The 144179-nt window shown below is 46.0% G+C and overlaps 1 protein-coding gene across 1 annotated transcript; it reads right to left on the reverse strand.

Moving 5' to 3' along the window:
- Positions 1–20084: 20084 nt before the first annotated feature.
- On the reverse strand, positions 20085–102224 carry LOC148136353 (putative G protein-coupled receptor 139). The gene is made up of 2 exons (XM_087983786.1): positions 101996–102224; positions 20085–20995 (listed from the first exon to the last, which is right to left on the reverse strand). The coding sequence occupies exons 1-2, from the start codon at positions 102222–102224 to the stop codon at positions 20085–20087; spliced, it is 1140 nt and encodes a 379-aa protein (XP_087839912.1).
- Positions 102225–144179: the final 41955 nt, after the last annotated feature.

The raw sequence follows: 144179 nt of genomic DNA on the forward strand, positions 1-144179 counted from the left end.
TCTCTCACACACCTCTCTCTCGCTCACTCTCGCTCACCCCTTCTCTCTCACCACTTCTCTCTCCTCTAACTCTCTCATCCCTCTACCTCTCTCATTCCTCTCTGACACCTCTCTGCCCTCTCCCCACTCCCCCACCTCTCCCCTTCTCTCACCCCTCTCTCTCTCACCCCTCTCTCTCGCACCCTCTCTCTCACCCCTTCTTTCTCTTTCACCCCTTCTCTTTCTCATCCTCTCTCTTTCACCCTCTCTCTCTCTCATTCTTCCTCTCTCACCCCGTCACTCTCTCTCTCTCACCCCCCGCCCTTTCACCCTCCTCTCTCTCTCCCCTCTCACACCCTCTCTCTTAAAACACCCTCTCTCTCAACCCCCACTCCCTCAACCCCCTCTCTCTCAGTCCTCTCTCTCTAAACCCCCTGTCTTTCTCACCCCTCACACACACACCTCTCTCTCACACACCATTCTCCCTCACTCCCCTCTCTCATACCCCTCCCTCGTACACCCCTCTCTCTCACCAGCTTTCTCTCACCACTTCTCACTCTCACCGCACCCTATCTCTCAGCCCCACTCTCCTTCCACCTCACACCCGCCTCTCTCACACCCCCTCTCTCTCACTCCCTCTCTCTCACCACGCTCTCTTTCTCACCCCACTTTATTGCTTTCTCCCCATCTCTCTCACCGCCCTTCTCATCCCACTCTCTCACATCACCCCTCACACACCCTCTCTCAGCCCCCTCTCACCCCCTCACCCCCTGTCTCACACAACCCTATCATACCACTCTCTCACCTCCACACCCCTCCCTCTCTCACCCCCATTCCCCTTCCCCCTCTCACACCCCTCTCTCGCACCTCCCTCTCTCACTCCCTCTCTCACCACGCTCTCTCCCTCACCCCTCTCTATTGCTCTCTCACACCCCTCTCTCAACCCCCCTCACATCCATCTCCCTCTCTAACCACTCTAACTCTCTCACCCTCTCTCCCCACTTCTCACCCGCTCTCTCCCTCCCACTCTCCCCCACTCTCTCTACCCCCGCCCCTCTCTCTCACAACTCACTCTCTCACCACTCTGTCTCTCACCACATCCTTCTCTCATCACCTCCCTCTCTCACCTCCTCCCTCTCTCACCCTTCCTCTCTCACCTCCTCTCTCTCACCCATCTCTCTCTCACCCCTCTCACTCTACCCCATTCCTTTAACTCTCTCACCCCTCTCTCTCTGACCTCTAACTCTCTCACCCCCTCTCTCTGACACCTCTCCACCCTCTCCCCACTCCACCTCTCTCCCCGTCTCTTCCACATCTCAATACCCTCTCTTACCCCCGCTCTCCCTCAACCCCCTTCTCTCATCCTCCTGTCTCACCCCTCTCTCTCACCCCGTGTCTCTCTCATCCCCTCTCTTCCACCTCCTCTCTCTCACACGCCCGCTCTTTCACCCTCTCTCTCTCAGAACCTCTCTCTCAACCTCTCTTTCTCAGCCTGCTTTCTCTCTCACACACCCCCTCTCTTTCACCTCTCTCTCTTTCAGCCACTTTCTCTCCACCCTCGCTCTCAGCCATCTTTCTCTCTCATCCCTCTCTCTCACGCACCCGCTCTTTCACCCTCTCTCTCTCAGAACCTCTCTCTCAACCTCTCTCTTTCAGCCTGCTTTCTCTCTCACTCACACCCTCTCTTTCACCCCTCTCTCTCTTTCAACCTCTCTCTCTCCACCCTCGCTCTCAGCCATCTTTCTCTCTCACCTTCTCTCTCTCACAAACCCTATCTCTCACCCCTCTGTCTCTCACCCCCTGCCTCTACAGCCTCTCCCTCTCCCACATCCTCCCTCTCTCAGCCCTCATCTCTCACCTCCCCTCTCTCTCACCCTCTCTCTATCACCCCCTCGGTCTCACCCCTCTGTTTCTCACACCCTCTCTCTGTCACCCCTCTCTCTCTCAGCCCCTCTCTCTCACCCCCTCTCTCTCACCCCACTCTCTGTCTCTCATCTCTGCCCTCTCTCTCACCCGCCTTCACTCTCTCACACTCTCTCTCTCACGCACACCCTCACTTCTCTCTCTATCGCACACCTCTCTCTCACCCCCTGTCTCTCTCATCCCCTCTCTTTCACCTCCTCTCTCTCACCCCACTCTCTCACACGCCCGCTCTTTCACCCTCTCTCTCTCAGAACCTCTCTCTCAACCTCTGTCTCTCAGCCTGCTTTCTCTCTCTCACCCCATCTCTTTCACCCCTCTCTCTTTCAGCCTCTCTCTCTCCACCCTCGCTCGCAGCCATCTTTCTCTCTCACCCTCTGTCTCTCTCACAAACCCTATCTCTTACCCCTCTGTCTCTCAACCCCTGCCTCTATCAGCCTCTCCCTGTCCCACCTCCTCCCTCTCTGAGCCCTCATCTCTCACCTCCCCTCTCTCTCACCCTCTCTCTCTCACCCCCTCGCTCTCACCCCTCTGTTTCTCACACCCTCTCTCTGTCACCCCTCTCTCTCTCAGCCCCTCTCTCTCACCCCCTCTCTCTCACCCCACTCTCTGTCTCTCATCTCTCCCCTCTCTCTCATCCGCCATCACTCTCTCACACTCTCTCTCTCTCACGCACACCCTCACTTCTCTCTCTATCTCACACCCTTCTCTCTCACTCCCTGTCTCACACCCCCTTTCTCTCACCTCCCTCGCTCTCTCTCTCCCCTCTCTCATACACCCTGTCTCTCTCACCCCCTGTCTCTCACCCTTCTGTCTCTCACACCCTCTCAGTCTCACCTCCTCTCTCTCACACCTCTGTCTCTCACACCCTCTGTCTCTGTCACCCTCTCTCTCTCAGCCCCTCTCTCTCACCCCCTCTCTCTCTCACCCCTCTCTCTCACCCCTCTGTCTCTCAATCCCCCTCTCTCTCACCCATCTGTCTCTCACAACCTCTCTCTGTCACCCTCTCTCTCTCAGCCCACCTCTCTCAACCCCTCTGTCTCTCAGTCCTCTTTCACTCTCAACCCCTCTGTCTCACCCCACTTTCTGTCTCTCATCTCTCCCCTCTCTCTCACCCGCCTTCACTCTCTCACACTCTCTCTCACGCACACCCTCACTTCTCTCTCTATCGCACACCCCTCTCTCTCACCCCCTGTCTCTCTCATCCCCTCTCTTTCACCTCCTCTCTCTCACACGCTCTCTCACACGCCCGCTCTTTCACCCTCTCTCTCTCAGAACCCCTCTTTCAACCTCTGTCTCTCAGCCTGCTTTCTCTCTCTCACCCCATCTCTTTCACCCCTCTCTCTCTTTCAGCCTCTCTCTCTCCACCCTCGCTCTCAGCCATCTTTCTCTCTCACCCTCTGTCTCTTCCACAAACCCTATCTCTTACCCCTCGGTCTCTCAACCCCTGCCTCTGTCAGCCTCTCCCTGTCCCAACTCCTCCCTCTCTGAGCCCTCATCTCTCACCTCCCCTCTCTCTCACCCTCTCTCTCTCACCCCCTCGCTCTCACCCCTCTCTCTCTCTCAGCCCCTCTCTCTCACCCCCTCTCTCTCACCCCACTCTCTGTCTCTCATCTCTCCCCTCTCTCTCACCCGCCATCACTCTCACACACTCTCTCTCACACACGCGCACCTTCACTCTCTTTATCTCACACCCCTCTCTCTCACCCCCTGTCTCTCACCTCCCTTTCTCTCACCTCCCTCGCCGTCTCTCTCCACTCTCTCACACACTCTGTCTCTCTCACCCTCTCACTATCTCTCTTTTTCTCAGCCTACTCTCTCTCAGAAACCTTTCTCTCTCACACCCCCCTCACCCCGCTCTCTCATCTCTCCCCTCTCTCTCACTCTGTCTCTCACCCCACTCTCTCTCCCACCCCTCTTTCTCACCCCTCTCTCACCACCTCCCTCTCTCACCCCTGCTCTCTCACATCCCCTCTCTCTCTCACCCCTCTAACACTCTCATCCCTCTACTTCTCTCATCCCTCTCTCTCTGACACCTCTCTGCCCTCTCCCCACTCTCCCATACCTCTCCTATTCTCAGCCCCCTCTCTCACTTCCTCTCTCCCTCACCCCTCTCGCTCTCATTCCCTCTCTTTCAACTCCTCTCTCTCACCCTCTCTCTCTCATACCCCTTCTCTGTCACCCCTCTCTCTCCCTCTCTCTCTGCTGCTCTCTCAACCCCTTTGTCTTAGCCCCCTTTCTCTCTCACCCACCTGTCTCACACCCCTCTCACTCTTTCAGCCTCTCTCTCAGCCCCCTTTCTCTCTCACCCCCTCTCTCACCCCACTCTGTCTCTCACCACTCTCTGTCTACCCTGTGTCACCCCTCTCCCCCTGCTCTCTAGCCACTCTCTGACTCACACCCTCTCTCTCTCATCCCTCTCTCTCACCACCCCTCTATCTCTCGCCCCTCACTCTCTCACCCTCTCTCTCTCACACCCCCTCTCTCTCAGCCCCCTCTCCCGCACAACCCTCTCTCTCCCCCTCTCTCAACTCATCTCTCTCACTCTTCTCTCTCTCTCACCCTCTCTGTCATGCCCCCTCCCTCTCTTACCACTCTAACTCTCTCACCCTGTCTCCCCAACTCTCTCTCCGCCTCTTTCCCCCTCTCTACCCCCTCACCTCTCTCTCTCACCCCTCTCTCTCTCACCCCTCTCTCTCTCACTCCTTGTCTCTCACCACCTCCCTCTCTCACCTCATCCCTCTCTCACCTCCATTCGATCTCAACTCCACTCTCTCTCACCTCCCCTCTCTCTCACCCCACCCTCTCTCTCAACCCTCTAACTCTCTCTCATCCCTCGAACTCTCTCAACTTCTCTCTCTCTGACCTCTAACGCTCTCACGCCCTCGCTCTGACACCTCTCCGCCCTGTCCTCACTCCCCAAACTCTCTCCCCCCTCTCCCCCTCTCTCACCTCCCTTTCACCCCTCTCTCTCTCACACACCCTCTCTGTCATCCTCTCTCTCTCTCTCAGACCCTCTCTCTTAACCCCTCTCTCAGCCCCTTATCTCTCATCCCTCTCTCTCATCTCTCCCCCTCTCTCTCACCCTCCCTCTCTCTCACACACTCTCTCTCTCATACACCCTCACTCTCTCTCTCACCCCTCTCTCTCACCCCCCTTTCTCTCACTCCCTTTCTCTCTCACCTGCTCTCTCTTTCATCTCTCCCGTCTCTCTCACACCCTCTCTCTCACACTCTCTCGCATCCCCTCACTTTTTCTCCCTCAACCCCCTCACCCTCACCCTCTCTCACTCTCACCCCATTTTCTCAACCCTTTCTCTCTATATCCCCTCTCTCTCTCACACACACATAGAACATAGAACATAGAACATAGAAGAATACAGCGCAGTACAGGCCCTTGGGCCCTCGATGTTGCGCCGATCCAAGCCCACCTAAACTACACTAACCCACTATCCTCCATATACCTATCCAATGCCCTCTTAAATGCCCATAAAGAGGGAGAGTCCACCACTGTTACTGGCAGGGCATTCCATGAACTAACGACTCGCTGAGTGAAGAACCTACCCCTAACATCAGTCCTATATCTACCCCCCCCTTAATTTAAAGCTATGCCCCCTTGTAATACCCGACTCAATACGCGGGAAAAGGTTCATACTGTCGACCCTATCTAACCCCCTAATCATCTTGTACACCTCAATCAAGTCACCCCTAAACCTTCTTTTCTCTAGTGAAAACAGCCCCAAGTGCCTCAGTCTTTCCTCATACGATTTTCCTTCCATACCAGGCAACATCCTGGTAAACCTCCTCTGCACCCGTTCCAATGCCTCCACATCCTTCCTATAGTATGGCGACCAAAACTGCACACAATATTCCAGATGCGGCCGTACCAGAGTCTTATACAACTGCATCATGACCTCAGGACTCCGGAACTCAATTCCTCTACCAATAAAAGCCAGTACGCCATATGCCTTCCTCACCGCACTATTTACCTGGGTGGCAACTTTCAGAGATCTGTGTACATGGACACCAAGATCCCTCTGCTCATCCACACTACCAAGTATCCGACCATTAGCCCAGTACCCCATCTTTTTGTTATTCTTCCCAAAGTGAATCACCTCGCACTTAGCTACATTGAATTCCATCTGCCACCTTTCTGCCCAGCTCTGCAGCTTCTCTATATCCTGCTGTAACCTGCCACATGCTTCCTCACTGTCAACAACTCCTCCGACTTTCGTGTCATCCGCAAACTTGCTCACCCAACCTTCTAACCCCTCTTCCAGGTCATTTATAAAAATGACAAACAGCAATGGTCCCAAAACAGATCCTTGCGGAACACCGCTAGTGACGGCACTCCATGAAGAAACTTTGCCATCAACTACTACCCTCTGTCTTCTTCCATCCAGCCAATTCCTAATCCAAACCTCCAACTCACCCTCAATGCCATATCTCCGTATTTTCTGCAGTAGCCTACCATGGGGAACCTTATCAAACGCCTTACTAAAATCCATATATACCACATCTACCGCTTTCCCCTCATCAACCTCCTTCGTCACCTTTTCAAAGAATTCAATAAGGTTTGTGAGGCACGACTTGCCCTTCACAAAACCATGCTGACTATCCTTGATCACATTATTCCTATCTAGATGTGCATAAATCCTATCCCTTACAATTCTCTCTAAGACTTTGCCCACAACAGAAGTGAGACTCACCGGCCTATAGTTACTAGGGCTATCCCTACTCCCCTTTTTGAACAAGGGAACCACATTTGCTATCCTCCAGTCTTCTGGGACTACTCCTGTAGACAAAGAGGACATAAAAATCAAGGCCAATGGCTCTGCAATCTCCTCCCTTGCTTCCCAGAGAATCCTAGGATAAATGCCATCAGGCCCAGGGGACTTATCTATTTTCACCTTTTCCAGGATTTCCAACACCTCTTCTCTACATACCTCAAAGCCATCCATTCTACTTATTTGTGCCTCAGTATTCTCATCGACAACAATGCCCTGTTCCTGAGTGAATACTGAAGAAAAGTATTCATTCAGTGTCTCCCCAATCTCTTCCGCCTCCACACGCAACTTCCCCCTACTATCCTTGACTGGACCTATTCCTACCCTAGTCATTCTTTTATTCCTAACATACCTATAGAAAGCCTTAGGGTTTTCCCTAATCCTATCTACTAAGGACCTTTCATGTCCCCTCCTTGCTGCTTTTAGCTCTCTCTTCAGGTCCTTCCTGGCTACCCTATAACTCTCAATCGCCCCAATTGAACCTTCACGTCTCATCTTGAGATAGGCCGCCCTCTTCCATTTAACAAGGGATTCCAATTCCTTATTAAACCACGGCTCCCTCGCACGACCCTCTCCTACCTGCCTGACGGGTACATAATTATCAAGGACACTCAATAGTTGCCCCTTGAACAAGTTCCACATATCATTTACACTCTTGCCTTGGAGTCTACTTTTCCAAGCCACACATCCTAAGTCATGCCTCACCGCATCATAATTTCCCTTACCCCAGCTATAATTCTTGCCCTGTAGTACACACTTATCCCTCTCCATCACGAGTGTAAAAATCACCGAATTATGGTCACTATCCCCAAAGTGCTCACCTACCTCTAATTCTAACACCTGGCCTGGTTCGTTACCCAGAACCAAATCCAGTATGGCCTCACCTCTTGTTGGCCTGTCTACATATTGTGTCAGGAAACTCTCCTGCACACATTGAACAAACACTGACCCATCTAACGAACTTGAGCTATAGCTTTCCCAATCAATATCAGGAAAGTTAAAGTCCCCCATAACAACCACCCTATTACTGTCACTCATCTCCTGAATCACCTTCCCAATCCTTTCTTCAATTATTCTAGGACTATTAGGAGGCCTGTAAAAGACTCCTAACAGGGTGACCTCACCTTTCCTATTCCTAACCTCAGCCCAAACTACCTCAGATGGCAAGTTCTCATCCATCGTCCTTTCCACCGCTGTAATACTATCTTTGACAAGCAATGCCACACCTCCCCCTCTTTTACCCCCACCTCTAAACCTACTAAAACATTTAAATCCCGGAACCTGCAACAGCCAATCCTGTCCCTGTTCTAGCCATGTCTCCGTAATAGCCACAACATCGAAGTCCCAGGTACCAACCAACGCTGCAAGTTCACCTACCTTATTTCGTATACTTCTTGCATTGAAGTATACACACTTCAAGCCACTTCCCTGTTTACAGGCACCCTCCTTGGAAATTGATGCCATGTTCCTCACCTCCCTACACTCCAGGCCCTGCACCCTGAAGCTACAATCTGGGTTCCCATGCCCCTGCCGAGTTAGTTTAAACCCCCCCCAAGAGCACTAGCAAACCTCCCCCCAAGGATACTGGTTCCCCTCAGGTTCAGGTGTAGACCATCCTGTTTATAGAGGTCCCACCGTCCCCAGAAAGAACCCCAGTTATCCAAAAACTGGAACCCCTCCCTCCTGCACCATCCCTGAAGCCACGCATTTAATTGTTCTCTCTCCCTATTCCTCGAATCTCTATCACGTGGCACGGGTAACAAACCAGAGACAACAACTCTGTTTGTTCTAACTCCAAGCTTCCAACCTAGCTCCCTGAAAGCCTGTCTAACATCCTCAGCACTCCTCCTACCTATGTCGTTGGTGCCAATGTGGACCACGACTTCGGGTTGCTCCCCCTCCCCCTCCAGGACCCGGAAAACTCGATCAGAGACATCACGTACCCTTGCACCTGGGAGGCAACATACCAAACGTGAGTCTCTCTCGTTCCCACAAAACCTCCTATCTGTGCCACGAACTATCGAGTCCCCAATTACTACTGCTCTGCTCTTCTTCACCCTTCCCTTCTGAGTAACGGGGACAGGCTCCGTGCCAGAGACCTGAGCCCCGTTACTTACCCCTGGTAAGTCATCCCCCCCACAAGTATCCAAAACGGTATACTTGTTCTTGAGGGGAATGGCCGCAGGAGGTCCCTGCACTGGCTGCTTCCTCCCAGTCCCCCTCACTGTAACCCATCTATCTGCCATCTTTGGAGTTACTACTTCCCTATAACTCTGATCTATGACCCCCTCTGCCTCCCGAATGATCCGAAGTTCATCCAACTCCAGCTCCAGTTCCCTAACACGGTCTTGGAGGAGCTGGAGATGGGTGCACATACCAGCTCTCTTTCTCACCCCTCTCTCACACCGGTCTCTCTCTCACCCCCCTCTCTCACACCCCTCTCTCTCTCACCCCCTCTCTCTCAGCCCCTCTCTCTCAGCCCCCTTTCTCTCTCAGCCCCTCTCGCAGCCCCTTTTCTCTGTCACTTCCCTCTCTCTCAGCCCCCTTTCTCTCTCAGCACCCTCTCGATTATACCCTCTCACTGTCTCTCTCTTGCTCATCCCCTCTGTCGCATACCCGCTCCTTCTCACTCCCCCATCCCCTCTCTCACCCCTCTCTCTCACCCCGCCCTTTCTCATCTCTTCCCTCTCTCATTCCCTCTCTCTCTCCCCTCTCTCTCACCCCCTCTCTCTCAGCCCCTTTCTCTCTCACCCACCCCCACCCTGCTCTCTCATCTCTCCCCTCTCTCACACACCCTCTCTCTCCCTCACACTCGCTCGCCACATCACTCTCTCCCTCATACCCACCCTCTCTCTCCCCCCTCTCTCATACACTCTCTCTCACCCACCTCTCTCACACCCTCCTCTGTCTCACCCCCGCGCTCTCAGCCCCTCTCTCTCACCCCACTCTATCTGTCATCCCCTCCCTCTCCTCACTCTCTCATTTTCTCTCATCCCCCCTCACACGGCTCTCTCATCCCTAAACCCCCTGCTCTCACCCCCTCTCAACCCCTTCACGCCCCTCGCTCACCCCCCTCACCCCTCCCTCTCTCAACCCAATCTCCCACACCCCTCTCTCACCCCATCTCTCTCACCCCCATCTCTCAACCCCCTGTCTCTCACCACTCTCTCTCTCTCTCCCCTCTCTCTCACCCGTCTATCACCCCTCTCTCCCCCTCTCTAATCCACCTCTGTCTCACTCCCTCTCTCTCTCGTGCCACCTCTCTCTCTCACACACACACCCCCACTCAGACCCTCTCTCTCTCAACTCCCTTTCTCTCTTAGCCCCCCCTCTCAGCCCTCTCTCTCTCCCCCTCTCCCACATCCCACTTTCTCACTCCCTCTCACACCACCCTCTCTCACCTCCCCTCTCTGACATCCCCACTCTCTCACCTCCTCTCTCTCTTACCCCTTCTCTGTCTCTCGATTCTAACTCTCTCTCCCATCTCAATCTCTTTCCCCCACTCTCTATCCCCCCTCTCCCCTTTCTCTTCTCCCTCTGTCTTCCCCTTCTCTTTCCCCAATCTCTCTCACGCCCTCTCTCTCACCCTCTCTCTCATCCCGCGCTCTCTCAGCCCCCTCTCTCTCAGCACCTTTTGTCTCTCTCCCGAATCTCTCTCTCACCCCCCTCTCTCTCACCCTTCTCTCTCACCCACCGTTTCTCTCTCACCCCCCCTCACATCTCCCTCTCTCCCTCACACCCTCTCTCTCACCCACCACACTCTCTAAACGCCTCTCTCTCAGCCCTGCTTCTCTCTCAACCCCCTCTCGCTCAGTCCCCTTTCTCTCTCACTCCCCTCTCTCTCAGCCCCTATTCTCTCTCAGTACTCTCTCGATCTCACCCTGCTCTCTCTCATCTCTCCCCCCCTCACACTCTCTCTCTTTCTCACCCACTCCTCCTCTGACTCTCTTTCACCCCACCCGTATTTCTCTCTCACCCCAACTCTCTCACCTCCCCTCTCTCTTACCCCTCTCTGTCTCACTACTCTAACTCTTTCTCCCCTCTAAATCTCTTTCCCCCACTCTCTACCCCCTCTCACCCCATCTATCTCCACCGTTTCTCTCCCCCTCTCTCTCCACCGTCTCTCACCCCCTCTCTCTTTCCCCCTCTCTCTTCCCCCTCTCTCACCCCTTTTCTCTCACCCCTCCGCACCGCACACTGTCTCTCACCACTCTCTCTCCCCTCTCTCACTCCTCTCTCCCCACTCTCTCACCCTGCTCTCTCCATGCACTCTGTCTCGCCCCTTCTCTCTCACCACCCCTCTCTCACACATTGCCTCATCCCTTCTCTCCCTTTCACCGCCTCACCCACACACCCCCTCTCTATCACCCCCACTCTCTCTCACACACTCTCTCAGCCCCTCTCTCACACCGTCCCTCTCTCTCAACCCCTCTCTCTCACCCTTTCTCTCTACCCCCACACTCTCAGCCATTCTCACTCTCTTTTCACGACTCTCTCTCACCCTCTCTCTCCCTCACCCCTCTCTCTCTCAGCCCTCTCTCTCTCTCCCACCCCAATCTCTTTCACATCCCCCTCCCTCTCACACTACTCTCACACACCCTCGCTCTCTCACCCCCTCCATCTCTCCCACCCTCTCTATTTCTCTTTCTCATCCCCTCTCTCTCTTTCTCTCTGCCTCTCCCTCACCGTCTCTCTCTCTCACAACCCACTCTCTCTGAACACCTCTCTCTCAGCCCTGTTTCTCTCTCAGCCCCCTCTCTCTCAGCGCCTTCTGTCTCTCACCCCAATCTCTCTCACCCCCTCTCTCTCACCCCTCTCTCTTACCCACCGTCTCTCTCTCACACCCCTCTCACATCCCCCTCTCTCCCTCACCCCCTCTCACTCCCACTCTCTCTGAGCCCCTCTCTCTCAGCCCCGTTTCTCTCTCTGCCCCCTCTCTCTCAATCCCCTTTCTATCTCACTACCCCCTTTCTCAGCCCCCATTCTCTCTCAGTACCCTCTCGATCTCACCCTGCTCTCTCTCATCTCTCCCCTCCCTCACACTCTCTCTCTTTTTCACCCTCTCATCCTCTGACTCTCTCTCTCTCCCCCACCCCTATTTCTCTCTCACCCTAACTCTCACACCTCCCCTCTCTCTTACCACTCTCTGTATGACTACTCTAACTCTTTCTCCCCTCTAAATCTCTTTCCCCCACTCTCTACCCCCTCTCTCCCCTTCTCTCTCCAACGTTTCTCTCCCCCTCTCTCTTTCCCCCTCTCTCTTCCCCCTCTCTCACCCCCTCTCTCTCAACCCCTCACCACACACTGTCTCTCACCACTCTCTCTCCCCTCTCTCACTCCTCTCTCCCCACTCTCTCTCCTCGTTCTCTCCCCACACTCTGTCTCGCCCCTTCTCTCTCACTCCCCCTCTCTCTCACCACCCCTCTCTCACGCACTCTATCTCATCCCTTTTCTCCCTTTCACACCCTCACTCACACACCCCCTCTCTCACCTCCACTCTCTCTCTCACACTCTCTCTCAGCCCCTCTCTTTCACACACCCTCTCGCTCTCAACCCCTCTCTCTCACCCTCTCTCTCTCAACCCACACTCTCTGCCCCTCTCACCCTCTTTTAACGCCTCTCTCTCACCCCCCTCTCTCTCACCCCTCTTTCTCACCCTCTCTCTCTCAAACCTTCCCTCTCACACCCACTCTCTCTGCCCCCTCTCTCTCATCCCCTCACTCTCACACCACCCTCTATCACCCCTCTCTCTCAACCCCTCTCTCACCCCTCTCTCTCAAAACCTCTCTCTCTCACACACTACTCCCTCTCACCCCCTCTCTCAGCCCCTCTCTCCCTCTTTCAACGCTTCTCTCACACCCCTCTCTCTCATCCCCTCTCTCTCACATACTCTCTCTCTCACCCCCTTTCTCTCAACCCGCGCTCTCTCAGCCCCCTCTCTCAGCGCCTTCTGTCTCTTTCCCCACTCTCTCTCTCACCCCTCTCTCTCACATCCCCCCCTCTCTCTCTCACCACCTCTCTCCCCAAACCCCCCCTCTCACACCCACTCTCTCTGAGCCTCTCTCTCTCAGTCCCGTTTCTCTCTCTCAGCCCCCTCTCAAGCAGCCCCTGCTCTCTCACTCCCCTCTCTCAGCCCCTTTCTCTCTCAGCACACTCTCGATCTCACCCTGCTCTCTCATCTCTCCCCTCCCTCACACTCCCTCTTTCTCACCCTCTTATCCTCCCATTCTCTCTTCCATCCCACCGCTATTTATCTCTCACCCCTCTCTCTCACCCCTCTCTCTCACCCTCTCTCCCACTCCCTCACTCGCTCACTCCCTCTTTCACTGGCCACCCACCTCTCAAAGCCCTCTCTCGCATAACCTCACACTCTCACACCCTCAATCTCTCACCCTCCTGTCTCTCACCCTCATCTCTCTCACCCTCTCTCTCTCACTCTATCTCTCGCTCACTGACTCTCTCACACCCCCTCTCTCTTACCACCCTCTCTCTCAACACCCCTCACTCTCTCATCCCCTCTCTTTGTCACACCCTCTCTCTCCCAATCCAATCTCTTTCTCATCCCCCCTCTCTCTCACATTCTCACACACCCTCACTCTCTCACCCTCTCCCTCTCTCCCACCATGTCTGTGTCTCTTTCTTATCCGCTCTCTCCTTCTCACTCCCCCTCTCACCCTCTCTCATTTCTCACCCCCACTCTCTCCCACACCTTCTCTGTCTCTCACTCCCACCTCCCTCTCACCTCCTTCTCACCTAGCTCTCTCTCTCGCCCACCTCTCTCTCCCACCCCACTCTCTCTTCTTCACCTCTCTCTCTCACACCCCTCTCTCTCTCACCTCCTCTCTCTCCCACCCCTCTCTCTCAACTCTTCTCTCACACCCTCTCCCTCTCTCATCACCCTCTCTCTCTCAACCCTGCTCTCTCACCCCTCTCTCACCCTCTCTTTCTCACCCTCTCTCTCTCATTCCTCCTCTCTCACTTCCTCTCTCTCGCACCCCGCTCTCTCTCTCTCACACACCCTCTCTCTCACCCCCCTCTCAGCAACCCCTCTCTCAACCCCCAGCACCTTCTCATCCCCTCACTCTCACACTCCCCCTCTCTCTCATCCCTCTCTCTGTCACACCCTCTCTCCCACCATCTCTCTGTCTCTTTCTCAACCCCCTCTCTTTCTCACTCCCTCTCTCACCCTCTCTCTCACCTCTCATCCCCCTCTTTGCACCCTCTCTCTATCAACCCTCTCTCTCTCAACCCCTCTCTCTCCCAACCCTCTCTCTCTCTCAACCCCTCTCTCACACCCTATCTCTTTCATCCCCCTCTCAAAACCCTCACTCTCTCATCCCCTCACACTCACACACTCAGTCTCTCACCCCCCTTTCTCGCAACCCCCTTTCTCTCACCCTCTCTCTCTCACCTACTAACTCACTCACACTCTCTCTCACTCCCCTCTCTCTTGCCACCCCCGCTCTCAATGCCCCTTACTCTATCATCCCCTCTCTCTCTCACACCCATCTCTCTCTCACCACCTCTCTCTCACCCTTGTCTCTCTGTCACACCCTCTCTCTCTCTCTCCCACGCCAATCTCTTTCACATCCCCTCCCTCTCTCTCACACTCCCTTTCACACACTCTCGCTCTCTCACCCTCGCCTTCTTCCCACCATCTCTCTGTCTTTTTCTCATCCCCTCTATCTCCTTCTCACTTCCCCTCTCTCACCCTCTCTCTCATCTCTCACCCCCACTCTCTCCCACCCCTTCTCTGTCTCTCACTTCAACCGCCCTCTAACCTCTCTCACCTAGCTCTCTCTCTCTCACCCACCACTCTCTCCCACCCCACTCTCTTTTCACCCCCTCTCTCTCACACCTCTCTCTCACCTTCTCTCTGCCCCACCCCTCGCGCTCTCAACCCCTCTCTCACAAACACTCCCTCTCTCATCACCCTCTCTTTCTCAACCCCCCTCTCTCTCACCCCTCTCTCTCACCCTCTCTCTCTCTCATTCTCTCTCTCTCTCACGCCCTCTCTCTCTCACCCCCTCTCACCACCCCCTCTCTCAACCCCCCTCACTCGCTCATCCCCTCAATCTCTCACACCCCTTTCTCTCAACCCCTCTCTCTCTCACCCCTTCTCTCTCTTACCATCCCCTCTCTCAACCTCCCTCACATTCTCATCCCCTCTCTCACACACCCCCTCTCTCTCAACCCCTCTCTCTCACCCTCTCTCTCTCAACCCCTCTCTCTTACCCCTCTCTCACACCCCCTGCTCTCACCCTCTCTCTCTCTCTCTCTCATTCCCTCTCTCTCTCACGCCCCCTCTCTCTCATCCCCCACTCACCACCCCCTCTCTCAACCCCCTCACTCGCTTATCCCCTCAATATCTCATTCCCTCTCTCTTTCACCCCTTCTCTCTCTTACCATCCCCTCTCTCAACCTCTGTCACACTCTCATCCTCTCTCTCTCACCACCCTCTCTCTCTCTCACCCCTCTCTCTCACCCCCCTCTCTCTCACCCCCTCTCTTTCACACCATCGTTTCTCTAACCCCGCTCTCTCTCACCCCCTCTCTCTCACACCTCTCTTTCTCACACCCCCTCTCTCTCTCAGCCCCTCTCTCCCTCTTTCAACGCCTCTCTCTCACCCCTCTCTCTCATCCCCTCTCTCTCTCTCACACAAACTCTTTCTGTCTCACTCCACTCTCAGCCCGCTCTCTCTCGGCACCCACTCTCTCAGCCCATTCTGTCTCTCTCCCCACTCTCTCTCACCCCTTTCTCTCACCCCTCTCTCTCACCCTCTCTCTCACTGCATCGCTCTCTCACTTCCCAACTATCTCACAGCCTCTCTTTCACGCCCTCTCTCACTCATCACTCCCCTCACCATCCCCCTCTCAAACCCCTCTCTCTTAACCTCACTCTCTCACACCCTCAAACTCTCACCCTCCTCTCTCTCACCCACGTTTCTCACTCAGACCCCCCACATCCCCCTCTCTCTCTCACCCCCTCTCTCCCTCACTCCCTCTCTCTCACCCCCACTATCTCTGAGCCCCTCTCTCAGCCCCGTTTCTCTGTCAGTCCCCTCTCTCTCAGCCCCTTCTCTCTCACTCCCCTCTCTCTCAGCCTCCTTTCTCACTCAGCACACTCTCTATCTCACCCTGCTCTCTCTCTCATCTCTCCCCTCCCTCACACACTCTCTCTTTCTCACCTTCTCATCCTCTCATTCTCTCTCTCTCCCACCCCCCTCTCTCTCAGCCCTCTCTCTCTCCCACCCCAATCTCTTTCGCATCCCCCTCTCTCACACTACTCTCACACAACCTCGTTCTCTCACACCCTCCATCTCTCCCACCCTCTCTCTTTCTCTTTCTCATCCCTTCTCTCTCTTTCTCACTCCCTCGCTCTCACCCTCTCATCTCTCACACCCCTCACCCCGTCTCTCTCCAAATGCCTTCTCTCTTCACCCCGTCTCTCTGCCACCCCTCTCTCTCTCTCTCAACCCCTCTCTCTCAGCCCCCCCTCTATTTTACCCCATCTCTCACTCCCTCTCTCTCTCACCCCCTCTCTCTCACTCGCTCTCTCACTCACCACCCTTCTCACCACCCCACTCTCAAACCCCTATCTCTTATAACCTCACTCTCTCACCCTCCTCTCTCTCATCCACCATCTCTCTCACCCCTCCACATCCCCCTTTCTCTCAATCTCTCTCTCTCACCCCTCTCTCTTTTACTCCCACTCTTTCTGAGACCCTCTCTCTCACCCCCTCCATCTCGCCCACCCTCTCTCTTTCTCTTTCTCATTCCCTCTCTCTCTTTCTCACTCCGTCTCTCTCTCCCTCTCTCTCTCTCATCTCTCACACCCCTCACCCCTCTTCTCCCACCCCCTTCTCTCTTCATCCCATCTCTCTCTCACCCCTTACTCTCTCACCCCCTCTCTCTCAATCGCTCTCTCCCCCCTCACATCCCCTCTCCCGCAACCCCTCATCCCCTCACTTTCTCACCCCTCACCCCTCTCTCTCTCTCACACCCTTTGTCTCTTGCCCCTCGCTCTCTCTCTCTCTGATCCTACCCCTCACTCCTCCCATTCACCCGTCTCTCACCCACTCTCTCTCACACCCTCTTCTTCTCAATCCACACTCTCTTACCCCCTCTCCACTTTCTCTCTCACCCCAACCCCCTCTTTCTCACCACGATCTCTCTTTTTCAATCACTCTCTCTTTCTCACGCCCTCTCTCTCACCCCCTCTATCATCCTTATCCCTCAACCCTTCTCTCTCACAGACTCTCTCTCTCACTCCCATCTCACCCCACACTCTCTCACCAATCTGTCTCTATCTCTATCTCTGTCCCACCCTCTCTTTCTCATACCCATTCTCTCATGCCCCTTCTCTCTCACACACCACGTCTCTCTAACACCCATTCCTTCTCTCACACACCCTCTCTCACTACCCCTCTATCTCTCCCCCTCTCTCCCCTCTCTGTCCCGCTCTGCCCCTCTCTCTCCCCCCTCTCCTTTTCTCTCTCCTCCCCTCTCTCTCCCCCTCTCTTTCCCCCTCTCTCTCTGCGCAGTCTTTCTCTCCCCACTCCCCCTCTCTCTCTCCCCCTCTCTCTCCCCCCTCTCTCCCCCTCTCTTTGGCCCTTCTCTCTGCCATCTCTCTTGCCCTGTCTCCCAATCCCTCCCCCTCCATCCCCGTCTCTCACGCCCCCATCGCCCCTCTCTCTCACTCGGTCTCTCTATCTCTCTGTCTCCCTGTCTCTCTTGTTCTCTTAGCTCTACATCCCTCTCTCGCTGCCTCTGTCTCTTTTGTGCCCCCCCCCTCTTATCCTTCTGTCTCCCTCTTGCCCCCTCTATCTCTCTCAAACTGTCTGTCTCTCTGTCTCTCTCAGGTCTCCCTCTCTGTCTCGCTGCCTCTGTCTCTGTCGTGTGAACTTATCCCTCTCTCTCATCCCTCTGTCTCTCACTCGCCTCCTCTCTCTTCTCTCCCCCGATCTCTTGCTACCCCTCTCTCTCCCCTCCCCCCCGCCCCCCTCTCTCTCTCACACCCTGTCTTTCTCACTCTTTCTCTCGGTCTCTCTTTCTCAAACTCTCACCCTCCCTCACGCTCTCATGCTCTCTCTCTATTTCCCTCCCTCTCTCCCTCTTTCTTGCCTCCCTCTCTCTCTCATCTCACTGTCTCTCTCGCTCGCACTCTCACTGATGCTCTGTCTGTCTCTTTCCATCTCTCACCTCTTCTCTCTCATTCTTGCTCTATGTCTCTCTCTGTCTGTGTGTTGCTCTCTCTCACAGTCTCTCTTTCTCAGTCCTCCCCTCTCACCTTCTCTCTCTCGCACCGCTCTCTCTCATCCCTCTGTCTCTCACTTGCCCCCATATCTCGCTCTGCCCTCCTCTCTCTCGCCCTCCCCATATCTCTGCCTCTCGCTCACTCTCCCTCGGTCGCTTATGCTCTCTCTGTCCCTCGCTTTATCCCCCAGCACTTTCTATCCTTCTCTCTCCCCGTGTCTCTCCCCTTTCTCTTTCTGTCGCACCTCTCTCGCCACTCTCGCTCTCTCTAGCTCAGTCTCTCCCTCTCCCCCTCATCCTCTCTCCCACACACATCTCACTCTCTCCCACCCTTGCTCTCATCTCACTCTTTCTCTCTCATTCTCTCTTGCACCTCTCTTTTGCACCTCTCTCCCTCTCTCTCTCTTTCTCTCTCTTTCACCCCTGTCTCGCCCCACTCTCGCTCACTCTCTCCCTCTATCACCCCCTCGCTCTCCTCTCTCGCTCTGTCTCGCTCCTCTCTTTCCCATTTGCTTCGCTCTCTCTCTCTCTCCCCTCTCTCGCCCTTCCCTCTCATTCTCCCTCCCTTCACTCTCCCTCTCCTCCAACTCTCCCTTCCCTCTCTCGCCCTCCCCTCTCTCGCCCTCTTCTCTCTCGCCCTCCCCTCTCTCCCTCCCGTCTCTCACCCTCCTGTCTCTCGCCCTCCCCTCTCACTCTCCCTCCCCTCTCACTCTCCCTCCCCTCTTTCGGCTTTCCCTCTCTCTCTCACTCTCTCTCTCACCGCCCCTCTCTCTACGTCTCTCTCTCTCGCCCACTGTCTTCTCCCCTCTCTACCCCCTCTCTCTACCCCCTCTCTCCTCACCGTCTCTCTAACCCCCTTTTTCTACGCCCCTCTCTCTACCCTTTCCCTTCCCACTCTCACGCCCTCCTCTCCCCTCCACTCTCCCTCTCCTCTCTACTTCTCCTCTCTCCCCCTCCTCGCTCCTCCTTCCACTCTCCCAGTCCTCTCTTCCTTTCTCTCTTGCTTCCTCTCCCCCTCTCTCTCCTATCGATTCTCTCACTTCCTCTCTCTTCCCTTCTCTCTCTCCCCTACTCCATCTCCCCTCCTCTCTCCCATCCTCTCTCTCTCACCTATCCTCTCTCTCCCACCTTCTCTTTTCTCTCTCACTCTCTATCTGCTCTCTCTTCCCCCCTCTCTCCGCGCTCTCTGTTCCCCTTCTCTCGGTCCCCCTCTCGCTCCCGTCTCTCGCCCCCTCTCTCATTGTCTCCTCCCCTGTCGTTCTTTCTCTCCCTCTCACTCTATCTCCCTCTCCTTCTTCTCTCATTCTCGATCCCCCTCCCTCGGTGACTCTCTCCCTCCCCACCTCCCATCGTTTCTCTTTGCCTGCATCTCTATCCCGCCCTCCCCCTCTCTGTCTGACACACTCTGTCCCCTGATTCTTCCCTCTCCCTCTGAACCAGAGTCTGGGGAGTTCGTGGTGGTGCGGCTGCGTGTGGGGGTTGGGGGTGTGATGTGGGAGGTGGGAGGAGGGAAAATTGGGTCGAGACAGAATTGTGGTAGGGAGACAGAGTCGTCAGGAGAGACAAGGGGAAGGAGGACAGGGAGATGTGAAGGCATGTGGAGAAACCGGGGTTGGGGGTGTGTGAGAGAGAGGGGGAAGAGGAAGAGTGAAAGGGAGAGGTGGTGAGGAAGAGAGAGTGTGCTGAAAGAGCGAGAGAGAGGGAGAGAATTGAGGAGGAAAAGTGGGGGAGAGGAAATGGGAGGCCAGGTTGTTGTGGGGGATCAGAGGGAGTTAAACACAGCTCCTGAGCTCAGGGCGCGGTGCCCTCCCCTTCCCTGAGGACCAGGACTTGGGGCTGAGTCTGTCTCTCTCCAGCTCAGCTTCTCCAACACAAAGACACACAACAACATTGGTCGCTTTGCTGCTTGGCATGCTTTAATCAACATTTTTGTTGTTTACAAATGGAAGTGATGGATACGGTCAGTGGCATGGTGCCTTTTCTCAATGGCCCCTGAGTTGTGAGAAACATTGAAATGTTTCCCTGTAACCCCCCTGTGGGATAAGGAGGGACAAACCAGCTCTACCCTCAGTCTGTTACCATAGCGACAGGCTGCTCCATCACTGAAACACTGAACTGAAATGAGAAAATCCCGGATGGATTGATTAATGAGGGAATTTGATGGATGGATGGATTTCAGTGAAGGGATATTTCAGCACATTCTTCAGCTGCTGCCTGAACTTAGTCTGGGTCACAGCATAAATCGCGGTGTTTGTGCAGCAACTGAGGAGCTGCAGCATGAAGCCTAATTCCCCCACAAAGGGATCAAGATACACAGACCCAGACCCAATATGAATCAACCTGTTCCATAGAGAATAAAGCATTAACGTTGACCATAACAGGATGAAATTGGTCGAGATCACAAACAGTAAAATGATGGATTTTTTTCGGTTTCTCATTTCAGTGTCAGACTGAGCGTCCCCATTGGTGTGGGCGCGGAGTCTCCTGCGGGCTCTGCTGGTCACTAAAATGTGTCTGACGGTGAGAACATTGAGCAACAGAATCAGAAGAAATGGGACACACGGGGTTAGAATGTGGTGGAGGAACTCGATTGTACCCCAGACACTGGAGGTTCGAACAGCATCTGTTACATAACAAAACCAGGGGGGGTTCCTCAGCCAATACCAAGCCGTGAGCATAAAATACCAGGAAATGTTCTTTAAACAGCTCAGCACAGTCACTGCTCCCAGAACCACAGCCGCCGTTTTCTCACTGCAATATTTACTTTTCAGCTTCTGGCAACAAATGGCCACAAACCGATCAAAGGTGAAAGTGACGGTGAACCAGACAGAGCAGTCAGTGGCTGCATAAAGCAGGACGGCGTGGATATTACACACGGGGACGGAGTCCATCAGGAAATAAAATTGTTCCCAATAAACAATGGGAATGTGTCTCAGGATCAGGTCGAGGATAATGACCAGGAGATCCGCCGCTGCCATGGCCCCCAGGTAACGTCTGACACATGAAGATAATCCACAATCTTTATAAAGCAGGACGTAGATGGTCACTACGTTAACTGTGAGGAAGGAAAACAAACCCATTATCCATCAGCCTGGAGGCAAAGGGACCCGTTTGATTGGGGACCCAGTGAGATTTTCAAATGTGTCCCTGTATTCAGGGATTTATTAAAATAATTGGAGCTGGAATAACAAATGGGAAGGTCTGAATTACTGACAAAAATGTGACATAAACCACAAGAAACCCTCCCTCCCCAAACACACAGAGACACATCCATAAGGACAGATGGTTTTCGAACATTCCCAAACACTCAATCACTCGAGAGCAGACACAGGTCACTCCTTCCCAGTTCCTAATACGGAAGGTGGAAATGTTGCTGTCCTGAAGGACTCTCTCCCAGTTTCTTGAAGACAAACGGAGTTTGGGAATTCCTGTATTTTGGTCTAAATTGTGGTCGATCCTGTGTCGTGAAGAAATGTAAACGCAGGGAAAACTTACTCACCCCTTTACCTGACTGACGGGCCTTTAGAACAGTGTCTCCTTCTCCCTGGAACGGGATCTCTTCCTTCGGAATCTTATCGTTTGTTCAATTCACTGACGTCCGGCCGTTCACAAACGATGTCAGGGACAGAACGTTCCGGGGAATGACAGTTATAGAATGTTGGGGACAGAACCTTCCAAGGAACATCACTTCTACGATGTTGGGACATAAAGTTCAGGGGAACACCTTGACCTCTCCATCACCTTTTCCCCCATCCACCCCACCCTCCTCTCTGACCTATCACTTCGCCCCCACATCCATCTTCTGATCACATTCCCAGCTTCCTTCCCCCCAGCCAAAGCCCCAGTCCCCTCCCATTTATCTCTCAGCTCCGCGGTCCACAAGTCTCATTCCTGATTAAAAGATTATGCCTGAAACGTTAATTCACCTGCTCCACGGACGCTGCCTGACCTGCTGTGCTTTTCCAGCACCACACTCCCAGTCAGGAAACAGTCCGACATCGTCATACTCACGGGACCAGGCCTGATGGTTCATGTTTCATGAAGCCCCATCACCATCCCTGGGCAATCCTGTCCCACCGGCAGGATAGACACACCAGTTATGGGGACTCCCTGGGATACAGTCAGGGAAGGAGTTACCCTGCAATTCTCCAACATTAATTCCAGAATCCAGGAAATCTCATGGTAACAGATCATGGTCAAGGAAATCGCCTGAGAATGGATATCTCCTGCCCCCCACCCCTCCTCTCGGTGATAACTCAGTTCCCCTCGATGTTAGAAACAAATCAGAGGAAGCACTAAGGGTGACAAGGACACAGAACCTCCTCTGGGTGTGGGACTTCAATGTTCATCACCAAGAGTGTATCCACAGGCCCACCACTGACTGAGCAGTGAGGGGCCTCACATACACAGCACTCAGACTGGGGGAAGTGATAGGTGAACGAACAAGAGGGAAACATTCTCACCAAACCCCTTGTCCCAGAGGGATCTCTCCCTAACAGTATCTGTAGGAGCAGCCAGCACACAGTCCTGGTGGACGGAAAGTCACAGCCTCATATTGAAGATCCTGCCCACTGTGTTATGTGGCACTCCCTCCTGTGAAGTGGGGACATACTTCTAAAGGACCAAGCACATGGAAGCTAGCCATCCATGAGACACTGTGGGCTAGCAGCAGCTGCAGCATCAATGGCCTTCCCTCCATCATAAAGTCATAAGTGGCCTATTCACTGATGGTTCCAAAATGTTCTGCACTAATCCCAACTTCACCTGTACTGAAGCAGGCTATTCAGCCCATCAAGAGTTTTATTCAAGACAAAATCCACCTGGTCCAGGACCTGATCCATTTCTGTCGACGGGCTGGTCTGCCGAGCGCCTTCCTGCTCTTGACCAGGAGAAGGTGTTCAACAGGATCGATCACGAATACCTGCTCGGGACTCTGCGGTCATTTGGGTTCGGGATGCTGTTCCTCGCCCCGATCCAACTTTTGCATACCACTGCAGAGTGTCTGGTTAAAGTTAACGGTTCCCTGGCGGCGCCCCTTCACTTCAGGAGAGGAGTACATCAAGGCTGCCCCCGTCCAGCCAGCTGTATTCCCTGTGCGTGGAGCCTTTCCTGCGCCTCTTGCGGGGGAGGTTGTCGGGGCTGGTTCTGCATGGTGTGGGCACGGGGGTGGTCCTCTCGGCTTACGCTGCCGATGTGCTCTTCTGTTTCATCGACCCGGCTGACCTGGGGACGATGCGCGAGTGCCAGGTCATGTACTCGGCAGCGTCTTCCACCAGGATAAACTGGGCCAAATGTTCCAGACTATTGGTCGATCCGTGGCGGGTGGACTCTGCCGGAGGAGTTGCGGGGGTTCAGCTGGAGTACCACCCATTTCCTCTACCTGGGGGTCTACCTCAGCCCGGCTGAGGAATGCTGGCCGGCCAACTGGCAGGAGCTGGAGGCCAAAGCCTCGGCTCGCCTTGGCCGCTGGACAGGACTGCTCTGAGTGCTATCTTTTAGGAGACGAGTGCTGGTCATAAACCAGCTGGTGGCCGCCATGCTGTGCTACCGGCTGGTGACTTTGGTCCCTCCTCCTGGCTTTGTCGCTGCCTTCCAGAGAACGTTGGCCGACTTCTTCTGGAACAAAAAGGTGCACTGGGTCGCTGCGCAGGTTCTGAGTCTCCCTGTTGAGGATGGCGGTCAGTCGCTGGTGTGCGTCTGCACCCAGGTCACGACGTTCCGCCTTCAGACCTTGCAGCAATACATTTACGTCGAGCCTCCTTCTCGGTGGGGCGTACTGGCTACGTTTTTTTCCGCCAGGTGCGTAACCTCAATTACGACACGCAGCTCCTGTTTGTCGACCGTGACGGTTTGGAGGTTGCCCTCAAGACACGGCCTATCTTTACCAGGACCTGATCACTGTCTGGAACATGGTCGAATCGCATCGCCGCTACCCTCCAGCAGGAGTAGCGGCTGTCATCAGGGAGCCATTGCTCAGGAATCCGCACCTCCGTACTCGCGGGTTTGAGTGGCTGTCAGAGGGAGGGCCGTGGTGGCGAGGGTGACAAGGGTCGGGGACGTGCTGGGTGCCGGGAGCCTGGGCTGGACGCTGCAGCATGACATGGCGAGCAGGGCAGTTGTAGACGTCCGGTACGTGGCCACCGCCATCCGACGCCTTAAAACGGCAATGCTCAGACCTGACGTAGTGCACCAGTTGGAGGATGATCAGGTGTGCAGTGGGATTCCGTCCAGGCTCACCCCAGCCGACACGGAATTTCACATTGGCACAAGGTCCTGTACTTCCCGCGGGAACCTGTGCCCCACAACCTGAGCTGCCTCTGGAATTTTAATTTTGTCCCTTTTAAGGACGTAAAAAGGCGGGTCCTATATCGACTGCTGCTGCACACCGTCCATCTCTTCTCCCTCATCCACCGTCCGGACGCGCCTTGGCGTGCCCATTTGCGACTGGGCGGTGGGGATCCCCAATGGAGGCTTTCTCGGCGGGAGTCCTCCCCTTTCTTTCGGGATCTGGAGTGGAGGGTCTCCTGCAACCGCAGACTGCGTTGGTTCATAGACTCCCAGCGCAACTGCTTGTTCTGTGGCGCTGTGGAGTCCGTGGACCACGTGTATATTGGGTGTGGGCCTTTGCACTCCATTTTTGATTTTCTGAAAAACCTCCTCCTCTGCTTTTGGCTGCACTTCAGTCACACGCTCCTGATCTTCGGGCACCCGGTACGGAGGAGGGAGGGCAGGTCTGAAGACCTCCTCATGGGTCTGGTCCTGGGCCTGGTTGAACTGGCCATAAACAGGACCAGGCAGCAGGCCGTGGAGGGGGTCCTTAGGGACTACTGCCTGCCCCTCTTCTGCTATGTTAGAGCCCGGGTGTCCTTGGAGAAGCAGTACGCGGTGTACACCAACATCCTGGAGTTGTTCACGGAGAGGTGGGCGCCGCAGGGAGTGGAGTGCATTATTTCCCCCTCCAACTCCATTTTGATTTAGTCCCTGCGCTCCCCTTCACTGTTTGATCACACAGCATTGCTCTTTGATGTGAAGGGCACTGCTTGTCACTGGCCACTCGAGTGTTTCCTTTCTTCCTGGTGGTGAAAATTTGAATAAAGATTCGTGCACCTTGTGTCTCTCACTGTGGCTCACACCTGTACACGCACAGCATGGATGCTGGGGAAAAATAAGCACTAAAAATAAACTGAAGTGTCAGACACCATGTTCACTAAAAACACAAGAGATTTAAACAGGAACAGAATGCGGCCATTCGGTCATTAGATGCTGTTACTCAGCTATTGGAGCAGATCTTTTAATCTTTCCAACCTGTTACACAGGAAATGCAGGGAAGATACAGCCTTTCAAAGCTGCTACATAGGAATACGGGGAGGGAGGGGGGATACTGAGCCAGGAGCAAGAATGTATAAGGGAGAAATCAGTTTCTATCAGTTTAAATCAAATTATTGACTGCAGTGACCAGTGTTGGGACCTCAACTATTTGAAAATTACATCAATGGTTTCCAGAAATGGAACAAACATGTTCTAACTAAATTTGAATTGACAGTAAGATTGAGATAAACTGAAGATATCAAGGGGAGGTAGAGACTCTGTAAATGGATAAGTAACAGACAACAACTTGGTAGATCGAATATAATGTGGATAACTGTTAACCTGTGATCTTTTTTCAGGAAGCATAACAGGCTGTGTATTACATAGATGGAGAGGGATTATAGGACTTAGTGATACCATGTGTACTGGAGGGTTCACTCTGATCTGTCCAGACATGGGAAGTCTGGCCCCATCACTCTGATGGTCTGCTCCCTGATGTTCTCAGTGGCCCCATTACTCTCAGAACATACCGGATATTTTAATGTGGTTGGTTGGTGGTGGGACTTGGTGAGGGGGAGGATGTTTTGAGCCCTGTACAACTGGGACAGCCTTTATCTAAAAGGCTATCATTCCTTTTTGCGTGGAGACGCGAGGACAATGGGAATGGCTGCCTGCTTCTGAATGAAGAGGCTTTGCCTGTTCCCAGGACAGCGGGTATTCAACAACATGATGAACTGTACCTGGGCACACTGTAACGTTAAGGGGGCGAGAGACGGAGGGTCCAATCACAGGAATGGAAAGGTATTACCAGATCAGCTGAAATGGTAAGATATTCCACACTCTCAATCCACCTCACAGAACCAGCCCAGACACCATAAACCCAGAGGAGATGTCTATTCATCGTGAGACACTGTGCAGACCAGGCCAGTGTACTGCTCAGTACAATCCAGCAATCTGTCCTGATCATGTCAGAGCATTTACCTTTAAATCATCTGTCGAGTATGCGAAGCTGGGATAGAGACAAAAAAAACCCTTCTGATGCTGGAATCCAATGTAGACAAGCAGGAGGCTGGAAGAACACAGCAAGCCAGGCAGCATCAGGATGTGGAGAAATCGACGTTTTGGGAGTAACACTGCTGAAGGTGTCCTGAAGATGGTTTACACGGGAAATGTCAAATTCCACACCTCCGAATGCTGCCTGGCTTGCTGTGTTCATCCAGCCTCCTGCCTGTTAAGTGTGAGAAGCAGTAGAGACCACACCCATGAATTGATCGATAAACCCGGATTAAACATCTGTTCATCACCAGGAGCTACGCAGTGATCACCAATTTGTAAACTGGAGCAGTTACCCTCCAAGCATGAAGGACTGTGTACACAACCCCACTGCATTGATCTGTTAACCAGGAGCAGTTACCCTCCCAGCATGTAGGACTGTGTACCCCAACCCAGTGCATTGATCTGTAACCCAGGAGCAGTTACCCTCCCAGCATGTAGGACACTGTACTGCTCCCCAGCGCATTGATCTGTAAACCAGGTACCGTTACGCTCCTAGATTATAGAATTGTCTTCACCATCCCATTGCATTGATCTATAAACCAGGAGCAGTTACCCTCCCAGCATCTAGGACTCTGTACTCCACCCCAGTGTATTGATCTGTAACTCAGGAGCAGTTACCTCCCCAGTGAATTGATCTGTAACCCAGGAGCAGTTACCCTCCCAGCATATATGACTGTGTACACGACCCCAGTGCATTGCTCAGTAGCACTGTGTTAGATCCCTGCCCAGCGTGGGGAAACTTGCAGCCCATGCTGGAAGTGACAGGATGTGCAGCACCCACCCATTTCCAGCTCCATCTCTCCGTTGTGTCCTGACAAGGGGATGCTGTGGGTGTGAACAAGACTGCCACAGAGATACAGAGATGGAGGGGGAATCAGTTTAAACAATAAAAAATGAGAGGGCTGTGGGAAATAGACACACAGGGGGAGACAGAGAGACAGTGTTATGGAAGGATGTTTTCCCAGGTTTCAGAATGCAGAAATGAAAACATTTTAACAGCATCGTGTAACATACGGGGCCGAGCTACTTTCCTGGTGCTATCCTATCGAACTCACCTCATTAACTACCCAATCTACCCCATGGTGTCCCTCTCATTCAATACCAGCCCGACACTCCCACCCATCTTGGCTGGAGGTACTCACCATCGCCTGGTTGCCCCTGGATATTCCATGACCCCTGACACTGGGGCCATCTTTAAAAAGGCCAAGGGACACACAGTTGAGCTTTCTCAGTCTGGAGCTGCCCTTTGGTTTACCTCGAGCATGGCAGATAAGGTGTAAGTACAGGGGCATGGAGAGCCTGGTGATTGGGCTAGTACAGAGGGGGACCATTCTCTTCCCAGAGGGGGCCACACCATCAGACCCACCGAGCATGATCTGAGCTCACCACCCAGCTCAATGCACCCACCCACCCACCCAGTAACTGTGGTCTGAGGAAATGTCCAGCAATACATGATAAGCGTCAATAACTTTCCCCGCTCTGTCAGGATAAGGGTCACCGTATTCTCTCTGCTCCCTCACACTCACTGTATATCTGTTATAGCACAGATCGCCGAACACGGCTCATGCTCCACCACTCTCACTGCTACATGCAGCACCTTCTCTGTCTCTCTGTCTCTCTCTGTCTCTGTCTATCTCTCTTGCTCTCTCTCTCTCTCCCCCTCCACTTTACCCACCCCCCACCCACCACATTAATAACACTGCATGGATACAACACTGTGGACTGACTCCCTCCGGACACCTCACCATGACCACGTCCCCTACCTATACCAGCTAACAGCAGGGCCACCCACTCCCACACTCCCTCCCTCCCTCCCCTTCTACCATTCCAGGAGAAACAGCCTGGAATCGGACAGAAAGGGACAAGCCCGGCAGTGGAGTCCCCGATATCCGTTCCCTCACCCCCCCACCCCTCCCTCCCGCCATGTGGGGAGGACCCCGGTACGAGCCGGAGAGGACCAGGAGGCCAACCCCCACCAACGCCAACCATATGGTGGGGGTTGTGGACCTGACGAGGGGATGGTGGAAGGATTGGTTTTTCCGGAACACTGATAGTGGAGGGGAGGGAAAGATATCCCTGGTGGTGGGTTCTGTTTGGAGGTGGCGGAAATGACGAAGGATGATACGATGTATCCGGAGGTTGGTGGGGTGGTAGGTGAGGAATCAATGGGGTTCTGTCCTTGTGGTGATTGGGGGGGCGGGGTTCAAGGGCGGAGGAGCGCGAAGTGGAATAGATGTGGTGGAGGGCATCGTCGACCAAGTCTGAAGGGAAGTTGCGGTCTTTGAAGAAGGACACCATCTGGGTTGTTCGGTATTGGAATTGGCCCTCCTGGGAGCAGTTGCAGCCCAGGCGAAGGAATTGGAAATATGGTTGGCGTTTTTACAGGGGGCAGGGTGGGAGGAGGTGTAATCTAGGCAGCTGTGGGAGCCAGTCGGTTTATAGAAAATGTTCGTGTTGAGTCGGTCGCCCAAGATAGAAATGGAGAGGTCTCGGAAGGGGAGGGAGGATTCTGAGACGGTCCAGGTGAATTTGAGGTCGGGGTGGAAGTGGATGAAGTGTTCAACCGCCTCGTGGGAGCACGAGGTAGCGCCGATACAGTCAGCGATGTAGCAGAGGAAAAGGTGGGGGGTGGTACCAGTGTAGCTGCGGTAGGCCAGTGTCCGGCCTATCACCGTCACCCTCACCTCCTTCCACGTATTACATTCCCAATGCACCTCCCACAAGTTCCTCCTCCCTACCTTTTATCTTAGCCTCCTTGGCACACCAGCCTCATTCCTGAAGAAGGGCTTATGCCTGAAATGCTCCTTGGATGCTGTCTGACCTGCTGTGCTTTTCCAGCAACACATTTTTCAGCTCTGATTATAAGAAACCCACACTGAGCTGAAAGCGGGCATTAAAATATGTCCCAAAATCTGGGTATGGTAATTTAGTGGGTAGTGTCCCTGTATCACAGTCAGTGCTCTGAATTTGATTCCAATTCCTGAACTTGTGTGGTAGTGTTCCTTGCTCTGGACTAGAAGGCCTGGATTCAAGTCCTGCCTGTTTCAGAGGTATGTCACAGCATGTCAGAACAGGTTGATGAGCAAACACACAGGAGAATACTGTTACAGCTTTATGGGTATTGCTGGGTGGTGCTCGTGTCCGTCAGGCACAAAGGTCTCGGTGTAAAGCTCACAGATGTGTCTCCTGATACATCTGAACAAACTGATTAAAATGGATTTCGAATTGTGACCTGATGGACAAGGAAGAGGTGCCAGTATTGCATTTCAGAATTTAGGCCCAGGATGACTGAAAGTACAGCTATTCAAGTTGATTAAAGTCACATTTTGCAGCAGTAAAGGTTTATAAAACCAGAATGGTCATGGATAGGGTGAGTACTCAAGGTTTTCCCCCAGGTCAAGCGTGTCAAGAACTATAGAGGATTGGTGGAAAGTGAGAGAGGAAAGGTTTTGATGAGGCCTAAAGGGCATCATTTCACACAGAGGGTGGTGTGTGTATGGAAAGAGCTGCCAGATGAAGTGGTGGAGGCTGGTACAACTACGGCATGTAAAAGGAACCTGGATGTTGACAGACCTGCCGAGCTTTTCCAGCAATTTCTGTATTTCTTTAAAAAATGCATTCATTTTAACACAGGTATTCTGAATAAATTAAACATTTTAATTTTTTTAATGACGCAGGGCCATGTAAACATATTTCAAATCAAACGAGACAATTTTCTGCTAAGAGTATGGCTCTATGTATGACAGCAGCAATGATGCACCGACATGGAACAGGGAATGTGATGGAGGACATAGTTTTGACAATGTACAAGGAGACCTCACATGTTCCAGTTTGGGAAAGGATTACATTACTGTGTGATTCAGCTCAGAGAGGGAGAAAATGTAATCTGCCTGAGAAGGAACGGCCTATTGCATTCTCTTTCCTTCATTGTTCCTCATCACAGCAATGCGTGCGAGCAAAAAAAAAACTACAGTCGTCATTACCATTCTTATTTTTTTATGGAATCCCTGCAGTGTTGAAACAGGCCTTTCGGCCCAACAAGTCTATACCAACCTTCGCAACCCATTCCCCAATATTCACGCCTGACTAATTCACCTAACCTAGAAATCCCTGAACAGCATGACCAATCCACCGAATCTACACAGTTTGTGGTCGGAAACTGGATCACCAATTAGAGCTCACACAGAAAAGTGGAGAATGTGTAAACTCCACACAGACAGTCACCCAAGGCTGGAATCGAACCCAAGTTCCTAGTGCTGTGAGGTAGCAGTGCTAACTACCGTGCTACCCTTTGGGTAATCACTGACCAGAATTCACTGGAATCTCCTCACTGCCTAAAGCAAAGGGAATTAAGCCAAATCCAACTGTCCCAGGATGGAATCCCATTGCTCACAGCTGCGTGAGTACAATATCTTCAGAAACAGAATAGCGTTGTGGACAATCTCACAATTTTCCCCTTCTCATGAGTTCCAATAATATCTGGACAGAGTTCTTTCAAGCTAAAAGAGTGTGTGTGTGTGTGTGTGTGTGTGTGTGTGTGTGTGTGTGTGTGTGTGTGTGTGTGTGTGTGTGTGTGTGTGTGTGTGTGTGTGTGTGTGTGTGTGTGTGTGTGTGTGTGTGTGTGTGTGTGTGTGTGTGTGTGTGTGTGTGTGTGTGTGTGTCAGTGTTTTTAGAAAGGGAAATATTGATTATATAATTGCAATACCCAAACAGTTTGCCATTCATCTTTCCACCATAGTTTGAGTAACATTGCTCTGGATCATAATCGTGCTATTTGAGCAGGTTAAATAAACTAGCCTGACTTATTCCTAAAACTGATCCTGACCCAGTCTGAGAGAGATATCATCGGCCATCTCACCAACCTGGTTACTTTTAACATTTGTTGGGTGCAGTGGAGGAGTGAGACTAGAAAAGGAAACAGTGACCCAAAAAGCCGGGGAATTATACACCGGTCAGCCTGATGTCAGTGGTGGGTAAGTTGTTGGAGGGGATTCTGAGGAATAGCATTTACATACAGTTGGGAAGGCAAGGGCTGCTCGGAGTAGAAAACGTGTCTTTCTGCATGGGAAATCATGTCTCATTAATTTGGTTGAGTTTTTTGAAGAGGTGACAAAGAAGATTGATGAAGACAGTTTGGTTGACATTGTCTATATGGACTTCAGCAAGGTGTTCATTTAAAGAACAAAGAGCAACGAAAATTTATAGTCCATAAACAGGCCCTTCGCCCTCCAAGCCTGACCCGATCCAAATGTACTGTCTAAATCTGTCGGTCAATTCCTAAGCATTTGTATCCCTCTGCTCCCCACCTACTCATGCATCTGTCCCGACGCATCTTAAATGAATCTACCGTGCCTGCCTCTACCACCTCTGCTACCAACGTGTTCCAAATGCCCACCACCCTCTGTGTGAAGTACTTACCGCGTGTATCCCCCTTAAACATTCCACCTCTCACCTTGAAAGCACGATCCCTCATTACTGAATCCTTCACCCTGGGAAACGTCCCCTCTCTATCCACCCTGTCTTAACCCATCATGATTTTGTAAACATCGATTAAGTCCCCCCTCAATCCCCTTTTTTCCAGTGAAAATAAACCTAACCTACTCAGCCCCACTTCATAGCAAGTATTTCATTCTGATTGGTAGACAAATGAGTAAGTTTCAGTCACATGGGATACAGGGGAAGCTAGTCACAATTGGCTTGAAGGAAATGGGATATTTTTCAGACTGGAGGCTTGTGAGCAGCAGTGTGCTGTAAGAATCAGTACTGAGTTCACAGCATTTCATCATTTATGTGAAAGATTTAGATGCGAATATTGGGGCCATAGTTAGTAAGGTTACAGATGACATCAGAAAGGTGGTGTAGTCGATTATCTCAGAGTACAATGAGACCACAATTAGATGGGACAAAGGGGCAAGGAGTGAGAGATGAAGTTTAATTTAGATAAATACGAGGCTTTGCATTTTGTGAACGCAAACCAGGGCAGGAATTATACACTTGATGGTAAGGTCCTGGGGCGTGTTGTGAAACAAAGGAATAGGGCTGTAGGTACATTGTTCCTTGAAAGTGGAGTCGAGGTAGACAGAGTGGGACAGAACACATTTGGCACATTTCCCTTAATCAGTCAGAGCATTGAGTACAGGGGTTGTTGTGGCATGTTACATCTGTACAGGATGTTGGTGAGACGACTTTAAGAATACTGCGTACAACTCGGTTTTCTGCAGAAATGATTTAGATACAGATGTTCCAGGAGTGGAAGTTTGAGCTTTAGGGAGAGGTTTCCCCCTGGAGTGTCAGAGATTGAGGTGTGACATTATAGAGGTTTATAAAATCATCAGGGGCATTGATATTCTGAACAGCCACGCTCTGCTCCCCAGGTTAGGGGAGTCCAGAAAAAGAGGGCATAGCTTGAAGGGGAGAGGGCGAATGATTTGGAAGGGACCTGAAGGTAAATGTTACACACAGAGAGTGGTGTGTGTACGGAAAGTGCTGTCAGAGGAAGTGCTGAAGGTGATTACAATCGCACATTTAAAAAGTGTCTGAAAGAGGAGGGATATTGACCAAATGCTGGCAATGGGACTGGATCAGATTTGATATCTGATCGGAGTGAACAGGTTGGACTAACGGGTCTGTTTCCGTTCTTCATGACTCTCTGATTCTATAAAAAGAATGACGAATAATTCTGAAAGGACCTTTCAAGTGGGAATTCTCTTCACTGGAAGTTTATCGTGCCTCTATGCTCACATTGATTGAAAACTGCATTCGGTAAATATTTGACAGAGAAGTGAGTCATGCATAATGGGACACAGACAGGAAAGTGGGGCTGAGACCACAACCTGATCAGTCACAATCTTAGTGCCTGGTGGAGAAGGCTCAAAGTATGTAATGACCCACTTCTGCTCCTCAGTCCCATGCTTCTGTGTTCCATTCAGCCCCTCAAACCAGTTAGACAGGAGCAGTTGGAGGCTAATTACTGCTATCAACTGGTGCACAGAAACAGAGGAGTCTATTCAGCCCTTTATAACTGTCCCACACGCTTTGAGGTGATTTGGGAAATGTAATTGGAAAACCCAGGCACGGGTATAAACGAGGACCGTCATCTCTCTTTACAGACCTTCCCCTATCTGCAACTTATGCTTCATTTGTTGGTCATGTTGTAGACCTCAATTCACTGTGAATACAGCCCCTATACCTCACCCAGAGATGGCTCACAGAATCCTCTGGTCTCCCTGACTGCAATATGAAATAACAGAGCATTCATGAAAATAACACCCATTAACTTTTCAATAACAGAATGTGAGAATATCTGAAACAGGGGCAGGTCGTTCACTCCCCGAGCCTGCCTTGTCCTTCACTAAGATCATGGCTGACCTGCTCTCGGTCTGAAATCCTCTTTACTGCCCAATTCCTCATAGTCCTCACCTCTCTGACAGATCAATATCCAGCTAACTCCTCTTCAAATACTTTCAGTCATCTCGCTCCCAGAAGACTCTTGAGAAGAGAAATCCTGACATTCAATCCCATCTGTTTGAAGAAAACACTTGCTGCTCCTATATCATGGTTTATTGATGTGAACAAAAGAGGTTGACACAAGGGTTCAGGTAAAATGATTGGCCCCAATATCAAGGCTGTGGTTGACTTCTGTTGACATCAATGAGCTTAACAAAACTGGACATAGTGGGAATCAGAGTAAACTGTCCTGTGTTTGGAGTCAAACATGGCGCAAAAGAAAGTGTTCATCATCTCAGTCCTGGGTCACCTCTGTGCGAGATCCCCTTCACAAACATCTTCAGCTGTTTCATCAATATCTCCCCGCCCCCACCCTCCCCACCATAAGATCAGAAGTGGGGATGGTCACTGGAGATTCCACAATGTTCAGAACATTTTGTCCCCCGTCAGCTCCTGAACATGTCTGTGTCCATGTGCAGCAAGACCCGGATACCACTCAGGCTTGTGCTGTTAAAGTGTCTGTAACATTCATGTAACAGCACTGCCTGACACTGCAAATTCCACAGTAAAACAAGAGTTCATTCAGCACCTCACGCTGGTTTCACAGGAATATGAGGAAGCCATTCATCCCATTGACACTATTGGAGAAGAAAAGGACAGCCTATTCAGTGCCTCCAGCCTATTACTCAGGAAGAGAAGGAGTACAGTGTGATGGACCACATCAGAGCCCTTCGAAAAAATTTGAAGGCAACAGCCTAGACTCTAATGATTTCTTATTTTACAGGGAATGTAAAGTGTCTGTTTCAGATGAAATGTGACAGCATCAAGAGAAATTTCAGAGAGGGTAGCAATCAGGAGATATACACTTAAGCTTCCAACTCTGTGGAGACGCCAATAGTTTCTAATGTTACTGAGAAACCAAAACCCAGAGATCCTAATCTGTGAGAGCTGGCCACACCCATTCAGGCTGCATTAAAATAAACACAAGGCCTCTGTAGCTGTTACTCGAGCAGTCTTAACTAACCAGCTTGGTAACGATCGTTCAATCTCTCTCTGAAAAGAAACCAGGACAAAATAACCTCTTAAAGCTACAGCATCATCACACTTGTCAGTACAATGAGCTGTCGAACAGGAACCAGGGCTAACCAGTCAGGCCCTTGGCCTTGTCTAATCGGACGAGGAAGAAGCCAATCAGCCCCTTGAGTCACTTATACAGGAACAGTAGGAGGCCATTCTCAACTCAATGCACTTACACGGGGGTGCAGAATGTGGTAATTGATGCTGATTCCTGATGAATGCCTTATTCCCAAAACGTCAATTCTCCTGCTTCTCGGATGCTGCCTGACCTGCTGTGCTTTTCCAGCAATCGACGATCTACTCTGATCACCAGCATCGGCAGACTTATGTGTTTCAGATTGATGCTCTAACATGATGAACAAGTGGAGCAGAGGCTGCACAGACAGACTGCTCCACGTTGTTCTTCTTGGCTCCGTTATTCATGGTGAGGAGGGGAGCCATATGTCCTGTGTGAAGTCTCAAGAAGGCACCTTCCATCTCCGACAAGCCAGCCTGGTGTTCTCTATGTAGGTGGAAGCTGGTGGGAATGGCTACCTGTTTCAGAATGAAGGTATTGTGGCTGCTGTTGGAGATTGTGAAAACATGGCGTTCAGTACAGGGGCACACACCGACTGCACAATAACATGGCGCGAGTTAGTAAAGGCATATAAACTATTCGGAAAGCCACGTTAGACTGATGAATGGACTCTCTAAGTTCAAATAATGGCGATCTTGCTCATGTTCATCTTGTCGCATGCTTGTCCTGTGCAGTGTATCCTGTATGCCTTACTCTGTCCAAGTCTATTTCCACCCTATGATCTGCCTGGCCATGCTTACTATGACCTGCCCCCACTGCTCATAAATAAAGTGTTCCCCTGTACTGAGATACACGTGGCAATAAATCAAACCAATCAATCCTGGGCAAAGTATGGATTTTCTCACCCTATCAATGTGTCTTGTGGAAATAAGTGTTCGCTGCCATTCCTCGTGTTTCAGCGTCACCATTTCTGCGTCTCTCACAGCTCTACACGTTAAACACTTAGTTTCTTTACTCTATCCTCATGTTGCCATTACCCGTGTCTGTGGTAAGGAGATCATTCCTTACAAAGGAGATTAAATCTGTACAGAGTGCCCTAAATGCTCTCTCAGCAAGGCTCTACAACAGCAGGAAGATGGCTTTACTTATGTACTCGAATCATCTTACAATGAAGGAAAGCACACCATTGACTGCACCAATTACTTACACAGGGTTTGATTCGGAGCAGTCAGCATAGACTTGTGAGTGGGAGATCATGCTTCCCAAATTTGTTAGAGTTCTTTGATGAAGTGACCAGGAAGGTTGATAAGGACAGAGCGGTAGACATAGTCTCTGTAGATTTCAGTATGTCCTTTGATAAGGTCCCACACGGCAGACTGCTCTGGAAGTTTCCATCACGTGGAATGCTGGGGGATCTTGCCAATTTGATAAACAGTTGGTTTGATGGTAGAAAGCAGAGGGTTTAGTGGAAGGATGCTTGTCAGACTGGAGGCTGGGTCCATTGTTGTTTGTTATCTATGAATTGGTTGAGAATGTACAAGTTATGATGAGTAAGTTTACAGATGACACTAAAGTAAGTGGGAGCATGGTCAGTGAGGAAGTTTATCAGAAATTGCAGCAGGACCTTAATCAGGTGGGGAAGTGGGCCGAGAAATGGCAAATGGAATTTAATATAGATGCGTGATGCCTTATATTTTGGGAACTCAAAGCAAGGTAGGAGTTTCATGGTGAATGGGAGGATCTTCAAGGGTGTAGTGGGCAGAGAGACCTTGGAGTTCAGCTGCACGGTTCTCTGAGAGTGGAGTCACAGGTAGACAGGGCAGTGAAGAAAGCTTTTGGCACATTGGCCTTCATCAGGTGGGACATTTTTGATAGAAGTTGGGAATTTATGTTGCAGTTACACAGGACTTTGGTAAGGCCACACTTGGAGTATTGTGTTCAGTTTGGACACGTTGTTATAGCGAGGATATTATTAAATTAGAAAGAGTGCAGAAGAAATTTTCAAGGACGTTGCCAGGATCCAATGGTCTGAGTTATAGGGAGGGGTTGGACAAGCTGGGACCTTTTCTTTAGCATGTAGGAGACTGACGGAGTCCTTATAGAGCTGAATAAGATCACAGTGGTAGGGTTAATGCTCTCAGTCTTTTTCCAAGCTTTAGAGAATTGAGAAAGAGAGACGATCAGTTTAAGGTTAAAGGGGAAGGATTAAAAGGGAATCTGAGGGACCACTTATTTACATAAATGGCTGGTGTACGGATGAGCTGCCAGCAAATGTGGTTGGGGGGTACATTAACAACATTTCAAACGCATTTGGATAAATACGTGAATAGGAATGGACTGGACGGATATGGGCCAACTGCAGGGAATTGGGGTTAGCGTGGATGGACATTTACAAGATGGAGTCGAACCCTTCTGTTAATTAAAAACAAACACCCAGAAAAGCTCGCCTCACCTTGGAATCTGTTAAAATATGAGTGACACAGATCTCCTACATTCCACGATTTATACAAAAATTAACAAGTTAGTTTCTTAACTTTAATAGTGAACACTAAACAACAACTATTCACAAATACAAGCCCCTCTTTTCTTAGCTACATCCTATCTGACTCCGACTCTGTAAAAATATTCTGTTCCAACAGCCCACATATTAAACATTACAACCTCAAGACCACACCGTCTCTATCTTCCCCGCTGTGTTCACTCTTCCAGCAGTTACTCTGTTGTTGGATGGCAGTGGCTCTCCCTCTAGTGTTCAAATGCTGGGTTTACATACTCCCCATGATACAACAATTCTCATAATTTGATTGCTTTCCAGGTGTCTAAACAATAATATTCAAATTCCGTTGGCTTCTGGTATCCTGACCATTATTTAAACGCTTTGGTTGTATTTGAATTGTTGTCAAAACAGCAACCAAAACTCAGGTATCATTTCACACCTAACTGTGACATATGGAACAATCTTACATTTAGCTGGCATCTGTGCTGTACTTTCTATTCAACAAAACCCGTTCTGTCTTAAAGTGAGCTGACATGCTTTCTGCTTCATAAGACCTCCCTCCTTCAGAAAAAAAAACATCAAAATGAAAAGATGGCTCCGTTTCTTTTCTTCTAATTCTTAATCCCATTATTATGAAATAAAAAAGTATTAATCTCAGTTATATCATTCATATTAATCTTACACACCTGTATAAACTGGAATAAGTCAAATGTTATCTAAACGTTTTCCTTTAAATCCACGATAACACATCTGCTATCACATTTTAGGACCCACAGCATGTACATTTTGTAAGTTTAGAGTCGGTGTGATAAGACTCCAATGAAATGCTCTCATATTCTGGTCTTTAAATATTCCAAAAAATGCGAGAGGTTTGTCGTTGTCCACAACCATCTCCGACAATTTATTTGTCACATAAACATTAAAATATTGTCAGGTCAGTGCGAAACTTAATCATCCTTTTTCAATAATGGAGAATGTTGTATTTTTCTTTCTGGTGGATATTGCGTTTTTTCGACAAGTAGCCAATTAACCATTCAATTCCATCATCATCTTACTGTATCAATACAACTCCAACCGCTATATCCCTAGAAGCAAATAGAATTTTGAAAGGGTTTCAAAATAATTGGTAGAGCTAAAACTGATCGTGATTAATCCTGCTTTAAAATTCTGTCCTGGCATTGTTCTGTCCACCACAATTCTGTTTCCTTCTTTACTAAGTCCATCAGTGGTGCCAATACGCTGCTGAAGTTTGGAAAAAACGTCCGATAGAATCCACTCAATTCCAAAAATCGAAGCACCTCTTTCTTCGAGGATGGTCGTGGAAATTACTCAAAGTCTTTGTGTTCCATGGGGTCAACCTTCCATAACCAATGTAATGTCCCAAGAACATCACCTCTAACTTCGCGAATTCTGTTTTCTTTAAGTTTATTACCAAGGTTGCTTCTTGTAATCGGTCAACATGCTCTGCCAACTGTAAAATGTGAGCTTTCAATCACTTGCTAAAGGTCACTACATCATACAGATAAACTACACAATTTGTTCATCTGACCATAACTCTGTTCCTGAGTCACTAAACCTGGTTTTGAAGGGAATTCCTATCACTGGTGGCAATACTAATACGTCATACCCACAGGAAATCGTCAAAATTTTAGAGTTATTATCTGCCATGTGCTTCATTCTATGCTGTGCCCTTCAGGTGCTGTTTAGCTAACTCACCTACTCTATCCAATCTCTCCGTCATCTCACGTACATAATCCGAGTGTGAGATCTCTGACTTCGGTCCTGTTAATTTATATTCAATTCATTCCGAAGGACCTCTAACTTCAAATATTAACTCAAAGGAAGTAAATTGAGTAGATTTATTTGGGAAAATATTTTTTGTCTAATGGCAAACAACTTAATGAGACACCGTCATTCCAATCATTCCGGTAATCCTGACAGTACGCAGTTAATATGGTCTTCAGCTTCTGATGCTAACTTGCCAAGGCTCCGTGGGATTCAGGATGGGACGCCCTTGATTTAAACTGCTGTATGCCTAAGCTATCCATGACTTCCTTGAACAGCTGAGCGGTAAAAATGAGACCTTGGTCTGACTGAATCTCTTTGCGGAGCCCACAGTGAGTAAAGAAAGGTACCAACTCCACAACCTCCCTTTTTACCTTAACACTCCATAATTGAATTGCCTCTGGGAATCTGGGAGAAACATCCATTATGGCTAGCAAATATTGGTTTCCACTTTTATTTTAGATAGGCGAGCTACACAACTAATCATAACCCACGTGGAATGTTCTTCGAAGGCAGGAATTGGTAACAAGGTGCTGGCTTTAGTACTGCCTGTGACTTCCCTACCATTTAGAATGTTTGACATGTACATCAAAAAATAACCACGTCCGTGTGCATTCCAGGCCACTAGAAATGCCTCTGTACCTTAGCCTGAGTCTTCTGTACACCTAGGTGACCCCCTGCAGTTAGTTTATGTGCTACCCGTAACATTGTACGCTACCTGTAAAACAATCTGGTGCACGTCGGCCCATTTCCCTTCTGCACTAACCTATCAGGGTCTCCATTTTCATTTTAGCATTCTATCTTTAAGTTAATAACGTTCGACAATATATTTTGATTCCGTTTCTGTGTGTGTGCATGCGGATGTGTGTGTGTATATATATCTGTTGTAAGTCCATTCGCCTTTCAGGACTAAACACCCCTGCCTGATCCTCTGCCTGTTCAGGCTTTTTCTGCACCGTGACATCAAACAGGGTGTCAGTTAACTGCACATCACCTCCTTTGGCTTTTTATTTCGGTTTTCCTTCCTGCTCTAACTTATGACAGTGGAATCTTGTTACTATACAGTTTGGAAAAAATCCTGGGTATTGTTCTTTTAACTCCCCAATTCCCCAGTTTTCCTTTTGCCTTCTCCAACACAAGGGGTGCCACTCCCACCTTGGATCCTGTTAAATCGTTCACAAGAACAAACAGTATTCCTGGAAATGACACTCTGTTACTCACTGTCACTGTTACTTTCCCAACCTTGATTTGGCATTCCATCCTGATGTTACACAAGGTAATGCTTAATTTCTAACCCCATTCCACAAATTGTCTCGATCTTGATTAATATGTCAAAAAGAGTGAAAATCTTTCATCTCTCACTATTAGAGGCCGAGAGAAAGTGAGGGCTGCAGATGCTGGAGATGAGAGTTGAAAAGTGTGGGGATGGAAAAGCATAGCCAACCAGGCAGCATCCGAGGGGCAGAAGAGTTGACGTTTCAGACATAAATCCTTCATCAGGAAAGTGGGGTGTGGAGTAAGGGAGAAGGAAGGGGGTCGAGAAATAAATAGGAGGGTGGAAGTGGAGCTGGGTGTAAGATAGCTTGGAAGGCGATAGGTAGATGGAGGTGGGGTGTGATGGTGATAGGTCGGAGAGGAGGGTGTTGTGGGTAGGTAGTAGGACAACTAGAACCCTCAAACTAGAACCATCATCAACGTTGACTTCACCAAATTCCAAATCTCCCCTCCACCAACCTCTCCCAGATCCAACCGTTCAACCTAGCACTGCCCTCTTGAACCGCCCTAACTGGCCAGCTTCCTTCCCACCTACCGACTCCACCCTCCGAACCGACATATCACTATTACTCCCACCTACATCTTCTTATCGCCTTTCCAGTGACCCTCCCACCAGCCCAACTACTACCCTCGTATTTATCTTTCAGCTCCCTTGTCCCCCACCACATTCCTGACGATGGGTTTATGCCTGATATTCGATTGTCCTACTGTTCGGATGCTGCTTGATCTGTTGTGTTTTTCCTGCGCCTCACTTCTCAACTATTACAGACTGAGCAGATCCCATATCTCACAAAATTATAACTCTTGTCCTTCTCCCACTGTTCTTTCTGAGTAAACTTTATCTACAGAGGCGAATTCTTTATAGTGATCAGGTACTGACTCCATACCCAGACCCTGCCTCGGCTGTATACTCTTCTGCAGCTCCTCGGCTCTACTTGGGGTCTCCTTTACCAGGTTCACTAATGCCACTGGCTTAGCCTCTTCTGCCACATCTTTCCCCAAAGTGCCTTCCTTCAACGACCATCACAGTGTGTCCCAGCTTACTTTAATGAAAACACTTTTTCCCAGTGCCCTTCTTAAACCATCAGCACCATCATTTTATGAGTTCCACGCCCTTATAGTGAGAACACTTGAGGCCTTTCATCTCCTTTCAACCCCTTTGGGCTTCTTTTTTCACTTTTGGTAAACTATTATGCGCTCCTGTTTGCTTTGGAATGTGTGAACTTCCCTTTTCCTAATTTCTATCCCTCATAACATGGAAATTCTCCCGGAAGCTAAATTTCATCTCATGCACCAATGCATATTTACCTGCAATTTCTGCCACGCTTCTCGCTTCTTGAACTTTCTGTTCATTCACATGAATTCTTACCATCTCTGGAAGTGAGACTTTAAACTTCTCTAGCAGAATAATCACCCTTTGAGCCTCACAGGTCTTATCTATTTTTAAGTCCAGCACCCATCTATCAAAATGACTGTAGTTAATTCTTTCAAACTTAACATAAATCTGGTTCCGCCTCTGCCTTTATGCTTCTGGTACCAATTCATAGCAAATCAAAATAGCCAATTTGACATCTGCGTAATCTCTTGACCCCTCATCTGACAGCGCTGCACATGCCTCACCAGCTGTGCCCACCACCTTATTCTGAACTAGCATTACCCGCAAGTTCACTGAACACGTAATCTGCCGAGTCATTTTTTTCAAATGAAATAAAAAAGGTTTTGACATTTTTCTCACCGAAATATGGCAAGGTACTAACATAGTTGTATACATCCCGACGTTCTCCCTTCATCTCCATCCTGTTAATTTAACTTTCTTGTCTAATTCCCAACTTCTGAATTTCAAATTCACTCTCTCTTTCTTTTTCCTCTCCTTCTCATTTTTCTCTCCCTGTTTCCGTTTCGTTCTTTATTTTCTAACTTCAGTTGCCATATTTGAAATTTAAGTTTTTTCTAACTCGACTGCACTTGTCTGTTTCTTTGATATATCAAAGTGCTTGACCAACTCCACTATAATTTCAGGTTTCCTTTTGTCCCTGGTTAAACCCAATTCCAACCTATTTGCTAATTCTAAAAAATGTCCTGCTTCTGTCTTTCTAAACTGTCTTGGCAAATTTGGGAACCTCTTTAGTAATGTTAAAAGCCATTTCTCTCACTTTTAATTTAAACAACCACAAGTAAACAAAGTTAAACAGATTTTCCGACCGGTTTTATTTGAAGATCTAGGTCACTAATTGCAACGTGTTGGAATTTGCTGGGACATTTTGTACCCGAAATCGGTTCAAATCTGTCCAATTCCCATACGGCAGGGCCCCAAACTCTGAAGACATCAATGTCGAGCACTTCTGTTAATTAAAACCACAAACCCAAAAAAGATCACCTCACCTCGTAATCTGTTAATACATGAGTGACAAAGAACTCCCACATTCCACTAATGAAAGAAAAATAACAGTTTGTGTGTATGCAAGTTAGCTCGCTGTGCTTTAATGTTTGTTTTCTGACGATTCGACACTATAACTAGGTAACATCATCAGTGAGAGTCTCTGCTGAAGCGCTGGTGGTATGTCACGCCTCTCTATTTATAGGTCTTGGGTTCTTAAGATGGGTGATGTCATTTCCAGTTCTTTTGTTTTACAAGAGAAGGTAGATAGGATCTAAATTGGTGTGTTTATTCACAGACTTCTGGTCAGAATGCCATTTCTGTAAGAACGGCCTTGCGTATCTTATTATGTGTGTGCGTTGTCCCAATCAAAGTGGTGCCCTTCTTTGCCTGTATGTATGGAACATAGTGATAATGGATCATGCCTTTTGGTGGCCAGTTGGTGTTCATGTATCCTGGTAACATGACAACAGGACTATTTCAATGGCGGAAAAATGATTTTATATACACCGTTTAATTAATGTGTGTGTGCAGATATGTAACATTTTTCATATGTGCACAACACATTCTAAATAAACAACGGAGACACAGTTAACAAAAAGTGATGCATATGATGTATAAAATTTATAAAACTTTAAAACATCATTTGATTCTCATCTAAAATGATATGTTCCCCTTCTCTCAACGTTCCCTCCTTTTCTGGAATTCTCCAATCCAATCTCTCATTCTTATCAGGATGTGTGTTATAAATTCTTGCTTCTGGTGTCCCAACGTATTTCAGTTAATCCCCTTTCTACCAGAATTCAATACATTGGCCTTTTGGGTACTTTCCAAAGCTAGTGTCTGTCATACTATTGGAGATAAAAATTCTGGCATCAGAGCCAGTATTTGAACATATATTGCTCTGTTGTATATGCACTGTACAAAGGACCACAGCACACAAGAATTGCCAAAACATTGAGGGATGTACATCTACTTCTTTCGATGATCTAGTTTTCTCATTTTTCACATTTCCTCATCTATGTTGTCTCGCTCTTTCTCTCTTTGTATCTAGTTAAGAAATTTACCAATTATTCTTTGCGTCTCTTCTCTCAAAGCTCCTTCTTTCGGTTTATATCTATTGCTCTCTTCTTGATATAATGAGATTATAATTGAGCAATGTAACTACAAAGACATTCGGGAGGAGCTGGCCAGAGTTAATTGGAAGGGGAGCCAAACAGGGCAGATCATGGAGCAGAACAAAGTGAGGTCTGAAGAATGGCTTATGCCCGAAACGTCGAATCTCCTGTTCCATGGATGCTGCCTGACCTGCTGCGCTTTTCCAGCAACACATTTTCAGATCATGGAGCAGCAAAAGCAGGAAATTCTGGTGATATTTCGGAGGATATTAGAAATTCTCCCAAAGGAGATGAAACATACTCATGGCAGGAAAAGGCAACCATGAGTAATAAGGCATCAAACCAAAAGAGGAAACATACAATGTGGTGAAGATGATTGGGAACCCAGAGAATTCAGTGGCTCTGAAACGACATAAAGCTGACAACACTGATATTACAGAGCTCTTAATCATGGTCAGGGAGAGAAACAGAGGAAACACATTCACTTTAAACACAGAAGATGGTATTACTCAAGGAAAAAGATTCAGATGAATTAAGCAATTGAATTAAAATCAGTTAATTGGTTTTGCAGAATGTGTCAGATTGAAAGCATGACCCAGGGAGAGACCCTCAGCAGAATGAAAGTATGAAAATGCAAGTGTTACCACATCAGAAACCAGAGTAGGTCACTGAGTACATGACTGATGGGTGAATGGGTCTCGATGTGAACTAAGGGACAGAGAGCAGAATTGCATTGCAGATATTGCAGCTCAAAACTGCGTATTATTGTAGTGCTGCAGACGACAGCAGCAGGAGAAGCAGAACAGCATTCAACCACAACCTGTAACTTTTAGCCTCGAATAATTTCCTCAGTCAGCCATTACCATCAATACGATCTATGTTTCAGTAATGACTGTGGGTGAACATGACTGGGTCAGAACCACGTGAACCTTAACCTGACGTGAACCCATTAAAGCTACCACCCTTGACAAACAGATCTGATCGAAGCTCCGCAATCCTCTCACATTCTATCATAAATGGTGATGGACGATTAAACAAATGACGGAGGAAAGGGCTCCACAGATATCCCCATCCTCAGTAATCGAACAGCTCTGCACATCAGTGTAAAAGACCAGGATATGGTAGCTGCATCAACCTCAGCCAGAAGTGTTGAGTTGATGATCCACCTCACCCTCGCCATGATACCCACAGAATCACAGATGCCAGTCTTCAAACAATTCAATTTGCTGCACGTGACATGAAGAAACAGCTGAACACAGTACGTACGAAAAAGACAATGGCCCCTGACACCATTCCTGCAATAGGACTGAAGACTTGTGCTGCACAACAAGCCCTGTTCCTGGGGAAGCTGTTTCATTCCAGCTCCAACTCTGAAATCTCCCTGGCAATGTGGAAAATTACTCAACTCTGTCCAGTTCCTAAGAGGATTATAATTAAAATCTGACCAGTTACCTCCCCCTCAGTCCTACCACGACAGTCAAATTGGTGAGAGTTCTTTTTGACGGCGTTATCAAACAGCACAGAAATAACCTGCTCAGTATGATTTCAGATATGTCCCCATGTAGAGATGGTGCTGCTGTGGAAAGGTCACTGGATTACTAATCCAGACCAGGCTAATGCTCTGGCAGCTGGTGTAAGTTAAACACATTGACAAAATATTAAGATGCAAAATCTGGTGTCCGTAAATAGTGACTTTCAAGCCAATGTCGATTGTACACACCAATTTGCTTCACAAATGTACTTTCAGGAAGTGAATATCCCGTGCTTTCCTGGTCTGGTCTAAACGTGACTGCAGACACACAGACATGTGGTAAACTTTTCAATGGTCTCTGAATCCGCCAAACAAGACATTCTATTGTATCAAACTGTTCCGAGGTCGAAAGGATAAAACCAGACAGAACACCCGGTCCCAGCCTCAGTATCGGAAAAGGGAATGAGAAATACAGTCCTGTTGACCCTGCAGAGACATCCTTCCTAACATCTGAGAGCTTGTGACAACATTTACAGACTACACAGAAACATCGGGAATGGAGTAGGCCATACAACACATTGAGCCTTCCCCATTCCAGTTCATGTTCAAACATCTCCTCAATGCACTTTTTCCACACACTGTACACATCCCTTAATGTGATTAACCGTGCGAAGCAAAAAAGTAGGAAGTGCAGAAGTCCATTTAGTCTGTCGAGTTTGCTACCCAATTCAATATAATGATACCTGGTCCTTTATTTCCATATCGTTCTCCTTCTCTCTCACTATTCCTTTACTGACTGTAAGTCCGTATTTATATTCAGTGTCTTGTCTTCCAGGTTCGAGCCCATTCCCCAGGTTCACCAGTCTCTGAGTGCAGACATTTATTGTCATCACATTGTGGAATGGTCTGTCTGCACCTAATACTGTGGACCCTTGTTTTAGACACCAGAGCCTGGGGAATTATTATCCCTGCTTCCAATCCGTCTCACCCTGTCAGAGCTTTATATATCTCACTGAGATCTCCACCCATTTTCCTAAACCCCATGGAATACAGGCCCAGTCGCTCCAAACTCTGCTCCCACAACAAGCCAGTCATTACAAAGATCAGTCTGGTCATCCTTCACTGCACTCCCTCAGGTTTGTCCTTTATTAGGTAAGGAGACTAAACCTGCACACAATACTGCACAGTGTTTGAGATGGGGTCTCACCAACGCTCTGTACAGCTGCAGTAAGACACCCTTACTCCTGGATTCAAATCCCCCAGAAATGAAGGTCAGCACATCATTGATCTCCCTAACTGCTTTCTGCTCCTGCAGTATTGCTTTCTATGACTGGTCTACAGGGAGATCCAGATCCTTTGCAATGTTGCAGCTCCCCACTTCGTAGGCCTATGTACACTGGGCAGCGTGTGAATGCCATTCCCAGTGTTGACTTCTGGCTTCAGAACTCACTGCGCTGCAGGGACTTTGGAGGGCTGCGCAGAAGGAAACAACAAAAAGGCGAATACGTCGCTTTTTAGATCAACATGTTTCAAACAATCTATTTTCAAATGAAAAGCTGCCAATCGCTTGTTCCCACCAAAGGTCACACCGTTACCTCTACCCACATTGCTCTCCATCTGCCACATATTTGCCCATTCACTCCACTTGCCTTAGTCACCTTGAAGTTTTTTTACAACCTCCTCACCCACTCGCAATCCAACATCTTTTAGTTCTATCAGCAGGTTGGGATATATTGCATTTGATTCCCGCAACCAAATGTTTAATGGATATTGTGAACAGCTGGGACCCGAGCACCGATCCCTGTGATACCTCAGCAACCTTCCTCTGTTAACAAAAATCTGGTTTTCCAATTTATTTATTTCGTGAATCTGGGTGTGACTGGCTGGGACAGCATTTATTGCCTGTCCCTGGTTGCCCCTTGAGAAGGTGGTGGTGAGCTGCCTTGTTGAACCGCTGCAGTCCACTGTGGATTCAGTGATGGTAACACCATTGAATGCCAAGGGCAGTGTTTAGATTGCATTTTAGTGGTGATGGTCACGGTCTGGCAATTGTGTGACGTGAATATTACTTGCCACTTGTCAGCCTGGATACTGTCCAGATCTTGTTGCATTTGGACATGGACTGCTTCAGTATCTGAGGAGCCACAAATGTTGCTGAATATTGTGCAATCATTGGCGAACATCCCCACTTCTGACATTATTATAGAGGGAAGGTCAGTGATCAAGCAGCCCTGAAGATGTTTGGGCCTAGACCACTGCCAAGGGACTCCTACAGACTTGTCCTGGAGCTGAGTTGACTGGCCTTTATCAACAATAACCATCTTCCTACGTGTCAGATATGATTCTAAACAGCGGGGAATTTGCCCATGATACACATTGATTCCAGCTTTGTTTACGCCCTTTGATGTCACACTTGGGAGAAGGCAGCCTTGTTTTAAAGGACTGTCACTCTCACCCCACCTCTGGAATTCAGCTTTTTGGTCCATGTTTGAATCAAGGTAATGAGGTCAGGAGCTGAGTGAGCCTGGTGGACCCCAAACTGGGTGTCATTGACCAGGGTATTGCTGAGCATGTGCTGCTTGAAAGCACTGAGACCTTCCACCACTTTACTGATGATCGAGAGTAGACTGATGGAGTGGTAATTGTCCGGATTGGATTTGTTCTGCTTTTTATATACAGGAGATACTTGGGGTAAATCTCCACGTAATCGGGGAAATGTAATTGTTGTAACGGTATTGGAACAGCTTGGTGAGGGCAGTGACAAGGTCTGGAGAAAAACTTTTCAGTACTATCGACAGAATGTTGTCAGAGAATGTACCCTCTGTGGTATGCAGTATCTCCAAATGAATCTGGATATTGCGCGGAGTGAATCAAATTGGCTGATGGCTAGTAACTGGATTGCTGAGGACCACTGGAGGAGGCTGAGGTGCATCATCCACTCAGCACTTCTGACTGAAGATTGTTGCGAATGTATCAAACTTATCTTTAACACTGAAGTGCTGGGCTTTTCCATCATTAAGGATGTGGATACTCGTCGAATCTTCTCCTCCAATGACGTGTTTAATTGTCCATAACTATTCTCAACTAGAAGTGGAAGGATTGCAGAGCTGAGATCTGATCCTTTCCTTGTGGGATCACTTAGCTCTGTCTATCACTTACTGCTTGTGCAGTTTGGCGCACAAGCAGTCCTGGTTGGTGGCTTCACCAGGTTGATACCTCATTGTCAGGTATGCCCGGTGCTGCTCCTGCCCTCCTGCACACTTCATTGAACCAAGGTTGATCCTCTGGTTTGATGGTAATTGTTGTGAGGGGGATATGCCAGGCCATGAGGTTGTGCTGGAGTACAATTCTGCTGCTATTGATGACCCACAACACCTTATGGAAACCCAGATAGATCTGTTCGAAGTCTGTCCCAGTTAGCACGGTGATAGTGCCACCTAAATTGGTGGAGGTTATTCTCAATGTGCAGGAGTGTCTTTGTCTTCACAATGACTATGCGGTGGTCACTCTTACCGATACTGTCATGGACAGATACTTCTGCAACTGGCAGATTAGTAAGGCTGTGGTCAAGTATAGCTTTTCCCTCTTATAGGTTCCTTCACCACCTGCCGTCGACCCAGTCTATCAGTTATATCCTTTAGGACACGGCCAGCTCAATCAGTAATGTTGCTGCTGAACCACGCTTTTAGTGGACATTGACATTCCCAATCCAGAGTACATTTTGTTCCTTTGCCACCCTCATTGCTTCCTCCAAGTGTTGGTCAGCTTGGAGGAGTACTGATTCATCAGTTGAGACGCTGGTACATGGTAATCAGCAGGAGATTCCATTTCCCATGGGTAAACTAACTCCAGGAGACTTCATGGGATACAGAGTCACTGTTGAGGACTCCCAGAGAAATTCCCTTCCAACTGTATGCCACTGTGCCACCACTTCTGCTTTGTCTGTCCTGCTGGTTAAACAGGAGATACCCGGGAAAGGTGATGGTGTGTCTGGAACATAGTCATAATCACAGAATCATACCTTAAATACAATGTCAGGCTGTTGCTTCACGTGTCTGTTTATTTCTATTCACTGTTTCCTGCCAGCTGTCCCAATCTAGAAACATGTCCATATATTCGCCCCAATCCACTCAGACTTGATTTTGCAAACTAGGCTGGGAGCTCTATCAACATTTTTCTGAAAAGCCACGAGTTTTACATCCATTGTTTCTCTTTCATTTGTCTCCCAGTCAGTTTCTCAAACATAATTCCCATTTCATAAATCTATGTTAGTGTTGTCTATGACCATTACATTCAGTCCCAATAATTTCTCCCAAACCATTTACTTACTATGTTCTGTGTTCCATGTACGATACTGTTTTCCATACCAAACTTGGTTTTCCTGGTATTGTCAGAAAGTTCTGTGAAGACAGAACTGAAGTTGTGGATTCATAGATTTGCCATTTTCCTGTTTCCCATTCTCCATTCTCTGGTTTCAAACTGGAAAAAACCTGCACTGTTTTTTCATACTTCTCACATTGATATAATTTGACAAGCTATAACAGTTCACTCTTATAACCTTTGTGAACATTATGCTCAGAACCCCATCAATTACTGTCTTAAGCTGCTCAGCTCCACATCATATACTCACAGGAGCAAAGTTTCTGTACCAACAGAAATACAGCACGATCTGTATTAGTCGCACTTTCCAACACCAGGCCCATATCCTGGAATGTTATGAAACTTCCAAGTGCTCGTCCAAGTACTTTTAATGGTTAACCGGTTAGCCGTGATCACTCCCTTTTCAGGAAGTACATTCCAGACATCAACACCCTCTGGGTGAGAAAAAGTAATGTTTAAATCCTCTCTGAACCTCAAACCCTTCACTTTAAAAGTGTGCTCCCTTGTTTTTGACCCTCTGTCTAAAAGGAACAGCTGCTGTCTATCCACCCTGTCCATGCCCCTTGTTGACTTATCCTTCTGAATCACATTCCCTTCAGCCTCTCTGTCCAAAGTAAACAACCAGAGCTTATCCAGCCTCTCTCCATAGCTGATATGCTCCATCCCAGGGAATCTCCTGATGAATCTCCTCTGCAACCACTCCAGTACAATCGCATCTTTCCTGTAATGTGGCTCCCAGAACTACATACAGTACTCAATCATGTACTAAACAAAGCCCTGTTTAGCACTTATAATCTACTTCCTGAATAATAAACGCTCCACCCCAAGGTTCAATTCTTAACTAGTCCATTACCCTGTTCAGTCACATTCAGGGATGTGTGGAGAAACACCCTCTGAGCTCCCTAGTTGCTGCCAATCATTGTGTACACCCAATGTCTGGTTCCTCCTTCCAAAGTACATCACCTCATATTTATCAGGATCACATTCCATCTGCCATTGATCTGTCCATCTGATCATTCCACTTGTATTTTCCTGTACAATCGGAACTTCCTCCTCACTGCCAACCACCCGGCCAATCTTTGTATCAAACATAAACTTACTTATCACAACTCCCACCCCTCCACCCACTCCCCCTCCAGATTCACATCTGTACCATTTATTAATGCTACAAACAATAAGGGACACAGCACTGTTCACTGTGGTACACCAGGGGACACTGGTCTCCAGTCACACAAACAGCCTTCTCCCACCACCCTCTGCCTCCTGACACTAAGACAATTTTCATTGTAACTTTTCAAGTTATGCTTGATACTGTGAGATTTTACTTTTTTTTCAGTTTCCCATGTGAAACTTTGCTAAAGACCTTGATGCAAAACTAAATAAGCGACCTCCTCAAACTCATTCAATCAAATTCATTAGGTGTGACTTCACTCTGATCAAGTCATGATGATTATCCCTGATCAAAGCTTGCGACCCTGATTGGAGTTCGATTTTCTCCTTCTCTATTTTCTCCAGTAGTTTCCCGAACAGTGATCTAATACTCGCTTGTCTATAGTTACCTTGGCAAAGCTCTACCACCCTTAGTGTGAAGTGGAATCATATTAGCTCCTCTCCAGTCCTCTGGCACCTCCCCTATGGTCAGATTCCAATTAAAGTTTCCTCCCTTGACTCCAACAGTATCCAGACCTGCGGATTGGTCCAATTTTATACCAAACAAAGCCTCAAACCCCCGCTCGTATTTTACATCAATCTCTTCAAGAGCTTTCCAGTCCATCTTCTCGAAATCTGTACCTGCATCCTCCTTCTCCCAAGTAAAACAGCTGTGATGTTTACATGTAACAATCTATCAATGTTCTCTGGGTTGACGCACTAATTGCCCCCCTTTGGTTTCTAATGGACACTAACTTTTTGCTGATTATTCTGTTCTACTTGTACGTGTGGGCTTCTGCCTAATCTCGCCTGCTTGCACTTCTCCATGTCCCTCTGTTATTCAGTCCCCTCTATGTTTCTAAGTTTCTAAGTTTCACTACAATCACCTCTCATCTTTTGAAATTCGAGATCACAGGCTGAATGTCCCCCATCAGACAATCTTGCCATTTTATGGATTAATCTGGAGAATACCTTTTGCAGTTCCTCTGTAGTCAGTATCTTCAATCTTAGATTGGGACTCCAAGCGGTACACAATACTCTAAGTTTAGTCTCAGCAACACTATATGCAGCTGGTGCACGACATCGTCTATATTCCAATTACATACACATGAATGTAAACCTAATTTTTCGTTTCTTATTTGCATGCGTTCTTCCCAATTCCTTTCACTTTAACTTTTCTTATGATGTTAGTGGGAGAGTTCTTAAAAAAAGATCCTCCTGAATATCCAACTATACGTTATCCATTAGCTCCTCATTGCCTACGTCCACAAGAATCATCTTCAAACCGTTTCAAAAAATGTTTAGCACTTAAGGTTTTCATTTCATCGATGCATTATCACACTCCCCAGTTTTCCCATTACCTTTTATATATTCAGTAACACGTTCTTTGTAATCGAGCCCAACAGACACCCGACTGCGAATGAGAAGATACTGCTCTTTAGTTCACCACTGTCCATCTTCATCCTTTCTTAAACTGTTGGATAATATTTGTAACCTTTGCCTTATCCAGATTGGCTACATATCATTCGCGACTGCATTGTAAATAACATGAAAATCTGCGATGCAATCAATATGCCTATTGCTGCTTCCTCTGAAATTCTTGTATGAAGTACATCTGATCTGTCAGATTTATAAATACTCAATCCAGCTTTCTTTTAAAAGATGACCTCAACACTGATAAGAATGATCTTAGCCTTTACTTACACAAGTCCCATGGTCACTTGGTATTTCTGGGAGAATTTCTGGATATTCTGCCTTGAAGATAGACACAAAGAAACTGTTTCTTTCCCCTGTGATTTCTCTGTTCTCTTCAATAAATTACCCTGTCCGCACACCCACTTTTCCACATTTGACCTTGTTTTTACATTTGTTTCATATACTGATGTACGTTTTTTTTAGCAGTCTTTATGGTTTTCTTTAGCAGTCGATATGTTTTTCTTTTGTCTGCATGCTTTTTCGCTTTTTGATTTTCTTCTCAGTTTCTTGGTCATCCGTTACTGGGTCGTATATTTCTCCGAATCCACTGGCTTACTACAACACTTTGCATTTTTCTCAGCTGCTTCCTTTGGTTTAAGAGATATTTGAAAGTGAGGCTGAAAGGGTTAGGTCGGAGAGGAGGGTGGACCAGATTGAGGGAAAGGAAGATGAACACATAGGAACGTTCAAAAGGGGGGGTGTGCTGAGTTGGAAGATTGGACTGGGATAAAGTGGAGTTTGCGAAATTGGGGAAACTGGTGAAATCTACATTAATCCCCTGTGGTTGGAGGGTCTCAAGGCAGAAGTGGAACCTTTCTTCATCCATGCTTTGGGTGGTTAGGGTTTGGCGATGGAAGAGGCCCAGGACTCTCATGTCCTTGGCAGAGTGGAAAGGAGAGGTAAAGTGTTCAACCACAAGGTGGTGGAGTTAGTCAATGTGGCTGTTCTAGCGATGTTCTCTGAAATAATCCACGCATGTCTCGCCAATGTAGAGAAGACCACACTGAGTTTAAAGGATGCAGTAGTTGAGGCCTTCTGTCTCCCTTCATCACTTATCACTTTCAACCCACCTTCATCTACCTATCGCATTCCTAGCTACCTGCCTCCTGCCACACCACCTTCTCATTTATCTCTCAGCCCCCTTGACCCAGAAGTCACATTCCCGCTGAAGGGTTGTGCCCGAAACGACAATGCTCCTGCTCCTAGTAAACTGACTGACTGTGCTTTTCCAGCGCCACTGATCTCCAGCATCTGTCGTGGCCACTTTCTCCTCAGGCCTCCAGGGCTTGCATGATTCAGATTTATAACAGTTACTTCAAATAAAACAAAAACTACCGTGTACTCAAACAGCATAAAAGAAAACCAATGCATTGTGGTCAGTGATCCCAAAAGATCTTCTACAGCAAAGTTTTCAATTAGTTTTTTCTGATCATCCAACGCCAATTCCTAAATAACCTGATCTCCAGCTCAGTGCTTGACAAAATGTTAATGCCAGCTAACACATGCTCATGAAATCCATTTTTCTCAGCATTAGCATTCAGTTGTGTTAACACAGTTTAGATATAATGTAAACAATATATTATTACTACAGTACCGACAAATGTGAATATCTCATTTTCCTGTTTTTTAACCTGCCCAACATTTGTATTGCAGCTTTCACTTTGATATATAACTCCCATCAATGTTTCCTTCTCCATGCTGTTTTTACACTCCACTTTACAAGATTCTGTAGAATCTGAGCGACGTGGGCTTTGGGAAAATTAATGGTAGAGAGCATCTCGCCACATTATTTATGTTCTTCTTAAGCATCATTGTGACATTTTCTCCAGATCTCCGTTATGCGCGTGGAGTAGAGAAAGACAATGATCGTTCAACAATGCTCTGTATTTCCCCCAGAGAGCTGAGACTGCTCGAACCTTGGTGGGAACTTTACAGCAGGCTGGTAAACCATTGCTGCTGCTGTACAGGATCTTAGTGAGATCACATCTGGAGTAGTGTGTACAGATTTAGTGTCTTCAATGAAGAAATGATATTGTTGTATTGGAAGCAGCTCAGAGATGGTCTCCTCAACTGATTCCTGCAATGAAGGTGCTAGCTTATAACGAAAGGTTGATCAGGTTGATCCAATAGCCATTGGAGTTTACTAAAATGTATGAAGATCTTATTTCAACATAGATAACAGGAAGGAGTCAACAACTGAAGAGAATTACACAGATAATGGAGGAATCCATTCCGTTCTCCAGCCTGTTACACACGAACAACAGAAGGATATTCAGGCCTTTGACCCTGTTACACCAGAATAGGATGAGGCTGCTCAGCCCCTGGAGCCTGATGTATATTTACAGGAGGAAGCCAATCAGCCCCTCGAGCCGATAACACTGGACTCAGAGTCGGCCATGCTGCACCAGTATCCTATTCCACCGCAGGAGGCCATTCAGATCTACCGAGCCTATTGCAAGGGAATTGGATAAGGATAAAAACCATCTTAGACTTACTTCATGAGAAAGGAGGAGGTAATTTAGACACGTGTCTGTTGTATGGGAACAAGAGAAGACCGATCGCACCCTATACTCTATTCAAATGCTTTAGTTAAAATACAATCAAAGAAAAGAACATTTTGGAATGGCATTTAAGTTGGAACACTTACACAAACAATAGATATCGCACCTTCTTGCTATACACCGCTTGGCACAAAGATATATTCAAATACAGATTCTTACATGCAGTTTTCTGATCCAGGAAAAGTCAACATCGACAGAGATCTCAGAGAGAAAAGCAGCTTGGGATCATGTATTCAAACTCTGAACCATTCTGGGATCCCCAGCAGCTTCTGAATGCTGCAGCTAAAAACAAAACGAGGAAACCTGGTCTGGCAGATCTGGCCACTGCCCTTCCATTGTTACCAACGCTTTAATAAAACCGAAAGGCTTTCTCAGTTCTGTACTTAAACTGTTTTCAGACATCCTGGTAAACCTCCTCTGCACCCGTTCCAGTGCTTCCACATCCTTCCTATAGTATGGCGACCAAAACTGCACACAATACTCCAGAAGCGGCCGCACCAGAGTCTTATACAACTGCAACATGACCTCAGGACTCCGGAACTCAATTCCTCTACCAATAAAAGCCAGTACGCCATATGCCTTCTTCACCGCACTATTTATCTGGGTGTCAACTTTTAAAGATCTGTGTACATGGACACCAAGATCCCTCTGCTCATCCACACGACCAAGTATCCGACCATTAGCCCAGTACCCCATCTTTTTGTTACTCTTACCAAAGTGAATCACCTCACACTTACCTACTTTGAACTCCATTTGCCACCTTTCTGCCCAGCTCTGCAGCTTATCTATATCCCGCTGTAACCTGCCACATCCTTCCTCACTGTCTACAACTCCTCCGACTTTCGTATCATCCGCAAACGTGCTCACCCAACCTTCTAACCCCTCCTCCAGGTCATTTATAAAAATGACAAACAGCAATGGTCCCAAAACAGATCCTTGCGGAACACCGCTAATAACGGCACTCCAAGATGAACCTTTACCATCAACGACTACCCTATGTCTTCTTCCATCCAGCCAATTCCTAATCCAAACCTCCAACTCACCCTCAATGCCATACCTCCGTATTTATTGAAGTAGCCTACCATGGGGAACCTTATCAAACGCCTTACTAAAATCCATATACGCCACATCTACCGCTTTCCCCTCGTCCACCTCCTTAGTCACCTTCTCAAAGAATTCAATAAGGTTTGTGAGGCACGACCTGCCCTTCACAAAACCATGCTGACTATCCTTGATCACATTATTCCTATCCAGATGTTCATAAATCCTATCCCTTACAATTCTGTCTATGATTTTACCCGCAACAGAAGTGAGGCTCACCAGCCTATAGTTACTTGGGTTATCCCTACTCCACTTTTTGAACAGGGGAACCACATTTGCTAGTCTCCAGTCTTCTGGCACTACTCCTGTAGACAACGAGGACATACAAATCAAGGCCAATGGCTCTGCAATCTCCTCCTTAGCTTCCCAGAGAAGCCTAGGATAAATGCCATCAGGCCCAGGGGACTTATCTATTTTCACCCTTTCCAGAATTTCCAACACCTCTTCCCTACATACTTCAAAGCCATCCATTCTACTTAATTGTGACTCAGTATTCACATCGGCAACAATGTCCTTTTCCTGAGTGAATACTGACGAAAAGTATTCAGTCAGTGCCTCTCCAATCTCTTCAGCCTCCACACGCAACGTCCCACTATTATCCTTGACTGAACCTATTCCTCAGAGGTAAAAACAATGACTGCAGATGCTGGAAACCAGATTCTGGATCAGTGGTGCTGGAAGAGCACAGCAATTCAGGCAGCATCCGAGGACAGGCAAAATCGACGTTTCGGGCAAAAGCCCTTCATCAGGAATAAAGGCAGAGAGCCTGAAGCGTGGAGAGATAATCTAGAGGAGGGTGGGGGTGGGGAGAGAGTGGCATAGAGTACAATAGGTCAGTGGGGAAGGAGATGAAGGTGATAGGTCAGGGAGGAGAGGGTGGAGTGGATAGGTGGAAAAGGAGCTGGGCAGGTCGGACAAGTCCGGACAGGTCAGGGGATCGAGTTTCTGGAGGTTAGAAGCTAGGATGAGGTGGGGGAAGGGGAAATGAGGAAACTGTTGAAATCCACATTGATGCCCTGGGTCGAAGTGTTCAGAGGCGGAAGATGAGGCGTTCTTCCTCCAGGCGTCTGGTGGTGAGGGAGCGGCGGTGGAGGAGGCCCAGCACCTCCATATCCTCGGCAGAGTGGGAGGGGGCGTTGAAATGTTGAGCCACTGGGCGATTTGGTTGATTGGTGCGGGTGTCTCGGAGATGTTCCCTAAAGCGCTCTGCTAGGAGGCGCCCAGTCTCCCCAATGTAGAGGAGACCGCATCGGGAGCAACGGATACAATAGATGATATTAGTGGATGTGCAGGTAAACCTTTGATGGATATGGACAGCTCCTTTGGGGCCTTGGATAGAGGTGAGGGAGGAGGTGTGGGCGCAGGTTTTACTGTTCCTGCGGTGGCAGGGAAAAGTGCCAGGATGGGAGGGTGGGTCGTAGGGAGGCGTGGACCTGACCAGGTAGTCACGGAGGGAACGGTCTTTGCGGAAGGCGGAGAGGGGTGGGGAGGGAAATATATCCCTGGTGGTGGGGTCTGGTTGGAGGTGGCGGAAATGTCGGCGGACGATTCGGTTTATGCGAAGGTTGGTAGGGTGGAAGGTGAGCACCAGGGGCGTTCTGTCCTTGTTGCGGTTGGATGGGTTGGGTCTGAGGGCGGAGGTGCGGGATGTGGATGAGATGCGTTGGAGGGCATCTTTAACCACGTGGGAAGGGAAATTGCGGTCTCTAAAGAAGTAGGCCATCTGGTGTGTTCTGTGGTGGAACCGCTCCTCCTGGGAGCAGATACGGCGGAGGCGGAGGAATTGGGAATACGGGTTGGCATTTTTGCAAGAGGTAGGGTGGGAAGAGCTGTAATCCAGGTAGCTGTGGGAGTCGGTGGGTTTGTAGAAGATGTCAGTGTCAAGTCGGTCGTCACTGATGGAGATGGAGAGGTCCAGGAAGGGGAGGGAGGTGTCAGAGATGGTCCAGGTAAATTTAAGGTCAGGGTGGAATGTGTTGGTGAAGTTGATGAATTGCTCAACCTCCTCGCGGGAGCACGAGGTGGCAGCAATGCAGTCATCAATGTAGCGGAGGAAGAGGTGGGGAGTGGTGCCGGTGTAATTACGGAAGATCAACTGCTCTACGTAGCCAACAAAGAGACAGGCATAGCTGGGGCCCATACGTGTGCCCATGGCTACCCCTTTGGTCTGGAGGAAGTGGGAGGATTCAAAGGAGAAATTGTTAAGGGTGAGGATCAGTTCGGCCAAACGAATGAGAGTGTCGGTGGAGGGGTACTGTTGGGAACGTCTGGAGAGGAAAAAACGGAGGGCTTGGAGGCCCTGGTCATGGCGGATGGAGGTGTAGAGGGATTGGATATCCATGGTGAAGATGAGGCTTTGGGGGCCGGGGAAACGGAAGTCTTGGAGGAGGTGGAGGGCGTGGGTGGTGTCTCGAACGTATGTGGGGTGTTCCTGGACTAGGGGGGATAGGACAGTGTCGATGTAGATAGAGATGAGTTCAGTGGGGCAGGAGCATGCTGAGAAAATGAGTCGGCCAGGGTGGTCAGGCTTGTGGATCTTGGGAAGGAGGTAGAACCGGGCAGTGCGGGGTTCCCGGACTATGAGGTTGGAAGCTGTGGGTGGGAGATCCCCTGAGGTGATGAGGTTCTGTATGGTCTGGGAGATGATGGTTTGGTGATGGGGGGTGGGGTCATGGTCAAGGGGGCGGTAGGAAGAGGTGTCCTCGAGTTGGCGTTTGGCTTCAGCGATGTAGAGGTCAGTGCGCCAGACTACCACTGCGCCCCCTTTGTCTGCTGGCTTGATGGTTAGGTCAGGATTGGAGCAGAGGGATTGGAGGGCTGCGCGTTGTGAGGGTGAGAGGTTGGAGTGGGGAGGGGGGTCGACAGGTTGAGGCGGTTAATGTCCCGGCGGCAGTTAGAAATGAAAAGGTCGAGGGCAGGTAATAGGCCAGCGCGGGGTGTCCAGGTGGATGCAGTGTGTTGGAGGTGGGCGAAGGGATCCTCGGAAGGTGGGCGGGAGTCCTGATTGTGAAAGTGAGCTCGGAGTTGGAGGCGACGGAAGAATTGTTCGATGTCACGGCGTGTATTATATTCATTGATGCGTGGACGGAGGGGGACGAAGGTGAGTCCTTTGCTGAGGACTGATCGTTCGTCCTCAGTGAGGGGGAGGTCTGGGGGGATGGTGAAAACTCGGCAGGGCTGGGAGCTGGGAGCTGGTGTGGGTGTTGAGCTGGGAGTGGGGTCTGAGCCAGTACCTGGAGTGGGTGTGATGGTGGGGGGAATGGGGGTAGAGTCATGAGCAGGGGTAGTGTTCCCCTCGGGGTTCTGGGGGGTGGGGATAGTGACAGTGGGGTCTGTGGGGGGCGTGTCAGCAGAATGCAGGTGAGTGGCGCTGGTGGGGTCGGAAGTGGTGGCAGACACGGCAGTAGGGGTGGCGGAAGTCACTGAGCGTGTGGCATCGGCAATGATGTGAGGGCCGGAAGTGGCTGTGGGAGTGGCCATATTGGATGCAGAAGTGACATCATCAATCAGCGTGGGGGTGGTAGCTGCATCAGCTGCATGGCTAATGGTGTTTCCGAGGCTAGGGGAATCTTCTGGAATGTTCGAGGAGCGCTGGGTGTGGAGCTGGGTAGATAAAAGTTTGTTGTACTTACAGTTTTTGATGTTTGAGATGGAATTGAAATACTGTTTGCTGAGAGTATGAATTCTCCTGAGGATGTAGTACAGAGTGGGTCCTTTGCAATTCCTTTATTCCTGATGAAGGGCTTTTGCCCGAAACGTCGATTTTGCCTGTCCTCGGATGCTGCCTGAATTGCTGTGCTCTTCCAGCACCACTGATCCTGAACCTATTCCTCCCCTCGTCATTATTTTATTGCTGACATACCTGCAGAAAGCCTTAGGGTTTTCCCTAATCCTACCAACTAAGGACCTTTCATGTCCCCTCCTTGCTGCTCTTAGCTCTCTCTTCAGGTCCTTTCTGGCTACCTTATAACTGTCAATCACCCCAAGTGAACCTTCACGCCTCATCTTTACATAGGCCGCCCTCTTCCATTTAACAAGGGATTTCAATTCCTTATTAACCACGGCTCCCTCACACGACCCTTTCCTCCATGCCTGACAGGTCCATACTTATCAAGGACACTCAATAGTTGCTCCTTGAACAAGCTCCACATATCAATTACGCCCTTGCCTTGAAGCCTACTTTTCCAAGCCACGCATCCTAAGTCATGCCTCACCGCATCATAATTTCCCTGCCCCCTGCTATAACTCTTGCCCTGCAGTGCACACTTATCCCTCTCGATTACTAGAGTAAAAGTCACCGAATTGTGGTCACTGTCCCCAAAGTGCTCACCTACCTTTAATTCTAACACCTGGCCTGGTTCGTTACCCAGAACCAAATCCAGTATGGCCTCACCTCTTGTTGGTCTATCTACATATTGTGTCAGGAAACCCTCCTGCACGCATTGGACAAGCACCGACCCATCTAACGAACTTGAGCTATAGCTTTCCCAATCAATATCAGGAAAGTTAAAGTCCCCCATAACAACCACCCTATTACTTTCACTCTTCCCCTGAATCATCCTCGTAATCCTTTCTTCTACGTTTCTAGGACTATTAGGAGGCCTGAAAAAACTCCTAACAGAGTGACCTCAAATTTCCTATTCCTAACCTCAGCCCAAACTACCTCAGATGGCGGGTCTTCATCCATCGTCCTTTCCACCGCTATAATACTATCTTTGACAAGCAATGCCACACCTCCCCCTCTTTTGCCCCCACCTCTGACCCTTCTAAAACATTTAAACCCTGGAACCTGCAACTGCCAATCCTGTCCCTGTTCTACCCATGTCTCCGTAATAGCCACAACATCGAAGTCCCAGGTACTAACCCACGCTGCAAGTTCACCTATCTTATTTCGTGTACTTCTTGCATTGAAGTATACACACTTCAAGCCACTTTCCTGTTTACAGGCACCCTACTTTGAGATTGATGCCATGTTCCTCACCTCCCTAAATTCCAAATCCTGCACCCTAAACATACAGTCTAGGTTCCAATGCCCCTGCAGAGTTAGTTTAACCCCCCCCCCCCCCTCCCCTCCAAGAGCACTCGCAAACCTCCCGCCAAGGTTACTGGTGCCCCTCAGGTTCAGGTGTAGACCATCCTGTTTATAGAGGTCCCACCTTCCCCAGAAAGAACCCCAGTAGTTATGGGCTAACACATTGAACAGAGCCAATTTATCATTAAAAGATGGAAGCCCTCCACTGCCATAATTAGAATCCATGGAGATTGGCATTAATTGCACTTACTGAACAAATAGGTTCAGTTAACCTGTTCCATACATCACTTTTCATTTACTGGTTTTGGATGAAATGGATGAGGGTTGATGAGGGATGGATCATAAATCTTTAAATCTTTTGAATCTTTTTATTAACTTGTATATGAGAGTATTAACAGAACACTGCAGCGGTCTATATATGTTCCACGCTGTTTCTGAAAGGAGGCAGTGAAAAAATAACAGATCGGCTGCATAAAAAAAAGTCGGGTGGGCAAGTTTCTCGATACCTGAATAAAAAGTATTGTACTTATTGACCAGTGTGCGGCCACTCCTGGTTTTAATGCCCTGTTGTCAAATCCTTTCATAACCTTGAGACAGAGCATTGAGACTGCTGCTCAGGAACAGGCCGAAGCAATTCTGTCCCTATGTGCCTCTTACAGAGGGATAAGAGAAGGTCATTCAGCCCATATTAGCCTGTTGCTACTTGAAAAGGTGGAAAGCTGGAATATTGGCATATTTTGCCAACAGAATCATTCAAAACAAAGAGCAGTGTCGCTGCAGCTGGATGAGGTGTTACTGAGAGGGCACCTGGAGTAAATAGCGTTGTTTGAATTTCTGTAACTGAGAAAGGATGGACCTCCATCAGATACAGTTTAATGGCTGCTCGTAATCCACGGGTTGCTGTCTCATTTAATATCTCGGATCTGTTTCACAGGGACAGGAGGAGAACATTCAGCCTTTCCAGTCTATTACAGTGAGCCACGAGGAGCCCATTCAGCCTCTCGAGCCTGTTTCAGAGGGGCAGGAAGTGTTTCTTTAACATTAAATTTGTTACAGATAAATATTAGTTTTAAACTAATTGTGGAATACGAAAGACCTGATATAAACATTAAAAATCTAACTTTGAAAAAGGCCAATTTTGAAAGTGTTAGGCGAGCCCTGTGAAAGGCTGATTGGGATACCCTATTCGCAGGTAAAGGGATGGTTGGAAAATGCAAGGCCATCAAAACGTGGTTTCAGAGAGTCCAGAGCCAACGTGTTCCTATTAGTGAGATGGGCAAGGCTGGTGGGTGCAGGGAGTGTTGGATGGCTAGATATATTTATGCTCTGGTCAAGGTAAGGAAGGAGGCATATATCAGGTAAACAGAGCTGAGATGAAGTGAATCCCGAGAGGAGTACAGGGGCAATAAGTGCATAGTCAATGGAGAAATTGGGCCAGAAAAACGTGGACATGAGATGGCTTTACGAATAGGGTTAACGAGGCATTGAAGCAACTCTACACGTCCTTGACTTGCAAAATATTAACTAGGGAGAGAATAGGGATCTTTAAAGATCAGTAAGGCTACGTATGTGTGGAACAATAGGAGATGGAAGGGATACTTAACGAGTATTTTTCCTAGTATTTAATGTAGAATAGATTACATGAGCGAGAGAATGAAGAAATACATAGTGATATCTTGAAAAGTATCGATATTACAAGGAGATGTTGGATATTTTAAAACATATAAAGGTGAACAAATCCTGGGACCTGATCATTTGTATCCCAGAATGTTGTGGGAAGCTAGGAAAGAAATTGCTCAGTCTTTTTCTGATATATCTGTGACATTCATTTCCACAGGTGAAGTGGCAAAAGACTGGAGGGTTGTTAACATAGTGTCATTATTTCAGAAATTAAGGAAAACCCAGGTAACTATAGATCGGTGAGCCTGACGTCAATGGTGACTAAATTGTTGGAGGGGATTTTGAAGGAAATGATGTATATGCATTTGGAAAGACAAGGACAGAAGAGGTTTTTGTACATTGGAGATCACATCTCACTGACTCGGTGGAAGGTTTTGAGGAAGTGATGAAGATGATTGATGAAGGCAGGGCAGTGGATGTTGTCTTTGTGGAATTCAGTTAGAAAACCAAAATGTTCTACATGGTAGACTGGTTACCAAGGTTAGACTGCCTGGGATCCAGGGATAGCTCGCCATTTAGATCGAAACTTTTCTTGAATATTGGAGACAGGGCGTGACAGTGGACATTTGTTCATTAAACTTGGAGACCATTAAACATCGAGGGCCAAAGGGCCTGTACTGCGCTGTATTCTTCTACCTGTCACCAGTGGCGCTGCTCGCAAAGATCAATAGTGGGTCACTGCCTTTTGTTACTTATACAAGTCGTTTGCACTTGAGTATATGAAGTATTGTCAGTACGTTTGTAGATAATTCCAAATTTTGTGGTGCAGTCGACGGTGAAGAATGAACTCTCAGAATATAATGGGAACTTAATTAGGTGAGCTGAGGAGTGGCAGATGGAGTTTATTTTAGATAACTGTGAGGTGTTGCATATGGCAAGAAAAATCAGGGCCAGACATATAGGTAGGATACTGTCGAAAGTTGCCAATCAAGGAGAACTCCATAGAAATTATAGAATCCCTACACTTTGGAAACAGGATTTTCGCCCCATCGAGACCACACCATCCCTCTAAACTGTATCCCACTGGACAAACCCCTATCCTATCCCTCACAGCCTGCATTTCCCATGGCTAATGCACCTCGCCCTCATATCCAAGGGTACTATACACAATTGAGCATGGCCAATCTACCCTTACCTGTATATCGTTATTCTGTCGGAGGGAAACATAACACCCGGAGGAAATTCACACAGACACGGGGAGAATGTCAGTCATTCAAGGATGGAATTAAACAGAGATCGCTGCCCTGTGAGGCACCTTGCGGTGCAGGTTCTCCGTTCCTTGAAAGTGCCGTCACAGGTAGACAGCGCAGTGAAGAAGGCACTTGGTGATCTTCCCTTTATTGGTGCGTGCTTTGAGTCGAAGCATTTGCATGACATGTTAAATCTGTACAGGACATTGGTTTGGCCACTTTTGTATATTGCCTTGAATTCTGGTCACACAGCTGTCGGAAAGATGTTGTCAAACTTGAAAGGGTGCAGAAGAGATTTAAAAGAATGTTGCAGGTGTTGCAGGGTTAGAGTCACAGGGAGAGTTTGAATAGGCTGGGGCTATTTTCAAGTGTTGAAGCTGAGGGTGGACCATAAAGAGGTTTATAAAATCATGAGGGGCATAGATAAGGTAAACAGTCAATGTATTTTCCCAGGATAATACACTCCAAATAAAGAATATTGGAGATCACATCTCCAAATAAAGAATATAAAGGCTTAATGTGAGAGGAGAAAGATTTAAAAAGGGACATGAGGGACAACGTTTTCACACAGAGACTGCTGTGTGTATGGATTGAACAGCCAAAAGAGGTGGTGGAGGCAGGTACAGTTACACCATTTAAAAGGCAGTTGGATGGGTATGTGCATGGGAAGTGTTTAGAGGGAGATGGGCCAACTGCTGGCTAGGGGGACGAGATTAATTTAGGATATTTGGTTGGTATGGATGACCAGACCGAAGGATATTTTTCCATGCTATACATCTCTAAGAGTCTATTGACACTTGAGTGTTTAACATGGGATCAGGAAGAGACTATTCAGCTTCTGAATTCTGTCAGTCAGCATGTTTGCTCAATTACTGAGACTCAAATACAAAAATACATCATTTCGATTTTGCTGGTGTTTTACAGAAACAGAAGAAAGGCTTTTAGTCAAGAAAAGCTGTAAAGAATGTGAAGAGGCCATTCAGTCCCTCAATTCCATTCCACAGGAGCAGCAGTTGAGCACAGAATTATTGGAGCCTGCTTCTCTGAAGCAGTTGGAGGACATCTATTTTCACAAAACTTCGATTAGGAGGCAGTCACTCAACTGCTCAAGACTGGAACACAGGAACAGAAGGGTGTCATCCAACTGCTCGAGACTGGGACAAAGCAACAGGAGGCAGTAACTCAGCTGCTGAAGATTGGGACACAGGTACAGGAGACAGTCATTCAACTGCTCGAGACTGCGACACAGGAACAGGAAGGAGACATTCAACTGCTCGAGACCGGGACTTAGGAAAAGTAGAGAGTCATGCAACTGCTCGAGACTGGGACACAGGAACAGGACGGAGTCATTCAACTGCTCGAGACTGGGACACAGGAAAAGGAGGGAGTCATTCAACTGCTCGAGACTGCGACACAGGAACAGGAGGCAGTCATTCAACTGCTCGAGATTTGGAAACAGGTACAGGAGGCAGTCGCTCAACTGCTCGAGACTGGGACTCAGGAATAGGAGGCAGTCACTCAACTGCTCGAGACTGGGACACAGGAACAGGAGGGAGTCATTCAACTGCTCGAATCTGGGACACAGGAACAGGAGGGAGTCATTCAACTGTTCGAGTTTGGGACACAGGAACAGAAGGCTGTCATTCAACTGCTCGAGACTGCGACGCAGGAACAGGAGGGAGTCACTCAAGTGTTCGAGACTGCGACACAGGAACAGGAGGGAGTCACTCAAATGCTCCAGACTGGGACAAAGGAACAGGAGGTAGTCACTCAAATGCTCGAGACTGCGACACAGGAACAGGAGGGAGTCACTCAACTGTTCGAGACTGCGACACAGGAACAGGAGGGAGTCACTCAACTGCTCCAGACTGGGACACAGGAACAGGAGGGAGTCACTCAAATGCTCGAGACTGGGACACAGGAACAGGAGGGAGTCACTCAACTGCTCGAGACTGGGACACAGGAACAGGACGGAGTCATTCAACTGCTCGAGACTGGGACACAGGAAAAGGAGGGAGTCATTCAACTGCTCGAGACTGCGACACAGGAACAGGAGGGAGTCATTCAACTGCTCGAGACTGGGACACAGGAACAGGAGGTAGTCATTCAACAGCTCGAGACTGGGGCACAGGAACAGGAGGGAGTCACTCAACTGCTCGAGACTGGGACACAGGAACAGGAGGCAGTCATTCAACTGCTCGAGACTGGGACACAGGTGCAGGAGAGAGTCATTCAACTGCTCGAGACTGGGGTACAGGAAGAGGAGGAAGTCATTCAACTGCTCGAGACTGGGACACAGGAACAGGAGGCAGTCACTTAACTGCTCGAGAGTGGGACACAGGAACAGAAGGCAGTCACTCAACTGCTCGAGACTGGGACACAGGAACACGAGGCAATCACGCAACTGTTCGAGACTGGGACACAGGAACAGGAGGGAGTCATTCAACTGCTCGAATCTGGGACACAGGAATAGAAGGCTGTCATTCAACTGCTCGAGACTGCGACGCAGGAACAGGAGGTAGTCACTCAAATGTTCGAGACTGCGACACAGGAACAGGAGGCAGTCACTCAACTGCTCGACACTGGGACACAGGAAGAGGAGGGAGTCATTCAACTGCTCCAGACTGAGACACAGGAACAGGAGGTAGTCACTCAAATGCTCGAGACTGGGACACAGGAACAGGAGGGAGTCACTCAACTGCTCGAGACTGGGACACAGGAACAGGAGGGAGACGCTCAAATGCTCGAGACTAGGACACAGCAACACGAGAGAGTCATTCAACTGCTCGAAACTGGGACACAGTTACTGGAGGGAGTCACTCAACTGCATGAGACTGGGACACAGGAAGAGGAGGGAGTCATTCAACTGCTCCAGACTGGGACACGGGAACAGGAGGCAGTCACTCAACTGCTCGAGACTGGGACACAGGAACAGTTGGGAATCACTCAACTGCTCGAGACTGGGACACAGGAACAGGAGGGAGTAATTCAACAGCTCAAGACTGGGACACAGGAAAAGGAGGGAGTCATTCAACTGCTCGAGACTGGGACACAGGAAGAGGAGGGAGTCATTCAACTGCTCGAGACTGGGACACAGGAACAGGAGGCAGTCACTCAACCGCTCGAGACTGGGACACAGGAACAGGTGGGAATCACTCAACTGCTCGAGACTGGGACACAGGAACAGGAGGGAGTCATTCAACTGCTCGAGACTGGGACACAGGAAGAGGAGGGAGTCATTCAACTGCTCGAGACTGGGACACAGGAACAGGAGGCAGTCACTCAACTGCTCGAGACTGGGATACAGGAACAGGTGGGAATCACTCAACTGCTCAAGACTGGGAGACAGGAACAGGAGGCAGTCACTCAACATGCTCGAGACAGGGGCACAGGGACAGGAAGCAGTAACTCAACTGCAGGAGACTGGGACACAAAAACAGAAGGGAGTAATTCAACTGCTCGAGACTGGACACAGGAAGAGGAAGGAGCCATTCAACTGCTCAGAACTGGGACACAGGAACAGGAGGGAGTCGTTCAACTGTTCGAGACTGGGACACAGGAACAGGAGGGACTCACTCAACTGCTCGAGACTGGGGCACTGGAACAGGTGGATGTCACTCAACTGTTCGAGACTGGGACTCAGGGAAATCTCGAGGCAAGTGAGTCCCGCGGATCCTGTGACGCAGGAATACCTCGAGAGAAGGGGAGTTTGCTTGGAACAAACAGAAATATATGAATAAGTTGCATTCGTGGTCCACACAATCCTGCCCCAACATTCGCTAAGACCACGGCTGATCTAATTGTGATTCCCTCATTCCATTTTACGGAGACTGTCCTCTCTGCAGCCTCTGCTCCATTTATTGGTCATCTTGCAGACCCAATGCTGCAACAACAGTAACCATGACTCATCCAGAGGGTCGGGTCTAACCGGATGAGTCTGGATTTGAACGGTCCAATAACAGGAATTAAAACATAAAATAAAGGTATTGCCAGATGTTTAGTTCTCTCACATTCACAATCCAACTCACATAACCAGCCCAACCATTATACTTTCAGGATGGAACACTGTATAAATATGGCTAGCGTGCTACTGAATGCATCCCAGCAATATCCAGAATGGAAATCTGTGCAGCCCACGCAAATGCTTCATATGTAATCATGGGCTAATTGTCCAGCTTGGGGAGCTCTGCAGACTGCACTGGTTCATTCATATATAAATCCAGGCTATTGCATTGTTCGGTAACACTGTGTTAGATCACTGCCCAGTGTGGGGAAACTTGCAGCCAATGTTGGAAGTGACAGCATGTGCAGCTCCCATCTATTTACAGCTCCATATCTCCACTGTGCCTTGACAAGGGGTGCCGTGGATGTGAAAATCACTGCGACGTAGAGATGTAAATGGAAACAGTTTAAGTAACAATAGTTCTGATGAAGGCGAATATCACACCAGTATTTAAAGTTGAAATACCTGAGATAATATCCAATGAGGTTTCGTGAATGGTACAAAGCAGTTAGAAGGGGATGGTAATGTTATAGTAGTTGCACTAAAATCAACAATGTGAATTAGAGGAGCAAATATGCTGGGGGACTGGGGAGACCTCCAGGAAAAATAGGGTTTTTATGATAGGTGATTTAAATTTTCCGAACATAGACTGGGGCTTCCAGATGGTTAAGAAATTAGATGGAACGTAATTTGTTAAGTGTGTTCAGCAAAGTTTCCACAATCAATATATAGAGTATAGTACTCGGGAAGGGACAAACTCGACATACTGTTGGGAAATAGGGCAGGATAGGTGAAGGAGATAAAGTGGGGGAGAATTTTGGTAAAAGTGATCAGAGTTGTATTACTTTTAAAATATTTATGGTAGGGACAAAATTGGTCCACAGATACAAGTTCTAAATTGGGGCAAGGCATATGTTGTTGTAGTTAGACAGGGGATTGCAGGGGATGATTGGAGTTGTTTGATTCCAGGTAAAAGGATCTCGGGCAAGTGGGAGGGCTTTAAAAGTGAGATAGCTCGAGTTCAAGGTTTCCATTTTCCTGTGAGGGTGAAGGTGATGTGAGACTGGAAGAGAGAACCCTGGATGTCAAGAGATATTGAGGCTCTGACCAGAAAAAAATGAGGTGTGGCTCATGTTCAGGCAGCTCGTATCAAGGGAATCCCTGGAGGTATACAGGGGATAGAGGAGTTTACTGAAGAAGGAAATCAGCAAGGCCATAAGGGGGTGTGGGATAGTCTTGGCTGAGAAGATTAGAGTGAATCCAAATTCAGTATAGGAAAGATAAAGAGCAACTGGAGAGAGAATAGGATGCTTTAAAATCCAAAATAGACATGCATGTGTAAAACCTCAAGAGATGGGTGAAGTCCTCAATTTCCCCTCTCTGTTTGCCATGAAGAAAGACATGAAGATCTGTGACCTTTAGGAGGTTGGTTTTGATATCTTGGTACTGTACATATCACAGGAGAAAGGGAGGTCTGCAGATGCTGGAGATCAGAGCTGAAAATGTGTTGCTGGAACAGCGCAGCAGGTCAGGCAGCATCAGTTGCAATTTGGTTAGCTTGATAAAGAGTTGCTTCTGCTGTCAAATAAAAGAGCTAAACCCGCCATTATGTCTCTGAAATCCTATGTGGGAAACATCAAAGAAAGCATTCACACGAGATATAGTAACTGAGGAAGGACATTCTTTAATAAGAGCTATCCAACCCAGCCAGGATATTGGAAGTGCCTCCCATCTTTGAAGGTCTAGTTTAATTTTGTCAAATAAATGGACATAGTTCACGTTAAATAAATGATCAAAGACGGATGTAATGAATATACCAAGATTGGGAAACCCTCCCCCCCCCCCCCCACACCCCCTGTGACCATTTAAAAGGAAACCAGAATTTGCCCTCATCAGGTATTTCCCAAGACCTCCCACAGGAATGGCCTGCAACTTTGAAAAATTAATCATAGAGCCCGAAAAGGCGACAAGCGAAATATTGCATTGCGTCACGTGAGCTGCTGAACTTGCGGGATTTGACAAAAAGATAAGACCATCTGCATACAACATAATTTTATGTGACTTTTATCCCACTTCTGGGGCAGGATGCCACCGAATCTAAGATTGTTGCAGGGATGGGGAAGAGATCGCCCTCGTGTGCCATTTCTGCGGGTTAAAGAAGAAAATAAAATCCCTACTTTGAGGTAGATCTGCCCCCAGACATCCACCAGCTCTAGTTCTAGACCCAAATCCATTAATTGCTTACATTATAACGAGGGTATTGGGGGACCTTTGGACATTCTGTCCATCGTAGGGCCATAAGACAGTCGAAATCTCTTTCTACAATCATGTGCCATGATGCAAGATAACTGAATTTTGAAAATGCATCTATCAGGAATTTAAGAGTGTGCACCGGGTGGCAATAAACATTTAAAATACTGTATTAATTCTCGTAGTTCAAGACTTTGCGGTTATGATCCTTCCATGGGTGTTAATACAATCTAGTAATTTAAAAGGAAGATTCTTCCTATCCATTATGACTTTTCCCCCACTCTTAGTATTAAAAGACGAGAAATAAACCCGATCAAACCCGCCCTACTCTAACGTCAAATGTTCCTTGTCATCAAGGTGCATCTCCTGCAACAGGACAACTCTCTCTTTTTTGAGACGCGAAAGTATATCTTTCCTCTTGACTGGCTCCCCTTAATGTTCCAGGTACACCATTTTAGCACATCATTATCCATAACACACTGCAGCAACATTTGAACTCTAGAGAATTTCATACCAAATTACATATCGCTGATCATTAATGACAAAAGACTCATCGAGCCTTAAATCTGTACAAACTAAAACTACTGCAACGAACAAGCTCTCAAAACTTTCCAAAGCTAAAAACATAAAAAAGAACGAAACAAAATCCAAAGTGCCAATGACAGTTGATAGGGTTTTTACGCACCCTACCCCCACCCCCCCCCCCCCCCCACCCTTTCACCCACCCCCGACCGAATGGGGACGCTGACGGCCGAGGTCTCTGTTCTACAACACTGACAAAGGCACTGCTTTTAATTGTACAGGTCCTGCTCTTGTTTGATTTACCTAATCCAATACCTCGCATTAATCCAAACTAAATTCCATCTGCCACCCCTCAGCCAAGTAAGTGATATTACTGCCACCTCACCTTCCCCGTTTTATTTTAAAATTCCCTCCCCCTCTCCAGGAGGCCTGCACACTCCAGCCTTGATTTTCACAAAGACCCTGAGCTTGGTTTGCCTTCTGTGGTTAGGGGGAGGTGGGACAGATTGCTGACACAGTCAGTGGGGAGGAGAGGCTGGACAGTAATCAGCGGCCTGGTATCATTTCATGGTTTTAGGAAGAAGGCAGTCACACGTGAGAGTTGGGTAATACTGATCGGTGCTTTGGAACCGGAAATTATGGTCTTTTTCCGTCTCTGGTGTTCAGTAATGAAAATCTATTCGAGACCCTTCATTGTGCAGAGTGTGTCTGCAGGATTTCTTTCCCTAATATTGCAGACTACAGATAATAGCGATTAAAGCTGTTCATAGTTAACTTCTACGGCACAGCACGTACACTTAACAAAGTAAAAACAATGACTGTAGATGCTGGAAACCAGATTCTGGATTCGTGGTGCTGGAATTGCACAGCAGTTCAGGCAGCATCCAAGAAGCAGTAAAATCGACGTTTCGGGCCAAAGCCCTTCATTAGGAAGGGCTTTTGCCTGAAACGTCGATTTTACTGCTCCTCGGATGCTGCCTGATCTGCTGTGCTCTTCCAGCACCACTCATCCCGTATACTCAACTTCCTACAGTTGAGACAAATATTTTGCCTTTGTTTAACAATACAAAGTTTTTTGTGTAATTCAGTAAAGGTAACCTGATTATAATAAATCCACACCGAGCTGAAAGCTGACACTTAAAATATGACCGAAAATCTGGACATCGCAGTGTCGTGGGTAATGTCGCTGCCTCTGAGCCAGAGGTATGGATTTGATTCCTGAACATGCGTGGTGGTGTTCCAAGCTCTGGACTAGAAGTTCTGGATTCAAGTCCTACCTGTTGCAGAGGTATGTCCCAGCATATCAGAACAGGCTGATGAACAAACACACGGGAGAATAATGTTACAGCTTTATGGGTATTGCCCAGTGATGCTAGTGTCCCTACCTCTGGGCACAAAGGTCTGGGTGCAAATTCCACGGAAGCGTTTCATAACACACCTGAACAAACTAATTAAAACCGATTTAGAATTGTGGCTTGATGGAGAAGGAAGAGGTGTCAGTATTGCATTTCAGAATTCAAGCCCAGGATGATTTAAAGCACAGCCATTCGTGTTGATTGGAGTCACATTTTGCAGCAGTGAAGGTTTATAAAATCAAAATGATTATGGATAGGGTGAGTAGTCAGGTTTTTCCCCAGATTGGGGCGTCCAAAACTAGAGGGCATTGGTTGAAATTGAGAGGGGAAAGTTTTGACGAGCCCACGAGCACCACTACACACAGAGGGTGGTATACGTCTGGAATGAGCTGCCAGAGGAAGTGGTGGAGGCTGGTACAAATACAGCGTGTAAAAGGCATCTGGATGCTGACAGACCTTCCGAGCTTTTCCAGCAATTTCTGTATTTGTTGCAAAATGCATTCATTTTAACACAATATTCTGAATACATTAAACATTTTATTTTTTAATGATGCAGCGACATATAAACATATCTTCAAATCGACCGAGACCATTTTCTGCTGAGGATATGGCACTGTGTGTGACAGCAACAATGATGCACCTACATGGAACAGGGAATGTGATGGAGACATAGTTTGGAGAATGTACAAGGAGACCTCACATGTTTGGGAGAGGATGACATTACTGTGTGATTCAGCTCAGAGAGAGAGAAAATGTAATCTGCCTGATTACACTCTCTATCCTTCATTGTTCCTCATGACAGCAATGTGTGCTAGCTAAAACAAAAAATCTACAGTCATCGTTAACATTGTTATTTTTATAGAATCCCTACAGTGTGCAAACAGGCCCTTTGGCACAAAACGTCCATACCAACCTTCTCAGGCTTGCTCCCTTACATTTAACCCGACCGATGCACCTAACCTAGAAACCCCTGAACACTTTGGACAAATTATCATGACCAATTCATCTAACCAGCACAGATTTGGACTGTGGAAGGAAACTGGAGCAACCATTAGAAGGGGAGAATGTGCAACCTCTGCACAAATAATCACCCAAGTCTGGAACTGAACGCAAGGCCCTGGTGCTGTGAGGCAGCAGTGCTAACCACTGAGCCACTGTGATACCCTTGGGCGATCCTTGGCCAGAATTCATGGGAATCTCTTCACTGCCTAATGCAAAGGGAATTCAGCCAAATCCAACTATTCGAGGATGAAGCCCCATTGCTAACAGCTTGTATGAGTCGAATGTCTTCAGAAGCAGAATAACATTTTGAACAATCTCTCAATTTTTCCTTTTGTCATGAGTTACAATAATATATGGACAAAGCGTGTTCAACTTGAAATTGCAGAAATTCTGTTTATCTGCGTGTGTGTGTGTGTCAGTGTTTTTAGAAAGGGAAATATGGATCCTTTATTTGCAATATCCAAACAGTTTGCCATGCATCTTTCCATCATAGTTTGAGTAACATTGCTCTGGATCATAAAGGTGCTATTTGAGCAGATTAAAAAAAAACTTGCCTGACTTGTTGCTAAAACTGACATTAACCCACTGTGAGACCGATATCATCGGCCATATCACCAACCTGGTTACATTTGACATGTGTTGTGAGCAGTGGAGCATTGGGAATGGAAAAGGTAGCAGTGACCCCAAAAGTCGGGGAACTATAGACCGGTGAGCCTGATGTCAGTGGTGGGTAAGTTGTTGCAGGGGACACTGAGGGACAGGATTTGCATACATGTTTATGCCGAAACGTCGATGCTCCTGCTCCTTGGATGCTGCCTGACCTGCTGTGTTTTTCCAGCAACACATTTTCAGCTCAAACATTTGGAAAGGCAAGGGCTGATCGGAGTTGTCAACGTGGCTTTCTGCATGGGAAATCATGTCTCATTAATTTGATTGAGTTTTATGAAGAGGTGACAAAGAAGATTGATGAAGGCAGTTTTGTAGACATTGTCTACATGGACCTCAGTAAGGTGTTCACAACATTCCGATTGGTAGGCAGATGAGTAAGGTTCGGTCACACGAGATACAGAGGAAGCTAGTCACAATTGGCTTGAAGGAAGAGGGATATTTTTCAGACTGGAGGCTTGTGAGCAGCATAAATGATGATAACTGCATTTCATCATTTATGTAAATGATTTAGAATTGAATATTGGGGCCATAGTTAGTAAGGTTACAGATTATATCAGAAAGGTGGTGTAGTAGATTATCTCAGAGTACAACGAGATCACAATTAGATGGGACAAAGGGACAAGGAGTGACAGATATAGTTACATTTAGATAAATACGAAGTTTTGCATTTTGGGAAGGCAAATCAGGGCAGAAATTATACACTTAATTGTAAGGTCCTGGGGCGTGTTGTGGATCAAAGGGACATAGGGCTGCAGGTACATAGTTCCTTGAAAGTGGAGTCGCAGGTAGACAGAGTGGTGCTGACCATATTTGACACATTTGCATTAATCAGTCAGAGCATTGAGTATAGGAGTTGTGGTGGCATGTTGCCTCTGTACAGGATGTTGGTGAGGCCACTTTAAGAAAACTGCGTACAACTCAGTTGCAGAACTGGAGGTTTGAGCTTCAGGGAAAGGTTGATTAGGTTGAGGTGTTTCCCCCTGGAGTGTCAGAGGCTGAAGGGTGACATTATAGAGGTTTATAGAATCATTAGAGGCATGGATATTCTGAACAGCCATGTTCTGCTCCCCAAGATGGGGGGTTTTCAGAACAAGAGGGCATAGTGTGAAAATGAGAGGGCGAATAATTTAGAATGGACCTGAAGATAAATGTCTCACACAGAGAGTGGTGTGTGCACAGAAAGTGCTGTCAGAGGAAGTGGTGAAGGCGGCTACAATCGCACATTTAAATTGTATCTGAAAGAGGAAGGATATTGGCCAAATGCTGGCAAATGAGACTAGATCAGATTTGATATCTGACCGGAATGAACAGGTTGGACTAACGGGTCTGTTTCCGTTCTGCATGACTGTCAGATTCTATAAGAGGGATGTCGAAATATTCTGAAAGGACATTTCAAGTGGGAATTCTCTTCACTGGAAGTTTATCGTGCCTCTGTGTTCATATGGATTGAAAGCTGTTTAATTAAATATTTGACAGGGAAGTGAGTCACGTGTAATAGTGTACAGACAGGAAAGTGGGGCTGAGTCCACAATCTTAATGCCTGGTGGAGAAGGCTCAACATATCTAATGTCCCACTCCTGCTCCTCAGTCCCATGTTTCTGTATTCCATCCAGCCCAGCATACCTGCTAGATAGGAGAGGTTGGAGGCCACTTACTCCTATAACCTGTTGCACAGAAACAGGGGAGACCATTCAGCCTCTCAAGACTGTCACACACGCTTTGAAGTGATTTGGGAAATGCAATTGGAAAATCCAGGCTGGGTATGAAAGAGGCCCCTTATCTCTCTTTACAGAGCTTCCCCTCTCTGCAACTTGTGCTTCATTTGTTGGTCATGTTTAGATCCAGATTCACTGAGAATACAGCCGCCATATCTCACCCAGAGAAGGCTCACAAAATCCTCCGGTCTCGCTGCCTGCAACATTCCATAACAGACATTCATGAAAATAACACCCACTAACTTTCCAAAAACAGAATGCGAGAACATCAGACACAGGAACAGGTCGTTCACTCCCCAAGCCTGCTTTGCCCTTCACTCTGATCATGACTGATGTGCTCTCTGTTTCAAATCCTCTTTCATTCCCAATTCATCATTGCCATCAACTCTCGGACAGATCGATATCCATCTACCTCCTCTTCAAATACTTTCAGTCATCTTGATCCCCAACACTCTTGAGAAGAGAAATCCTGACATTCAATCCCACCTGTTTGAAGAAAACACTTGCTGCTCCTATATCATGGCTTATTGATGTGAACAAAAGAGGTTGAGACAAGGGTTCAGGTAAAAATGACTGGCCCTGATATCAACGCAGTGGTTGACGTGTGCTGACATCAAGGAGCTTAACAAAACTGGACTTAATGGGAATCAGAGTAAACTCTCCGGTGTTTGGAGTCAAACATGGCACAAAGGAACATGTTCATCATCTCAGTCCTGGGTCAGCTCTGTGGGAGATCCTCAGGGTAGCTTACTCTACACAAACAGCTTCAGCTGCTTCATCAATGTCTCCCCTCCCCAACCTCCCCACCATAAGATCAGAAGTGGGGATGGTCACTGAAGATTCCACAATGTTCAGAACATTTTATGCTCTGTCAGCTCCTGAACTGGTCTGTGTCCATGTGCAGCAAGACCCAGACTCCATTAAGACTTGTGCTGTTAAGTGGTCCGTAACATTCATCTACCAGCACTGTCTGACACTGCACATTGCCACAGTAAAAAAAGAGTTGATTTCACAGGAATATGAGGAAACCATTCAGCCCATTGACACTATTGGAGAAGAACAGGGACAGCCCATTCAATGCCTCTGGCTTATTGCTCATGAAGAGAAGGAGTCTAGTGTGATGGACGACACGAGGGCCCTCGAAAATATTGGAAGGTGGTAAGCTAGACTCTAATTTTTTTATTTATTTTAAAGGAAATGTAAACTGTCTGTCCCAAATGCAATGTGACAGTTCAAACTACTCGGTATGAAGCTAAACGCTATTTATTGAAACACGAAAGATAAAATGAAAGCAAAGAAAGAGGAATTTAGAAAAACGTAATTCTATTGGACAAGTTAACAGAATAACACATCTAGGAACTATTACTAATGAACTGTTCCAATATCGGAAAATCCCATAAACACAGCCCCTGGCAGAAAGGAATATTCAGACACAGATTGTCACAAACATTTCTCCAATCCAGGAATTAAAAACAGCACCAAGAGAAAATTCAGAGAGAGTAGCAACCTGGAGATAGTCACTGAAGCTTCCAACTCTGTGCGGACCCCAATAGTTTCTGAAGCTACTGAGAAACCAAAACCCAGAGATCGTAATTTGTGAGAGCTGGTCACACCCATTCAGGCTGCACTAAAATAAACACACGGTCTCTCTTGCTGTTTACTCAAGTTGTCTTAACAAGCCAGCTTGGTAATGATCATACAATCTGTCTCTTAAAAGAAACCAGGACAAAATGACCTCTTAAAACTGCATCATCATCACACTTGTCAGCACTTCGAACTGTCAAGCAGGAACCAGGGGTAACCCAATCCGGCCCTTGGCCCTGTCCAATCGGATGAGGAAGAAGCCATTCAGTCCCTTGGATCACTGACACAGCAATAGGATGAGGCTATTCAGCCCCTTGAGTCACTTTCACAGGAACAGTAAGAGGCCATTCCCCCCTCAACGTACTTACACAGGGACAGAATGAGGCAATTGATGCTGATTCCTGATGAACGGCTCATGCCAGAAACATTGATTCTCCTGCTCTTCGGATGCTGCCTGACCTGCTGTGCATTTCCATCAATCGACCCTCTACTCTGATCTCCAGCATCGGCAGTCCTCACTGTCTCCTAATTGATGCTCTAATATGATGAACAAGTGGAGCAGAGGCTGGACAGACAGACTGCTCCACGTTGCTCCTCTTGGCTCCATTGCTTATGATACACACGTGGGAATTGAACGTGGTTTTCTAGTGGTGAGGAGATAAGCCATATTCTTGTGTGAAGTCTCAAGAAGGCATCTTCCATCTCCGAGAATCCAGCCTGGTGTTCTCTATGTAGGGCGGAAGCTGGTGGGAATGGCTGCATGTTTCAGATGGAAGGTATTGTGGCTGCTGTTCGGGATTGTGAACAACATGACGTTCAGTACAGGTTCACATGCCAACTGCACAATAACGTGGGGAGAGTTAGTAAAGGCATATAAACTATTAGGAAGGTCACGTTAGACTGATGAATGGACTCTCTAAGTTCAAATAATGCTGACCGTATTCATGTTGATCTTGTCTAGTGCACGTCCTTTTCAGTGTAACCTGTATGCCTTACTCTGTCCAAGTCTATTTCCACCCTATGATCTGCCTAGCCATACTAACTATGATCTGCCTCCACTGCTCATAAATAAAGTGTTTCCATGTGCTGAGGTACCCGTGGCAATAAATCAAACCAATCAATCCTGGGTAAAGTTTGGAATTTCTCTCCCTGTCAATGTCTGTTTTGGAAATATGTGATCGTTGCCACTCCTCGTGTTTCAGTGTCACCATTTCCTCGTCACTCACAGCTCCACAGATTAAACAGCTTCTTTACTCCATCCTCATGTTACCATCATCCGTGTCTGTGGTAAGGAGATCATTCCTTACAAAGGAGATCAAATCCATAGAGAGTGCCCCTAATGGTCTCTCAGCACGGCTCTACAACAGCAGCAAGATGGCTTTACTTATGTACTCAAATCATCTTACAATGAAGGACAGCATACCATTGTCTGCACCCATTACTTACACAGGGTTTGATTCGGAGCAGTTAGCATAGACTTGTGAGTGGGACATCATGCTTCCCAAATTTGTTCGAGTTCTTTGGTGAAGTGACCAAGAAGCTTGATGAGCGCAGAGCAGTAGACGTAGTCTCTATGGATTTCAGTAAGGCCTTTGATAAGATTCCACATGGCAGGCTGCTCTGAAAAGTTCCATCACGTGGATTGTTGGGGGAACTGGCCAGTTGGTGACACAGTTGGTTTGATGGTCGGAAGCAGAGGGTTCAGTGGAAAGATGGGTGTCAGAATGGAGGCTGGGTCCATAGCTGTTTATTACCTATGAACTGGTTGAGAATGTACAAGGCATGATTATTCAGTTTGCAGATGAAAGTCAAGTAAGTGGGAGCATGATCAGTGAGGAATTTTATCAGAAATTGCAGCAGGACCTTAATCAGGTGGGGAAGTGGGCCGAGAAATGGCAAATGGAATTTAATATAGATGCGTGACGTCTTGTATTTTGGAAACTCAATTCAAGATAGGAGTTTCATGTTGAATGGGAGGGTCTTAAGGGGTTTGGTGGGCAGAGAGACCTTGGGGTTCAGGTGCACGGTTCCCTGAGAGTGGAGTCACAGGTAGGCAGGGTAGAGAATAAGTCTTTTGGCACACTGGCCTTCATTAGGCAGGATATTGAGTATAGAAGTTGGGAATTTATGTTGCAGTTGCGCAGGATTTTGGTAAGACCACACTTGAAGTATTGTGTTCAGTTTTGTCACGTTGTTTTAAGGAGGATGTTATTAAATTAGAAAGAGTGTAGAAGAAATTTATAAGGACATTGCCAGGACCCAATGATCTGAGTTACAGGGAGAGGATGGACAAGCTCGGACCTTTTCTTGAGAGTGTAGGATATTGGCGGTGGGGTGGGGGGGGGGGGGTGGTAGGACGTTATAGAGCTGTATAAGATCACGAGGGGTATGGAATGGGTTAATGCTCTCAGTCTTTTTCCAAGGTGTACAGAATCGATGATTAGAGGGGATCAGTTTAAGGTTAGAGGGGAAGGAATAAAAGGGAACCTGAGGGGCCACTTCTTTACACAGAGGCTGGTATGTGGATGAGCTGCCAGCAGATGTGGTTGAAGGGGGTACATTAACAACAACACACATATTAAACATTACAATCTCAAGACCACACAGTATCTATCTTCCCCGCTGAGTTCACTCTTCCAGCTGCTGATCTCCCTGAGTCATTTTTTATTTGCTGCAAGTAGGTTTGACATGAACATGTATCTTTGATAGAGAGTGTTTGAAATGGCTTGTTAGCACTCCTGCTCTACAGCAGTAACTATGCTGTTGGATGGCAATGGCTCTCCCTCTAGTGTTCAAAATGCTTGGTTTATATACTCCCCATGATACAATAATTCTCATAATTTGATTGCTGTCCAGGTGTCCAAACAATAATATTCAAATTCCGTCAGTTTCTTGTATCCTTTGGTTGTATTTGATTTGCCGACCAAACAAGCAACCAAAACTCAGGTATCCATTTCCCAGCTAATTGTGACATGTGGAACAGACTGACCTTTAGCTGGCATCTGTCGCTTGTACTTTCTGTTCAACAAGACCCATTCTGTCTTAAAGTGATCAGGCATGCTTTCGGCTTCATAACACCTCCCCCCTTCAGAAAATAAAATGAACCATCAGAATTAAAAGATGGCATCATTCCTTTTTCCTCTAATTCTTAATCCAATTATTATGAAATACAAAAGTATTAATCTCAGTTATACCATTCATATTAATTCTGCACACCTATATAACACTGGAATAAGTCAAATCTTATCGAAACGTTTTCCTTTAAATCTGTGATAACACATCTGCTGTCACACTTTAGGACCAACAGCATGTACATTTTGTAAGTTTAAAGTTGGTAACATAAGACTCCAATGAAATAGTCTCATATTCTGGTCTTAAAAGATTCCAAAAATGCGAGAGATTTGTCACTGTCCACAACCATCTCCGACAATTTGTTTGTCATATAAACATTAACATATTGTCAGGCCAGTGTGAAACTTAATCATTCTTTTTCAATAATGGAGATTTTGTATTTTTTCTGATGGATATTGAGTTTGTTCGACAAGTAGCCAATTGGCCATTCAATTTCATCATCATCTTTCTGCATCAATACATCTCCGAGCCCTATATCCCTAGTATCAGACACAATTTTCAAAGGGTTTCAAAGTATTTGGTGTATCTAAACCGGATGCGGTGATTAATCCTGCCTTAAAATCTCAAATGCCTCCTGGCATTGTTCTGTTCACCACAATTCTGTGTTCTTCCTTAGTAAAGCCATTAGAGGTGCCAATACGCTGCTGAAGTTTGCAACAAACTTCCGATAGAATCCACTCAGTTCCAAAAATTGAAGCCCCTCTTTCTTCGAGAATGGTCGTGGAAATTCCTCAAAGCCCTTCGTCTTTGTTTTCCATGGAGTCAACCTTCCATGTCCAAAGTAATGTCCCAACAACGGCACCTCTGCCTTCGCGAATTCTGTTTTCACTAAGTTTATGACCAAGTTTGCTTCTTGTAATCGTTCAAAATGCTCTGCCAACTGTAACATGTGAGGTTTCAATCACTTGCTAAAGATCACAACATCATACAAATAAGGTGCACAATTTCTTCATCTGACCACAACTCTGTTCCTGAGTCTTAAATGTGTCTGGAGCATTATGCATTCACATGACATTCGGTAACTTTTTTTGTCATATTCGGTATCTTTATCAGATAGTTTAACCAACTCAACAATTTTGTTAACTTGAAAGGGACCAGTAAACCTGGCTTTGAAGGGGTTTCCAGCACTGGTGGAAATACTAATACGTCATCACCATGGGAAATTGTTAAAGTTTCAGAGTTTGTATCTGCCACCTGCTTCACTCTATGCTGTGCCCTCTTCAGGTGCTGTTTAGTAACTCACCTACTCCATTTTATTTCTCCCTCACCTCCGATACATAATCCAAGTGTAAGATCACTGACTTAGGTCCTGCCAATTTATATTTAATTAATTTCAAAAGGCCTCTCACTTTATGTACGGATATTAACTCAAAGGATATAAACTGAGTAGATTTATTTGGGGCATCTCTAATGGTAAACAATATAATGGGATGCCTTTATTCCAATCATTCAGGTAATTCTGACAGTACGCTGTTCATATTGTCTTCAGCATCTGATGCCAACTTTCCAAGACTCCCTGGGATTCGGTTTTGGAGTGCACTTGATTTAAACTGCTGTATGCCGAAGCTATCCATGACGCCCTTAAACAACTGTGCGGTAAAATGAGACTCTTGGTATGACTGAATCACACTGTGTAGCCCACAGTGAGTAAAGAAAGCTACTAACCCCTCCACCTCCCTTTTTGCCTTAACATCTCCTAATGGAATTATCCCTGGAAATCGAGTAGACACATCCATTATGATCAGCAGATATTGCTTTACACTTTTATTTTAGAAAGGAGAGCTCCACAATTAATGATAACCCACATGAAAGGCTTCTTCGAATACAGGAATTGGCAACAACGGTGCTGGTTTTATAACTGCCTGTGACCTACCTACCATTTGGCATGTATGACATGTACAACAAACATTAACCACGTCCTTGTGCATTCCAGCCACTAGAAATGCTTTAGCCTGAGTCTTCCATGCATCAACTCCTTTGGCTTTTTCTTTCGGTTTTCTTTCCTGTTGTTACCTATGACAGTGGGATCTTATTACTACATAGTCTGGAAAAATCCCTGGGTATTTTACTTTTAATTCCCCAGTTCTGTAGTTTTACTTTGACTTCTCCACCACAAGGGGTGCCTCTCCCACATTGAATCCTGCTAAATCATTCCCAAGAATAAACTGTATTCCTGAAACTGACACCCTGTCACTCACTCTCACTGTTACTACCCCAACCTTGATTTGGCACTCCAACATAATGTTACACAAGGAATGCTTAATTTCTGTCCCCATTCCACAAATTATCACGCTGTTGAGTAACATGTCAGAAAAAGTGAAAATACTTCCATCTCTTACTATTAGAGGCTGAGGGACAGTGCGGACTGCAGATGCTGGAGATCAGAGTTGAAAGATGTGGGGCTGGAAAAGCACAGCAGGCTGGCAGCATCCGAGGGGCAGGAGAGTTGACGTTTCAGGCATTCGTCCTTCATCAGAAAAGTGGGGGGTAAGGGAGGGGGAAAGCGACTGAGAATTAAATTGGAGGGTGGGGCTGGAGCTGGGTGGAAGGGAGCTTGGAAGGCGATCAGTAGATGCAGGTGATTTCTGATGGTGAAAGGTCGGAGAGGAGGGTGAAGTGGATAGGTGGCAGGACAGCTGGAACCCTCAAACTATACAGCATCAACGTTGACTTCACCAATTTCCGAATCTCCCCTTCCCCAGCCTCAACACAGATCCAACCGTTCAACTTAGCTCTGCCCTCTTGAACTGTGCTAACTGTCCATCTTCCTTCCCACCTATCCACTCCACCCTCGCCTCCAACATATCGCAATCACTCCCACCTACATCTTCCTAACGTCCTTCCAGTGACCCTCCCGCCAGCCCAGCTCCTACCCTCGTATTTATCTTTCAGCCCCCTTGTCCCCCCGCCACATTCCTGACGATGGGTTTATGCCTGATATGTCGATTGTCCTGCTCTTCGATTGCTGCCTGATCTGTTGTGCCTTTCCAGCCCCTTACTTCTCAACTATTAGAGACTGATCAGATCCCGTATCTTGGAAAATTATAACTTCTTGTCCTCCCCCGACATCCCGGTTTTCCTTATTAAGGTTTATCTACGGAGGCGAATTCTTTATAGAGATCGGGCACTGACTCCATACACAGCCCCTGCTTCGGCTGTGCACTCTCCTGCAGCTCCTTGGCTCTACTTAGGGTCTCCTTTACCAGGTTCACCAATGCCACTGGCTTAAACTCCTTTATAACATCTTTTCCCAAAGTGTCTTCCTTGAATGCCTAGCACTGTGTGTCCCAGCTTACTGCAGTGAAAACAACTTTTCCCAGGGCCCTTCTTCAACCATCGGCACTGTTATTTTTATGTGTTCCACTACGATATTGTAAGAACACCTGAGGCCTTTCACTTCCTTTCAACTCCTTGGATTTGTTTTTTCACCTGTGGTAAACTATTCGCAGTGTGCTTTTCTCTTTTTTGTAGTGTAGGATCCCCCCATCTCCCAATTTCTATCCCTCATAGGATGAAAATCCTCCCAGAAGCTAAATTTCATCTCATGCACCAATGCATATTTACCTTCCATTTCTGCCGTGCTTCTCACTTCTTGAACTTTCTGTTCATTCACATGAATTCTTACCATCTATGGACGTGAGTCTTTAAACTCCTCCAGCAGAATAATCTCCCTTCGAGCCTCACAGGTCTTATCCATTTTTATGGCCTGCACCCTTCTAACAAAATGACTTTGTTTAATTCTTTCAAACTCAATATAAGTCTGACCTGTTTCTGTCTCTATATTTCTGAACCGCTGTCTATATTCTTCTAGCAGCAATTCAGAAGCACTCAAAATAGCCTGTTTGACATCTGCATAATCTCTTGCTCCCTCATGTGATAGCACTGCACATAGCTCTCAAGCTGTGCCAACCATCTTAGTCTGAACTAGCATTACCCACAGGTTCACTGGACATGCCATCTGCCAAGCAATTTCGCAAATGAAATAAAAACGGTTTTGGCATTTTTCGCACCGAAATATGGCAATGTATTAACATAGTTGTATACATCCCTACATTCTCCCTTCATCTTCATTCTGTTAATTTAACTTTCTTATCTTATTCCAAACTTCGGAATTTCAAATAATCCCTCTCTTCCTTTTTCCTCTCTTTCTCTTTCTCTATCTTCTCTCTGTTTCAGTCTCTCTCTTTATCTTCTAACTGCAGTTGTCATTTTTGCAATTTAAGTTTTTTCGAACTCGACTGGAGTTGCCTGCTTCTCTGATACATCAAAGTGCTTGACCAACACCATTATGATGACAGCTTTCCTTTTGTCTTTGGTGAAACCCAATTCTAATCTACATGTTAATTCTAAAAGTATGCCCTTCCTTTGTCTTTCTATGCTTTCTTGGCAAATTTGGGTTCTATCTTCAAACCTAAGAACCTTTTTAGTAACATTAAAAGCCATTTATTTTAAAGTAACCAACCACAAGGAAACAAAATTAAATGAATTTTCTCACATATTTTATTTGAAGATCTAGGTCACTAACAGCCAAGTGATGGAATCTGCTGGGATCTTTTGTACCCCAAATCTGTTCAAATCCGATACGACAAGCCCTAAACCTGTTATGATGTCGATGTTGAACCCCTCTGTTAATTAAACCACACACCCAGAAAAGCTCACCACACCTCATACTCTGTTAAAACATGAGTGACAAAGTAGTCGCAAATTCCACGATTAAGGGAAAAATAACAATTTATAAGTATGTATCTTAACTCACTGAGCTTGAAGGTTTGTTTTCAGATGTTTCGTCATCATGACTGGGTGACATCATCAGTGAGAGTCTCTGGTGACGCACTGGTGGTATGTCGTGTCTTTCTATTTCTAGTTCTTGGTTTCTTAAGTTGCGTGATGTTATTTCCAGTTTTTTTGTTCAAGGGAAGGGAGATAGGATCTAAATTGATGTGTTTATTGATGTACTTCTGGCTAGAATGTCATGCTTCTAAGAACTTTCGTGCGTGGCTTTGTCCTAGGAAGTGTGTGTTGTCACAGTCAACGTGGTGTCCTTCTTTTTCTGCATGTATGGAAACTAGTGATAGTGGGTCATGTCTTTTGGTAGCCAGCTGGTGTTCATATATCCTGCTAGCACGACAATAGGACAGTCTGAAATGGAGGCAAAATGATTTTTTATACACTGTTTAATCAGTGTGTGTTCAGATAAGGAAGATTGTTCATATGTGTACAACACATTCTGAATGACCAACGGAGACACAGTTAACGAAAAATGATGCACACGATGTATAACATTTATAAAGCATTAAAACATTAATTGATCTTCATCTGAAGTGATACCTTCCCTTTCTGTCAACGTTACCCTTTTTTTCTGGGATTCCCAAATCTAGTCTCTCATTCTTATCAGGATGTGTGTTATAAATTCTTGCTTCTCATGTCCCAACGTATTTCAGTTAATCCCCTTTCTACCAGGAATTAGATATATTGGCCTGATTGGTTCTTTCCAAAGCTAGTGTCTGTCATATTGTTGGAGAGAAAAGTTATGGCATCAGACCCAGCATTTGAACATATTGCTCTGATGTACATGCACTGTACAAAGGACCACTGCACACAGGAATTGCCAAAATATTTAGGGAAGTATATCTACTTCTTTCGATAACATAGTTTTCTCATTTTCCACATTTCCATGTCTATATCCTCTCTCTCTCTCTCTCTCTCATTCTCCCTTTGTATCTAGTTAAGAAATCCCTCAGTCATTCTTCATGGCCCATCTCTCGAAACTCCTTCTTTCAGTTTATACGCAATGTTTTCTTCAAGATGTAATGTGGTTATAATTAAGCAATGTAACTACAAAGACATGCGGGAGGAGCTGACCAGAGTTAATTGGAAGGGGAGCCGAGCAGGAAAGACCATGGAGCAGCAATAGCAGAAGTTTGTGGGAATAATTCGAAAGATAATACCAGAAATGCAACCCCAAGAAGATGAAACATACTCATGGGACGACAAGGCAGCCATAATTTACAAGGCATCAAATCAAAGGAGAAAACATACAATGTGGTGAAGATGATTGGGAATTCAGATAATTCATTGGCTCTGAAACTAGGTAAGGCATCACTGACACTACAGAGCTCTTAATCATGATAAGGGAGAGAAACAGAGGAAACACATTCATTTCAAATACTGAAGATGGTATTTCGCAAGGAAAAAGATTCAGGTGAATTTAACATTTGAGTTAAGATCAGGTAAATGCTTTTGCGGAATGTGTCAGCTTGGAAGCAAGACCCGGGGAGACAGACCCTCTGCAGAATGAGAGTTTGAAAATGGAAGCATTTCCACATCAGAAACCAGGTTAGGTCACTGAGTGCAAGGCTGATGGGTGAATGGGTCTCAGTGAGAATTGGAGAACAGACAGCAGAATTGCATTGCAGATATTGCAGCTCGAAAATGCGTATTCATGCAGTGCTGTAGACCACAGCAGCAGAAGAAGCAGAACAGCATTCAACCACAACCTGTAACTTTTTGCCAGGATGACACCTCAGTTTGCCATTACCATCAACACCATCCATAGCTCAGTGACGAGTGTGGGTGAACATGTCAGAGTCAGAATCACGTGAACCTTAACCTGATGCTAACTCATTAAAGCTACCAGACTTTACCAACAGATCTGAACGAAGCCCTGCAGTCCTGCCACATTCAGTCATAAATGGTGATGGACGATTAAACAAATGACTGGAGGAGAGGGTTCCAGAAACATCCCCATCCTAAATAATTGAACAGACCTGCACATCAGTGTAAAAGAGAAGGATGTTTTATCTGCACCATCCTCTGCCAAAAGTGTTGAGTCGATGATACATGATGCCCTCATCATGATGCCCACAAAATCACAGATGCCAGTTTCAACTAATTCGATTTGCTGCATGTGAGAGGAAGAAACAGTCGAACACAATAGATACGACAAAGGCAAGGGTCCTGACTCCATTCCTGCAACAGGACTGACGCCTTGTGCTACACAACAAGCCGTGTCCCTGAGGAAGCTGTTTCAGTCCAACTCCAACTGTAACATCTCCCTGGCAATGTGGATAATTACTCAGCTATGTCCAGTCCCTTAAGAGGGGAATAATTACAATCTGACCAATTATCACCACCTCAGTCCCGTCACGGCAATCAAATCGGTGGGAGTTCTTTTTGACAGAGATGTCAAGCAGCACAGAAACAAACGGCTCAGTGTGGTTTACAATAGGTCCCCATGTGGAGATGGTGTTGTGGAAATGTCACTGGATTACTAATCCAGACCAGGCTAATGCTCTGGCAGCGGGTGCAAGTTAAAAACAATTAATGAAATATCGAGATCTAATATCTGGGATCAGTAATAGTGACCTTGAAACCAATATGGATTGTAAACAGAATGTCCTTCTCCAATGTACTTTTAGGAAGTGAATCTCCCATGATTTCCTGGGCTGGGTTAAAAGTGACTCCAAACACCCTGACATGTGATAAACATTTCAATGGTCGCTGAAACGGCCAAGCAAAGCATTCATTTGTATCTAACTACTCAGAGGTCTGAAAGGATGAAACCGGACAGAACACCCGGCCTCAGCATCAGTGTCGGAAAAGGGAATGGGAACACAGTCCTGTCGACCCTGCAGAGACCTTCTTCCTAACATCTGAGATCTTTTGACAACATTTACAGAGCTTTCACACAGACTGCACAGAAACAGCGGGAAAGGAGTAGATCCTGCAACACATTGAGCCTCCCCCATTGTAGTTCATGGGAAAAATCTCCTCAGTGCACTTACCCCAAACTATATACATATCTGCTAATGTGAGTAACCTTGGGAAACTATAAAATAGGAGGTGCAGTAGTATGTTTGGTCCATCGAATTTGCTAACCAATTCAATGAAATGATGGTTGGCTCTTTGTTTCCACGCCGTACTCCTGCTCTCCCACCATCCCTTTACTGTCTCTAAATCCTTATTTATAATCAGTGTTTTGGTTTCCAGGTGCGAGCGAATTCCCCATGTTCACCAGTCAGTGAGTGCAGACATTTATTCTCATCTCAATGCAGAGTGACCTGCTCGTACCTAATACCGTGGCCCCTTGTTTTAGACGTCCCAGCCAGAGGAATTATCATCTCTGCTTTCAATCTGTCTCACCCTGTCAGAGCTTTATACATTTCACTGAGATCTCCACTCATTTTCCTAAACCCCATGGAATACTGGCCCAGTCACCCCAAACTCTGCTCCCAAAACAAGCCCGTCATCCCAGAGACTAGATTGGTCATCCTTCAGTGCTCTCTATCAATGTCAGGTTTGTCCTTTATTAGGTAAGGACACCAAACCTGCACACAATACTGCACAATGTTCGAGATGGGATCTCTCCAAGGATCTGTACAGCTGCAGTAAGACATCTTTTCTCCTGCACTCCCATCCCCCTGAAATGAAGATCAACACATCATTTATCTTCCTCACTGCTTTCTGTTTCTGAAATATTGGTTTCAGTGACTGGTGTACAAGGAGATCCAGATCTTTTTCAATGTTACAGCTCTCCAATCGGGGGGTCCATGTAAACTGGTCAGCGTTCCAATGCCAAGTCCAGTATTGACTTCTGGTTGTAGAAATCACTGCGCTGCAGGGACCTCAGAGGTTCATGCAGAAGGAAATAACAAAAAGGAGCATACGTCCCTTTATAGATCAACATGTTTCCATCAATCCTTTTCAAATGGTAGGCTGCCAATTTATTGTTTCCACCAAAGGGCACACCGTCACCTCTATCCACATTGTTCTCCATCTGTCACGTATTTATCCATTCACTCCACTTTTCTTAGTCTTCGCGGTGCTTTTTTACATCCTCCTCACCCACTCGCAATCTCACATCCGTTAGTGCTGTCAGCAGGCTGGGATATATTGTATCTGATTCCAGCAACCCAATGTTTAAAGAGCATTGTGAACAGCTGGGCCCCAAGCACCGATCCCTGCGACACCTCAACAACCTTCGTCTGTTAATTTCTATTTTTTTTATTTCGAGAATCTGGGTGTCACTGGCTGGGCCAGCATTTATTGCCTTACCCTAGATGCCCTTGAGAAGGTGGTGGTGAGCTGCCTTGTTGAACGCTGCAGTCCACCTGCTGTGGTTGACCTCCAATGCCATTATGGAGGGAATTCCAGGATTCTGATCCAGTGACTGTGAAGGAGCGGTGATATATTTCCAAGTCAGAATGGTGAATGGCTTGGAGGGGAACCTAAAGATGATGGTTTTTCCATACATCTGTAGCCCTTATCCTTCTAGATAGACGTAGTCGAGATTGGGAAGATGTTCTCTGAGGATCTTTGGTGAATCATTTCATTGCAGCATGTAGATAGTAAAACACTGCTGCTGCTGCTGACCGTTGATGGTGGAGCATTGTGGGTGAAGGGACAGTCAAACTGGCTGCTTTGTCCTGGACGGTATAAAGCTTCTTGAGTGTTGTTGGGGCAGCACTCATCCAGGCAAATTGGGAGTCTTCTATTACAATTCTGACTTATGCATTGTCGATGATAGACAGACTTTTGGAAGTCAGGATGTGAGTTACTCGCCGCAGTATTCCTAGCTTCTGACCTGCTCTTGTTATTACTGTGTTTATGTGGCGAGACCAGTGGGTTTCTCAGCAATGATTACCCACCAGGACTTCGATACTGGGGGATTCAGTGAGAGTAACACCATTGAATGCCAAGGGGCAGGTTAGATTGTATTTTACTGGTGATGGTCACGGTCTGGCATTTGTGTGGCCTGAATATTACTTGCCGCTTGTTAGCCTGGATACTGTCCAGATCTTGTCGCACTTGAACATGGACTGCTTCCGTATCTGAGGAGCCACAAATGTTGCAGAATATTGTACAATCATTAGCGAACATCCCCACTTCTGACCTTAAATTGGAGGGAAGGTCATTGATGAAGTAGCCCTGAAGAAGTTTTTGGCCACTGCGCGAGGGACTCCTACAGACTTGTAGCTGAGTTGACTGACCTTCATCAACCATGACCATCTTCCTACGTGTCAGGTATGATTCTAACCAGCGGGGAGTTTGCCCCTGATTCCCATTGATTGCAGTTTTGCTAAGGCCCCTTAATGCCATACTTGTTAGAAGGCAGCCTCGTTTTAAAGGATTGTCACTCTCACCCCACCTCTGGAATTCAGCTCTTTTGTCCATGTTTGAACCACTGTAATAAGGTCAGGAGCTGAGTGGCTCTGGTGGACCCTTAACTGGACATCATTGACCAGGGTATTGCTGAGCACGTGCTGCTTAAAAGCACTGAGACCTTCCACCACTTTACTGATGATCGAGAGTAGACTGACAGAGTGGGAATACCATCATCTTTAGGTTCCCCTCCAAGCCATTCACCATCCTGACTTGGAAATATATTTGCTTTTTATAAACAGGAGATGGTTGGGGTAATTTTCCACATAATCGGGGAAAGCCATTGTTGTAACTGTGTTGAAGCAGTTTGCCTTGGATAGTGGCAAGTTATGGAGCACAACTTTTCAGTATTATTGCCAGAATGTTGTCAGAGTATGGACTCTTTGGAGTATCCAGTATCTCCAACGGTTTCTGGATATCCCGTGGACTGAATCGAATTGGTTGGTGACTGGTAACTGATTCGCTGAGGACCACTGGAGGAGGCGAAGATTGTTGCGAATGCATCAGCCTTATCTTATACACTGAAGTGCTGGGCTTTTCCATGATGGAGGAAGGGGTTATTTGTGGAATCTCTTCCTCCAGTGAATTGCTTAATTGTTTAATTGTTTAATTGACCCAACTGTTTCTCAACTAGATGTGGAAGGACTGCAGAGCTTCTATCTGATCCTTTGCTTGTGGGATCACTTAGCTCTGTCTATCACTTACTGCTTATGCTGTTTGGCACACACGTTGTCCTGTTTGGTGGCTTCAACAGGCTGACACCTCATTTTCAGGTGTGCCCAGTGCTGCTCCTGCCATCCTGCACACTCCATTGAACCAAGGTTGATCCTCAGGATTGATAGTAATTGTTGTGAGAGGGATATATCAGGCCATGTGGTTGTGAAGGTGTACAATTTTGCTCCTATAGATGAACCATAGCACCTTATGGACACCCAGACTTGAGCTGCTAGATCTGTTCGAAGTCTGTCCTACTTAGCACCGTGATAGTGCCACCCAAATTGGTGGAGGATATTCTCAATGTGCAAGTGTGACTTTGTCTCCACAATGACTATGCGGTGGCCACTCTTACCGATACTGTCATGGACAGATACTTCTGCAACTGGCAGATTCGTAAGGCTGTGGTCAATACGTATTTTCCTCTTGTTGATTCCTTCACCACCTGCTGCAGAACCAGTCTAGCAGTTATATCCGTTAGGACCCGGCCAGTTCGATCAGTAATGCTGTAGCTGAGATACTCTTGGAGGTGGACATTGAAATCCGCTACGCAGAGTACATCTTGCGTCCGTGCTACCCTCAGAGCTTCCTCCAAGTGTTGGTCAGCATGGAGGAGTACTGATTCATCAGTTGAAAGAGGTTGGTACATGGTAATCAGCAGGAGGTTTCCTTTCCCATGTGCAAACTCATGCCATGAGACTTCATGGGATACGGAGTCAAGAGCAATTCCCTTCCAACTGTATCCCAATATGCCGACACTTCTGCTGTGTCTGTCCTGCTGATGAGACAGAAAATATCTGGGGAAGGTGATGGGGAATCTGGGACATAGGCTGAAATGGATCATTCACTCAGCACTTCTGACTGAAGATTGTTGCGAATGAATCAGCCTTATCTTATACACTGATTTGATGGGCTCTTCCATCATGGAGGAAGGGGCTATTTGTGGAATCTCTTCCTCCAGTGAATTGTTTAATTGTCCCCAAGGTTTCTTGACTAAATGTGGAAGGACTTATACCTTACACAATCATACCTTACAGACAATGTCTGGCTGTTGCTTGACGAGTCTGTTTATTTCTATTCACTGTTTCCTGCCAGCTGTCCAATTCTAGAAACATATCCATATATTAGCCCAATCCACTCAGATTTGATTTTGCAAACTGGGCTTGGAGCTTTACCAAAACTTTTCTAAAAATCAAAATGCTTTATATCCGTTGCTTCTCTTTCATTTGTCGCCCAGTCTGTTTCTCAAACATAATTCCTATTTCATAAATCTATGTTAGTGTTGTCTATGACCATGACTTTCAATCCCAATAATTTCTCCTAAACCATTTCCTTACTATGTTCTATGTTCTATGTACTCTATCATTTTCCCACACCAGACTTGGTTTTCCTTGTATTATTTGAAAGTTCTGTGAAGACAGAACGGAAGTAGTGGCTTCATAGTTCTGCCATTTCCATGTTCCCCATTCTCTATTCTCTGGTTTCAAACTGTAAGGAAACTTGCACTTGTTACTCATCTTTTTCACATTGACATAGTTTATCAAGTTATTACAGTTCACCCTTATAACCCTTGCGAATATACTCTTCAGAAATTCATCAATTCCTGCCTTAAACTGCTCAATAATTGACCTTCCACACCATACACTCACAGGAGCATAGCCTCTGTGCCAACAGAAGTACAGCACGATCTACATTAGTCCCACTTCCCTACAGCAGGCCCACAGCCTGGAATGTTATGACAATTCCAAGTGCTTGTCCAAGTACTTTTTAATGATTGTGAGGTTACCCGTGATAATTCCCCTCTCAGGAAGTAATCCCAGAACACAATACCCTCGAGGTGAAAAAAAGTTTAAATCCTCTCTGAACCTGAAATGTTTCACTTTAAAAGTGTGCTCCTTTGTTCTTGACCCTCTGACTAAAAGGAGCAGCTGCTGTCTATCCACCCTGTCCATGTCGTTTATAATCTTATCCGTCTGAATCATGGACCACTCAGCTTTCTTTGATCTTTATTCTGTTCGACTTGTCCGTGCAGAATATCACGGAATTCTTCCTGATCTCGACTACTTGTACTTCTCCATGTCCTTCTGTTATTCAGTCCGCTCTATGTTTCTAAGTTTCACTGCAATCACCTCTCATGTTTTGAAACTCGAGATCACAGGCTGAGTTTCCACATCAGGCAATCTTGCCATTTTAGGCATTAATCTGGATAATACATTTTGCAGTTCCTCTGTCGTCAATATATTCTTTCTTAGATTGGGACTCCAAACGATACAAAATACTCTAAGTGTAGTCTTATGAATACTCGATGCAACTAGTGCACGATATCCTTTATCTTCCAATTACATTCACATGAATGTAAACCTAATTTTTACTTTCCCATTTGCATATATTCTTCCCAATACCTCTCGCTTTAATTTTTCTTATGATCTTACTGTGTGAGTTCTTTGAAAAGTAAAGCTCATGAATATCTAACTATATGTTAAACGTTGGTTCTTCATTGCCTATGTTCACAAGAATCATCTTCAGACCTTTCCAAAAAATGTTTGCCACTTCTGGTTTTCCTTTCATCGGTACATTCTCACACTCCCCAGTTATGTTATTACCTTCTATATATCTAGTAGCATGTTCTTTGTAATGGAGTCCAACAGATACCTGACTGTGGATGACAAGATAACCGGTCTGTAGTTCACCCTTCACCAAATTCATCCTTTCTTAAACTGTTGGATAATATTTATAAACCTTTCCTTATCTAGATTGGCTAAATTCCTTTCTGGAATGTGTCAGAATATAAAGTGAAAATCCGCGATGCACTCAACATGTCTATTGCTGCTTCCTCTGAAATCCTTGTATGAAGTACATCTAGTCTGTCAGACTTTTAAGACTCAATCCAGCTTTCTTTTCAAAGATAACCCCAACACTGATAAGAATGATGTTAGACTTTACTTACACAAGTCCCATGGTCACTGAGTATTTCTGGAAGAATTTATGGACATTCTTCCATGAAGATAGGCACAAAGAAACTGTTGCTTATCCATGAGATTTCTCTGTTCTCTGCAATACATTATCCTGAACGCACACCAATTGCTCCACATTTGACCTAGTTTTTTTTCATACATTGATAGACGCTTTTTAGCAGTCTTAATTTTTTTTCTTTCGTTTGCACGTTTTTTGTCTTCTTGATTTTCTTCTCAGTTTCTTCGTCATCCTTTGCTGGGTCCTACATCTCTCTGAATCCACTGGACTAACTGCAACACTTGGCATTTTTCTAAGCTGCCTCCTTTCATCTAATAGAGAGATGAAGGTGGGGTTGAAAGTGATAGTCGGAGAGGAGGGTGGGCAAGATTGATAGGCAGGAAGGTGGACACACAGGAACATTCAAACGGGCGGTGCTGACTTGGAAGGTTGGAGCGAGATAAGATAGAATTAGGGGAAATGGGGAAATGGGGAAATCCACTATGATCCCCTGTGGTTGGAGGGTCCCAAGCCAGAAGAGGAGACTTTCTTCCTACAGGCTTCTGGTGGCTCGGGTTTGGTGATGGATCAGGCCGAGGGCCGTCATGTCCTTGCCAGAGTGGGAAGGGGAGTTAAAGTGCTCAGCCACAAGGCGATGGAGTTGTTCAATGTGGCTGTCCCAGAGATGTTCTCTTAAATGATCTACCCGTTGACCTCCTGCCTCGCCAATGTAGAGAAAACCACATTGGGTTTAATGGATGCAGCAGAAGAGGCGTTCTGTCTCCCTTAATCACCTATCACTTTCAACCCCACCTTCATCTACCTACCGCAATCCCAGATACCTCCCCTGTCGCACCCTCTTCTCATTTATCTCTCAGCCCTCTTGGCCCATAAGCTTCATTCCTGATGAACGGCTTATGCCCGAAACATCGATTTATCTGCTCTTAGTATGCTGCCTGACTGCGCATTTCCAGCACCACATTCTTCGACTCTGATCTCCGCATCTGTAGTCCCCACTTTCTCCTCACACCTTCATGGTCTGCATGATTCCGATTTATCACGGTTAATTAAAATAAATCGAAAACTGTCGTGTACTCAAACAGCACAAAAGAAAACCAATACATTGTGGTCACTGTTCCCAAAAGGTCCTTTCCGCAAAAGTTTTAATTAGCTCTTCTGATCACTTAACACCAATTTCTAAATAACCTGATCTCGAGTTCAGTGCTCAACATAATGTTAACACAAACCATCTCACACGTGGTCATGAAATCCATTTTTCCCAGCATCAACATTCAATTGGGTTAACACAGTTTAGATATAATTTAAACAGTATATTATTACTGAAGAATCCACAAATGTGTATATCTCATTTCCTGTTTCATAGCATGTCCAGCATTTGTACTGCAGCTTTCACTTTGATATATAACTCCCATCAATGTTTGCTCCTCCTTGCTGTTTACTAGATTCTACCTTACTAGATTCTGTGGAATCTGAGCGACGTGGGCTCTGGGGAGATTAATGGTGGATATCATCTCGCCACATCATTTATAATCTTCTCAAACTTTAATTTCTCCAGATCTCCCGTTATGCTGATGGAGTGGAGAAGGACAATGATCTTCCAACAATGCTCTGTATTCCCCCAGAGAGCTGAGACTGCTCTAACCTGAGTGGGAACCTTACAGCAGGCTGGTAATGTGTTGCTGCTGCTGTACAGGGTCTTAGTGAGATCACATCTGGAGTAGTGTGTCCAGATGTCGTCTGTTCTCCGAAGAAAGGATGTTGTTATATTGTACATAGCTCAGCGATGGTGTCCTCAGCTGATTCCTGCAATGAAGATGCAAGCTTATAACAAAAGGTTGATCAGGTTGACCCAGCAGCCATTGGAGTTTACAAAAATTAAGGATGATCTTATTTCAACAAAGATGACAGAAGTAGTCAACAAGTGAAGTGAAATACACAGATAGTGGAGGAATCCCATTCCGTTCTCCAGCCTGTTATACAGGAACAACAGGAGGATATTCATGCCTTCGAACCTGTTACACCAAAACAGGACGAGGCTCGTCAGCCCCTGGAGCCTGATATACATTTACAGAAGGAGGCCAATCAGGCACTCGAGCCTATAACAGTAGGCCATGCTGCACCAGTATCCTGTTAAACAGCAACAGTATCAGTCCATTCAGCCTCCGCAAGTCTGTATCATAGGAACTGGAAGAGGTCACATAGTGACTGGGGATTGTTACACTGGGATAACAGGAGGCCATTCAGACCCACCGAGCCTATTGCAAGGGAATTGGATAAGGATAAAAAACTATCTGAGACTTCTTTCATGTGAAAGAAAGAGGTAATTTAGACACGTGTCTGTTGTATGTGAACAAGAGAAGACCAATCAACCCCTCGGTCCCATCTCTGGGATACATGAGGAGACCGTTCAGTATATCCACCTGTTATGGAGAAGTATATGAGAAGACCCATCAGCCCCTCAAAATGTTAGACAGCAACAGGAAGATTCCATAATCTCCCAATCCTCTAAAACATCGACAGGAGGAGGTCATTCTGGCCTTGGAGGTGACAACATGGGAACACCAGAAAGACATCAGTCCATCGAGTTTGTACACCAGCAGGATTCTGAGTCCATTCAGCCACACATGGCTATTAACAGCATTTGGAGCAGATCTCTTAAAAACGTTTGCCCATTAAATAGGAATTCAAAGAAAACGCAAAGGGTTTCGAAAGGGAAGAACTTTCATAATGGTATACATTAGGGACTAAAGTGCAATTAACTATTGTAATTTAAGGCTAATTGTTAGAGTCCATTGTTCAGGACATTTGCAAAGTGAAACCACAATTCGTCAGAGTCAACATGGTTTTATGAAGGCTAAATCGTGTTTGAATTGTTTGCTTGAGTTATTTGAAGATGTCACAAACAATATGGATCGGGGGAATCCTGGAGATGGAACATATCTGGTCTTCCTGAAGGCATCGGGTATGTCGCTTCTCCAAAGAGTAAGTGGTAAGATCAGACAACATGGGTTTAGGAGTAATTTAATAGCTTGGATGAAGGATTAGTTAACCAACAAAATTGAGTAATAAGGAATAAATGTGTCATTTTCTTTTGGCAAATGCAATTTGTGGGGTGCCATTGATTTCAGTACTCATGCCTCAACCATTTGCGATCGATGGTAGTACTGTATTCGGTTGACGGGATAGAAAATGCGGTGCCACATTTTCAGTTGGCACTTATATTGGTAGGAAATTACTTCGGAATGTTGATGCAAGAAATTTAAAACTATATGGATAGGTTGGATGAATCGGCCAATGTTTGGCAAGGAAAATTAATGTGAATAACTATGGGCTATTCAAGTTGGCCAGTATAGTAGAAAGACAAATTATTATCTAAGTGGAGATAAAGTTCAAAGTGTTTAGGTGCAGAGGGATCTGGGTGTCTGCTTGCACATCACATAAAGCATGTCTGTGGGTACTGCAAGAAATGAGAAATGCAAGCATAATTTCAGCGTTTATTTATAAAAGCATAGAGTAGAAAAGTAGGGAGCGTTGGTGCAGCTATGCAAGGCATTCGTGAGGCTGTACTGGAGTACAGTTTGGGTGTCCTGCAGAATGAGGTATTTCCATTTGAGGCAATTCCAAACAGCTTCATTAGATTGATTCCATATTTGAAGTTTTTGTCTTATGAAGAGAAATTGAGCAGTGTAGGCCTATACTCTCGAGTTTATAAGAATGAAAGGAGATCTCGTTGAGGTCTGTAAAATGCTAAAAGTAATTGAAAGTGTAGATGTGGAGTGGATTTTTTTTCATGTGGTGCAATCTACAACAAGAGACTAGAGTTTTAGGATGGAGAGATGGCAGGAAAGTGGAACAGAGGCCGCGTTGACATCAGCCTCATCGAGGGGTTGGATTCCTCACAGATGCTCCTTGTTCTTATTCAACTCGTCGACTGTGTTGGACAGGAATGGAGGAGAACTAGGTCTCATACAGGAAGGAGGCACTCAGGATAAATCACTCTCAATCAGTAAGAGAGAACTTGACCAGTCGGGTCACACAGTGACCAGCGCTGGGTTCTCAACTATTTACAATATATATTTATGATCAGGAGGATGGAACAGATAGACAGATGCTGAGTTTGGTGATGTCGCTGTGGTAAGCAAGAGATTAAATTATCAAGAGAAGGTGGAGAGTCTGCAAATAGATTCAGAGAGGTAAAGGCAATAGATCATAGTTTGGAAGGTGAAATTTAACATGATATAACCTGTCATTTCATTTACCGGAATAATAGAAAGGAATACGTTACTGAAATGGAGAGGGATTACAGGACTTAATGATACTGTGTACTGGGGGGTTCACTCAGATCCGTTCAGACTTGGGAGGTTTTGCTCCATCCCTGATCATCAGCTCCCAGACACTCCAAGTTACATTTTTCTCTCCGTACACATGGAATACTTTGATGTGGTTGATTGGCGGTGGGGATGGAGTTTTGAAACGTACATCAAGGGGACGTCCTTTATCCAAGATATGTTCAATTCTTCCTACGTGAAGACCAGATGACGATGGGAATGGTTTACTGGTTCTGAATGAAGAGGCCGTGACTGCTGCCAGGGCAGGGGGTATTCACCAACATGATGTACTGTGCATGGACACACTGGAACATTAACAGAGAGAGAGAGAGAGCTACTTCAGTTCCTCTACCTCTCCCCATTGACCTGGATACCTTGCAAATGCCATGTACACCATCGGGAATCCCACTATACTGAATACACCCGGCAGCTCCCTGCTGAGGGAGAAACAATGCTTCTCATCCGTCATATATATCTTCCATCACCGAATGGTTAACATTGATGTTGAGATACTGTGAAATGATGGATGTTGTAACTACAGTCCCCATGCTCCATCCAGAGTTGGGTCGCGAAATCCTCAGGTCTCCCTGAATGTCTGAGGCAACTTACAGCACTACCTCCATCAAAACATCCCCTGCCCCTCCACTAAATTTTCAATTACAGCAGCCAGTCAGAAACCCGTCGGTACAAGTGTTGTGAACCAGATGAGATCCCCGCAAAATATTGTAAGAAGGCCGTTTAGACCCAAGCCTTTCCTTATTTTGAATATAGATGGGAAGTGTGCCTTACCGATATGTTGTGACTGGTCAAACCACTCGACATTAAGCAAAATATAGAGCTGAAAAGGTGTTGCTGGAAAAGCACAGCAGAAGGGCTTATGCCCGAAACGTCGATTCTCCTGTTCCTTGGATGCTGCCTGACCTGCTGTGCTTTTCCAGCAACACATTTTCAGCTCTGATCTCCAGCATCTGCAGTCCTCACTTTCTCCTTTAAGCAAAATATAATCTATTCAAATACTTTAGTTAAAATACAATCAAATAAAAGAACATTTTGGGATAGCTTTTACGTTGGAACACTTACACAAACAATAGATACCGTACCTTCTTGGTTTACACCGCTTGGCACAAAGATATATTCAAATACAGATCCTTACAGCAGTTTTCCAATCCAGGAGGAAACAACATGAACAGAGATCTCAGATAGAAAAGCAGCTGTGGATCATGTATTAAAACTTCGAACACTTTTGGGATCCCCAGCAGCTTCTGAATGCTGCAGCAAAAATCAAAATGAGAAACCCTGGTTTGGGAGAGCTGGCCACTGCCCTTTCATCGTTACCACCGTTTTAATGAAACCTAAAAGCTCAGTTATTTACTTAAACTGTTTTCAGACAGGAGTTCTGCACGTCTGCCTTTAAAACCTCTCTTCAAAAAAAAGAACCCGACAGAAAATAACCTTTTTACAGTCATAGAATTCTCACAAATCCATCTTTAATACAATAATCCATCAATATACAACGGTGGATTCATTTTAGACATCCTAACCTTCCTCTATTGGTAGACTGAAATGCATATACATTACATTGACTGTGAGCATACAAATGTTCACAACTAGTTTCGATTTCAGGAATTTTACTCCTGCCACAGAATGCCTTTGTCTTTCTTCATCCAAGTCTCCACAACGTGTCAAAACGTAGGGTTTCTCGCCCTGTCACCTGTATAATTTCAAACTGAATGGCAGCAATAATAAGCTCAATCGAAACAGACTGGTATTTTTCTCCCTAGACTTCTGCAAAAACTTTACCGGGTAACGATCAGTGATAAAGGTTTGTCTCATGTATGTTATTCGCAAGTTAAATGCTGAAATGTTGTAACACCAACACCAAGCTCAAAGCCTCCTTCCCCATTGTGGAATAAATCTGTTGATGTTTCCACTGGACACTCCAACCACACGTTACATAATGGAGCACTTCTCATCTCTCCAATACTCCCTCTAAATGACATAGCTCCTCATGTCTCAGCATAAAAGAGTTACATGCTCCTGTACCTCTTAATGCTCTAACCTCTTTTCCTGCTACTCCTGGCCTATACTAATAAACGTTACTCTCAGAGGGATATATTATAAGAAGATCTCACACATTCTTCTCAACGTCTCAAAGTAACCAAACATTGATTTCTGAACCCAATCATCATCATCAGCCATTTCAGCTTCGAAGCTTGCTGTTGTAACTCTCTGTTCTTCCACATGAGTTCCCGTGACTGCAAGAAGTGAATTGTTGAACTTCTCCAAAATAAGAATCTCTATAAGAGTGTAATAGGTTTGCTCTGATTTTAATACCCTTTAATACCCTTGAGCCAAAACGCATGGCCAGGGTAAGATACAGAGGGACAGAAAGATCCACATTAAGGCAAAAACAGACAGTTAATTCACTGAAAAGATGCTGTGGAAATATGGGGAAAAAGACAGGGCAGTGGGACGAACTGGAGAAGTGAGATCTTCGAGAGTAAAATGACAAAAATGAGAACATTGAATAAATGCATTGTCAGATCAGCTGGAATGGTTTGTTACATTAAATTTTGAATCTGCTTGACAGAACACCACAAACAACATAAACTGGGGCAAGATGACAGCCCAGCATGGAGAGCTGTGCAGACCATGCTAGTGTGTTGTTCAGTAAACTGCACTATCTGCTCAGCAGAGAGAGTATTGCTCACTTTACTATCATATGCTAACTATACTAACATCAGATTACCGCCTACAATAGGAAGGTTTGCTGTGTGTGTGTGTGTTCATCAGAAACTGAGGGAGAGTGCGTGTGTGCGCGCGATAGGCGTGGTTGAATGCAAAACTCCTTGTTTGAGAAGGAACGCACATGGGGGAAATTATTTTAAATAAGAACAACTGGCAGGCTTTTTGTAAATCGACAGAGAGAGAAGGAGTGAAGTTTCATGGACAGATGAGATAAAGCGTTTGAGAATGTCAAAATAAAGGCATTGCCAGAGACAATAGCAATATACATCAGCGTGCACATGAATGACAGATGGATGGGAGTTTGGTGTAAGTTCGAATCAGATTTGCTTTGGCAGGTTTGAAGCCGGAGCATCAGCGGCAGGTTTTTGACTTCCTTAAGCCTGTATTTCATAGCTCAAGGTTCAAACAGCAAATGGAATAAGCCAGTGAGACATATTCTGGAGTGGTGAGTATTTCAAGTTGGAATGGTCAGGGTATGGTGTCAGGAATTAGCTCATGGTCAAAGGGATCACCCACAGTTGTGACTTGTCTGCTTCAGCCGCAGATATTGGCCATGGATGGGAGGGGAACAATGGAAGGAAGTGGAGTTTGTAACCAGAACAGTAGAGAATGATCTCCATGCTGTTAAAACTTCAATAACAAGTGCAATGATACAATAAATTGTAGTTCTCCACTGAAACTGAGTAGATCAACACAGAGACCCATGAGTAACAATGTCAGAGCAGAGAGAGAGACAGGAATTGAACACATTAATTGATGTAGTTAGTAGTAGTCTGGAGAGTGAATCTATGGATTGAGAGTTTCAACAGGAAGATGATAGGGACAAGAAGTGTAGACTATATGAAAGAAAAGTAATACAGACATTACTGGTTTATAGAAGAAAAATCTGGACAGTGAAACTTACCAGGAACACCAACGATAGCCAGGAAAGGATAATGAAAATATTGAATAATGAGAAGAGCGTAATCGATCCGCATTGATAATGGCCACCAATTAAATGCAGAAAGATACCAAACATAAATGGCTAAACTCCTGTCTTTTGTTTGAACATGCCAGTCTAATATTCCCAGATTATGATTCATTTTTGGAACATTACAGTCTAATGTTCTCAGATTCTGATCTCTCCTCCCCATCTCTCCAAATCTGCTGATCCCTGTCAGTGCTGTCGGTGATGTTCCCGCCCATGTTATGAGATAACACATTGAACGGCGCCTATTTATCATTTAAAGATGGAAACCCTCCTCTGGAATAATTAAAATCCATGGAGATTGGCATTAATCACAGTCCCTGAACAAACACTGGGAAACTGAGCAAAGGCTATGGCAACGGATGAATGGGCACCGCACAACAATCAACAGACAGGAGGGTTCCCTTCCAGTTGGGGAACACTTCAGTGGTCCAGGATATTCTAACTCGGACCTTCTGGTACCATCCTCCAAGGCGGACTTTAGACAGGCAGCAGAGAAACGTGGCCGAGCAGAAGCTGATAGCTAAGTTCTATACACATAGGGAGGGCCTCATCCGGGACCTTGGGTTCATGTCACATTACAGGTGACCACCATTGCACTATAAACACACACAGAGACACTCCTATACCCACAAATACATACGGACACACATGTACGCAGACACGCACACAGACACTCACACACACCCTTACAGTCACACAGACACTCCCACACTCACACGGCATCCTCTCAGAGACTTAGACCACTCTACACTCATGCACACACATATACACTCTAAAACTGATAGTCAAAACCCCCCACCCCAGACACGCACACACACATGCACCCCGTCACAGACTTAAGACACTCTATATCACTACACACACATATACATTCTCTCTCACACTCACAACCCCCCAAACCAGACAGACACAGACACACATATCCAAACCGATAAAGACCCACATGCACACATATATGTTGTGGGATGAATTTGTACTTGCAGAGTTACATTGTAGTTTGCTCAAAAACTGCATGAAATCATGTAAATCTCTGAGCTCAAAAACTGTAGGCTTTATGTAAAACTCTGTTATCTCACTTTTCAGATTAGAATCAATCTAAACATCATGGCATAGATAGAGAACACAGGGGGGCTAACACCTTCAACAGATTGTCTAGTTAAAACTCACTGTTACAGCTAACCTGAGAATGCAACATTTTTTTTTTAAAAAGTGTTGTGATCTCCACATGAAAGAAGTATGGTATTCGAACAGATGAAAGACTCAACAGACAATCAAGGTATTTTTCAATGTATAATTTCAGTTACATCACACTATACATTTTTGCTATAAATTCTGTGCTTCCAATTAAACCTGTTGGACTATAACCTGGTGTTGTGTGATTTTTAACTTTGTACATCCCTGTCCAACACCGGCATCTCCAAATTATGACTGAGAAAACAGGCTTAATTAACCAGTTCCACACACCACTTTTCATATAACTACAAAAGAGAACATTTACTGGGTTTGGATGTAATGGATAATAAAAAAAATGGAATGGGCCATAAATCTTTAAATCTTTTTTTCAACTTGGATATGAGAGTATTAACAGAACACTACAGGGCTCTATATATGTTCCACTCTATGAAAAAAGCAGTTATAAAATATCAGGTCGGTTGCATAAAGAAAGGTCAGGTGGGCAAGTTTCTAGATTCCTTCTTGACCAGTGTGAGGATACTCCTGGTTTCAAGTGCCCTGCTACCAAATCCTTTCATAATCTTGAGACAGAGCAATGAGACTGCTGCTCGGCAACAGGCCGAAGCAATTCTGTCCCTATAAACCTCTTATAGAGGGATAATAGAAGGCCATTCCGCCCATATTAGCCTGTTGCTACTTGAAAAGGTGGAAATCTAGAATATTGGCACATTTTGCCAACAAGGAGAAAGTGAGGACTGCAGATGCTGGAGATTAGAGCTGAAAAATGTGTTGCTGGAAAAGCACGAAACGTCGATTCTCCTGCTCCTTGGATTGTGCCTGACCTGCTGCGCTTTTCCAGCAACACATTTTTCAGCACATTTTGCCAACAGAATCATTCAAAACAAAGAGATGTGTCACTGCAGCTGGATGAGGTGTTACTGAGAGGGCACCTGGAGTACATTGCATTGTTTGTGTTTCTGTAACTGAGAAGGGATGGACCTCCATCAGATACAGTTTAACGGCTGCTCGTAATCCATGGGTTGCTGTCTCATTTAATGTCACGGGTCTGTTACACAGGGACAGGAGGAGGCCATTAAGGCTTTCCAGTCTATTACAGAGGGCCACGAGGAACCCATTCAGCCTCTCGAGCCTGTTGCAGAAGGGCAGGAAGTGTTTATTTAACTTTCTGTTACGCATAAATATTAGTTTTAAATTCGTTGTGGAATAGGAAAGACCTGATGTAAACATTAAAGTTCAATTTTGAAAGTGTTAGGTGAGCCCTGTGAAAGGCAGATTGGGATACCCTATTCGCAGGTAAAGGGATGGTTGGAAAATGCCAGGCCATCAAAACTTGGTTTCAGAGAGTCCAGAGCCAACGTGTTCCTATTAGTGAGAGGGGCAAGGCTGGTGGGTGCAGGGAGTGCTGGACGGCTAGATATATTGATTCTCTGGTCAAGGTAAGGAAGGAGGCATATGTCAGATAAACAGAGCTGAGATCAAGTAAATCCAGAGAGGTGTATAAGGGCAGAAAGTGCACAGCCAATGCGAAAATCTGGTCAGAAAAATGTGGACATGAGATGGCTTTAGAAATAGGGTTAACAAGGCATTGAAGAAATTCTACAAATCCTTTAATGGTAAAAGATTAACTAGGGGGAGAACAGGGCCCCTTAAACGTCAGTAAGGCGACCTATGTGTGGAACCACCAGAGATTGGAGGGATACGAAACAAAGATTTCTCCTCAGTACTTAATGAGGAGGGGGTTACAAGAGCGAGAGAATGAATAAATATATAGTGAAACATTGAAAGGTGTCTATATTACATGGAGGTGTTTGAAATTTTAAAACACATAAAAGTGAACAAATCCCTGGGACCTGATCAGTTGTGTCCCAAATGTTTGTGGGAAGCTAGGAAAGAGAATGGTCAGCATTTTGCTGATATATTTGTATCATTGATTTCCACAGGTGAGGTGTCAAAAGACTAGAGGGCTGCTAACATAGTGTCATTATTTAAAAAGTAAGGAAAAAAAACAGGTAGCTATAGATCATTGAGCCTGACGTCAATGGTGACTGAATTGTTGGAGGGGAATTTGGTGGAAAGGACGTACATGTATTTGAAAATACAAGGACTGAAGAAGGCTTTGTACATTGGAGATCACGTCTCACTGACTCGGTGTAATCTTTTGAGGAAGTGATGAAGATGATTGATGAAGGCAGGCCAGTGGATGATGTCTTCATGGAATTCAGTAACATTACCAAAATGTTCTACATGGTAGACTGGTTAGCAAGGTTAGATTTCGCGGATCCAGGGAGAAATCGCCATTTAGATCTAAAATTGTCTTGAAAATTGGAGACAGGCCATGAGAGTGGACATTTCTTCATTAAACTTGGTGACCTGTGACCAGTGGCGTGCCGCAAACATCAATACTTTCTGTCCACTGCATTTTGTCACTTATACAAATCATTTGCGTTTGAGTAAATGAAGTATGGTCAGTAAGTTTGTAGATAATACCAAATTTGGTGGTGTAGTCGACAGTGAAGAATGATCTCTCAGACTATAATGGGACCTTGTTTAGGTGAACCGAGGAGTGGCAGATAGAGTAAGTTTTAGTTACATGTGAGGTGTTGCATTTTGGCAGACAAATCAAGGCAAGACATATAGGTCGTGCTCTGTCGAAAGCTGTCAATGAAGGAAAACTCCATAGAAATTATAGAATCCCTACAGTTAGAAAACAGGCTTTTCGGCCCATCGAGGCCACACCAAACCTCTAAACTGTATCCCATTGGACAAACCCATACCCTATCTCTCTGAGCTTGCATTTCCCATGGCTAATCCGCCTCCCCTACACATCCCTGGGTACAGTGCGCAATTTAGCATGGCCAATCTACCCACACCTGTATGTCCTTATACTGTCAGAGTAAAACATAGCACCCGGAGGAAACTCACGCAGACACCGGGTGAACGTACAAACTCCACACAGCCAGTCAGTCAAGGATGGAATTAAACCCGGGTCGCTGCCCTGTGAGGCAGCAAAGCTAGCCGAGTGGTGCAGGTTCTCCGTTCCTTGAAAGTGCTGTCACAGGGAGATAGCGCAGTGAAGAAGGCACTTGGTGATCTTCCCTTTAATGGTGCATGCTTTGAGTCGAAGCATTTGCATGACATGCTAAATCTGTACAGGACATTGCTTTGGCCACTTTTGGAATATTGCCTTTAATTCTGGTCTCCCTGCTGTCAGAGAGGCGTTGTCAAACTTGAAAGGGTGCAGAAAAGATTTAAAAGAACGTTGCAGGTGTTGGAGGGTTAATGTCACAGTGAGAGTTTGAATAGGCTGGCGCGATTTTCAAGTGTTGAGGCTAAGGGGGGGGGGGGGGGGGACCTTAAAGGGGTTTATAAAATCATGAGGGGCATAGATAAGGTAAACAGTCAATGTCTTATACCAAGGTTGGACGAGTTCAAAATTAGAATACAATGGTTTCAGGTGAGAGGAGAAAGATTTTAAAAGGGATATGAGGGACAACATTTTCACAGAGAGACTGCTGTGTGTGTGGATTGAACAGCCAAAAGAGGTGGTGGAGGCAGGTACAGTTGCACCATTTAAAATGCATTTGGATGGATACATGCATGTGAAGTGTGTAGAGGGAAATGGGCCAAGTGCTGGCAAGTGGGACGAGATTAATTTAGGATATTTGGCGGTATGGATGACCAGACCGAACGATCTTTTTCCATTTTGCACATCTCTGAGAGTCTATTGACTCTTCAGTGTATAATACGGGAGCAGGATGAGGCTATTCAGCTTCTGAATTCTGTCAGTCGGCTTGTTTTCTCAATTACTGAGAGTCAAATACAAAAATACATCATTCAGATTTTGATGGTATTTTCCAGTAACAGGGGAAAGGCCTTCAGTCAAGAAAAAGCTGTAAAGAATGTGAAGAGGCCATTCGGTCCTTCACCTCCATTCCACAGGAGCAGCAGGTGAGCACAGAACTATTGGAGCCTGTTACTCAGGAGCAAGAGGAGGACATGTATTTTCACAAACTTGGGATCAGGAGGGAATCATTCAACTGCTTGAAACTGGGGCACTGTGACAGGAGACAGTCACTTAACTGTTCGAGACTGGGGCATAGGCTCAGGAGCCAGTTATTCAACTGCTCAAAACTGGGGCACAGGGAAATCGGGAGGCTAGTGAGCCCCGAGGATCCTGTTACGCAGGAACAGGAGGAGGTGACTCACTCTTTACCAGTATGGGACACTGGGAGCGAAGGGGAGTTTGCTTGGAACAAACAGAAATTCATTAATAAGTTGCATTCGTGGTCCACACAATCCTGCCCCAATATTCACTAAAACCACGGCTGATCTGATTGTGATTCCCTCATTCAATTTTACGGAACCTGTCCTCTCGGCAGCCTCTGCTCCATTTGTTGGTCATGTTGCTGACACAGATGCTGTAACAACAGTCACCATGACTCATCCAGAGGGTCGGGTCTAATCAGATGAGTCAGGATTTGAAGAGTCCAATCACAAGAATTAAAACACAAAATGAAAGCTTAGCCAGATGTTTCGTTCTCTCACATTCGCAATCTAATTCACATACTGGATTAGTGGTGCTGGAAGAGCACAGCAGTTCAGGCAGCATCCGAGGAGCTTCGAAATCGACGTTTCGGGCAAAAGCTCTTCATCAGGAATAAAGGCAGTGAGCCTGAAGCGTGGAGAGATAAGCTGGAGGAGGGTGGGGGTGGGGAGTTTCTGGACTAGGGGGGATAGGACAGTGTCGAGGTAGTAGATATGAGATCAGTGGGGCAGGAGCATGCTGAGACAATGGGTCAGCCAGGGTGGTCAGGCTTGTGGATCTTGGGAAGGAGGTAGAACCGGGCAGTGCGGGATTCCAGGACTATGAGGTTGGAAGCAGTGGATGGGAGATCTCCTGAGGTGATGAGTTCAGTATAGTCTGGGAGATGATGGTTTGGTGATGGGGGGTGGGGTCATGGTCGAGCGGGCAGTAGGAAGAGGTGTCCTCGAGTTAGTGTTTGGCTTCAGCGGTGTAGAGGTCAGTGCGCCAGACTACCACTGCGCCCCCTTTATCTGCTGGCTTAATGGTGAGGTTGGGATTGGAGCAGAGGGATTGGAGGGCTGCGTGTTGTGAGGGTGAGAGGTTGGAGTGGGGGAGGGGGGTCGACAGGTTGAGGCGGTTAATGTCCCAGCGGCAGTTGGAAATGAAGAGGTCGAGGGCAGGTAATAGGCCAGCGCGGGGTGTCCAGGTGGATCCAGTGTGTTGGAGGTGGGCGAAGGGGTCCTCGGAAGGTGAGCGGGAGTCCTGATTGTGAAAGTAAACTCGGAAGTGGAGGCGATGGACGAAGTGTTCGATGTCACGGCGTGTATTAAATTCATTGATGTGTGGATGGAGGGGGATGAAGGTGAGTCCTTTGCTGAGGACTGATCGTTCGTCCTTAGTGAGGGGGAGGTCTGGAGGGATGGTGAAAACTCGGCAGGGCTGGGAGCTGGTGTGGGTGTGGAGCTGGGAGTGGGGTCGGAGCCAATACCTGGAGTGGGTGCAATGGTGGGGGGAATGGGGTGGAGTCATGAGCAGGGGTAGTGTTCCCCTCGGGGTTCTGGGGGATGGGGATAGTGACAGTGGGGTCTGTGGGGGGCGTGTCAGCAGAATGCAGGTGAGTGACGCTGGTGGGGGCGGAAGTGGTGGCAGTCACGGCAGACGTCACTGAGCGTGTGGCATCAGCGATGATGTGAGGGGTGGAAGTGGTTGTGGGAGTGGCCATGATGGGGGCGGAAGTGACATCATCAATCAGCGTGGGGGTGGTAGCTGCATCAACCGCATGGCTAATGGCGTTTCCGAGGCCAGGGGAATCTTCTGGAATGTTTGAGGAGTGCTGATTATGGAGGTGGGTGGATAAAAGTTTATTGTACTTACAGATTTTGATGTTTGAGATGGAATTGAAATACTGTTTGTTGAGAGTATGAATTCTCCTGAGGATGTAGTACAGAGTGGGTCCTTTGCAATTTTGAGAGAGTGTGGTCCTCAGCTGAGGCAGGGCTGACTGTAGAGAGGTTAGGTGCCGGCGCATTGCTGCAAGCGTGGAGTGGAGGATCTTGAAGGAGAACCGTTGCTGGTGTTTTTGAATCTGTCGTCTGTACTGTTTGTCCTGTTCGGGTCCGAACTCTGCTGGTTTAAAGGTGGTCCGGAGTCCGTGTGGGATGAGTTGGTTACGGAGGCAGGTACTGAGGAAGCAAATGTGGCTGTTGTAGCGAGTTTGTTTCAGGACATGGTTGAAGAGCTTCAGGGCAGAGGAAATGACCTGGGAGTTGCAGTGGGAGAGAGAGTCCCTGAGATTATTGTAGACAGAGGAGGAAAACTTCTTAAAAGCAGGCATCCTTGCAAGAGGTTTCGCAGTAGGGTTAAAATCAACGAGGTAAAAACAATAATAACTGCAGATGCTGGAAACCAGATTCTGGATCAATCGTGCTCGAAGAGCACAGCAGTTCAGGCAGCATCCCAGGAGCTTCGAAATCGACGTTTCGGGCAAAAGCCCTTCATCAGGAATAAAGGCAGAGAGCCTGAAGCGTGGAGAGATAAGTTAGAGGAGGGTGGGGGTGGGGAGAGAGTAGCATAGAGTACAATAGGTCAGTGGGGGAGGAGATGAAGGTGATAGGTCAGGGAGGAGAGGGTGGAGTGGATAGGTGGAAAAGGAGCTAGGCAGATCGGACAAGTCCAGACAAGACAAGGGGACAGTGCTGAGCTGGAGGTTTGAAACTAGGATGAGGTGGGGGAAGGGGAAATGAGGAAGCTGCTGAAGTCAACATTGATGCCCTGGGGGTGAAGTGTTCCGAGGCGGAAGATGAGGCGTTCTTCCTCCATGCGTCTGTTGGTGAGGGATTTGCGGTGAAGGAGATCTAAGATCTCAATGTCCTCGGCAGAGTGGGAGGGGGAGTTGAAATGTTGGGCCACGGGGCGTTTTGGTTGATTGGTGCGGGTGTCTCGGAGATGTTCCCTAAAGCGCTCTGCTAGGAGGCGCCCAGTCTCCCCAGTGTAGAGGAGACCGCATGGGGAGCAACGGATGCAATAAATGATATTAGTGGATGTGCAAGTAAAACTTTGATGGATGTGGAAGGCTCCTATAGGGCCTTGGATAGAGGTGAGGGAGGAGGTGTGGGCGCAGGTTTTACAGTTCCTGCGGTGGAAGGGGAAAGTGCTAGGATGGGAGTGTGGGTCGTAGGGGGGTGTGGACCTGACCAGGTAGTCACGTAGGGAACGGTCTTTGCGGAAGGCAGAGAGGGGTAGGGAGGGAAATATATCTAACTCACATAACCAGCCCATCCATTACATGTTCAGAATGGACCACAGAGTAGATCCGGCTAGTGTACTGCTGAATGCAACCCAGCTATGTGCAGAGTGAGACTCTGTGCAGCCCACACCAATACTGGATCTATAATCCTGGGCTAAATGTCCAGCGTGGGGAGCTGTGCAATCTGCACTGGTTCATTCATATATAAACCCAGGCTGTTGCATTGTTGGGTAAAACTGTGTTAGATCGCAGCCCAGTGTGGGGAAACTTGCAACCAATGTTGGAACTGACAGGATGTGCAGCTCCTATCCATTTACAGCTCCATATCTCCAATGTGCCTTGACAAGGGGTGCTGCAAATGTGAAAGTCACTGCGATGAAGAGATGTAAATGGAAACAATTTAAATACCAATAGTTCTGATTTAGGTGCGTATCACTCTGGTATTTGAAGATGAAATAACTGAGATAATATCCAATGAGATTTTGTAAATAATACAAACAGGTAATAGGTGGTTGTAATGTTATAGTGGTTGTACTATAAGCCTTCAAATAATCAATGGAAATTAAACGAACAAATATGCAGGTAGATTGGCGAGACTTGCAGGAGCAAAAAGGTCGTCATAATAGGTGATTTAAAGTATCCTAACATAGACGGGGACTTCCAGAGAGTTAAAAATTTAGATGGAACGTAATTTGTTAAGTGTGTTCAGGAAAGCTTCCATAAGCAGCATGTAGAGGGTCCTACTGGGGAAGGGACAAACTCGACCTACTGTTGGGAAATAGGGTAGGATAGGTGACAGAGGTAAAGTGGGGGAGTATTTTGGGAAAAGTGACCAGAGCTGTATTAATGTTAAAATAGGTATGGAAGGGACAAAAGTGGTCCACAGATTCAAGTTGTAAATTGGGGCAAGGCGAATTTTGTTGGAATTAGGCAGGAGATTGCAGGGCTTGATTTGAGTCATGTGTTTCCAGGTAAAAGGATCCCGGGCAAGTGGGAGGCCTTCAAAAGTGAGATAGCTCGAATCCAAGGTCTATATGTTCCTGTGAGTATAAAGGGAAAGTGAGGCTGGAAGAGAGATCCCTAGATGACAAGAGATATTTAGGCTCTGACCAGAAAAATAGGAGGTGTCGCTCACGTAAAGGCAGCTGGGACCAAGGGAATCTCAGGAGGGACACAGGGGATACAGGAGTTTACTGAAGAAGGAAATCAACAAGGCTATAGTGGGGTATGAGATAGCCTTGCTTGACCAGATTAGGGTGAATCCAAGTTCACTGTAGTAAAGAGAAAGAACAACGAGAGTGAGATAGGAACTCTTACAATCCAGAATGGGCATGCAAGAGATGGGTGAAGTCCTCATTTCCCCTCTGTGTTTCTCATGAAGAAAGATATGAAGTTCTGTGACCTTTAGGAGGTTAGTTGTGATATCTTGGTACAGTCCATATCACAGTAGAGCTGCTGTTGAACATATTAGAATGCACAAAGTCAGATAAATCTCTTGGTCCTGACCAGATAAATCTCAGAGCACTGCACGAGGCGAGAGAAGATAGTTTAGGGGCAAGGTTCCGGAAGACTGGGCAGTAGCAAATGTAGTGCCCTTATTCAGAAGGGCTGCAAAGAAAAGCCTGGGAAATATAGACCAGTAAGCTTCACATCTGCTTCTAAAAACCACTTGAGAAGTTTCGGAGATATAAGATATGCATGCATTTGGAAAGGCAGAGTTTGACTTCGAGCAGTCAGCAAATCTTTGTGCATGGCAGATCATGCCTGACAAATTTTGATAGAGTTTTTTGAGGACGTCACCAGGAAGGTTGACGAGGGCAGGGTGGTGGACATAGTCTATATGGATTTCAGTAAGGCCTTTGATAAGGTTCCACATGGTAGGCCGCTCTAGAAGTTTAGATCGAATGGACTACAATGTAAACTGGCAAATTGGCGACACAATTGGCTTGACGTTATGAAGCAAATGGCTGTGGTGGAGGGATGCTTGTCGGACTGGAGGCCTGTGGCTAGTGGAGTGCCTTAGTGGTCGGTCCTGATCCCATTGCTGTTTGTTATCTATATCAATGATTTGGACCAGAATGCACAACGCAAGGTTAGTAAGTTTCCAGATGACACTAAATTAGGAGACATCATTGACAGTGAGGAACATTATCAGAAATTGCAACAGTACGTTGATCAGCTGGAGAAGTGGGCTGAGGAATAGCAAATGCAGTTTAGTATAGATAAGTGTGACGTGTTGCATTTTGGAAAGTCAAATCCAGGTAGGAGTTTAATGATGAATGAGAGGGCCTTAAGGAGTGCAGTGGAACAAAAGGACGTTGGAGATCAGGTGCAAGGTTGTCTGAAATTTGAGTCACAGATACACAGGACAGTGAAGAAGGCTGTTGGCATATTGGTCTTCATCAGCGCATTGAGTGTAGACGTTGGGACGTTATGTTGTAGTTGTACAGGATGTTGGTAAGGCTGCAGTTAGAGTATTGTGTTCAGTTTTGTTCACCTTGCTCGAGAAAGGATATTATTGAACAAGGAAGAATGTAGAACAAATTTCCAAAGATGTTTCCTGGGCTAAAGGCTCGAAGTTATAGGCAGAAGTTGGACAGGTTAGAACCTATTTCTATACAGCGTAAGAAACTGAGGGGGTTCTTATAGAAGTGCAGCTCTTATAAAATCATGAGAGGCGTGCATTTGACGAATACTTCAAAAAAATTTTCCCAAGGTTGGTGAATCGAGAACTACAGGACATCCATTAATGTTTGGAATGGACAAAAAATGTACAAAGGAAACTGAGGGGCAACGTTTTAACATAGAGTGTAGTGCGCAGCAATCAGTGAAAGTGATTGAGGTGGGCACAATAACAACATTAAAAAGCAATTGGACAAATACACAGATAGGAAAGGATTAGAGGGATACAGAACAAGGGCAGGGAAATGGGGAGAGTGTGGTTGGACATTTTGGTTGCCATGGACCAGCTGAGCCAAATAGCCAGTCATACCGGCAGTCTCGTGCAATATGACTGTAAATCAGTATGGTTTGGGGCGGAGACAGGGTGGCGGGGGGGGGGGGGTGGGGGGTACACTGAGATAAAATATCATGGAAGGATATGTTCACAGGTTCAGAATGCTGAAATGAATTCATTCCGATAGTATCATGTAACACGGGTCAGTATTTCGAAGAATTATGAGTGAAAGGGATATTGCTGTGAGTTCAGGCGATGGAGAGTTTTGGATGAGCATTTGTTCTGCAGCTTTGTAATTGGGAGTGAGGACAGCAGAGTCTTCGCCTCACTGGGCTGACTCTAACAAAAAAAAACTGTCGCAGTGACATTTTCATTAAGTGTGACAGAGGGGTCGTCTACATGAGGCCAATCTAGTTTCCTGGTGCTATCTTACCAAACTCATTTCATTAACTACCCATCCCACTCCATAGTGTTCCTCTCAAACAATTCCAGCCCGATTGTCCCACCCATCATGACTGGAGGTACTCACAGTTGCCCGGATGCTCCTGGATACTCCGTGATCCCTGACACTGGTGCCATATTTAAAAAGCCAATGGTCACACGGTTGAGCTTTCTCAGTTTGGAGCTGCCCTGCATATTTTCCCCGAGCATGGCAGCGAAGGGGAAATTACACCACGGTTTGTCGACAGCAGCACAGAGATTCTGGTGGATGGGCTAGTACAAAGGGTACCATTCTCTTCCCAGAGGGGGGCCACACTCCCAGACGCACCGAGCATGGTCTGAGCTCACCACCCAGCTCAGTGCAGTTTCTGGGGTCTGAAGAAATGTCCAGCAAAGCAGGACAAGCATCAATAAGACCCCTTACTGGGTTGTGAAGAAATGACTCTAATCTATCAATGTTAGCATTTAAATTTTTGAGCAAAGTTTTTTATTGAAAAATATATTTTTATGATTATATTAAACCAATAACAAAACAACCCAAATAACCGAACAAAATTACACCCATGTGCATGTATACACAAAATAAGTTAAAGTCTCGAAACGGACAGAAGAAAAGCAAAAATAAACAATAAATAATAAATAAATAATATGGTTCAGCATAATAAAATGATAGCCCTCTTTCTTCGAGAGCATTAACTGATACACATTCATACGTTCTTAATTCATACATTCATACATTCATACATCCAACACAACAGAATCTTTTTCCGAGCACAGGAAGTATGGGGGAGATACTAAAGGAGTCTTGTGCATCAGTATTTTCTGTGGAAAAGGATATGGAACATTTAAAATGTAGGGAAATCGATGGTGAGACCTTGCAAAATGTCGATATTACAGAGGAGGAAGTGCTGGATGCCTTTAAACGGGTAAAGATGGATAAATCCCCAGGACCTGATCAGGTGTACCCTAGAACTCTGTGGGAAGCTAGAGAAGTGATTGCTGGGCCTCTTGCTGAGATATTTGTAATATGGATAGTCACTGGTTAGGTGCCGGAAGACTGGATGTTGGCTAAAGTTGTGCCATTGTATACAAATGGTGTTAAGGATAAGCCAGAGAACTATAGACCAGTGAGCCTGACGTTGGTGGTGGGCATGTTGTTGGAGGGAATCATGAGGGACAGAATGTGCATGTATTTGGAAAGGCAAGGACTGATTAGGGATAGTCAACATGGCTTTATGCGTGAGAAATCATGCCTCACAAACTTGATTGAGTTTTTTGAGGAAGTATTGATGAGGGCAGAGGGGTAGATGTGATCTATATAGACTTGAGTAAGGGTTTTGATGAGATTCCCCTTGGGAGACTGAATGGCATTGTTAGATCTCATGGAATACAGGAGAACTAGCCATTTGGATACAGACTGGCTCAAAGGTAGAAGACAGAGGGTGTTGGTGGAGGGCTGTTTTTCAGACTGGAGGCCTGTGACTAGTGCAGTGCCACAAGGATCGGTGCTGGATCCACGACATTTTTGTCATTGACATAAATTATTTGGATGCGAGCATAAGAGGTACAGTTAGTAAGTTTGCAGATGACACCAAAATTGCAGGTGTAGTGGAGAGCGAAGAGGGTCACCTCAGATTAACCAAATAGCCAATGGGCTGAGAAGTGGCAGATGGAGTTTAATTCAGATAAATGCGAGGTGGTGCATTTTGGGAAAGAAAATCTTAGCAGGACTTATACAGTTAATGGTAAGGTCACAGGGAGTGTTGCTGAACAAAGAGACCTTGCAATGCAGGTTCATAGCTCCTTGAAAGGGGAGTCGCAGGTAGATAGGATAGTGAAGAAGTCGTTTCCTTTATTGGTCAGAGTATTGAGTGCAAGAGTTGTAAGATCATGTTGCGGATGTTGAGGACACTAGTTAGGCCAGTGTTGGAATGTTGCATGCAATTCTGGTCTCCTTCCTATCGGAAAGATGTTGTGAAACTTGAAAGGGTTCAGAAAAGATTTCAAGGATGTTGCCAGGGTTGGAGGATTTGAGCTGGAGAGAGAGGCTGAACAGACTGGGGTTGTTTTCCCTGGATAGTCGGAGGCTGAGGGATGACCTTATAGAGGTTTACAAAATTATGAGGGGCATGGATAGGGTAGGTAGGTAAAGTCTTTTCCCTGGGATCGGGGAGTCAGAACGAGAGGGTATAGGCTTAGGGTGAGAGGGGAAAGATATAATAGAGAACTATGGGGCAACTATTTCACACTGAGAGTGGTACGTGCATGGAATGAACTGCCAGGTGATGTCGGGGAGGCTGATACAAGTGCAACATTTAAAAGGCATTTGGATTGGTAAATGAATAAGAAGGGTTTGGACGGTTATGGGCAAGGTGCTGGCAGGTGGTACTAGATTGGTTTGGGATATCTGGTCGGGATGGAAGGGATGGACCGAAAGGTCTTTTTCCATGTTGTACATCTCCATGAGTCTATGACTTATATTAATCTCTGTTTTTGGTGCACAATACTGGTGAGAAAGTCCAAAGGGATATTCCCCATGAGGAGGTTACAAAGACCCAACAGAACCGGGGAGTTTTCAGACATCCAACATAACAGAATATTTTCCTAGCCCAGAAAGGAAGAATATTTTTTTTCGCATATGCATCTGCGTAAGATGCTCGGGGCATGCCCAGCAAAGAGAAATCGAGTCCATCTCCAAATCGGTCCCCAAGAACCACTCTACCACACCTAACACTGTGCTCCAATATTTACAAAACCTGCAGCAAGACCACATACAATGAGTAAGAGTGTCTGTAGTCATTCTGCATTTAGGACATGCTGAAGATAATCCCACTTTGAATTTTGAGAGAAAATCTGGTGTCAGATAGACCCTCTGAAGAATTTTCAACTTCATGGAATGGGTCCTATTACCGATCAAAATCCTTCGAGCATTTTCACGAATATCCTCCCCTGTCTCCGAAGAGATCTAAACCCCCAACTCTCTCGCACAGACGTCACAAAGCTGCACAGTCTTTTCTGAGGTGCCACTATCCAACTAATGATAAAGGGTCCTGACAGAGAGTGTATTCTTAGCAATAAGCAACCGCTTCTCTCTATCAGATCTGTAAGAGTCTGTTAAAAGTTTTTTTTTCAATCAAATCTCTAATCTGGAAAAAATAAAGAAGTCTGTACTAGGTAGTCCACATTGACGAGTAATTTGATCAAATGATATCATTGGTTCTACCTTAAGCAACACGTGGTGGCTCAGTGGTTTGTACTGCTGACTCACAGCAACAGGGTCACGGGTTTGGTTCCTGTCTTGGGTGACTGGCTGTGTGTAGTTAGTATATTCTCAACTGTGTCTGCGTAGGTTTCCTCCCACACTCACAAAGATGTGCAGGTTAGATTACTTGGCCATTGCTCAATCGCTCATAGTGTTCCAGGATCTGTAAGTTGGGGCATTAGTCAGGGTAAATGTAGGATGGTAGGGGAATGGGTCTGGGTGGGTTACAATTCAGAGGGTCGAAGTGGACTTGCTGGTTCCAAGGACCTGTTTCCATACTGTAGGGATTCTACTAATTCTAAATCACCCATGCAAGGTGCACCCCTGGCTGCCCACAGTTTAACCCTGGAATCCATTTTCCCCGGTTGACAACCTGGTATACCAATTAAACGGGTAAGAAACATAGTTTTTGCTGTATTGCCCTCGATCTGACGCATTGTCTTTCAAGTTTTAACAGTATTGATAATCATTAGTTTTTGACAATGCTCCATAAATGTTGTAATTTTATCTAAGAATAACAGACTAATAAGTGTTCACTTTGCCTGAGAGGGCTTAATGTCCAGCGGTATTGACGCCGGGTCCTCAGCAGTCCAGGCACTAACACAGGATGATAAATGAGCTTAATTTATAGCTTTTAATTGGGGAGATTTACTCCCCACAATCTGTGGGGCAGCTGCAATTTTGTTAGCTTGATAAAGAATCGCTTATGGTACCAAATAAAAGATCTAAACCCGCCATTATGTTTCCTAAATATCTGTCGGGAAACATCAAAGAAAGCATTCGGACGGGTTCTAGAAAATGAGGAAGGACATTCATTTTAATAACAGCTATATGACCGAGCCAGGATATTGGAAATGCCTCCCATCTTTGAAGGTCTTGTTTAATTTTGTCAAACATTTGGACACAGTTCACGTTGAATAAATGATCAAAGACAGATGTAATGAATATACTGAAATAGGGAAACCACCCCCGTGACCATTTAAAAGGAAACCTGGATTTGACCTCAGTATCAGGTTTTTCCCTAAGACCTCCCATAGGCATGGTCTCCAACTTTGTAAAATTAATCTTATCACCCAGAAAGGCAACAAGTGAATTAATGCATTGCATCACATGAACTACCGAAATTGACAAAAACATAAGACCCTCATGTGCATACAATGTAATCTTACGTGACTTCTATCCCACTTCTGGGGCAGATGTGTTGGCATCCCAACGGATTGCCTCCGCCAGTGGCTCAATCACCAACGTAAACAACAATGGTGAAAGGTGTCAACCTTTGCGGCTGCCTGGAGAAATATTAATATTACTGGTGGCCACACCATTAGTGAGAACCGCAACCAGAAGATCGCGGTAAAGGACCCTCACCCACTTGATAAAAACTTTGTATAGACCAAAGCATTCTAATGTACAGAACAGATTCGGCCACTCAACCCAATCAAATGCCGTCTCTCATCTAAAGAGATCAATAATCCCTGGACAGGTTGTTGGTGACACTCTAGGATCATATTGAGTAACCACTTAACATTATAAAACCTGTTTGGTCCTCTTTGGCAACAGAAGGCAGCAAAGTTTCCAGCCTTAATGCACGGGTTTCAGACGGGATTTTGAAACCAACATGTAAAGGTGAGATTGGCGTGTAAGAAGCACAATCCTCTGGGGTCTTCGTTTCTTAAGCATCAGAAAGATATGAACCTCTCTTAACGATGGAGGGAGGGGTTACTGACTGTATGAGTGACAGAACATGTTAAACATCAGCCCTGACAATAGGTTTATAAATTATTTATAAAATTCACTAGGAAATCCCTCAGAAACGTGTAGTTTTGCATTCTGAAGCTGTTTCACACCCTCCCGCGCTGACAATGGTGCATTAAAACACAACACCTATTCAGGGGGTACTCCCGGAAGACCCAGGTTCTTGAAAAATGACACCATCTTAATCCATCTATCCTCAAAATGTTCAGTCTGAAATAGTTCGGAGGAAAATCTCTGACAGGCTGCATTAATCTTTTTGAAATCGGAGGGAAGGATCCCAGTACCTTCCCTAATTGAGGTAATGGATTGAAGGGGCGCTCATTTTCCTGGCAAGTTAGGCTAAATACTTGCCTGGCTTATCACCATGTTCAAACAGCCTTTGATTTTCAAAAGTAATTTCCTTCTTGGCTGTCTCGTGTGAGCGAGGAATTCACTGTAGACAGAAGCGTTGTGATCCTCTGCAGATTAGGCACTGAGGGGCTATCACAGTGTACCCTCTCGGCTGTCTTCTGCTGTGCCTCAAGCCAGCGTTCCTGCTCCCCCTTCTGCGGCTTCCTGAGGAATATCTATTCGCTTGGCATGAGCGTTAGCAGTTTCCCATAGAATGGATGTGTTACTGGTTGAATCTGAATTAATGGCTAAGAAAGATCTGAAATCTTTACAGAAATGCTCAATGAACTAACTAGCCTTAAGAAAAAATTGATCCATTCGCCAGCGTCTCGAAACTGTCATACTGTTTCATGGTCAGAAATGGTAATTTCCTCAATTGTGCAGGATGCCATCGAATCTAAGATTGTTGCAGGAATGGAGAAGAGATCAACCTTCGTGTGGCATTTATGCGGGTTATAGGAGAAAATAAAATCCCTACTTGTGTGGTAGATCTGCCTCCAGGCATCCAGCAGCTCGAGTTCTGCACAAGAATCAACTAATTGCTTACATTATGACGAGGGTATTGGGGGACCTTTGGACATTCTGCCCACTGTGGGGTCCATAAGACAGTTGAAATCATCTACACTAATGCACCATGAGACAAGATAACTTAATTTGGAAAATGCATCTACCACGGTTTTAAGAGGGTGCGCCGGGAGGCAATAACCATTCAAAATACTGCATTCTTTCCCATAGTTCAAGTGTTTGGGGATTATGATCCTCCTGTGAATGTCTAATATAATCTATTAATTTAACTGGAAGACTCTTCCTATCCGGTATGGCGTCTCACCTACTCCTACTATTAATAAAACCGAGAAATAAACCCGATCAACCCCGCCATGCTGTAATGTCAAATGTTCCTTGTCATCAAGGAACATCTCCTGCAATAGGACAACATCCACCCTCTCGTTTCTAAGACTAGAAATTACATTTTACCTCTTGACTGGACGATGGCTCCGCTTATTGTTCCAAGTACACCATTTAAGCACATCATTATCCATCACACACTGTAGCAACATTTGAGCTCAAGAGAGGAAGAACCCGAATTACACATCACTAACCATGAATGAAAAAAGACTCACAAAGCTTGAAAACAACATAAACTAAGACTACTACAACTAATAAGCTCTCAAAACTTTCCAAAACTAAACACACAGAAAAAACAAAAAACGAAACAAAATCCAAAGTGCCAATGACTCTCCATAGGGAATTTACCCCCCTCCCCACGCCCGTACAGTGGGGACAGTTACATACCCCAAATTTCATCTTCTGCCCGCTACCAATGTGACATCCAGGGAAATTGACAACACAAATCGGGCTTCAACTGCCCTTTGGTCGGTATTTAGTCATCACAACTACCTTTGTAACCCGCTCCAGCTTGCATCGCACCCCAGACACATGCAAGGAAAGAGAAAACGAGTAGTAATACTAATGAAGAAGTTAAAAGTGAATACTCTACCCAACCCCGACTATAATTTAACACTGGTTAATACCAGAAAAATCCAAGAAAATTCCTTTAAGAGAGAAACATGATTATCTAAACATCCATCTTACTTAAAAATATCCACAAAGTTTTCGCTTTCTCTGGAGTGTCAGACGAGTGTATGGATCCATTGAAAGCAATACGGAACACCGCTGGATACCGTAAGGAATACTGACTCCGAGTTCCCTTACTCTTCTCTTCATATCATCAAAAGATTTTCTTTCCTGAATCACCGCCGTTGAAAAGTCCTGAAAGAACATAATACTGGAGCCCTCGTGAATTAAAGCCATCGGATCTTTCCCCTGGGTTCTGGAAGATTCCATCAGTCTTTGTTTATCCCCATAACTATGTAACCGCACAAGGACAGGGCGAAGGCGTTGGTCTGAGTCTGACCTCCGCACCGTAACCCGATGAACTGTCTCAGTCTTCACCTGTCCCTTTTCAGTTTTGAAGTGAAGGAATCCCCGCAGCCAGTTCTCAATAAACTCACTGGCTGACCACCTTCCGTCCGGTCCAGCAAACCGCCGCTGTGAACATTATTCATCCTACCCCTGTTCTCGAGGTGGTCATCATGTTCAGTTAAGGTATGAACCTGCTTTTCAAAGGCGAGGATCGCGGTCTCTGTCGCTGCAGTTCGGCGCTTGACATCGTCTGTTCTGTTTCCAAGGCTGTCAAGTTGTTGCACACGTTTTTGTAGCGCGGCTGGAAGCGGTTCTAGCCACTGCTGAACCCTTCTTAAATCATTGCTTCAATCATTTCACATAACTTGGTGAACTCAGTGACCAAGGCCTGGTGAGTAACTGGGTCCATGGAACGAGCAGAGTGGGTTACAGCTACAGCCTCAAGCATGCTCGATGCTTCTGACGGGTGCACCGTGTGTTGGGACTGACTGGATCCTTTCCCATGTTTTGTCATTTCCACTTGACAAAACAGGATTAGGAAAGATTTATCGCTCTATTTAGTGTTGAATTTCACGTAAATGGCTGGGATGGGATGGGTTAGAGAACCACTTTGCCCGTGCTGTGATGCAGAGCCCAGCAAAACAGATCTTCTGGATCTCCGGTATCTTGGATTCCCCCTTAATGTTTTATTGATATTATCATTTCATTTTGCATTATATTCCTGGATGTTCTGGACCCGTGTAATTTGATACCACTGTCTACATTTACCCCTACGCTGCAAATTGCTTCCCATTCCTCGATAATCCTTGACTCTGTTGTTATTCGTGAACCTTCTGTCGGTGCCTCAAAAATATTCAATATCTCTGCCTCCAATGCTCTGTGGGGAAGAGTGTTCCAAAGACTCACAGCACTTTGAGAAAACAATTATAAACATTATGATCTGAGTGTGAGATTAGTTTTTTTTTTGTGTCTCCTTATCTGAGAAAGGATATAATTACATTGAAATTACAGAGATGTTTCATTTTACGTATTCCTGGGGTGAAGGACTGATATCATGAAGGCTTTAACAGGTTACTCTTGGAATGAGAATGAAACAAAGAAGACCTTGAGGAGAGTGGATTAGGTATATACCCGCTGGGTGTTTGTATAGTCCAAATTTGTTGTCCCTCCACACCTCTCCGAGTTAGGGAATTCCAAACATTCACTACCTTCTTAGAGAAGACATCACTTTGCATCTCAGACTGAAATCGATGTTCAATATTCGGTATCTATGTCCTCAAGTTCGGGACTCCGTGTGGAAAATCTCTGGAAAGCCTGGTGTCTACCAGATCCTCTTTATCAAGTCTGTTTGTTACATTCTCAGGCATCTCGATAATTTTACAGGGCAAAGTATAATTTCACTTTCACAAACCACACTGATTCTGCGTGAAGCTTTTCTAAATGTCCATGCTGGCCAAGTTTTCCAAATTAAGCTAGTCCCACCTGCTTTCATTTGGCCCATATGCCTCGAAATGTTTCCCATTCATATGTTTGTCCAAATGAGTTTTAAATGTTGTACCAGTACTTGCATCTACCACACTTCCTCTGACAGCTCATTCCATACCCAACCACCCTCTGTATAAAAAAAGCTGCCCCTACGTTCCTTTTAAATCTTTCCTCTTTCACCTTAAACCTATGCCTTCTATGGCTGAACTCCCCCATGCCGTTGGAAAGATCTTGGCTATTCACCCTATCCATATCTCTCATGATTTTAGAAGCTTTTACAATGTCACCACCCAACCTCCTACACTCCATCTGATACTAATTTCAAGAACAAGCATTTAAAGATAAGCACTGCAAAATTGAAACAATATTAAACATGGCAGGTAAACAATACTCAGATCAACTTCATATGGTGATTTGTTTTTCTCCATATTACAATACTAAGGCAGCATGAAATGCTTACTAGTGCCAATAAGTAGTAACACCTGGATTCCTTTGTCTAAAGGGGGCGATGATCTCGACAGTGAAAACGTATCAATGGCCAGATCTATGTAATGCCACACAGTCAACCTTCTCTCTCGTGGCCTCCCTATGACCTTGTGTGGTTGCGTCTTCTTTATCTTGCACTCAATAGAGAGAACCCCTTTCCCCCATTCACACCTTAAATTAAACACATTTTACATCATCCACTCGTTCACCAGTGCTAAAAGCCCGTTTATCTTTGCCACACCCTCTTTTCCCTGTCATCCATCCCCCACCTCTGATAAGGGATTAAAAATCCCAGGTTCCAATCCTTTTCAGTTCTGAAGAAGTGCCACACTGGGCTTGATACTCTAACGCTGTTTCTCTGTCTCTGCAGATGCTGGCAGACCTACTGAATTTCTCCAGAAATGAATAGGCACAGAACAAATTTTCACTAAAACAAATAACTATGGATACTGGAGATAAAAATACAAAAATTGCTGGATAAACTGGGAGCTTTGAAAAGGGTCACTGGACATGAAAGTTTAACTCTGCATTCATTCCCGAAGATGCTGCAACATTTTCATTAATTTCGTCACCATTTGCTGTTTTTGGACAATTTCAAAAGAAGGATGTCAATGATGGTCAAACATCCCGTCCAACCTGGAGCGCCGTACACTGGGGACTGAACGATAGTGCATGGTGCACAGGTCCTAGATTCTGAAACTGCATAAGACTGCTATCACTGAAACTACAGAGCTTTTAATCATGCCAGGGAGAAAAACCAAGGGAAACACATTCACGTCAAATGCCGAAGTTGACATTGTGGAAAAGAAACGATTTAGATTATTACCTTAAATGGATTGAGATAAAGTAACAAATTGGAGACGTGACACCAGGAAGATGCCATCAGCAGAATGAGAATATGAAAGTGGAAGTGTTACCGCATCAGAAACCAGGTTAGGTCACTGAATACAGGGCTGATGCCAAGGTCGGAATCACGTGCACCTGAACCTGTTGACAACCCACACATGTCTGGTTGCATTTCAAACAGCAGAAATAACTTCTGATGGAGAAGGGGCAATGATCCCAAGACTAACAGATCGGATCTAAGCTCTGTCGTCCTGCTAAATCCAACCATCAATGTCGGTGGATTATTAAACAATTTACTGGAGCAGAGGACGCCACAAATATCCTCATCTTAAATATCGGAACATCTCTAAATCAGTGAAAAATATTCAAGGATATGGTGTCTGCACCACCCTCAGCCAGAGGTGTTGGCTGGATGATCCAACTCACACTCATCATAGGCCCTGAAACCATTCCTGCAATGGGACTGAAGACTTGTGCTGCACAACAAGCCGCGTCCCTGGGGAAGCTGTTTCATTCCAGCTCCAACTCTGACATCTCCCTGCCAGTGTGGAAAATTACTCAGCTATGTCCAGTCCCCTAAGAGTGGAATAATTACAATCTGACCAATGACCACCCCCTCAGTCCCATCACGACAGTCAAATTGGTGGGAATTATTTTTGACAGAGCTGTCAAGTAGCACCCAAATAATCAGGTCAGTGTGGTTTCACATGTGGAGATGATGTTGTTGTGGAAATATCATTGGATTACGAATCCAGACCAGGATAATGCTCTGGCAGCTGGTGGAAGTTAAAAATAATTAATAAAATATCGAGTCCGAAAATCTGGTGTCAGTACTATTGAGCTTGTGTCCAATGTTGATTTTAAACATTTATCTCCTTCCCCAATGTACTTTTAGGAAGTGACTCTCCCGTGCTTTCCTAGTCTGGCCTCAAAGTTACTCCAGATGCACAAACATGTGATCAATTCTTCAATGGTCTCTGAACCGGCCAAGTTAAGACATTCAATTTTTATCAAACTGCTCTGGGGTCTTAAAGGATAATACCGGACAGAACACCTGGCACCAGCCTCGTTATCAAAAAATGGAATGGGAAACACAGTCCTGTTGATCCTGCAGAGGCCTCCTTCCTAACATTTGAGAGCTTGTGACAACATTTACAGATCATTCCCACAGACTGCACACAAACATCGGGAAAGGAGGAGGTCATTCAATACGTTGAGCTTTCCTCATGCTAGTTCAGGGCCGAATACCTCCTCAATGCAGTTTTCCCCATACAATGTTTATATCCCATAATTCGTTTAAACATTGTGAAATATAAAACGAGAACTGATGTAGTGCTTTCGGCCCATCAAGTTTGCTTCTCTATTCAATATACTCGCGGTTCTTGGATAACGCTTGTGTATTAAATACGATTTGACTGTTTTTTTCAAAGTGAACTATCATCCCTGCTTCCAATCTGTCTCACACTGTCAGTGTTTGATATATTTCCTCGGGCTGGTGAGGCCAGAACCAGGGCGATAATGGACTTGAACGTGTGGCTGGGGAACTGGCCCAGGAAGCAAGGATTTAAATTCTTTGATCACTGGGGTATGTTTTGTGATAAGCATAAATTATACAAGAGAGACGGTTTGCACCTTAATAGGTTGGGGGATCAGCATTCTGGCAGGCAGGCAGGCAGGTTTGCTACCGCAACACAACTGCATTTAAACTAAGTAGCGGGGGTGGGGGGGGGGGGGAGGACAAACTGGATGTTTAAGAAGGAAATTGAAGGGAAAGTTAGAAAAAGGGAAGTCAAGAAAGACAACTGTATCAATGACGCAGAAAACTCAAAAAGGGATCATGCTGTAAGGTTGAGTGAAATATGAGTTTTTGGGAAGGGTGAGGACAGTAACAAACTAAAAATACTATATATGAATGCAGGAAGCATTAGAGATAAGATGGATGAGCTTGAGGCTCTTTTGGAAATTGGCAGCTACTTGATATTTTGGGGATAACTGAGACGTGGCTTCAAGTGGACAGGGCCTGGGAAATGAACATTCAAGGCTACACGTGCTATCGTAAGAACAGACTGACGGGCAGAGGGGGTGGGGTGGCGACGTTGGTAAGGGATGATATTCAGTCCCTTGCGCGGGTGGCCCTAGAATCAAGGGATGTAGAGTCAGTATGGATAGAGCTGAGAAATTCTAAGGGTAAAAAGACCTCTTGGGAATTATCTACAGGCCCCCAAACAGTAGTCTGGATGTCGGATGTAAGTTGAATCAGGAGCTGAAATTGGCCTGTCGCAAAGATGTTACTGCAGTTGTTATGGAGGATTTCAACATGCAGGTAATCTGGGAGAATCAGGGTGGTATTGGACCTCAAGAAAGAGACTTTGTGGAGTGCCTCCGAGATGGATTCTTAGAACAGCAGGTGCTGGAGCTTACCAGGGAGAAGGTAATTCTCGATCTGGTATTATGCAACGAACCAGAATTGATCAGGGACCTCGAAGTGAAGGAGCCATTAGGAAGTAGTGACCACAATACAATAACCTTCAATCTGCAATTTGAAAGGAAGAGGGTACAATCGGAAGTGACAATATTTCAGTTGAATAAAGGGAACTATGGAGCTATGATGGAGGAGCTGGCCAAAGTTCATTGGTGCAATACCTTTGCAGGGACGACAGTGGAGTAGCAATGGCAGATATTTCTGTGTATAATGCAGAAGTTGCAGGATCAGTTCATTCCAAAAAGGAAGAAAGATCCTAGGAGGAGACATGGGTGGCCGTGGCTGACGAGGGAAGTTATGAAACATATGAAGTTAAAAGAGAAAAAGTATAACGTAGCAAAGATAAGTGGGAAAACGGAGGACTGGGAAGCTTTTAAAGAACAACAGAGGATTACTAAGAAGGAAATACGCAGAGAAAAAATGAGGTACGAAGGTAAACTGGCCAAAAATATAAAGGAGGGTAGGAAAAGGTTTTTCACGCATCTGCAAGGCAAAAAAAATGGTTAAGACTAAAATTGGGCCCTTGAAGACAGAAACAGGGGAATATATCACAGGGAACAAAAGAATGGCAGAAGAATTAAATTGGTACTTCAGATCTTTGTTCACTGGGGAAGACACAAGCAATCTCCCTGAGGTAACAGTGGCTGAAGGACCTGAACTGAAGGGAATTTATATTTGCCAGGAATTGGTGTTGGAGAGACTGTTATGTCTGAAAGTTGATAAGACCCAGGCGCCTGATGGTCTACATCCCAGGGTACTGAAGGAGGTGGCTCGAGAAATCGTGGATGTGTGGGTGATTATTTTCCAGAATTTCATAGATTCGGGATCAGTTCCTGCGGATTGGAGGGTGGGTAATGTTGCACCATTTTTTAAGAATGGTGGGAGAGAGAAAACAGGAAATTATAGACCAGTTAGTCATACCTCAGTGGTGGGAAAGATGCTGGAGTCAATTATAAAGGACGAAATTACGACACATCTGGATAGTAGTAACAGGATAGGTCAGAGGCAGCATGGATTTATGAAGGGGAAATCTAATTTTCTGGAATTTTTTGAGGATGTAGCTCTGAAGATGGACGAGGGAGATTCAGTAGATGTAGTGTACCTGGACTTTCAGAAAGCTTTTTGATAAAGTCCCACATAGGAGGTTAGTGAGCAAAATTAGGGCGCATGGTATTGGGGCAAAGTACTAACTTGGATTGAAAGTTGGTTGGCTGACAGGAAACAAAGTGTAATGATAAACGGCTCCATTTCGCAATGGCAGGCAGTAACTAGTGGGGTACCACAGGCATCAGTGCTGGGACCGCAGCTTTTTACAATATATATTAATGAGAAAGAAGATGGCATGAGTAAGAACATAAGCAAATTTGATGATGATACTAAGCTGGGTGGCAGGGTGAAATGTGAGGTGGATGTTAGGCGATTACAGGATGACCTGGACAGCTTAGGTGAGTGGTCAGATGCATGGCAGATGCAGTTTAATGTGGAAACATGTATGATTATCCACTTTGGTGGCAAGCACAGGAAGGCAGATTACTACCTAAATGGAATTAATTTAGGTAAAGGGGTAGTACAAAGAGATCTGGGTGTTCTTGTACACCAGTCAATGAAGGCAAGCATGCAGGTAGAGAAGGTAGTGAAGAAGGCTAATAGCATGGTGGCCTCCATAACACGAGGGATTGGGTATAGAAGCAAAGAGGTTCTTCTGCAGCTGCACAGGGTCCTGGTGAGACCACACCTGGAGTATTGTGTGCAGTTCTGGTCTCCAAATTTGAGCAAAGACATTCTGGCTATTGAGGGAGTGCAGCGTACGTTCACGAGGTCAATTCCTGGAATGGCGGGATTACCTTACACTGAAAGACTGGAGTGACTGGGCTTGTATACCCTTGAGTTTAGAAGATTGAGAGGGGATCTGATTGAGACATATAAGATTATTAAAGGATTGTACACTCTGGAGGCAGGAAACATGTTTCCACTGATGGGTGAGTGTCGAACCAGAGGACCAGAGATGAGGAGAAACTTCTTCACCCAGAGTGTGGTGACTGTGTGGAATGCTCTACCCCAGAGGCCAGTGTAGGCCCAGTCTCTGGATTCATTTAAGAACGTGTTGGATAGAGCTCTCAAGGATAGTGGAATCAATGGTTATGGAGATAAGGCAGGAATAGGATACTGATTAAGGATGATCGGCCATGATCATAATGAATGGTGGTGCAGGCTCGAAGGGCAGAATGGCTTTCTCCTGTTCCTATTGTCTATTGTCTATTGTCCATTGTCTAATGATATCTCCACTCATTTTCCTAAACCCCATGAAATACAGGCCCAGTCACCTCAAATCGCAGGTCCCTCAACAAGCCTGTCATCCCAGAAATCAGTTTGGTCATCGTCCACTGCTCTCCCTCAATGTCCTTTACTAGGCAAGGAGACCAAAACTGCAAACAACATTGCGCAATGTTCGAGATGGGGCCCCACTAATGCCCTATACAGCTGCAGTAAATCACCCTTCCTCCTGTCTTCAAATCTCGCTGAAATGAAGGCGAATACACCATTTATCTGCCTACCTGTTTTCTGCTCCTACAATATTACTTTCACTGATTGGTGTACAGGGACATACAGATCGTTTTCAATGTTACAGCTCCCCAGTGCTTGTGTCTATATACACTGGTCAATGTGCCAATGCTATTCCTAGTATTGATGTCTGACTTCAGAACTCACTGCCTTACATGGACTCGGAGGGCTGCGCAGAAATAAAATGAAAATGCAGCTTAAGTTCATTTATAGATCAACATTTTTCAACCACTCTTTTTGCAAATGATAGGCTGCCATTCTATTGTTTCCATCAAAGTGCACAACATCTCATATCTCCCATTGCTCTCCATCTACCATGTATTTGCCCAGTCTCTCCACATATCTCAATCACCTTGGAGTCTTTTTTACATCCTCCTCATCAACTCACAAGCTGACATCGTTTAGTACTGTCAGCAGACTGGGGAATATAGCATATGAGCCCCTCAAACAAAGATATGATGTGTATTGGGAATAGCTGGATGTCAAATCTCAATATATCCGTGTTAGATCCTCGAAGTGTTCCATTAAATAAAAACATAGTTTTATTCTTACTTATTGTTTCCTGCCAGCTCTCCCATTCTAAAACCATGACCATATATTAGCCCCAGTCCCACAGGATTCGGATTTGCACAATAGGCTTGCAGCTTTATCAAAAATCTTTCTGAGATTCCACTCGTATTGCATTGATACCTCCTCATAGTTTTGTTAAAAGCCACTTTCTCAAATATGATTCCCATTTCATAAATCGCTGCTGACTTTGTCTATGCCCATTTTATTCAGTCCAATATTTTTCTGTAAAACTGTTTAGTTGCTAATTTAGTTGCTATTCCCTTTTTCTCACCAGACTAAAGTTCTCTAGTATTTCTAGGAAGATTGTTTTTGTTTTTTTATCTTCTGTGAATGCATAACTGAAGTATTTATTCCATAGTTCTGCTATTTCACTGTCCTCAATTACCTGGTATCAGACTGTAAGAAAGCTGCAATTTTTTCTCATAATTTTGCCATTGACATATTTTCAGAAGATATTACAAGTTCCCTCTTACATACTTTGGTAAGATATTCTTCAGAAACCCATCAATTCTTATCTTAAGCTACTCAATGATTGACCTCCCACATCCATACAATAACAGAAGCACAGTCTCTGTTCCATCAGAAATACAGTATGGTCTACATTCGGCCCATTTTCCGAACAAGACCCGTACCTGTGAATCTTATGGCACTTCAACTGCACAACCATGTATTTTCTGAAGATTTTGAGGTTACCATGACAACCCCCCTCTCAAGCAGTGCATTCCAGACCCCACAAATTCTGGGTGAAAAACAGTCCTCAAATCCTCACTAAACCTCAAACCTTTCACTTTAAAAATGTGGCCCTTTGACGAAAAGGAACAGCAGCGCTCTATCCAACCTGTCCATGTCGCTCATAATCTTGTCCTTCTGATTCACATCCCCCTCAGCTTTCTCTGCTCCAAAGTAAACAACCCGAGCTTATCCAGCCTCTCTCCATACTGACATACTCCATCCCAGGGAACATCCTGGTGAATCTCCTCTGCATTCCCTCCAGTACAATCACATCCTTCCTGTAATGTGGCTCCCATAACTACACACAGTATTCCATCTTGGCGTAATCAAAGTTCCGCATAGCTCTTATAATCTATGCTTCGATGTATAAAGGCTGTGTTTACGCTCCTCTATGTGTTCCCAAGTTGTGCAATAACCTGTTCAGTCACATTCAGGGATGTGTGGAGAAGCACCCTCTGACCTTCCTCGTGTGCTGTCATTCATTGAGTCCTCCCCTGCCTGGTTCCTTCTTCCAAAGTGCATCACCTCATATTTATAAGGGTTACATTCCATCTGCCATTGATCCACCCATCTGACCATTCCATCTGTATCTTCATGAAACATAAGGCTTTCCTCTTCACTGTCAACCACCCGGCCAATCTTCGTATCAAACACAAACTTACTTATGACACCCCCCACCCCTTGTCCATATTCACAGCGGCATCATTTAGGATAAGGTTTAAAATCACAAAACATCAGCTTATACTCCAACAGGTTTATTCGGAGGCACGAGCTTTCGAAGCGGTGCTTCTTCATCAGGTGGTTCTGCGTTTTGATGAAGCGCTTTGAAAGCTCGTGCCGCCAAATAAACCTTTTGGACTATAACCTGGCGTTATGCAATTTTTAGCTTTGTTCACCCGCCCACCCCACCCCCCACCCCACCCCCACCACCCCCGCCCCAGTCCAACACCAACACCTCCGAATTAGAAATAATAAGAGACACAGCACTGATCCCTGTGGTACACCATTGGACACTAGCCTCCAATCACAAAAACAGCCTTCTACCACCACCCTCTGTCTCCTACCACTAAAGTTGATTTGGATGCAGCTTGGCAAGTCACTAATGAGTCCTACCTGTTCCCTGGTTATTCTGTTCCGCTGGATGCACTGGAAGAATATCTGGAGATTCTCACTAACCTTGCCTGCCAGTAGGTTTCCATGCCCCTGTGTTAGTCAGTCCCTCCAACTGATGAATTTCCTCCTTATTGTAGCCTTAACCGGCCTATCCCAGATCCTGCCATTATTTGCCTTGACCGTGGAATAGACAGCGAGGGAAGCGTTCTGTTAATTTCCAACTTGTCAGATGTTTTGTGGATTTTCTAAATTTCACTGTGACCCACCTCTCATTCTTTGAATCGCCAGAGAACACAGGCCGAGTTTCCTCATCAGGCAATCTCACCATCTGAGGGATTAATCTGGAGAATGTCCATTGCACTTCCTCTCATGTCAGTGTATTCTTTCTGAGATTCGGTCACCAAAACTGTACACAATACTTCAGGTACAGTCCCACCAACACGCTGTGAAACTGCTTCAACATGTCTTTACATCAATGTTCTGACTCCCTTAAATGAAGGCGAACCACACTTTAACTTTCCACTTACATTTCTTCCTCCAAATACCCTTCACATTCATTGCATTTACGAACTCACTGAGATCTTATAGAAACCCTTCCGAAAATCCAATATATATGTTTCTACTGGTTCCCCATTATCTATGCTGTAACAACTTCAAACAATTCCGATGTTTAGCAAGTATGATTTCTCTATCAGAAATGCATGCTGGTTCTCTCCATTGTTGCTGTTAATTTTTAAATATCAAAAATGTCATCCTGTGTAATAGATTCGAACAGTTTCCCTACGGATGTCAAGTTAATTGATCTGCAGTTCTCCACACTATGCCTTTTTCCCTTTGTCGCTGTTAAGATCCCTTCCATTCATCTGTAGTGCTTGGATCACGTTTATGATTAGATTACATGACAGTGTGGAAACAGGCCCTTCGGCCCAACAAGTCCACACCGACCCGCCGAAGCAAAACCCACCCAAACCCCTACATTTACCCCTAACCTAACACTACGGGCAATTTAGAATGGCCAATTCACCTGGCCCTGCACATCTTTGTGACTGTGGGAGGAAACCGGAGCACCCGGAGGAAACCCACGCAGACACGGGGAAAACGTGCAAACTCCACACAGTCAGTCGCCTGAGGCAGGAAGTGAACCCGGGTCTCTGGCGCTGTGAGGCAGCAGTACTAACCATTGTTATCCACAATAGTTTCCGGTCTCTGCAGAATGTGCAGGAAAATAAAACACAGTCATCGACAGTGTAATTAATACTTCTATTGGTGATTTATTTCTGACATTTTGAAATGAAGTACATCTATTTTGTCAGACTTAGCTATGCTCAATCCAGTTACATGTTCAAGTACTACCTTGTTACTGACATGAATTGACTTTATGTCTTTAGCTCCAGAAGTCCAATATGATCACTTGGTATTATTGGGTGATTTTCTGGATCTTCCTCCATGAAGACAGATGCAAAGTAACTGGTTATTTTCTTGAGCATTTCCCTGTTCTCCACAATGACCTCTCCTCTCCCGATTACAAATATCCACATTTGACCTTGCTTTTATTTTGTTTCCTTTGAAATATAGATTGTAGATTGATGCAGTCGTTGTGTTCCTGTTTATTAGCATGTATGTTCTCTTTTTGATTTCCTTTCCAGTTTCATGGCTCTCCTTTTCTGGATTGTTAATTTCTGAGAACTCTCAGCTTTCCACAATATCTGGAATTCTTCTGAAGTCACTTCCTATGATTAATATATTTTCTAATTTGTTATGTTAACCATCATTGAGTCACTTCCTCACTCTTTCGTGTTTATACCTGAAATAAATAGACGTATTTTTCAGACTTTACAGTATTTCTAAGAACTCCTGGTCCTGACCAGATACATTCAGGAACATTGCAGGAGGATAGGAGGACAAAGAAGAAAATGCGGGAGCCCTGGTTGGTTCTTTTCTGTCATTGCTGGCCAACAGGTGAAGTCCTGGACGATTAGATTAGATTACTTACAGTGTGGAAACAGGCCCTTCGGCCCAGCAAGTCCACACCGACCCGCCGAAGCGTAACCCACCCAGACCCATTCTGTTACATTTACTCCTTCACCTAACACTACGGGCAATTTAGCATGGCCAATTCACCTAACCTGCACATTTTTTGGATTGTGGGAGGAAACCGGAGCACCCGGAGGAAACCCACGCAGACACGGGGAGAATGTGCAAACTCCACACAGAGAGTTGCCTAAGGCGGGAATTGAACCCGGGTCTCTGGCGCTGTGAAGCAGCAGTGCTAACCACTGTGCTACCGTGCCGCCCACAACGACTGGAGGGTTGCATATGCAGAGCACATATTCAAGAAAGGCTACAAAGATAAACCTGGGAACGAAAGACCAGTAAAACTCAAATCGAGCGGGTAGGTTACTTGAGAAGTTTCGGAGAGATTGGATATACCTGCATTTGGAAAGACAGGGTGTGATTCGAAGTCAGATTCGAATGGTTCTGGAAAAGCAGTGCAGGTCAGGCACCATCCGAGGAGCAGGAAAATCGATGTTTCGGGCAAAATCCCTTCATCAAATTCAGCACGGGAGTTTGTACAAGGGAGATCATGACTCACAATTTTGTTGGAGTTCTTTGATAAAGTGACCAGCAACGTTGAGGAGGGAAGGGTGGTATACGTCTTCCATATGGATTGCAAAAAGATCTTCAGTAAGGGTCCACACGGTGCGTTCCTGTGTAAGGTTAGATCACATGGAATTGAAGGGGAGCTGGCAAATTAAGTACAAAATTGGCTTGATGGTAGGAAGCAGAGATTAATACTGGAAAAAATGCTGGTCAGACTCGAGGCCTGTGACTAGTGGAATGCATCTGGGGTTGATGCCGGGACCACAGCATATTATAAAATGTGGGGGGTGGGGCCAGTGCAGTTTCGGAAGATGGACTGTTCCACAAATCCTACGAAGAGGCAGGCATAGCTTGGGCCCATGCGGGTGCCCATGGCTACTCCTTTCGTTTGGAGGAAAGGGGAGGATTGGAAAGAGAAGTTGTTCAGGGTGAGGACCAGTTCCGTCAGTCGAAGGAGGGTGTCAGTGGAAGGGTACTGGTTGATACGGCGAGAAAGGAAGAAGCGGAGGGCTTTTGTCCTTCGTGATGGGGAATGGAGGTGTACAGGGACTGGATGTCCATGGTGAAGATAAGGCGTTGGGGACCGGGGAAGCGAAAATAATGGAGGAGGAGGTGGGTCACCCTCCTTCGACTGACTGAACTGGTCCTCAAACTGTACAACTTCTCTTTCCAATCCTCCCACTTCCTCCAAACGAAAGGAGTAGCCATGGGTACCCGCATGGGCCCCAGCTATGTCTGCCTCTTCGTAGGATATGTGGAACAGTCCATCTTCCGCAACTACACTGGCCCCACCCCCCACCTTTTCCTCCGCTACATCGATGACTGTATCGGCGCCGCCACGTGCTCCCACGAGGAGGTTGAACAGTTCATCCACTTCACCAACACCTTCCACCCCGACCTCAAATTCACCTGGACAGTCTCAGATTCCTCCCTCCCCTACCTCGACCTTTCTATTTCTATCTCGGGCGACCGAATCAACACGGACATCTACTACAAACCGACCGACTCCCACAGCCACTTGGACTACACCTCCTCCCACCCTGCCTCCTGTAAAAACGCCATCCCATTCTCCCAATTCCTTCGTCTCCGCAGCATTTGCTCCCAGGAGGACCAGTTCCAAAAACGTAGAACCCAGATGGCCTCTTCTTCAAGGACCGCAATTTCCCACCCGACGTGGTCGACGATGCCGTCCACCGCATCTCTTCCACTTCCCACTCCTCCGCCCTTGAGCCCTGCCCCCCCAACCGCCACCAGGACAGAACCCCACTGGTCCTCACCTACTACCCCACCAACCTCCATGTACAGCGTGTCATCCGCCGTCATTTCCGCCACCTCCAAACTGACCCCACCACCAAGGATATATTTCCCTCCCCTCCCCTTTCAGCGTTCCGTAAAGACCACTCCCTCCGTGACTCCCTCGTCAGATCCACACCCCCCACAAACCCAACCTCCACTCCCGGCACCTTCCCCTGCAACTGCAGGAGGTGCAAGACTTGCGCCCACACCTCCCCCCTCATTTCCCTCCAAGGACCCAAAGGAAACTTCCAGATCCGCCACAAATTCACCTGCACCTTCACACACATCATCTATTGCATCCGCTGCACCCGATGTGGCCTCCTCTGTATTGGGGAGACAGGCCGCCTACTTGCGGAGCGTTTCAGAGAACACTTCTGGGACACCCGGACCAACCAACCCAACCACCCTGTGGCTCAACACTTCAACTCCCCCTCCCACTCCACCAAGGATATGCAGGTCTTTGGACTCCTCCATCGCCAGACCACAACAACACGACGGTTGGAGGAAGAGCGCCTCATCTTTCGACTAGGAACCCCCAACCACAAGGGGTGAACTCGGATTTCACCAGTTTCCTCATTACCCCTCCCCCCACCTTGTCTCAGTCAAATCCCTCAAACTCAGCACCGCCTTCCTTAGCTGCAATCTTCTTCCTGACGTCTCCGCCCCCACTCCACTCTGACCTATCACCCTCACGTTGACCTCTTTCCACCTATCGCATTTCCAACGACCCTCCCCCAAGTCCCTCCTCCCTACCTTTTATCTTAGCCTGTTGGACACACTTTCCTCATTCCTGAAGAAGGGCTTATGCCCGAAACGTCGATTCTCCTGATCCCTGGATGCTGCCTGACCTGCTGTGCTGTTCCAGAAACACATTTTCGGCTCTGATCTCCAGCATCTGCAGACCTCACTTTCTCCGAGAGGAGAAAGAATGAATCACTTCCAGGGGAAGTGATTGAGGCGGATACATTAACAACCTTTAAAAGGCATTTGTCCAAATACACGGACAGGAAAGGCTAAGAAGGATATGAGGCAATGGGGTTAGCGTGGATGGACATTTTGGTCAGAATGGACCAGTTTGGGCTGAAGGGCCTGTCTCTGTGCTGTCGGACTCTATGACTCTAACAACCATTGCTTGTTTCCCACTGAATGTTATATTGTACTTTCCCAATTCACTGGAGCTATCTTGACCCTCTAACCTCCAGTCTTCCATGATGTTAAACTAGAAAGTTCAAGCATTCTATATTGTATGCAGACGCCATGTAAAATGCACCTTATTCATGTTATTATTCCTTAAAAGCTGCTTCAGTACAAGGTTATTAATTCGTCCTTCTGACCACATAATACCAAATCCAAAATAACCTGCTCTCCAGTTCTCTTCACAACATACTCTACAACCTTATATACACTTACGGAATTTATTTTTCACAACATGAGCAGTCACTTTGTTAACACAGTTTAGATGCAACTTGAGAGCATTCAATAAGACTGCGGTATCCACAATACTTGCCTATCTAATTTCCAGAGCATACGATGCTGAGATTTTCTGCTAGCGTTTTGGTTTTGATATATAACACACCAATATTTGCTTCTCCTTGCTATCTGTAAGCTCTACCTAAACTGATCCTGTGGAAGCTGAGGGACAGGTCTGTGTCATTATTAGTGATATACCTGGACAAGACATTCAGGGAGGCTCACCTCGACACTGAGATGATCTGAATAAATGTTCTGCAATATAGGATAAGCATCAATATTCTCCCTGCTCTGTCAGGATAAGAGTTACCGTATACTCTCTGCTCGCTCACACTCACTGTACATCTGTTATATGCTTCCTCACACTCACTGTATATCTGTTATGGCACCGACCCCCGAACAAAGCTCATGCTCCCTCACACTCACTGTACATCTGTTATAGCACCGACCCCTGAACAAGACTCATGCTCTATCTCCAAATAAGGCTCAGGCACAACCACTCTCACTATTGAATTCAGCAAATTTCTTCCTCACTTTCTCTGTCACCTACGCAATACCCTCCACACAAATAATACTATATAGATTCAAAACTGTCGACTGACTCATTCCAGACACCTCACAATTCCCCCCAACTACACCAGCACTAACAGCAGGGTCACCCATTCCCACTCTCCCTCGCACCTTCCTTTTCTCCCATTCGAGGAGGAAGAGCCTGGAATAGGACAGAAAGGCAAATCAGGGTGGTAGAGTGCCCGATATCCATTCGCTCACCCGCTCCCCCCGCCATGTGGGTAGGACACTGGTATGAGCCGGAGAGGACTGGGACGCCTCATATTGAGATTCTGAAACATCCATGCCCCACCGACCGATTCAGGAACAATGTCCTGTGAAAGACAATTCTCACTGTAAACCCACTGGCAGTTCCAACGACAGTCCTTTCACTTCCAAAAAAGACACAGATACCTCACTGCACAAAGACGCAGACACAGAAATACACAGAAGTATTGGTTAACACCCCAATATGGGAACACGCACAATACTGACAAGGAGATAGGCATACACACACGTAAAAACACAGAGACATATGCAGTCACATACAAATAGACACAAACACAGTTAAAAAACACATAGGCTGATACACAAACAGACAGACATAGACACACTAACACACAGATAACAGGCACGTGGACACACGCATATATATGTACACACACAGGCACACACGCATAAACGTACACACACACACACACATACAGACACACACAAATACATGCAGTCACAGAGGAACAGAAACTAGTGTCATTAAGACGCAAATTGATATGCTTTCGATTAGTAAGGAGATCAAGTATTCTAAGGAGAAGGCAGAATAATGAGGTTGAGGTACATATAAGACATTATTGAATGGAATTTTAGACTCGATGGGCCGAATGGCCTCATTCTGCTCCCTGCTTTAATGCTCTTGTGGTGTTATTATATCAGGTATTCTCTTTCTGAGACAGCAGCAGAGGCTGGGTTTGATACATATTTGATTGGAAAGTGTCAGTGGGAATGTGGGACAGGTTTGAAGTCCAGAATGCTTTATGTTTATTCCTAATTATTGTGTCCTTATGTCTGAAAAGAAGTGGTAATTTGATGTGAGGTTAACACGGTTTAAAGTAACCAGTCCCACAATGAAATAAGGATGTTCATTTCACTTTAGTATTGTGCTATCTGTGGTGTCCTCATCTTCAGGGAGCACTGAAGACTCGGTTATTGAAGATATTCAACTCTGAGCTTGACTGATCTTTGCTGGACAGGAGGGTCAACGTTTATTGGGAACAGACAGGAGACGGATGATCAGACACAATCGGATCAGTTATGAGCATTCTGAATGGTGCAGCTGAATGACCAACTGCTGCCCCTATCAAATGCGCTGTGCCCTCACTCCACACTCGAGGTTGTTACAGAGATGTACTGCTCCCCCTACCCCATGTGTTGTTTCCTCAATCCACCACTCCAGGCTATCACAGAGATATACTGCTGCCCCTACCCCATGTGTTGTTCTCTCAATAATTCCCGAGGCTCTTACAGACATATACTGCTGCCCCTACAGATTGTGTTGTTCTCTCAATCACCCCCAGGTTGTCACAGACATATACTGCTGCCCCTACCGCTTGTGTTGTTCTTTCAATCACCCTCCCCCAGGTTAGCACAGAGATATACTGCTGCCCCTACCGTTTGTGTTGTTCTCTCAATCCACCCCTCGAGACTGTTACAGAGATATACAGCTGCCCCTACCCCTTGTGTTGTTCTCGTAATCCACCCCTCGAGGCTGTTACAGAGTTATACTGCTGCACCTACCCCATGTGTTTTCGCTCAATCCACTCCTCAATGCTGTTACAAGGTAGGGGACCACCCCTTTCAGTCAGGAAGGATCTTTCCAATGAGACGGGAGAAGGCCATTCTGCCCCTCGAAGGAGTTACACAGGAATAGAGAATGAAGTAATGCAGCTCGTTGAGTATATTACACAGGCCAGGAGGAGACCATTCAACCGACCTTAGGTGCTACACAGGAACGGGGCAGCTGTCGCTAACAGGAAATAGAGAGTCGAGATAAGTGTTTATTTTCAGGTTGCAACGCTGTAACTAGTATAGTGCTGTCGAGATCACTGTGGGATCATCAATGACAAATAATCTGTATCAAAGATCTTAAGGAAGGGAACTGAATGGCACGAAGCTCAATTAGCGCATCACAAAGATGATCGTTCAAGATGTCGTCAAATGGAGGTACTGAGTCTGCAATGTGATACAGACAGGGAAGGTTAGTGAGCAAACCTTCAGCAGAAAAAACATAAGGTGAGTTGTCTACTGTGGCAGGAAGGATAAAACAATGGCGAACAATTTAAATGGAGAGAGATTGCAGAACTCTGTGATACAGGCCGTTTCCACGTTCCAGGGACATGAATCATATGAAGTCAGTCTGCAGATGCAGCAAGTGATTTGGAAGGTAAGTGGAATGATGCTGTTTCTGACAAAGGTTATCACGTTTAATGCATCTGAACGGGGCATTGCTGACACCACATCGGATACACTGTGTGCAGTTTTGATCGCCTACACATAAAAAAATATAATTCTTTCAGAAGATTTTCATAGATGTTTCCCTTCATACATCCCTGAAAGGAAGGCCTTTTGTTATGGGTGATTATCAGTTTTGATCTGAGGTGAGAAATCTTCTTGAACCATACATGACTTTCTGAAATGTGTTTCAGCTGGATCTATGTTTCCACTTGTCAAGGAGTTTAAAGCGAGAGAATAAATTTTAGAATAAGATGTATTGATATCAAAACACGTATTATAAAAAACACTGACCGATACTTACAAATTACACATACGCATATAAACATGTCATCAAAATGTTCAATAAAAATATCTATTAAAAAAAGTCATCAGATGATAAAGCAGGGATTTTCTTTCTAATGACAGACACTGTGTGCAACAACAGCGATAACGCACCTGCATATCGTCCATTATCATCCGTTCCAGAGAATGCTCCAGGAGAGCACACATGGCCCAGTTTGATGTTCAATTGACATTATTGTATGGTTCAACACAGAGAGGAAGAAACATGTTCCCTGCCTGAGAAGCAGCAGCTGATTGGTCCCTCTCTCTTACTTTGTCCACCGGACAGCAAAATGTGAGGCCATAAAATCCCTGAGTTATCTTCACCACTTGTGAAGGATTCCGAGTGAGGACTCATTGGAATCTCTCCACTGCTGGAAGCAAAAGGAGTTCAGCCAAATCCAACTATTCCACAAATAAATCCCATTACCAGCAGCTTGTGTGAGCAGGATAATTTCAAAGGCAGAAGAACATCTGGGACACTCTATCATTTACCATTTGTTGCGAGTTCAACTTCCTGCATCTCACATTTTTCTCAAAAATGACCCAGCCTGAGCCCTATACAATTGGCCATATCACTAAACTGGCTATATTTAAAATTTGTTCTAACCAGTGGAGGAGTGGGACTGGAAAAGGACACAGTGACCCTCCAACATTTGTCGCAACACGAATGAGAAATTCTTATCGGAATGTTCAAGTGGGAATTCCCTTTTCCAAACGTTTATGGTGCCTGAATGATTGCATTTGTTCAAAGTTGTGATGTATTCAAACATTGGACAGACAAGTGCATGTAGGAAAATTGTATGCAGACAGAAAAGTGCTGGTGAAACCACAATCAGAGTAGCTACGATCTTAGTGCCTTGTGGAGCAGTGACAACGTGTCAAATGACCCAATCCTACTCCTCAGTCCTATGTTCCTATGTTCAATTCAGGCCCTCAAACCCCCTACACTGTTGCTGATGGGGGCATCTTGCTCCAAATACCTGGTCCACATAACACAGGATCTCATTCATTCCCCCCAGGCTGTCACACATAGTTTGGTGTGGGTTGGAAAATGCGACTGCAAAACCCAGGCTGGGTTCGAAAGACAACTCTGGTCTCTTTACAGAGTGTCTCCTCTTTGCAACTTGTGCTTCATTTGTTGGTCATGGTATAGACCCAGATTCACTGTGAATTCAGCCCCCAGACCTCACTAAGAAATGACTCATAAAGTACTTTGCTCTCTCTGATTGGAACATTCAATAACAGAACGTGCGGGAAAATTGCAACCATTTAATGTGTAATTACAGAATATGAGAACATAAGGAACAGTATCAGGTAGTTCGGATAATCAAGACATTGTGTACGATCATGGCCGATCTAGTGTTCGTATTATCTCATCTTTCATGTCCAATTGTTCACACCCTCTCAGCTCTCTAATAGGTGAAAAATCCATCTACCACCGTTTTAAATACTTTCAGTGATGTAGCTCCCCCAGCTCTCGAGACAAGATAATTCCTGACATTCACTACTCTCTGTGAGAGGAAAACACTCCCCACACAGACACCATCAACTATTGATATGAACAAGAGGGGAACACAGGAGCTCGGCAATAAGTGAGTAACCTTGATATCAAGGCAGCATTTCACTGAGAATGTCATCTGAAGCGCCAACTTATTTGAGCTTAATGGGAATCAGGTGTCCCCTCCCCACTGGCTGGGGTATTTCAGAGCACAAAGGAAGATGCCTGTGGGTGGGGGCCGAATATCTCCTCAGTTCCAGGACATCTCTTCAGGAGATCCTCAAGGTAGCTTCCTCAGCACAAACATCTTCAGCTGCTTCATCAATGTCTTTCCCCATCATAAGACCGGGGTTGGGGATGGTCACTGAGTGTTACACAATGTTCAGAACATTTTGTTTCCCATCAGCTCCTGATGCAGCCTGTGCCCGTATTCATTAAGACCCGGACAGCATTCAGACTTGTGTTGTTAAAGTGTCGGTAACATTCATGTAACAGTGCTGTCAGTCACAGTTAAAAGAGGAACTCATTCAGCACCTCAAGCTGGTTACATACAGAAATGTGGAAGCCATTCAGCCCATCAAAACTATTGAACAAGGAGAGTGACAGCCAAATTCAATACTCCTGCTTGTTCCACAGGAAGAGAAAGGGTCTGGTCAGTACATTGAGCTGTTAAACAGGATCGGGTAGAGTCCAATCAGACACTTGAACCTGTTCCATGGGACCTGGAGGAATCCATTCTGCCCCACGAGATTGTTATACATGAACAGGAGGGTGTCATGGATGCTCCAATACAACATACCAATGGAGCAGAGACAGCACTCATGGATGGCTCGACGAGGTTCCTCGTGGGTCCATTGCCAGTGGAACCTCTGCTACTTTAACGAGGTTTGCTGGCAGTGAGGAGGGAAGCTAGTTTTTTTGTGTCAAGTCTCAAAGAGGCATCTTCCATCTCTGAGTAGACAGACCCATGTTCTCCATAGAGGTCAGAAAATGATGGGAATCGCTAACTGTTTTAGAATGAAGGCGTTGTGGCTGCTGTCAGGATTTTCGATAAAGTGATGTTCAGTGTCGGATCAGACACCAAATGCACTATATTCAAAGTCTGACGCTCTGTCTTTCTCTCTCTGTCTCTCTCTCTATCAATATAGGGAGTGGGGGTGGGGTGAGGAGAACGTCCTCCGAGGCTCTTGTAACTCGAGCAAAACAAGCCATGGTTTTATCACTGTATCAATGTCTGTTTAGAACATCATGAGAGACTGTCCATTCCCCTTAAGTTTCAATGCAATCAACTTTCATTCTCTCACAGAAATAAAGATTAATCTTCATTCACCCCTCATTTTACCACCATCTCAGGGATTAGACTGGTGAAAAAGCTTTGCACTCTCTCTATGGCAGGGTGATTATTTCTTATAAAGGAAAGAAAATCTGTTCACAATTTCCCAAGACTGCCTCAACAACACTCTCAGGTTTGATCACAATAATTCCTTTTCCTCACTGAGACATCTCCGTTTCTTTCCTGTGGCGTAAAAAGCCTTTCCTTCTCGCTACACTGCGAAAGACGTGGAATTTAAAAGCTTCTGACATCTATATGTGAGCATCAACAAAGCCAACACCAGAGGTGCCACAGGAAATGGACATCACACTCAGGGAAAGACTAAGAAATAATGCACTTGAAATAAGGAATGGACACCCACCTGAATGGAAATGAGCTGTAGGAATATGGGAAACAGGCAGAGGAAGGGAGCTATCTTTCATTTTGTTCTTCCCTAACAGGTCAGGCCAGCATGTTAAGCCTATCCTGAACTGAGTGGCTGGTCCAGCTGTTCCACAGGACAGTAAATAGTAAAACACATTGCTGTGGGTTTACAGTCACACAGAGACCTGATCAGGGAAGGATGACTCATTGCCTTCACTAAAGGACATAAGGCAAGCAGATAGGCTGTTTATACTTATTGATGATGGTTTCACTTCAATGCCACCAATTTACTTCATATTAACAGACTTTATTCTGTGGCTCTGGATCATGAGTCAATTACTTGACACCATGCATTATCTTCCCGTCAGACAGTTTCTGTGCATATAACAAGTTAAACGCCTCAAGTGCAATTATTTTGTGATTGACATGTGGTTAGAAGGGGCTTAAAACAGATGATTCCAGATTTAACAGAGGCTCAAACGATGGTTTACTCAAAAGGTGCACTGTGGCTGAGGAGGAGATGGGGATATCATGATGGTGGTATTGGACAGATTTAGTGAGTGGGGAGGATATAGAGATATCGATCTGTGCGGGGAGAGAAGGATTGTGGAATTTTAGAGTTTCTCCTCGCATATGTGTGAGTCATTTGAAAGTAGTAATTTGCTCATTATAATTTCTAAGGAATGGAATTTTTTTGGAGCTGAAAACAAT

This window comes from Chiloscyllium plagiosum, unplaced genomic scaffold, assembly GCF_037043375.1.
Source record: "Chiloscyllium plagiosum isolate Xiang-an unplaced genomic scaffold, Cpla_swu_hap1 HiC_scaffold_46, whole genome shotgun sequence".
Classification (NCBI taxonomy): Eukaryota; Metazoa; Chordata; class Chondrichthyes; order Orectolobiformes; family Hemiscylliidae; genus Chiloscyllium; species Chiloscyllium plagiosum.

What these genes read in the sequence shown, in the direction of transcription:
- LOC148136353 (XM_087983786.1), bottom strand. Translation starts at nt 102,224, where the DNA reads ATGGGGAGGAGAGATCAGAATCTGAGAACATTAGACTGTAATGTTCCA. An exon ending in GGCTATCGTTGGTGTTCCTG is followed by an intron (nt 20,996 to 101,995) that starts GTAAGTTTCACT and finishes CCTTCCTCACAG; the next exon opens with TTAACGTAGTGACCATCTAC.